We start from the raw sequence: 129,592 nt of genomic DNA, 5'->3' as shown, positions 1-129,592 counted from the left end.
GGGTTTGGGCACATGGCAATGGGGTCTGCCCAGGGGGCGCTCCACCTGCCCTGGCTTGGCTTTCACACTGACTGTCAGCTTCATCCATTTGCACCTCAGCCAGCAGAGCCAGCGTCCCTGGAGGCTCCGGAACTCAAGAGCGGCTCTTGGAAAGAGGGAACAAGGGAGGTGCTGGAAACTCTGCTGCTTTTCTTAAAATGACCGACCTACCGTCATCGCTTTTGTAAATTAGGCAAGACACTTAACCCCTTTGAGCCTTCGCTTCTTCCCCCATAAAATGGGGACACGTATCCATAGGGCCAAAGAGTCTGCCCGGGTATTTGAGCTGTCGACTGTGCAAGGACACCACATTGAAGGGGGTAACATCCATATCACAGCCATAGGTTTGTTTATTGGGAGCACGAGGGTGGGTGTGGGGTCCTAGAGAGGCAGGTGCACACCCCTCCACGCACACTCAAGAGCGAGAGGACGCACGTGCCCACCGGCACACACGCCTGCACGCAGCTGCCTTCCGTGCTAACCTCTCTGGGCGCCCTCTCAGTGCTGCTTTCACTCTTCCAGAGCTCAGAGCCCAATCCCGAATCCTTCCTCTGGCCCTGATGAGGGGGCTCCACGTTATTCTCCAAAGTCCTGCAGGGCCCAGATGCGAGAGGTCTTACACTTTGAGGTCTCCAGCGGGAGTAGCATCAGGAGACCGGGAAGGGGCTGGGCTGGGCTCCTGCTGGTCCTTCCTCGGAGTTGCGAGAGCTGTCCAAGGGCTGGACTGTAGCCTCACCTTGTACCCTGCCTTTGGCAGCGCGACAGTGTGTGGGAATTGGTGTGGTTAAGGGGACATTTCAAAAATGAAGTGACTTTGAAAAGCACCACCCGCTCACAGATGGCAGTAAATATTTTTCATTCACACAAACTCATTTCTAAATCTGTCAGGGTCCCTAGAGGAAACAAAATTCCACTGGAAGATAGTTAAAGCACAGAGGCTTTGAAAAAGGTACTGTCCAAGGAAGAGTGGGCGGGGACAGTGGAGCCGGCGAGGGGGGATGGGAACAGGGACAGCAGGAAGCTGGTACCACCCAGGGGCCTGAAGGGGCCCAGGGAGGAAATGGTGTTCCTGGCATCCCGCGTGAGCTGGAGGCAGGGCAGGGACTGCCGGCCGGAGCTGTAGCCACGAAGGACCGCAGCATCTGCCAGAAACTGCCAGCCGTGGGAAAACAGGAAGAAGTGATCTTTCCTCCTGCTGGTGCCTCTCCCTGGAGGGCAAGGGAGTCTAGGTGTTGCGAGTGAAGGGATCAGCCCCCGGGAGCCGGGAGAAGGACTCTGAAGGTGGAGATGCAGGTAGAGAATAAAGAGGGCAATACGCTAATCTTCTCGTTTTTCTGCTAGGCAAGTTTGAATTTCTGTATATTGAGATTTCTTTTTCTTCTTCTTTAAGATTTTATTTATTTCAGACAGAGAGAGAGAGAGAGAGAGGGAGTGTGTGCACGTGGAGGGGGGGGCAGATGGAGAAGCAGACTCCCTGCTGAGCAGGGAGCCCCACACGGGGCTCGATCCCAGGACCCTGGGATCATATCTGAGCTGAAGGCAGACGCTTAACTGACTGAGCCACCCAGGCGCCCAGTATATTGAGATTTCTTAAAATAGCCCCCATGATGTGGGATGTATTTAAGGTGTGATCATAAAATGACAATTTTTGTTTTAAACAAACAGGTTTGGGAGGTGCTGCTATGAAAATTCTGTTAAGAATATTTTGTTTCCTCTCTTTTGAAATGGCTCTCAATACATCACCTATACATTAAAAAATTCTTTTTTTTTTCTCTTGGGGAAACACAAATCTTCCTGTCTTGAATTTTTTGCAAATAGCCAAACGGCCTGGAATATACTCCAGGGTTCCCAGGACAGTACCCTGAAAGGAGCACTGGCCTGGGAGGAGTCAATGGGATTAGCCATGATCTTGGATCCTGTCTGAGCCTCAGTTTCCTCATTTGTAACATGGATCAGGCATGCGTTCTCGAAGGCTGTTACCAGTTCCAAATAACTTGTGATTCTTTCAGAAGTAAAGCTGGTCGATTAGGCAGATGGGACCGGGTTGGGTCAAGAACGAAGTGTGATTACAATGTAGTACAACTAATTTTCCTGTGTGGTGGCTAAGTTGGGTCAAATGTTTTGAGCAATGGCAGCATTATTGAACTACTGCTATGTCTCCAGCGTTCCAAAGCCAAAGCGCAGTGCCCACTGGGACTTTGCAGATCGCTGGCACGTCCCGCCTCAGCTCCACTAAGCACTTTAGCTGTGACACACTTAGTATCTGGGAGATGCAGCTGGGCATGTCCGATGTTCCTTTATTTAATTATTTAATTGATTAAAAAAAAAAGATTTTTAAAAAGATTTTTCTTTTTCTTTTTTCTCTTTTTAAAGATTTTACTTATTTATTTGAGAGAGAAAGAATGAGACAGAGAGAGCGTGAGATGGGGGAGGGTGAGAGGGAGAAGCAGACCCCCTGCCGAGCGGGGAGTCTGATGCGGGACTCGATCCCGGGACTCCAGGATCATGACCTGAGCCGAAGGCAGTCGCTTAACCAACGGAGCCACCCAGGCGCCCTAAAAGATTTTTGTTTTTAAGTAGTCTCGGGCGCCTGGGTGGCTCCGTTGGTTAAGCGACTGCCTTCGGCTCAGGTCATGATCCTGGAGTCCCGGGATCGAGTCCCGCATCAGACTCCCCGCTCGGCAGGGGGTCTGCTTCTCCCGCTGACCCTCTTCCCTCTCGTGCTATCTCTCACTCTCTCTCTCAAATAAATAAATAAAATCTTAAAAAAAAAAGTAGAGACTCTCTACACCCAACCTGTCTCTACACCCAACCTGGGGCTCAAACGCACGACCCCGAGATCATGAGTCACACGCTCCGATGACGAAGCCGGCCAGGTGCCTTTTTTTTTTTTTTTTAAGAGTGTACTTTTCTTCTCTTTTTTATCCCCTCCTTTTTTTCCTTCTCTCTCTCTCTCTCTCTCTTTATTTAAAAGTGTTTTTTTTGTGTGAATTTAAACCTACAGAGATGTTGCAAGAATAATACAATGAATAATCCATATGCCTTTCATGTAGATTTACCAATTTTACCTCATTTGCTTTAATCTCTCTCTATAGGTTATAATTATCATTATTTTTGCCAAATCATTAGAGGGTCAACCGCAGGTCACCAGGACCCTCTACTCCTAAATACTTTAGCATGTATGGATGTTGTCTTCTATAACCGCAACACAGCCATCAAATCCAGAAACCTTAACATTGGCAAAATACTATCATCTGACATACAGCCCATTTTTAAATTTTATTAATCGCCCAATGATTGCCTTTTGGCGAGGTCTTCTTTCCCATTTTGGCCTCGATCCCTGCCCATGATCCCACATGACCTTTAGTTCTCATGGTCGCTTCCATCTGGACTCTTCCATCTGGAACCGTTCCTCAGCTCTTTGTTGTCATTCGTGACATTGGTAGTTTTTTAAATGTGCGGGGCCGGTCGTTTTGCAGAACACGTCGCCTGGTCTGGGTTTGTCTGATGATGTGTTTGTTTTCCTCTTGGTGAGATTCAGGTTATGCATTTGGGGCAGGGAAGAGCATAGCTGTGGATGGGGTCACTTCTCGGGACCCCCGTGACTTCGAGCCCTGGATTAGGGAGGAGATTGCCAAGTTTCTCCATTGTAACAGTGCCATACTTTCCCTCTGGCATTAACAAGTAAACCCAAGTTTTCAAGAGAGAAGTCCAAGTTTGGGCAAGTTTATTTCGCAAGCACACAAGGGCTTGGTGGCCTGCGTGCCTCAGCCTTGGCGTCTTCTCCGGCTAGGGTTCTGGAAGATGGAGTTCTGGTTTGGGGCTTTGCAGCACAGAGTAGCTCTCTGTCTCTCCTCACGAGGACAAAGAATTCAACGCATGCATGCTTGCCATATGCCCGAGAATGCCATGTGCTGTTTACCAGCCTCTGAATAGCCCCGTGGTGGCCAGCAGCCGGGAGCTGCAAGTGTTTCTTAAGGCTGAGTGCTCCCAGCAGAGGCGCTGCCAGGGGCCACAGGGAATGTGTGGGGAACATTCTGCTGAGGAGCGTGGTTTTTGTTCCCTTTAAAAACCTCTGTTATTTTCCACCGCGAGCTTGAGGCCTGGCCTTCATGGAAAAGCTTCCCAACCGTGGGGCCAAGGATTGGGAAGGGTTAAGAAAGAAAAGACCCTCTCTTTGGACAGGGCATTCTGGTCTACAAGGTGCTTTATCTCCTGAGATCACAGGCTGGGCTCTCAGCTCTCCCGGGGAGAAGGTGGCCTCCAGGAAGGGGAGGTTAGGGGAGGTGAAGCCGTTGGTTGGTCTCAACTCACAGAGCTGGGAAGAGGTGACTCTTCTAGGTCAAGCCAAACCTTCTGATTTAAAAATTCTTTTTTTTTTTTTTTTCTTTTCCATGATGCCATCGCTGTTTCCCCGAGGAAGCTGGGGTTCTTTTTCTGGGGAGGTTTTAGGAAATGGAAGAGGCCTTTTGAAATGTGTAGGGCCTTGACCTTCCAACAACAGCCCTGAAGTAGTTATTAAATATGTATGTGCAGAGCCTCTTTCTTCAATGAGTCTATTGTGCAGGAGGTGAATAATAATGATAAAATAATAATACCTATTAGCTTTTCCACTTTGTAGCTGTATGATCTCGGGCAAGTTATTGAACCCCTCTTATGCCTCACTTTCCTTATCTCTAAAACAAGGATGATACAGTACCTCTTCCCGAGTGGTGTTGTGAGGATGAAGTGAGTTAATACCTATCATGTGTTCGGCACACGGTAAAAACTATAAGCACTTGGTGATTACTCTTGAATACTTTGCGTGAGGTATTCTGTACATATTGTACATGCTTTAGCTCTTTTGACTTCTACAACAACCCCATGAAGTGGGTATTCTTTTTCTTACTTACAGACAAATCGAAGCTCAGAGAGGTTAAGCAATATGCTCAGGGTCACACAGCTGGTATATGGCACAATTCAAACTGGGCCGGGTCTGACTGAGAAGCCCATGCTTTAAATACTCACGGCATTCTGCTTGCTCTGATAACGGGGCCGACTGTGTTAGTAACATATAACTGTTTCCAGGTTTGGAGAGGAGTGTGGGGCGCACATTCCAGGCAGAGGGAACAGCAGGAGTAAGGTGTGGAAGCGAAGGGTGTGGGGAGGTTCAGCAAAGCGGGGTAGGGTGGGGTCTGGGGAGGAGAAGAGCTAAGAACTTAGAATGACCCTTGAGAGCATGCAGGCAGCCAGCCTGGTTTCTGGTCCTGCTCAGAAAGGAAAGGAAAAGGCGCTTATCAACTTGCCCATTTTGGAGGTAGGAGGTGGACTCCAGGCCTCAAGCAAAGTGAACCCTTGGCCCAGGTTCAGCCTCCCCGGCTGCTGCCAGCCCCTCTTGCTCAGTGTTACCCCGGGTCTTTTCCTCTCCCGGGTCTTCACTCTTCCAGAACGAGGATCAACAAGGGAGTAACTGCAATCAAAGCATTCGCATTATAATTAGCCCCACCCCCTGTCCCTGACCGCCGGCCAGGCAGCCTGGAAGCCTCCGCCCTGGCTCCAGCTAGTGGCCTTGCCGCCCCACAGCTGTGGGAATTTGGCCCAGGCCTGCGTGCATCCCTGGAGCCAGCGGGGGCCCTGTGGGGCTGAGCTCCCTCTCGGGCGGTGGGGGGGGGGGGGGGCTGGCATTGTGAGGGCGCGGTTCAGAGAAGAGTTTGGGGGCAGAACAGAGTAGTTCTCAACTGTGGAGAGAGCTTCTCCTTTTTTTCTTTGGCCTACCGGCCCTGATGGCTCCACGGCTGTGGCCAACTAGCACCTGGGACTTGCTAACAATCCACGCCATGAGCGTGAGGTCTCCTGGTTGCCTGGGAGGATGCCCAAGGCGAAGGAGCTGAGGCCTCCACCGACTGGAACGACTGGCCCTTTATTCTGGAGATTATGGGGAGCATGAGGGAAGAAGGAAGCAGATAGAAATCCATAGGGAAAGCAGAAGAGCAGGGTGCTGGCGGGCTGGAGTGAGAGGGCAGCCCTGGAGAAGCAAAGTGCTAGGGAGAGAGAGGGAGGGGGGAAGCCTGGAATGAGCAGCTGGGAGCATGAAAGCTGCAAGGGAGGGAGGCAAGCAGAGAGGACCCACAGGGAGCAGACGCAGGGCGAAGGGCTCTGGGGGCACTTTAGCCCCGCTCCCCTATCTCCGTAAGTCCCTCCTGGCACCCCAAAAGAGCTTGTAACCTAAGTAAAGCAGCATGCTTGCCACGTCTATTCGCCCCCAAACTCCAGCCAAAACTCTGGTTTTTGCTTTAGCCCAAGACCAGATGACACCCTGAAGCCCCCCATACTGTAATCTTGGGGCCGCCAGTGTCCAGGGAGTATAAGAGCCTCCCAAAGAGACTCTCGGTCCCAGAGAAGTAGGAGGGAAAGCAGAGGGGCGAGGGAAACCAGAGGAGAAAACAGTCACTAGGGACCATCTGCCACCACACCCCGTTCCATAGATCTGCTGATGGCCAGGCCGTCCTGGGGTCCCGGGACCCTTTGCCGGGCTGGTTCTTACCCACCTCTGGGCTGCTCTGAGCTATGCGCCCAGCGGTGGCCTGCTGGGACTGGGAGAAGGGTGCCGCTGGTAGGAAACTGGGGAAAGAAGACCCTGGGGGGCTGTGAGGAAGTTGCTGGAGGCCAAGTCCAGACCTCCCAGTGGCTGCTGGGAGAGCTAGCTAGCCTCCTGACCCCAGTGGGCCCCTAAGCTCCAAACAGTGCAGGGACCTAGCTCTTCCCTTAGGCCAGACTTTCCTCAGCCCACAGCTTTGTACTCGGAGAAAGTGCTGTGCCATATATGTTAATACTTCGGGATATTTACATTAAAAAAAAGGGCTTTTGGGTCCCAGGGATGGACCCATGGCTGGCCAGCTCAGGGTATTTTGGGACAGGAGAGCCTTTTAGCAAAGCCACACACACAGCGGGGGGCGTTACCTGTCTTGCTTTTCCCTCTGGGGCCCTGACCCAACCCTGGGCTGTAATGGGGCATTTGACCCCTGCCTGTCTTGAGGCCCCTACTCTGGCCTAGGTGAGAAGGAAGGCTTTGGGAGGCCTTTCCAGCCAGTGCCCTGTGGCGGGGGTTCTGTGTCCGCCGTCTCCCGTGGCCAGGCAGCGGGGAGGGCTGGAATGTGAACAGGCAGGACAGACTAATGACGGGGCATTTTCTACTCCTAACAGTGCAAGTTCAGCTCACAACTTGAATTTCAAGTGGGCCCTTCAGGCAGATTAGGGAGGTCAAGTGAGAGTGTGGAGGCAGCCATTGTGGATTGTCTAAATTCCTAGAAAATAAATTCTAGGAATTTCACCGTGGGAGGGAGGAGTAGCAGGTGAGCCTACTCAGTGTCATGCATAGCAGGGGTTAGAGCTGGTAGTCCAGGAGGCCTTGTCGGAGGAGGTGACTTTTTGCTCTTCTTTCTCTATTTGAACACCCTGTATTTCCAAAAATGACTTGTCTTTCCAATCAGATCTGAGAGACAAATTCATACTTTTAGCCAAGGCCTTTTGGGGGGGGGCAAAAAGTTATTTTTTCACTGAGCTGCCGTCGTCCTATGGAAGAGAACCACTCCCTCTAAATACCACTTTTGGTGCCTGCCCTTTGTTTGAAGTCATTATTGTCCCTAGAAATGGGAAATTACACATGACTGTTTATCAGAAGGAAATAAACACCTTGGATTAGTAGGGTTCTTGCCACTGGATGGTGGATCCAGACCTTGCCAGCGAGCTGGGTGAGAACATGCACAGTGCGTCCTGCACACATTCACTTTCGGTGTTTGACGATTTCTAAAGGGGAAATGGTTGGTTCCTGTGTGTCTCACGAAACCTGCCTGCCCTGTTCTCGTTACGTCATCCTGGAGAACCTTCGATAGGGCTTTTCTGGGTCAAGAGCAAGTACAGGAAAAAACACGCGGAGTAGGGCGTGTCACCGGCTTACTCTATTGGGACATGGATTGGGCTCTTGTTGTTCTTTATTCATGGGCATTTGATGAGCTCTTACTAAATGAGAGTGAAAAGTGGAACTGGAATGTTTTACTAAGACAGCCTGAGCCACGTGCAGGTTCATGCAGGGAAGAGAAGGTCTTGGAGATGGCTCTGAGCTCTGTGTGTTCCAGCCTTTCCGTGTTCCAGCCCAAACCCCGGGGAATGCTTGTCCTTAGTTTTGACTCTGGCCATAGTCAACCTCTGCACCCTCAAGTTGGCCTCTGAGCCACACTCAGCTCTTTCCAGCGCTCTTCACCATACCCTGCCGTCTCCAGCCCCCTGGCTTTTAAGCAGGCTTCTCTTCTTCATCCTTTGGATTTCGGTTTAGGGGGGCATTTCCTCCCAGAATAAATCTTCCCTGCCACCCCTCCCCCCTTCCACCAACCCTCTGGGTGTTCATGCTGCTTTCCGTACCTTCCCGTTCTCAGCACTATTCCTACTAAAGCAGGAATGACTAGTTGCTGGTCTGTCTGCCGCCGCCATCAGACTATCAGCTCTGTGAGGGAAGGATGCAGCCTGCTTGTTCCCCATCACAGCCCTGGCTGTAACCCAACCCAACCCAACCCAACCCAGAAAACCAACAAAAGAAACACCCACAAGAACTGTTTCCCTAATGTCATGGCTAAGGTTCTGCAGGTCAGCGGCTCTCCTTGAGCTGTCGAGGAGTCTGATTTAACAAGGGTGGAAAGCAGGGAACATTCGGCACACTTCGCCAGCATGCAGGCCTGCCTTGTTGGGGTGGAAAAGAAGGTAAAAGAAAAGCCTGGGGACCCAGAAGGTGACCTGGTGGCTGCGGAGGGCAGAGGAGAGCTGAGTGGGGGTTTGGAGGGAGAGGAGGGGCGGTTGGAGATGGCCCCCACCAGAACTTCAGGGGAGAGCGCATGGCCATGAACTGAAGCTGGGGAGGGGGGAGGGAGAGAAAGCTGGGTTGAGGAGGAGGAGGGGCTCCCCAAATCTGATCACTTTGCTCCATAACCGGTGGCTGGCCTCTGAAATGTCACTCATGGCTCAAGTCTGGAAATTGTGACTTCGGATTTTTCTATTCCCAATTGATTATTTTTGTGTTTTTTTTTATTTTTTTATTTTTTAAAGATTTTTATTTATTTATTTGAGAGAGCGAGAATGACAGAGAGAGAGAGCACATGAGACGGGGGAGGGTCGGAGGGAGAAGCAGACTCCCTGCTGAGCAGGGAGCCCGATGCGGGACTCGATCCCGGGACTCCAGGACCATGACCTGAGCCGAAGGCAGTCGCTTAACTGACTGAGCCACCCAGGCGCCCCGATTATTTTTGTTTTTATTACTTTAAAACGTGTGTCTTTCTGATGAGATGTTGAGTGCCCCGGCCAGGCTTTGTTTTATGAAGGGAGTAATATGAAGAAAGGGCCTTCTTTTGCTCCGCCTCCTCTTGGCCCTCCCTCCCTTCCTTCCTAGTGAAATTCTTGACCGGAAAGCCCAGCCAGGATGTGGAGAATTGTGTTTTCCACCTGAAGCAAGGTGGGGCTGGCCGGCTCTTTGTTGTGGCATGCTGCCCAAACCCCACCGGGCAGTTGTCCTCTTTGAGCGGGACAAACACAGCAGGCCCCGTGGTCATGGCCCCGTGGCCAGTGCAGCCCACTGCAGAATGAGACAAAGCCCTTGTGTACTTTGCTGGGAAGCACTTGGCTGTGACATACAGGCGCGTGAGTGCAGGAGAGCATTTGTGGTGTCCCAACACAGAGCACTCACAGCACGCCTTTCAGAGCGTTTCCAAGCCTCCTGCAAGGACAGCCAGGCTGGGGTGTGGTAAAGGTGTTTATTTTTCTCAGGTTTGGGCAAAGTCCTTCTAGAAAGTAGATTTTGAGGCATTGAGATCAGAGCTCCTGGGGAAGTGGGTGAGGAATCGTGTGTTTGAATCTGGGGCAGCGTGTTTGAGCAAAGTCCATTTGTCAAGAAAGAAATAGCATTCACAGCCCAACACAGACTTGTCCACTGGCAGCTGACCCGTCTGTCTGTGCTGGTTCCTTATCTACAGACAGCAAGGGCCCCGAGGGAGGAAGGACTTCCTAGTTGAGGGAGAGATGATAAGTGAATTGGTGGGTCAGGAATCCCCCAGTTGGTTCTCTTAATTCAAAGTGGAAATGAAGCAGAGGGTGGTTCTTTTTTTAAAAAATATTCTAGGGCGCCTGGGTGGCTCAGCTGGTTAAGCGACTGCCTTCGGCTCAGGTCGTGATCCTGGAGTCCCGGGATCGAGTCCCACATCAGGCTCCCTGCTCAGCAGGGCGTCTGCTTCTCCCTCTGACCCTCTTCCCTCTCGTGCTCTCTGTCTCTCATTCTCTCTCAAATAAATAAAAAAAAAATAAAATAAAAAAGATTCTAAAAAAGTTTTTATTTATTTATTTATTTGAGAGCGAGCGCGCACAAGCAGTGGGGGAGGGGCAGAGGGAGAGGGAGCAGTAGACTCCCCACTGAGCAGAGAGCCCAATGTGGGGCTCTATCCCAGGACCCCAGATCATGACCTGAGCCGAAGGCAGATGTTGAACCGACTGAGCCACCCAGGCATCTCGAGGAGGTAGTTCTTTACCCTGATTTCCAGTATCCAGTACTGAGCAATTTGAAACCCACTTGGATTTTACAAATCATCAGAGCTATGCAAAGCTGCTCACCACGCCCTATGTCGGGCTCTATGAGGGACTGCACGTAGGTTTGGGAGAAACAGGTTGAAACCTGACTTTGATCCTTAACAAAGCCAGTCTTCCCTAGCAAACATGAATCTCCTGGCCAATCAGATTACCTCAGGCTTCCAGCGCCCATGTGAACTGGCTTGACAGGGAAGCTGGCGGGGGGCCGGGGTTCAGGTAGGGCAGCCCAGTGCCTGTAAGATGTGATTTGAAGCCCTCAGGAAAGACCCACCTTAGCCTGAAATCTCTCCCCACTGGCTCATCAAGGATGTCTGCAATTTCACTATTATTGAGTCATTCCTTTGCATTTACCATGGGCTTTCTCCTGGCCATCCCTCTGAAATGCAGGTTGAGGGTGCCTGGGTGGCTCAGTTGGTTAAGCGACTGCCTTCGGCTCAGGTCATGATCCTGGAGTCCCCGGATCGAGTCCCGCATCGGGCTCCCTGCTCAGCAGTGAGTCTGCTTCTCCCTTGGACCCTCCCCCCCTCATGCTTTCTCTATCTCATTCTCTCTCTCTCTCAAATAAATAAATAAATAAATCTTAAAAAAAATGAAATGCAGGTTGGTCTGGGGTATGAAGGATTCCCTTAACCTTCTCACCTTGAATTCTATTTTTTAAAAATTTTGTTTTATTATGTTATGTTAATCACCATACATTACAACATTAGTTTTTGAGGTAGTGTTCCATGATTCATTGTTTGCGTATAACACCCAGTGCTCCATTCAATACGTGCCCTCTTTAATACCTATCACCAGGCTAACCCATCCCCCCACCCCCCCCCAGAACCCTCAGTTTGTTTCTCAGAGTCCATCATCTCTCATGGTTCATCTCCCTCTCTGATTTCACCCCCTTCATTTTTCCCTTCCTACTATCTTCTTTTTCTTCTTCTTCTTCTTCTTCTTCTTTTTTTTTTTTTAACATGTAATGTATTATTCGTTTCAGAGGTACAGGTCTGTGATTCATCAGTCTTAAACAGTTCACAGAGCTCACCATAGCACATACCCTCCCCAATGTCTATCACCCAGCCACCCCCTCCCTCCCACCCTCCACCACTCCAGCAACCCTCAGTTTGTTTCCTGAGAGTAAGAAGTCCTCATATCAGTGAGGTCATATGATACAATGTCTTTCTCTGATTGGCTTATTTCGCTTAGCATAATACCCTCCAGTTCCATCCACGTCATTGCAAATGGCAAGATTTTGTTTTTTTGATGGCTGCATAATATTCCATTGTGTGTGTGTGTGTGTGTGTGTGTGTGTGTGTGTGTGTGTGTGTGTGTGTACCACATCTTCTTTATCCATTCGTCTGTCGATGGACATCTTGGCTTTTTCCATAGTTTGGCTATTGTGGACCTTACTGCTATAAACATTGGGCTGCACGTACCCATCGGATCAGTGCATTTGTATCTTTGGGGTAAATACCCAGTAGTGCCATTGCTGGGTCGTGAGGTAGCTCTATTTTCAACTTTTTGAGGAACCTCAAAAAACCATACTGCTTTCCAGAGTGGCTGCACCAGCTTGCATTCCCACCAACAATGTAGGAGAGTTCCCATTTCGCTGTATCCCTGCCAACATCTATTGTTTCCTGACTTGTTCATTTTAGCCATTCTGACTGGTGTGAGGTGGTATCTCATTGAGGTTTTGATTTGGATTTCCCTGATGCCGAGTGATTTTGAGCGCTTTTTCATGTGACTGTTGGCCATTTGGATGTCTTCTTTGGAAAAATGTCTGTTCATGTCTTCTGCCCGCTTCTTGATTGGATTATTTGTTCTTTGGGTGTTGAGTTTGATAAGTTCTTTATAGATTTTGGATACTAGCCCTTTATCTGATATGTCATTTGCAAATATCTTTCTCCCATTCTGTCCGTTGTCTTTTGGTTTTGTTGACTTTCCTTTGCTGTGCAAAAGCTTCTTATCATGATGAAGTCCCAATAGTTCATTTTTGCCCTTGCTTCTCTTGCCTTTGGTGATGTTTCTAGGAAGAAGTTACTGCGGCTGAGGTCGAAGAGGTTGCTGCCTGTGTTCTCCTCTATCACCTTGAATTCTATTATAAATCTCTTGGATAAACCACAAGCTCAGTTCCACTTTTTCTCTTTCTCGTTTTATTGAGAGATACTTGACGTAGAACCTTGTCGTAGTTTAGGGTCGCCCCATGATGATTTGATATTTGTGAATATTGCCAAGTGACCCATGCAATAAGTTGAGCTGCACTTTCTAGATGGTAGGCCTCTCTCTAGTCACCTCCTCTCCGCGATTCCTTGTTCTGCTGGGGAGTGGCCTCACAGCTGACTACAGACACCCCAACTTGTGCAACTGATTGGAGCAAACATGGAGGGTGTTTAGTGAGGGGCCAGCCAGGTGCTATGGGGCTCACCTCATCTCTCGCCCTGGCCTAGAAAGAGGACTAGAGCCTATCTCTGCCTTGCCCCTGCCCTGGGCACGTTGTACCAGCCCATGCTTCTCTCCCAGAGACACCGCCCTCCCCTCAAAGCAGATATGCCATAAACTCCACTGGACTATAAACTCCATTGAGGCAGATCTTTTTTTTTTTTTTTAAGATTTTTATTTATTTATTTGACACAGAGAGAGAGTTAGCGAGAGTAGGAACACAAGCAGGGCGAGTGGGAGAGGGAGAAGCAGGCTTTTTGCTGGGCAGGGAGCCCGATGCGGGGCTCGATCCCAGGACCCTGGGATCATGACCTGAGCGGAAGGCAGACGCTCAACGCTCAACGTTCAACGCTCAATGACTGAGCCACCCAGGCGCCCCGAGGCAGATCTTTTTACTATTTCTCCAGAGTTGCAAACAGTGCCTGGCCCACAGTAGGGGCTCACTAAGTATTTGCTGAACAGACCTCCTCAGCTGGTGAAATACCACAGCTGGTAAAATACTTTCCACCCCGATGAACACGCAATTGGGTATTATTAGGACTAACATTGGCAAAGATTTAATTTTTTCTCTATTGTGCCCATCTTCCCCCTCAAAGGTTAATTTTTAATTACACCACATAACAATTCAGTTTTGGAAAACATTGAAACAATAAGAGAAGTCCTCCTCATCCTCAAAACCCAGTTGCATGCTCATCTTGAGTGCTAACCACTGACATCCTCTCGGCATGCACCCCACAGACTTTGCTCTGTGCATTTGGGCACATCTGTATGTTAACACAGATGTCTGTAGTTTGGTGAGTTAAAAGAAACCATAAATGGGGCGCCCGGCTGGCTCAGTCGGTAGAGCGTGCAACTCTGCGACTCTTGATCTCTGGGTTGTAAGTTCGAGCCCCATGTTGGGTGTAGAGATTACTTAAAGGTGCGCCTGGGTGGCTCAGTTGTTAAGCGTCCGCCTTCAGCTCAGGTCATGGATCCCAGGGTCCTGGGATCAAGCCCCACATCGGGCTCTCTGCTCAGCGGGAAGCCTGCTTCTCCCTCTCCCACTCCTCCTGCTTGTGTTTCCTCTCTTGCTGTGTCTCTCTCTGTCAAATAAATAAATAAAATCTTAAAAAGAGAGAGAGAGATTACTTAAAAATAAAATCTTTAAAAAAATTAAAAGAAACCATAAATAAGATTGCACTGTCTTGTTTTGCAATTTGCTCCCCCCCCCTTTAATAATTATGTTTTGGAGATGTTCTGTGTAGGTCAATCAATGTTCATTCTTCTTCACTGTTGTGGACTGTGGCACAGCATAGATGAAGCATTCGATGTTTAATGATTCCTCTAGACGGAACTTTAGGTTATTTCAAGTGTCTGCAAACATCCTTGCACACAGCACTTGGAGTGCACACACAAATATTTCACCTGAATTATTAGAGATGGAATTGCTGGCAGAAGGAGCACATGCATTTAAAATTTTAAAGCTACTCTAAATCGCCCTCCCAAAACGCTGTATCCGCATACATTCCCACTTCTGGGTGTGAAAACCCTGGCTTTGTCCATACCCTTGTTGGCTTTTAGAGATCTCTTTTACTTTTTACCAATCTGTTGGCCAAAAACCATGATCTCATTGTTAGAATAAAAATGTTCAGCTCAATCTACTTGGCCAGGAAGTTGTGAGTGATTCACATTAGTAACATAACCCCACGTATAGTGATAATACCATTTAATGGCTATGTGTTCTGTACTTAGTAATCATTTTGCATGGACTGAGTAATAATCAGGAACAGTCACAAATCTGTTTTCTCCATATATTTCACCACGACCTTTAGATGTGAAACAGGACTGTGGGGTCTTGCAGTATGCAGGGAATGACCTCCACGCCTGCAGCCTGCCCTTCCTCCGTGTCCTTTCCTGCCCCCACAGTGGCTGTGTTCTGGAACGATGATGCCAAGTTGTCCAATCTCAAGCAGCAGTGCATTTTCCGCAACCCAGCCTCTGGATTTCTCCTTTGATCAGCTCAGAACGTGTCAGCCGAAGTTATGGGTTTGGTCCTTTGCTTGGCTTTGAGGTTATCATGAGGCCCATCTTGGGGCACAACAGAAGCTATGTCACGGGCTGGATCCTGCCTTTATCTTTTCCAAGCTCACACATCACCTAGGACAATGTTTTCCACATTGAGAGGTACATTTTTTTTAAAGATTTTATTTATTTATTTATTTATTTTTATTTATTTCTTTGACAGAGAGAGAGAGAGACAGCGAGAGAGGGAACACAAGCAGGGGGAGGGGGAGAGGGAGAAGCAGGCTTCCCGCGGAGCAGGGAGCCCGATGCGGGGCTCGATCGCAGGACCCTGGGATCGTGACCTGAGCCGAAGGCAGACGCTTAACGACTGAGCCACCCAGGCGCCCCGAGAGGTACATTTTAAAAGGAAAAGCTTTAAGAGCCTTTAGGATCATACCCTGTTTAATTTCATGGCTGTTTCCCTCCCCTACTCCCACCTTGATGCCATGCATTTCTTCCACTTATCTCTCTCAACCTCTGTATTCAGGATAAAACCAAAACGGCGGTTGTGAAAGATTCCGCGCCCCCGCCCCCCCCCGCAAGTTTTCTCTAGGCCTGGTTCTTTGTCACTGAGAACATCTAGCTTAGAGTCATGTAGTGACTTAATATTAATCTCTTGTGCCTCTGGTATGGCTGCATTGAATAATGGCTTCCTACTACGGTTGAGGTAGGGCTTGTGACTTGTTCTGATGGCTTCAGATTAATTTTGTATTTGTATCAGAAAGCCATTTGCTTGAAAGTGTGATTGTTTCATTTTCTAAAGCGAATTGGAACTGAATTCCCTTCCTACCCCTTTATCCAGTCCAGCTAGTACAGAATCTTTGTTTTGTTAGTTTTAGTAATATTACTCTGTTATTTCTCTCTCTCTCCTTTTTAAAAGATTTTATTTATCTATTTGAGAGACAGAGCACAAACTGGGGTGGGGGGACACAGGGAGAGGGAGAGAGAGAGAGAATCTCTCAAGTGTCTGACGTGGGGCTCGATCTCATGACCCTGAGATCATGACCTGAGCAGAAACCAAGAGTCTGACACTTAACTGACTGAGCCACCCAGGTGCCCCTACTCTTTTATTTCTAACGCTCTCAAGTTTTGGCCACAAGTTATACCAACAGGACACTGTGATGCTATATATATATATATATATATATATATACACGTAGCTAAGAACCATACTTTTTTCAGGACGACTTCTTATTTGGGGTAATTCTAGGAACTTTGGCTTGGACTTTTTTCCCTTTCATATCCTCTAATATATGCTGTTGGACCTGAGTGGATGGTTTAATGGTTTAGAGAGGGCTTGGTTTCAGATCCTAGCTCTGCCACATCCTAACTTTGTAATCTTGGGCAAGTTACTCAAACTCTCTGGGCCTCAGTTTTCTCTTGTGTAAAACAAAGTAAGTGCAGCTCCTGTCTCCTGAGTTACCATAAGGAGTTAACATACAAGATAAAATAGTGGTTGGCACATGGTAAGTGCTGATGTGTTTGCTATTATTATTCAGTTCTTTCTGAAAGGAAAAAAAACATTCCTTTCTTCTGTGGTTATTTGGATGTATTCTGAGTCTCATTTTATAATTGAAAACTGAACAAATTGAAATAGAAGAGAGAATCACTGAATGCTCAGTTACTCAACCAAGCTCTTTCTGGAAAAGGCAAGGTTTTTTTCTCTAAAATAATTCACACCTGATTAATCTATTAGAATTTGTGAAAATTTGTGGACGACTTGAAGAGTGACCCTGTAATAACCCTTGTCCTTGTTAGAACACACCACAACCATCAGCACTGGAGTGCAAAGACCAGAATAAACCCGAGGAAACCACCAGCCGAGCCGGGGCAGTTTCAGTCTCCACCCCAAATGCAGGTGAGAGAAGGTGGTGGTGACTAAAAGAACGGTCTTGGTAGTGACCCTTTCCATCTGGAGATCGGGCGACAGGAGCGTCTGCATGGGACCAGGCCTTCCCGGGTGCAGAAGTCCCTCCCTCTCCAGGGCCTAGAAATTCAAGTCTTTCTTCCCCTTCAGCTTTTTTTTTTTTTTTTTTTTTTGAAAAGCCTGCAGAGAACGCATTTGCTACAGAAGAATTCTCAAGGCTTTTTTTGTACAGAGGGCTACTGTGGACCATTTACGTGGTTGGTGTAAATGACTTCTAGGACAGTGTCTATTAAATTCAGAGTTCAGGTGGCGCGGAGGCCAGAGATTTAGGATTAAAGGGTTAGTATCCACATCTCGTTGAAGATCAACCAGGGTTTAAGGAAAAGTATTTTTGATCCTATAAAGGAAATGCTTTCTGAGGCCTCCCTGAGGAGAGACACCCGTGTGAAGGGCAAGAGAGAGGAAGTAACTGGAGAGTGAAAGTTCTGGATCATAGGGCACTAAGTGGGGGACTGTTGGCTCAGTCCAGGCCATAGCCATGATTTGGGCCTGCATAACAATTAAACTGTTTTTGGGGGGTAGCTGTACACATTTAAAAATCAGATTTCACAGGGCGCCTGGGTGGCTCAGTCGTTAAGCATCTGCCTTCGGCTCAGGTCATGGTCCCGGGGTCCTGGGATCGAGCCCCACATCGGGCTCCCTGCTCCGCGGGAAGCCTGCTTCTCCCTCTCCCACTCCCCCTGTGTTCCTGCTCTCACTGTCTATCTCTGTCAAATAAATAAAATCTTTAAAAAAAAATAAAATAAAAATCAGATTTCACAGAAAATAGGGAATGTATGGCCTTTCCTGAAATGTGGAAAATCTTTGTGGAGCCTGTCAGCTGGAGCAGAGTGACAGCCCTGTCACTGGGGAATCGGAACTCGTCAGCTCCCCTCACCTCGCCCCCTCCTTTGTCCCAGGAACCCTCCTCCTCCATCCCAGCACCACGTGGGATCCCTCCAGGGGTTCTGTGCGTCCCCTTCACTCCCCCCTTCTCTCCCCAGCACCCTACCTCTACCTTGGCATCTCCTCCCAACTAATACATCTGTGCACCCCTCCCCTGTTTAAAGAAACCCTCCCTCAAGCCCTCTCCCTCTGGTTATCTATGGGGTTGTCCCTGAGGGGCCAACCTGCTAGAAAGGGTGCTTCTTCCTCGCCTCCCACTCACCCTGGTGCCCCGCCCATTGCCCCTGGGCTCCCCACCCGCCCCCCCAAAGCTGTTCTTGCTAATCCTTACTCTGCCCAGCCCAGTCTCTGGGTGCTTGGTGCTGTGCGCCCTCCTGGAAGCCCTCTCAGCCCTCTGCTGAGTGACATCACTTATCTTGATGTCTGTATGGTTAGGGTGGCTTTCCCCTCCCTTCCCAGACCCTTCATGGGCTCTTCTCTTCCCAAAAGTTCACAAATGGCAGAATTTCCCATGGACCTGTCCTGGGGTCTTTATTTTTCTGACACTAGGCTCTCTCGGGGTCACCTCTAGGGGACTGCTGATTTCAGCCTGCTTTTCCGAGCTCCAGGCCTGACATCTTTGATTTTCATTCCTGACTGCAATCACCTCCTCACGGGTCTGCCCATCATAGATCTTTCCCTCCGCAGGTGGAGGGAGCTTTAGAGGCCAGTCTAAAATAAAAATCAAATCAGTTTGCTCCCCTGCTTCACATTCTGCCGTGGCTCGTCTTGGCTTTCAGGGTGCGGTTCACATCCTTGGCTCAGCACAGGAGGCCGCCATGACCCGCCTGCCATTTCAGCCCCCACAGCTTCCTGTGTGCACCTTTCCCTCCCAGCGTCCTGGTGTTGGTCCCTGGAGCTGTGTATTCACAGTGCTCTTCCACGTGCCTTCTTCTCCCTGGTTTTCTTCCTTCCTTCCTTCTTTTCTTCCTTCCTTCTTTCTTTCTTTCAAGATTTTGTTTGTTTGTTTATTTATTTATTTATTTATTTATTTAGAGAAAGCAAAACCAAAAACGGGGGAAGGGGCAGAAGGAGAGGGAAGCAGACTCCCCGCTGAGCAGGGAGCCCAGTCACGATCTTGATCTATCAACAGATGGACAGATCGCAGGCTCGATCCCAGGACCCTGACATCATGACCTGAGCCGAAGGCAGACACTTAACTGCTTAACCGGCTGAGCCACCCAGGTGCCCTGCTCCCAGTTTTTCTGAGCATTTGAATCAGCACCCCCAGGCCCACCTGAGCCTCCAAGTCTGGGCTCAGTGTCCCTTTTCTGTGCTGTCCTGGCGTGCCCGGGCATCCCTGTGTCAGCTCCCATAGGACTGGGCTTCCACTAGACTTCACGTCCAGTGGGGACTGGGAGGGTTCCGGGAACACTGTGTCAGGCACATAAAACAGATGATGGCAAGAGCTTCTGGCTGGCTTCCTAGTGCTCACACATGGCTGGATAGTCTTCTCTTGCCCTTCTGGGAGCGGCTTCTAGCTTGTCGCAGTGCTTGCCTTCCCAGCGCAACACGTCTTGCTGCACAATGTACTTCATTGGCCTTTATTTAAGTGTCTTGAGATTGAAAGGTGTGTGGGATTTGACCCCCTTCCTCAAACGGCCTGTTATGCTCTGATGCACAATATCTCTTTAGTCAATGAGCATTTACTGAGAGCCAGCCCTGAAGGAAGCAGAATTAAAGCTGCTGAGCATAGGGATTCCGATAAAATCTGTGCAGCTGAGAGGAACTTGCTGTGGTTTCATGTGCCTTGGTTCAAACTAGAGGTGAGTGATTACAGTCATCCTTGTTGGAGACTCATCGACAGACCGTGTCGTAGGCTTTCCCCTGACCCTGATGCTTCCTCGGAAACCAACTTCCATGGTCCACACTTGCACGGACTTTGAGGCTGAGTTTCATGTCAACATGACCTCCCCGGGACGCCAGAAATGAACCTTTCCTGCCCCTGCCACGAGCCTCCAGCTATCTCTAAATCAATTTCTCAGAAGGATTCTGCCATTTCCCTTGATTGTTAGAGACACGTTTGAACAGCACACAACTCGCATTTCTCATGGTAGCACGGCGGTCAGCTGATGTCCTAGAGAGTCATCCCAGTAAATAACCAGATGGGGAGGTTTGATCAGAGAACCATCGCTGCACTTTGAGATAAGACTGTGAGGTTTGGACCAGCGGGACTCTCGAATCAAGACATCGACCCGGTCACACGGTGTCCTAAATGCTCAAGGGGGTTTGGAAGGGTGGAATCCGGGGAAGTTGACCACGGGACTGTGGGTCACACTGCCTGCCGCTGGGAGCTGTGTAGCCGAGAGGGTGAGAGCCCTGCTCCGGGGCTGCCCTGCCTGAGGTCGAATCCTGTTTCTGCCTCTCTGACCTTGGGAGGTTTCCAGTGTCCTCATTTGTGAACCGGGGATGATGCGGGGGCAGGGGCGGGGGGACACCCCTTACATGGTTGGTGGCTGTGAGGATTGGGTCAGTTAGTCCCTGTAGGCTGCTTAGACACACAGGAAGTGCTCAGTGTGAGCTGTTTCCGGTGTGGCCACTCACCATGGGTGCTTGCTCTTGGTCACCAAAATGTCCTCAGGTCTCCCCCATTGCACGCCACATCATGCCTGTTCCTGCTGTTTCAGTCTTCTTTGCTCACTTTGCTTCTCTGAGCCTCTTATTCCAGTCCTGTGCTCTTTCTTTTTTTTTCTTTTTTAAGATTTTATTTATTTATTTCAGAGAGAGAGAGAGAGAGAGAGCGTGTGCGGAGAGCGGGGGAGGGGCAGAGGAAGAGGTGGCGGCGGGGGGGGGGGGGGGGGGAGAGAGAGAGAGAGAAGTCCAAGCAGGCTCCATGCTCAACAAGGAGCCCGATGTGAGGCTCGATCTCATGACCCTGAGATCACGACCTGAGACGAAATCATGAGTTGGACGCTTAATCGACTGAGCCTCCCAGGCGCCCCAGTCCTGTCCTCCTTCACACTGTTTCTGCCTGGGACAGGCTCCTGTTTGGCCCCCGCCCCTCCTGCGACGCTCTCCATCTCCCTATTTTGCAGCCACTTGGTGGAATGGATGTGAATAGTCCTGTGCCCACAGCTAACCATGGGACAACTTTAGGATCATTTTTCATTTGCGTTTGATTTTGTACGTCTCTATAAGATAGATGGTGATCTCAAAGGTTAGTCCACTGGTAAGGGCTTTGCATGGAGGCTTTGCCCTTGCCAGTGGACTAATCTTTGAGATCACCATCTATCTTTTTAAAAATCATAAAATATACATAATGTAGAGCTTTCCATTTTAACGGTTTCAGGTATACAGTTGGGTGGCATTAAGTACACCCACACTGGTGTGCAGCCGTCCCTACCCTCTACCTCCAGAACATCTTCACCTTCTACCTCCAGAACATCTTCATCTTCCCCAACAGAAACTCTGTCCCCATTAAACACTAACTTCCCCTTCTCTCCTCCCTCCAGTCCCTGGCAACCCCCATTTCATTTTCTGCCTCTATGGATTTAACTACTTGAGGTCCCTCACATCAGCGGAATCATACAAGATTTGTCCTCTTGGGTCTGGCTTAATTTCACCGAGCATGAGGTCTGCAAGGTTCGTGTGTGCCGTAGCAGGCTGAATCAGACTCCATTCGATATGCATGCCAAATTTTGTTAATCCACTCATCTGCTGATGGACATTTGGGTTGTTTCCACATTTTGGCTATTGTGAGTGAGGCTGCTCCGAACATGGGTGGTGTTCACGCAGCTGCACGAGTACCTGCTTTTAATTCTTGTGCGTATATACCCAGTAGTGGGACAGGGGGATCATATGGCTCATCTCTTATGCAAGGCTGACTTTACCAATCAAGAACAGAGCTTGAACACTTGGTGGGAAAATTCTCTCTTCCCCTCCCTTCTTCCCCACCCCCACCCTGTACCTCCCACAGACCTTATTTCCATAAACATTAGCACCACCCTCAGGTTCTTCGGACTGAAACTTTGACGTCATTCTGGACTCCTCTAATTCTTTTACAGCCCATATGTAGATGATTACCAATTCCCATCAGCTCCGTCTTCCAGATCCGCAATCTAGTCTCTTCTCTGCATCTCCGTCCTTACTACCTTGATCATGGCCGCCATGTCTCTCATCTGGAGGATGGCAACTGTTTCCAAACTGCTCTCCCTGCTTCTGCCCTGGGTACTCTCTGGTCTCCTAGCACAGCAACAGGTTTGATCCTTTTTTTCTTTTAATGTTTTATTTATTTATTCATGAGAGTCAGAGAGAGAGAGAGAGAGAGAGGCAGAGGCAGAGGCAGAGGGAGAAGCAGGCTTCCTGCTGAGCAGGGAGCCCGATGCGGGACTTGATCTCAGGACCCTGGGATCATGACCTAGGCTGAAGGCAGACACTTAACCATCTGAGCCACCCAGGCGCCCCAGGTTTGATCCTTTCAAAGCATTCGTCAAATCATGTCCTTCCTCACTCACGACCTTCCCTTGCTCCCTCTCTCACTCGAGGGAGATCTCAAATGCTGGCAAAGGTCTGTTGGCCCTCAGTGTTCTGACCCCATCTCTCCTCCTGATCTGAGCTCCGGCCACAAGGGTCTCCTTGCTCTTTCACCTCAGGGCTTCTGCATTGGCTGTGAACTATGCCTGGAATGTTCTTTCCTTGACAAACTCTTTGCCCTCCAGTGAGAGGCCCTCTCTGAGACCTTACCTAAAGTAACAAGCCCTCCGTCCCCTGACCTCAGGCACTGCCTGTGCTTTTTACCCTTTTACTTACCGCTCTCTGACATACATTAATTCCCTGATTCCTTCACTTCCTTCTTCTTCACTAGAAGCTTCATGTTGTCAGGGGCTTTGTTTGGTTTCCTGTCATATCCTCCAAGCCTAGCACATAGTAGGTGCTCAGTTTGTATCTGTTGAATGAATGGGTGGTGCGTTGAGGTCCCCACCTTATTGGCCCACTGATGTTCCTATGTCTCCGACAGCTGTGCAGAGGTGTCCAGCTCCCGCTGCCGTCCTTCTGGCCGAGGACAGCTTCAAAACGAAGGGAAACGGGCTGATCTGTACTTGCTGCTCCCTTTAGCCTTAAGTGGTTCTTAGAAATGTCCCTGATTCAGGCAAGGATTTTTTCCTAAGAGAAACAGCCCTTCAAGGACATGTTCCGTATGTGAGATTCCTCACACTGGGCTCTGCGGGTGTCTTCTCAGGGGTTCAAGGATTCAGCACAATCCAAAATTTTGTTTTCACATTTTATTGACAATCTAAGGGAAAAAAAAGAAGAATGGAAACATATTTTTGGTTTTTTTGATGACTGTCTTAGAGCCAAGGATAAGCAGTTTGTGGGTGGTGTTTGTCTTTGTGTGCACATAGCATTCTTGGTACCCAGTGATCACCGGAAGCAATGGCCTCTCACTCTTAATTATTGAAATGGGGGTCATTGCAAATCTATGATAATTTTTTTTTCATATCAAACGTGTCTGAATAAGAAATATTCAGACTACACAGCCATTAACTGTGAACTAGAGCGAAGGCTTCCAGGCTCCAGGTGGCAGATTTACGTGGGTCAGAGTCAGCCAGAGACAAATGGGCTAAAACAGAGGCAAGAACAAACATTGGCCTTATGGTCAGGATCAACCTCTATCTTGGAATGAACTGTGTGGCCCTGGGTTTGTCAATCCACCTTTCTGGGTCTCAGTTCTTCATCTATAAAATGAAATAGAGAATCTCCAAGTTCTCTTCTAGCTCAGACATTCGATTTTCGGGGGGTATGTTGAGCAGAAATGTCCATTTGAACACCAAGAGAAATGCTTTGTTGGTACCACGCCCGGGGCACTGGCAATGAGGATTAAGGTGTCCCTTCAAGGTTGCTTTCTCCAAATGGCCTTTTCTGAGGACTTTACCTAAAATCACACCCCATTCCTGTCCCATTTAACCTGCTTGGCTTTTCTTCATAAACTTTTCCTATGCTTTTGAGAAAATCTTATTTTATTTTGGTTATTTCTTATTATCTGTCTTTTCCTCCTAAAGGTCAACTCTATAAGGTGGAGTCATTTTAAGATTGTGCCCCAGTGCCTTGGAATAGAGCCTATCATTTTGTAGATACCAGTCAACATTTGCTGAATAGCCTAATGATTTGAGCACCTCCTTTGGTTTGGGTTCTGTGCAAAGTGCTTTACACTGTAATCAATACGTGCATAAAGTAAGCATGATTGTTAGCTTTATGCAACAGCTGAGAAAGCTGAGGCCTCACAGCTTGCCTGTAAGTGTCTGAGTTGGGACTTAAACCCAGCCCTACACCTTGCCATATTCATCCTTAGCTTTGGCACCTCTCAGCCTAGAGAGCTCAGGTACCAAATGCGTCAAGGCACAGGTGAGGCTCTGTTTTTTCTCCCTTCTTTCTAATACTGCTCTGTTCACGGGGAAAGGGAAAATCAAACTCTCATCTATTGAAGAGACTATACTTTCCCCATTGTATATTCCTGGCTCCTTTGTTGTAAGTTGATTATCCTTAAATGCATGGGTTTGTTTCTGGGCTCTCTATTTTGTTCCCTTGATCTATTTGTTTATCGTTATGCCAATATCCTAGTGTTCTGATCACAGTGGCTTTGTAATATAGCTTGAAATCAGGAAGTGAAATCATCATTGTTCATCTTTCTTAAGATTGCTTTGGTTGTTTTGTGGCTCTATACAAATGTTAGGATTGTTTTTTCTGTTTGAAAAATGCCATTGGAATTTTGATAGAGATTGCATTGAATCTGTAGATTGCTTGGGGCAAAAATTAAACTCTTAGAATCCTCCTTGACTGCCTTTGCTTGCTCTGACTGTACAGAAAGCACTGTGCTGGGGCGCCTGGGTGGCTCAGTCCGTTGAGCGTCCGACTCTTGATTGTGGCTCAGGTCATGATCTCGGGGTCATGAGAACCAGCCCTCCAGTCGGGATCTGCACTCAGCTGGGAGTCTGCTTGTCCCTCTCCCTCTGCTCCTCCTTCACCAGCTCCCCTCTGAAACAAACAAACAAACAAACAAACAAATAAAATAAAAAAAAGAAAACACTGTGCAGAATTTCAGAACTGGGTGCTTTGTTAGCTCTCCTCTGGTTCTACCAATGTCTTCATTTTAAAGCTGAAGAAAGGGAGTCCTGCAAAAGTGGAGTGTTGCAGGACTTCCATATTGTCTTGAACTACGAACTGGCTAATTCATTAGCCTTCAGCAGTCTGGGCAGTAAACCAGAAGGCCCTGGGAGGGAGTGCTGGGAGCCTGCACGGTGCCAGGGACCCACCCCACCTGATGCTGTCGCCATCTAGTGGCCCCCTAGGATCTCCCCTAACCTGGGTGCTGTTCAGTTTCAGGAGGAGCCGATGCTTGGCTGAGGTCCCTTCTTCTGATCAGACCACCCTTCTGGCAGTTCTTCACGTGAAAACCACGTCTTTGAAAATGTCATCTTTTTGGTGTTCAGATACACCAGGAGGATGAGTTTCAGGATCATTGTGTGTGTGTGTGTGTGTGTGTGTGTGTGTATGTGCATGCGTGCGTGGGGGGACGGGGGGCATTCTCCTGTCTTTATGTTCCTGACAGTTGTCTTCATTTTTTTCCTCCTAGGCCTCTTAGGGGTTAAAAGCTATCAGGAAGAAGCAGGGAAATTTCTCCTGCTTATTCTGCACATTAGGAATGAAGAATATTTTGTGTTCATGAATAAGCTATTGCTTTTTATGTTCTGATTACAGATAAAATGTTCTTGTTCCTCTTTGTTACACATGAAATTGCAGCGAACGGTACAAGATCAACTATGAATGATGTGCTCGAGTGATGTGGTCTCTACTATTTCAGGGGTAGAAATTCAGGGGAAAAGAGTATTGGAGATGATCAGAATGGTCAGGTAATAATAAAACTAAAAATAAAATAAGAACTAACTTTTAGCAGGCACTTTCTAGGTGTCAGGCATGATGCAAATGCTTTATGTGATGTAACTCATTAATCCTCATGAAAACCCTATGAAGCAAGAGCGTTATATCCCTGTTTTACAGTGGAGGACTCTGAGGCACAGAAAGATTGAGGGATAGAGAGCTGGCAAGGGCCAAGCCAGAGTCTGAACCCAGACTGGCTAGCTCCAGAGTCCTTTCTCTAGAATGCTACACCTGATGGTCTTGATGAAACTTCGTGAAGGAGGCGAGCTTTGAGCCTTGAACAATGAGAGGTCCTACAGCCTGGGGACAACCTGAGGGGTGGCCCAGGGATGGAGTAGGCATGGCAGGCCCCAACAGGGAAGGTGAGACTGATCTCACTCTGCAGAGGGCATGTACTGAAGAACAGTGGGAAGGATGGTGGGGCAGTAGGGTGGGGACAGATTGTAAAAGGTCTTAACATGTAGGCTGAGGGTTTGGTCTTGGTCTGGAAGAGCACTGCCTTTGAAGTGTGTTGCAGGGTGGCTTTCTAGAAGCAGAGGTTTGGGGGCAGTGGCAGGTCTGAGGGTAGGCAGTATGGAGGCAGGAATGAAGCTCTGAGGGTCTAGCTTAGGATGATGCAAGAGGAATGGAAGCAAAGGATCGCAGTGTGAGAGAATTCACAGACAGGAACAGCAGGTTGGAAAGGAACTGGCTTTGAGATTGTGCGTCTGGTGAGAGGCACAATGTTGACTCCATCATGCTTACTCACTCAAACTGCTATCACAGAGAATTAAACATATAGGACATCGTCAGGTGATTTGTCTTAATCTCGCACCTGTTTGGGTAGCCTACTAAGACAGATTTTTTTTTCCCTACTGATTATTTTATCAGTCAGGATTTGATCAGAGCAGTAGAACGTCCGTGAGCTACAGAGAGAAGAGGGGCTTTATCACAGGGGTCCGAGCTTCCACGCTGGTGGAAGGTCAGCCTCCAGTCTGTGTAAGGTGTTGTCCTGTGTCTCATCGGGGCTGGCTCAGGGAGGGACAGTGGGTGTGAAGGAGGGGAGGAGGAGGGACAGCCTGGAACCATGTCTGGCCCTCACTGCTTGCATTCTCCATGACAACCTGGAAAGGTGACCTGAGGGGCAAGCTGGGGCCCTCATCCCAGAGCGGCATTCACCTGGCCCAGGAGCTGGATTTGCTGCAGGCCCAGCGGCTGCCCCACGCCAGCAAGGTGGGCCAGCAGGGCAGCGACGGTGTGCGTGGGGTGCGTCTGCCCTGCGCCACCTTCAGAGCAGAACAAAATGGCCGCGCTTCACCTGTGCCTTCCAAACCTTCCGAATGCCCACGCATTTCTCTCGTGGCCCATGCTGACCCAGGTCCCTAGAGGGAAGGGAATCCTGGGAAATGTGGCTACAGGGACCCAGCACGAAACCACATGATTGGCCACATTCATAGAAGATTCACTTTCCGTTAACTCTTCTGTTCTCCTCCGATGGGTGGCAAGAGGCTTTCAGAAGCTGCGTCTTCTGCCTTCGCCCGCTAGGGCCGCTGTAACAAGGTGCCATAGACCAGGTGGCTTAAGCAACAGAATCTTATTTTCTCACAGTGCTGGAGGCCGGAAGCCCAAGGTCAAGGTCTTGGCCATTTTGGTGTCTTGGGGCTTATGGATGATGTCTCCACATGGTCTTCCTTCTGTACCTGCCTGTGTCCTTATGTCCTCTTGTGATTCGTCCTCCTGGACTCGGGCCCCTCTGATGATCTTACTTTACCTCAATCACTTCTTGAAGGATCTGTCTTTAAATACAGTCCCATTCTGAGGTGCTGGAAGTGAGGATTTCTCCATATGAATTCTTTGAGGACAGGGTTCGGCCTTTAACGCTTTCTTTCTCATCCTAGTTACCTCATGGTGAAGGATCAGCCCTGTGCCTCTCATGGAAGGCAGCCCCTGGGCTTTTTTGGGAAAGTCGAGGACGTTATTTACTGAGGTCTGCTTTTCTGTGCATGGCTGTCCTTGCCCAGGCAAGGAGCATTCCTCTGCCCCACACATTCCGACTTGGTCAGATCCGAAAGCGGCAAATCCAGGGGGGATTGATTGATTGATTGATTGATTCTTTTTATTGCATGCAGAATTCCTTGCATAGCAGAGAGCTCAAGAAGGAAGGCCCGGTTTGGGGACAGAGGTCAGGCCTTCAGGGTTCAGGGCCTTTCGGAAAGGGTCAGGCCCTCCTCTGTTAATCCCAAGTTTGCTTGATTAGACTCTGAATTGATGTACCTAGAATGAACTCGAACACAACCCAGAATGCAATTTAACCCTTGAGCTTTGTTTTCTCCTGTCCCTAAAATATCAGTTGCCGGGGGGACTTAGAAAGGGGAAGAGGTAAGCATAGCAAGGATGAGGGTTCTGTGGCTCTCACTGTCCAGGACAGCTGGCCACTGGGTCCTGCCTGCCCCCCCAGCGGTCATGGGCAGGGAGCCGAGGGCTGCCCTGCCTGGCAGGAAGCAGGGACCGCGCACACATGGGGGAGGCTTCCCCGAGTCCTGCCTCCTGCCCTCCTGCTAGAAATGGGGAGAGCGGGATGTGATACCCTTCTACAAATCTGGAGCCAGAAGGGCACCTGGCATCTTACCACTGTTTCCTCTGGTTCCCAGCTCCCTGGCCCTGGACAAAGTTACCATCACTTTTTATTGAAGTGAAAAACAGTTGAGATACAAATATTCCCTAAAGCCACGTTAGAATACTTTCAAGCATAGTTTCACAGCGAAATAGGGAAAAGGACAAGATTGCACAAAGGGCTGGATCACCCACTTGGAGAGCCGGTTCTAGAAGGAGAACTTTAATTTCATGCTATGGGCTTCACGCGCAAAAGAAGAAGGGAGTGGGAGGCGTTGGGGTGGAGGGACAGAGGCCTGCTGCTTGTCCAGGATGTCCCCCTGTGCACAGTGACAGGCTGTTAGGGAGACATCTCAGTAAAAGGGGTCGTGAGCAGTCTGGCAACCTGCCAACCCTCCTTGTACCGGAGACAAAAATGTTGGCCTGACAAACCTATTGAGGCGATTTCCTAGTGCATTTACCACTTTACCAGACCCCAAACTACCCAAGGAAATGGATCTCTTTTAAAAAAACAAAGCCACTTGAAAATCTGTCCAACTATCTTATTACAGTAAGTGCTGAAGTAGGCGTCCTTTCTCATCTTAATTCTCGACCTTAGTGAAACTCTTGCATTCCAAGGCCTGGCGGGTCTTATTTTATTTTTTAAAGATTTTTATTTATTTATTTGACACGGAGAGAGACACAGCGAGAGAGGGAACACAAGCAGGGGGAGTGGGAGAGGGAGAAGCAGGCTTCCCGTGGAGCAGGGAGCCCGACGTGGGACTCCATCCCAGGACCCTGGGATCACCACCCGAGCCGAAGGCAGACGCTTAACGACTAAGCCACCCAGGCGCCCCTGGCAGGTCTTATTTTAAAGTGATTTTGTTGGGCGCACACTCTCCTCCTTTCTAAACACGCCTAGGGGTGGTCAATTTGGGAAAGACAAAGGAGAAGGAAAAAGGAAAAGAAGAGAACCTTTTCCACCAACATTCTCCTGGGATCTAGAAAGGGGTTAACATGGCCCGGTGAGAGCTGGGGGCTACCTGCAGGGGCTATTGGTGGGGGGGCACTGGCAGGGATGGGGCGGGGTCCAGTTTGGGTTTGAAGAGGTCGCAGGGCCAAGACCCCCCCCCCTTCCCCGCCTTCCCCGCCCCCCAGCCCCAGCTGTAGCTGGAAGAATGGAATGTGTGTGCTGACCAGGCCTGCCTGGCTGAGGCTGTGGGAGGCAAGAGGCCATCCCAAGAAACCACAGGGAACAGTGTGAGGAGATAAGGAGGCCAAGTGCTTTGTGCTCTTAAGATAACACTGTCTCCTGTAGACGGGAGTTCCTCGGAGCCCAGCCACTGAGATTCCAGGCTGCTTCGCACCAGGGCTGCTGATTTCTGAGGGGCCCGGAGGCCTCTGACCAGGCTTCCCTTTGTTCTCGGTACACATCCCCCAGCCCTCACCAGCCGGCCTTGCAGCCCTTTTCACACGTACCAGAGGCCTCTGGGCCTTGGGTCCTGTAATTCCTCTGGCCAGCAGCGCCCCGGCCACCCCCTAGGCCCATTATTCCTCAGGGTCTGATACAGCTCTCACCCCTCAGGAAAGCCTTGAGGGATCGTGTCTGAGATCTGGGTTAGAACCCCAGCCCCTAGGAAGTCAGCAACCTCCTGACATGTTTACAAGTGGCCTTGGGCTGGTTCTGGCTGGCAGCTCTTGGAAGGTGCGAGAGTGGGAGAAGGGAGACCCCTGCTGTCTCCCCTGTGTGGCTTCCAGATCAGGAAGGCCTGGCTCAGCAGGCCCGGGACTGGAGGGGCGGCAGCTCCTGGTTCTCACATGGAGGGTGCATAGAACCCTCTGGAGGGAGCTGGTTAAAACTTCCCAAGATGCTGATTGCATCCTAGCATTTTTTTTTTTGAAGATTTTATTTATTTATTTGTCAGAGAGAGAGGGAGGGAGAGAGCACAAGCAGGGGGAGAGGTAGAGGGAGAGGGAGAAACAGGCTTCCTGCGGAGCAGGGACTCCGATTCGGGATTTGATCCTAGGACCCCGGGATCATGACCTGAGCTGAAGGCAGACGCTTGAACCGACTGAGCCACCCAGGCGTCCCGTAGCATTTTTTTTTTTATTGTGGTAAAATACACATAATCGAAACTTGACCATTTTAATCATTTTTTAAGTGCACAGCCTGGTTGTATGAAGGACATTCACACTGTTGCGCAACCATCGCCACCAGCCGTCTCTGGAACTTTTTCATCTTTCCAAACAGAAACTCTGTCCCCGTGAAGCCCTCACTCCCAGCTCCCCCTCCCCCAGCCCCTGGCAGCTACCCTTCCATTTCTGTCTCTGTGGATTGACTGCTGCAGGGACCGCACGGTGTGTGTCCTCTTGTGTCTGGCTTCTTTCTCTGTCACAGCATGTTAAACAGGGGCCCCTGGGAATCCTCGTGTAAGGGTCTGGATCACGCTGAGAAATTCTGGTAGCCCCAGGGAGGGGGGAAGAGGAGAAGCATCCTGGCACAGGCTCTGAGGGCCGAGTTGACAGGGAGGGTGAGGCAGGAGGGAGTCAGGCAATGTGACCGGAGGGGCGGACAGGGGGAGGTGAGGGTGGTGGTGACAGAGGGGCCCTGGGGTGGGCAGCGGCTGGCTTCTGGTGAGTATTGCTTAGGGCAGGGTGTTGCCCAAGGCCTGGGAGCTCAGGGCAGAGGGACAGTGGAGGGAGAGGTGTGTGGACCAGTCCGTTCCGGGAGGGTCCTTGAGCTGTGGGTCACAGCCAGAGTGAGGTGCTGACAAGGGGAGATCAGAGCCGGGAAGGAGCTGGGGTGCGGTGGGGTGTGTGAGGGCCACAGAAGGCGAGATAAACCAGAGGGAGAGGGGCCACATGGGTCAACCCAGCTGGGGGCGCCCATGAGAAGCAGGGGCCAGATCCCACCCTAGGCCTAGAGGCAAATGGTGGGAAGTCCAAGGAGGCGAGTAGGGTCGAAAGATGTGGGAAAGTGGGCCTGTGGGCACAGGAGAGAGATCTGATATGGAGCCAACCCTTTGCCTCAGTCGGGAGATTGCTCAATACTTCCTCATGAGGAAGTGCCAGTTTATGGGCGGTGTGACCCTGAGGGTCCAGGACGTGGGAGTGGCACAAAGGGCAGCCCTTAACCCAGCTCAGGTCTTGATCTCAGGATCGTTGAGTTTGAGCCTGGCGTTGGGCTCAGGGAGGAGTCTGCTTGTGCCTCTCCCTCCCTCTCTGCCCCTCCCTCCACAGCTCTCTCACGCGTGCTCTCTCTCTCAAATAAGTAAAATCTTTAAAAAATAAATAAATAAAAATAAAAATTGGTAAAAAATGTTTAAGAGAAAAAACTTAACAAAACAAACAAACAAAAAGGATATAGCGAGAAAGTGGCTCTTGGCAAACCAGGTTGAGGACTCTCACCAGAAACCCCCATGCTCTGGACCTCTGAGGACAGATTTCCAGCTTCCAGAACCGTGGGATACATTTCTGTAGTTTAAGTCACCCATCTCGAGTATTTTTCTCCTAGCAGCCCAAGCTATGGCGCACAGAACAGCCCCCCGCAACAAGAAATTATCCAGCACAAAATGTTTCAGGTGTTGCTGTAGAGAACCTCTGCACCAGGGCTGCCTGAACTATTTGTAGTCGGCAAGCTCTCCCCCAAGGAGTGCCGGCCTTCCCGTGTGGCCCGTAGGATGCCTCTATCCTCATCCCTGGGGCTGCAGGAGGCTGGAGGCTCTTGCCCAACAAAAGTTCCTCCCGGATCCTTCTCCTGTACTGGTGTAAATAAAATCAGAAAGTCTCTGACCCCAGGTGGAGGAAGCATCTGTGATGAACAGCAGGGAGGGCTTGCCCTGGCAGGATCGCAATAGGCCCAGCACCTTGTATGGTCTATTTCTTCTACAGAAATGCACCAGCTGGGGAGCGCCTGGGTGGCTCAGTTGGTTAAGCGACTGCCTTCGGCTCAGGTCACGATCCTGGAGTCCCGGGGTCGAGTCCCGCATCGGGCTCCCCGCTCAGCAGGGAGTCTGCTTCTCCCTCTGACTCTCTTCCCTCTCGTGCTCTCTATCTCTCATTCTCTCTCTCTCAAATAAATAAATAAAATCTAAAAAAAAAAAAAAAAGAAAAGAAATGCACCAGCTGGGTGAGCATGGGATTCTTGTGAATAAAGACATGAGAGAGAAGGTTGGTGGGAGGTGATGATCTGATGTCAGCAGTCATTCATAAAACTTGACCTTGCCCACCTGGGGTGACCACCCATCAGATCCTTTAATCAACACTCAGGTCTCGTTCTGCGGCTGCGTGACGAAGCATTGCGACGGACGATTAGCTGAGTTTTGAACCTCTTAACTTGTGTGGTTTTGGTGGCTAGGAACTGGAGTTCTAGCCTGTAGTTCTAGTTCTACAGGAGTTCTCTAAATTCTATGAGTTTTTTTCACATAATTTTTGGTTCGTGATCGAGCACTCATACATGGATGAACTGTGCTTCCTGTTTTCCCCGTGTTTTCCACTTTGTGGACTCAGGCCATCTCTCACGTCACCTTCTCTGTGCCCGACATCTCTCCCTCTCGGGGAGTTACCTGTTCCTTTATCTGTACCCTATAGGGCGCCTTAAACCCCCCTTAACCAAGCTTTTATTATAGTCTGGTTATGTGAACATAATTCCAATATAATTAATATAACTGATACAATTATTTCCCAGTGGAAGATTCTGGAGGGTAGGGACCATGTGTTGTTTACTCATCTTTGAGCCCTTGGCACTGGAGCTGTGTCTGACCCAAGATCAGCCTTCAGGAAGTGTTTGCTGAGCTGACTGAACTTCAAAAGAATGAACTGTATGCAACAACTTCATGGGGAAAATGGCAAACGTGGGCCATCGATCATATCGATTACATCGTCTCAGTCTCTCCTTGGCTTAGCAGGGTGTGCTGGGAGCTGCCTGAGAGAGTGGCCTTCTCTCTTTTTCAAACCGGTTACAGCTTCTAGCATGCTTTCCTGAGTGTCAAAAGGCTTGAGTATTTCAAGATGCATTTTTGGAATGCTAATGGAGCCATGGTGGAGACTAGAAACATCAAGAAGCTTGGGTGTTCCTAGCATGTGTATGCTCTCAGAGATCACTGCAAAAGTTTGAATTGTAGATTATGCATTTTCTTTTAAGGAAATGCAATGATATTACTTTGAAGGCTATGTTTTAAATGTATTGAACTAGGCTGTGAGGAAGGACGTAGGCTCTGTATAACTACCAAGTAAACCAGGTCATTTAAAAGGGAACCCTGGGGACCATGACGAGTATGCAAATGATTCAGGGTTAACATATTGCTTGTAGTTTATTGTCTCACATAGTTAAAATGCTTCCTTATCTTCATTTTACTGTTACTGTGCTTAGTAGCCTCTGTTTACATGATCACAAACTCTCAATCAGGGGCATGTTTGAATCATTCATTGATCTAACAAGTATGTATTGAATGCCCATTATGTTCCAGGTCCCTTAGATAGCAATGAACAGACCAAATCCTTGCCCTCTTGGAACATTCTAGTGAGGCAAGACGTGATGATGGTTGGCAGAGGGGAGGAAATATCTAGAACGTAGAGCTGACAGAAACTGCTGATGGATTGGATATGTGGGGGCAGTGGTGAGAGAGGGATCGAGGATGACTCCTACATTTTTGGCCTGAACAACTGGCAGAATGCCCCTGCCCTTTACCAGGTTGGGGGAAACAGGGAAAAAAGAATCTGGGAAAGAAAACCCAAAAGTTCCGTTAGGGGCATGTTATGTTTGAGACCGCCAGGGGGACGTCGAGGACACAGATGTGTGTACAGAGTTCTGGGGTTCAGGGGAGCAGTCCAGGCTGGAGATACAAACTGGGGGTCGTACTGGTTTCTCAGGGTGGCTTAAAACAACAGAAATTTATTGTCTCTTGGTCTGGAGGCTGCAAGTCCAGAATGAAGGTGTTGTCGGGGCCATGTGCCCTCTGAAGGTTCTAGGGAAGACTAATAAGATTCTTTCCTTGTTTCTTCCCGGCTTCTGGTGGCTGCTGGCTTCTGGTGGCTGCTGGCTTACGGGTGTACCCTCCATTTCTTCCTCTTCACACACATGGCCGTCTTCCTTCTGTACACGTCTGCATCTCTTTGTCTAAATTTCCCTCTTATAAGAACCCCAATCTTTGGGTTAGGGCCCACCCTAAACCAGGAGAGTGCGGGATCTAGAGCATTGCCTGCTTCACGGGGAGACATGTTACAGAAATTCAGAGTAGGCATTCAGCTACGTTTGTAGCCATCTCACCCAAGCTGTGCTCATTCTTGTAGCTCTTCATTCGTATTCTCTTACAAGTGTTAGTCTGTAATCAATAGGAAATAAAGATGCAAAAATCTTCGATCCCTCACCACAGGTTGAGTAAGATAGGAACTCAGAATTCACTTTGGATTTGGCAGTATGGGTGGTCTTGACCATGGAGGTTCTGTTAGAGGAAAGAGGAGCCCACCCCCTCCCCCGGCCCCTGGAGTGGAAGCTATGGACCAAGATTGGCAGGTGTGAAAGGATTCAGTGGGCACAGGTAGAGCTGTGCTTGGAAGGGCAGCGCATCGGGTTGGTAGGAGGGGAGGAAAGTGGGGTCAAGGGAGATGTTTCTTATTCTTAGACCATGTCTATATGGTCAGGGGAAAGGGTCAGTGGACAGGAAGAGGCGGTCGAGGCAGAAGAGAGGGTGATGCAGGACTGGACCCTGCAGGCTGGCAAGAGGGGGTGGTACCCAGTGTCCCCCCGGAGGGTGGGCTTCCCGTGGGAAGGCGTGGAGGGAGCACATCTGTGTTTAGAGTGACTTCCCCCCGTTTTAGCCCTGAAAGTCCCACATCCTGGGAAAGCTTTAAAACGGAAAGTTCCATGTCCCAGGGTCACTCCCCTGCGCCCAGTCCCAGGCAAACCAGGACAGGTGGTCACTCTATCAACAGAACTGGCCTGAAGGGAGAGTTGATGCTGGGAGGCCGAGGGCTTGACGGAGGGAAGATGAGGTAGCCTTTGATGGTGGCTTCTATTTTCTGGGTGACAGAAGGGGTGAGGTCATGCACTGAGAGCAGAGTCAGGGAAGGAGGCCAGAGGGGAGAGGAGAAGGTGTGGAATAGCCATCTTGGGAAGGGGGTGAGGTAACTTACTAAGAAATGGAGTAGCATTTCCGGGCAGTGTTGGGTGGTACCTTGAGATCTGTGGTCATGAACTTGAAGGGATACCAGTCAGAGTGACAGTGGGGATTCTGCAAAAATCCAAAAGGCTAGCATTCCGTCATAAGTGATTTGTTGGAACATAGGACACTTATTGTGTTGTTCTGGGATATGGTGAAAATGGATACATCATTAGAAACACATTCCTGGTCTGTAGGACTTCCAGATAAAAATAGAGCAGAAGCCATCTCTCCTGAGAGTAGATTAACGACAGACACTTTCACTCTGACCTTTGATTTCTTCACTTACAGGCTGTTCACAATGACAGTGCGGACCTGGTCATGTTGTCCACACCCTTTGTATCTCCTCTCCTGAAACACCTCAGTGGCTTGCTCATACCAAATACTTCTTTGCCATTTGCAACTACGATGATTCGCACAAGCAACAATTTAACAATAACGGAAATAAAAAGTCACCGCCCAGCTTGATTCCACGGATCTTCAAGTGAAACGAGTTTAGCTGGATTGCCGATTTTGGCTCATTCTGCCTATTTTCTTGGCAGATTTTATTTATTTATTTTTTATTTATTTGAGAGGGAGAGAGAGATTGAGAGAACAAGTGGGAGGAGGGGCAGAGGGAGAAGCAGACTCCCTGCAGCGCAGGGAGCCCGATGCAGGACTCAATCCCAGGACCCTGGGATCATGACCTGAGCCGAAGGCAGTTGCTTAACCAACTGAGCCACCGAGGTGCCCTCTTGGCAGATTTTAGATGTGTGATCAAAGTAGGTCATTCAAAAAGTAGCAAGGTATCCTTATATTTGGAGTTAGAACACCTGGATTCGAGTTATGCCCCTCCTGGTTTTTGGTCAGGTGACCTTACGAAGCTCACATAACCTGCAAGCCTTAGTTTTGTCATAAAAATGTAGCTAAAACTACCTTTGCCGGCTGCTTTGTAAGCTCTGTAAAGGAAAATGTCGTGTGTCAAACATAGGTTGGCTATGTGCTCTGATGGTTGGCCGTGTGGTTCTGTGATTCTTTGGTAGATTCCAATTCTGTAACTTTAATAATAGGGACAGAGAAAACTGCTGATCCACCGGGCGTGGCAGCTGAGCTCTGGATGACCGTCCGTAATGAGGCGCTGGACTGGGGACCAGGGATGAAGTGAGTGCAGGGCAGGCGTGGAGGGAATGAGCAGGGGTGTGGGGTGGGGGTTGTGGCAAGAGAAGGAAAATTCTGGACCTAAGAGTGGGGTTCTTCCAGGCACTGGTAAGCCGTAGGGGCTGCCTTAAAATGGGATTATGGAAATAATGTCCTGGGTTCTCTGCTTTAGAATGCAGGGGGAGCGAGGAGGCCCATTTAGAGAGACTTCTATTTAAAAGTTTACTTGTTTGTTACTTAAGGTTTTCGCCTTCAGCTATTCAGGAAATTCTACTCTGTAAAGTGACTCATTCATTCCCTAAGGGTTCCGCATAGCCAGGGTTTTACTGGGTCAACCACAGAAGCATCAATTCCTGGAAGATTGTTTCCATTTTGTCACGGACTATAACTTGGAGGTAATATTTTTGAAAGCTCAGTTATGGAGAACTCAAAATACTTTTTAGAAATTAGCTGTGAAATCCTTAGGTGCTGCTTGACGATCTCCAGATTGGTTACTTTTAGTGTACTTAAAAAGGCAACTTGGAGTCCAATTCTACCACCATAGAGACAGCCCCCTTCCAGGAAATCCACCTTGCCGCCAGTCACTGAGGTGTCCTTTGGTCTTCTGGCCTTGTTCTCAGCCTCTGCCTTAAAACCCCACTATTCTCCTCTCTCTGCTTTCCACAGCTCAGAGCTTGGTCTCCTGCTTCTCTCTTCATAGCCACCAAAGAACTCCCCATCCCTTTAATCTTATTTATTTATTAATTATTATTATTTTAGAGATTTTATTTATTTATTTGAAAGAGAGAGAGAGAGAGAGCGCACAAGCAGGGGGAGGGGCAGAGGGAGAGGGAGAAGCAGGCTCCCCACTGAGCAGGGAGCCCGATGCAGGGCTCTATGCCAGGACCCTGAGATCATGACCTGAACTGAAGGCAGACACTTAACTGACCGAGCCACCCAGGTGCCCTTATTATTATTATTATTATTATTTTAAAAGATTTATTTATTTATTTGAGAGAGCGAGAATGAGAGAGAGAGAGTACATGAGAGGGGGGAGGGTCAGAGGGAGAAGCAGACTCCCCGCTGAACAGGGAGCCTGATGTGGGACTCGATCCCGGGACTCCGGGATCATGACCTGAGCCGAAGGCAGTCACTTAACCAACTGAGCCACCCAGGCGCCCTATTATTTTTTTAAAGTAGACTCTGCCTGTGACGTGGGGCTCGAACTCATGACCCAGAGATCAAGAATCGCATTGCTCCACCAACTGAGCCAACCAGGCACCCCTCACCCCCAACCCCTTTAATCTTTTTTTAAGAAAAGTTCTCACAAAAACCAAAGCCTACCAGTTATTTCAAATAACTCAAAACTGTTTAAAGTGAAAAGTGAAAGTCATCCCCACTGCTCTTTCCAGGATAACCCCTATTCTCTTTGGGTAAGCTCCCCAGCTAAAGGCTTTGGCACTGTGTCCATGGGATCTAGTCCTGGCTCCTGGAGCGCTGGTCCCTCCCTTCTGCTGCACGTTGTCATGAGGGTCTCTCATTTCAGATATAGCAAATCTTCGGATTCGTTGGCAGGTCCCACTGTGGACAGGGCTTTTTACCTGCAAGAGACGTTTCCTGTGTATGGCCTTGAGAAATATACTTGACCTCTGTGTCCCTCAGTTTCTTAACTGTAGTGTGTGGGGGGTTAGGATACCATGAGCCTTAAGCACTCTTTGCTCCAACCCATCTATGTGTCTAGCCTCCTCCCCCTCAATTAATATTTCTGGCTTCTTTTTCTGCTGTTGTCTTTTTTTTTTTTTGCCCACAAGGCTCGTGTCGAGGAGCAGAGATCCGAGAGCTGGAGTCACCTTTTGGCTGGCTTGCTATGTGACCCTGCTAATCATGTGGCCCTTCTGGGCCTGAGTTTTCTCATATAGGAAATGAGGCAGGACTGTCTGATCTCCAGGAGACTTTCTGGTTCTGACACACCATGATCCTCACAACCTCCTCCTACCCAGGGGTGACTCCTCTGATCTTAAGGGAACACACTCAGCTCAGGGCAGGTGTTTGTTGCTTTCAGCACAGGGTGGTGATAGTAGGTTTTGGGCAGGGGACAAACTGGGGGAGCTGGACCCTATTCTAGAGTCCCTGAGTCAGCTTCTCATCGTCTGACTTCATTTTTTCATCTGGAGTGTTGTGAAATCCCAGAACATCACCCACGCCCACTCTTAACGCTGAGTACATTTGAGGCACATTCCAACACCAAGTAAGAGCCATTTGGAGATGACAATCTCATCTGTGAGCTTGGAAGCCCCTGCTCCTTGTCCTTGTGTGTGATTTGAAGGGGGCTAGGATGGCCAGCCATCCCAGCTTGCCCTGGACTGTCCCATGTCCCAGGAACCCCTGGGCCATATCAGGACAGTTGGGTCCCCTACTGATGTTCCCCATCAGGGCCTGGTCCACTTCTTGAGTGGACTAAGGAGCCGGCAGGGCAGTGAGACTCAGAATCAGCTGGGGTGCTTGATGAATGCAGATTCCTGGGCCCCACTCTGGAGAGCCTGATTCAGTAGATCTGAGCCGGGGACTGGGAAATCGCATTTAACAAGGCCTCCAAGTGAGTCTGGTGCCAGTGGTTCAGGTACTGCACCTTGAGACACACTCGGTACTTGTGGCGATACGGGGAAGAGAACCCGCTCCTGCCCTCACATTGCTTGTACCATAGGCAGGAGAAGCCGGGGGGGGGGTGGCTGGGGGGGGGGCTACTAATCACGCGTACATTGAAACGAACACTGTAACATGAGTAGCATGAGGACCGAGAGATTTTATTCCTCCTCTCACCCTCCAAAGTGATTCAATGCTTACAAAGCTCGGCTTTGTTCATTAAGAGAGTTGACTTGGCATTTTTCTGCAGGGGGCCTGCAGGGAGGGTGAGTTAGTTGCAAGAGATGACCATTCCCTGCAGTTTATGTCAGACTCCCCTGTCTCACCACCACCCCTGCTCGGTCTGCTGCATTGTGGGACCCCTCTGGTGGAAGGACAAGGGGACCATCTCTAAGACAACGGTAGCTCTGACCTTCTGGCATGGGGAGCAGGGGGCGAGGAAGTAGCCCTGGTCTTGTTCTTGGTAGGTAGCTGTCATTTCTGTTGCTTATGCGCTAATCCTTTTTCTAAGGTGAATCAATGAACTGGAGTCCCCAAGGGCACTTAGCTAACAGGAATGATTTGAAGAGGACCCAAGATGGCTTGTGAAGCGCGAGCTTATTGATGGTTCCAGTGGGTTGCTCAGTGCCCGCTGCCAAAGAACAAAGTGGCAGAGGCATCCCTCAGCGGGGAGAGGAACGAAGTCACGGCTCCACAGGTCTTCAGATGAGGAACGCGAGGTTCATGGGCTCCTGGGAAGACCTGCCACCACTGGGGTTCCAGGAAGGCGCTATGGGGCCATGCACCACCACTGGCCATGTTGGCCCTACCCATCCAGCTTGCCTGAGAGCTGGGCTTCGGGGGGCTGACTTAGTTCAGGCTGCTATAACAGGATACCGTAGCCTGGGTGGCTTATTAATGATAGAAACGTATTTCTCGTAGCTCTGGAAGTCTGAGGTCAGGTTCTGGTTCTCTTCTGGGTTGCGGCCTGTCAACCTCTCACTGTGTCCTCACGTGGTGGAAGGAGGTGATGGAATTCTCTGAGGTCCCTTATATAAGAGCACTAATACCATCGCAAGGGCCCCACCCTCATAGCTAATCACCTCCTGAAGGCCCCGCCTCCTAACATCATCGTGCTGTGTGTGTGCGTGTGTGTGTGTGTGTGTGTGTGTGCGTGCACGCGCGCGCACACACGGAGCAGGGGGAGTGGGTAGGATTTCAACAGATGAATTCTGGGGGGGACACATTCAATCTGTTGCAGGGTCCTTCCAGGGACTGGTGCCCTGGGCCCGCCCGGGCTGTGTTGTGATGGCTTCGAGTTGAATCCTGTCTGAGTTGTTTATCCGCTGGCTGTGAGCTTGGGTAAGGCATTAACTTCTCTGAACTTCAGTTTTCCCATTTGTAAAATGGGGTAACGTTCCCTGTGTTGTTGAGAAGATTGAATGAGATAAGCATACGAACTGCTTTAGCACAGTGCCTGGTGTGGAATAAAGGTTAGGCTTTATTATTATTAGTGACAGAAAGTGATAGAGGCCTGTAATGAGGTCTGTATTAATTTGCTCAGGCTACCATAGCAAAACACCACAGAACAGTTCCAGAGCCTGGAAGTCCAAGATGAAGGTGTCAGAGGTCTGATTTCTTCTGAGGCCTCTGTCGTTGACTTGCAGACGGCTGTCTTCCCACCTTGTCCTCAAGTGGTCTTTCCGGCATGCATGTGAGTCCTTGTGTCTCTTTGTGGGTGCAAATTTCCTCTTCTTATGGAGACACCAGTCAGACTGGATTAGGACCCACCCTATGGGCTTATTTTAACTTAACCACTTCTTTAAAGACCCTGTCTCCAAATAGAGTTACATTTTGAGCTAATGGGGGTTAGGGGTTCCACATATGGGTTTAGGGACACAATTCAGCCCATAACAAGGGCCGGTCTCCGGACCGGGACCTCTGAGGGTCAGACAGAAAAGGCCCCCTCTAGGGAGCCAGACACGAGAGTGGGGTGCAAGCTTGTGTGGGGGCCATGCTGTGGTTGCCCAGGCAGCCCATCCCACTGGACCATGCTGCCAACTGCAGTGAGTCTAGAATTATGGTCAATGCCTGGGTTTGCCTGGGCCCCAGCCTGGCATGTGTGGTTGAGATCAGCTCCACGGGTGGAGTGGGGAGGTGAGTGTGTGGGATACGGAAGGAGGAGCAGATGGTAGCTCTAGAAGAAACATGAAGATCACATCCATGGGAATTAGGGAGACAAAACAAAGGCAAGGTTGGGGACCTCTGGGCTCCCAGCCCAGTTCCTTAGGGTTCACAAAACTCTTGATTGCTTTCAGTGGGTCAGGAAACCCTTTTAAGAAAGACAATGTGATAGGTGCTCCAGTGGAGGTTGTTGGCCATTTAGGGCCTTCTCATGGATCCAGTCCATGCATTTCTTTAGGAAGTGCAAATCTGGGCTTCGGCAAACAACCAGGTGGCTGGGGTGTAGGTCCTCAAATTCTTGGAGCCTTTTAAGGACAAGCCTAGAGCCCAGCATGGGGGCAAGTGTGCCAGTCCACTAACTTTCAAGCCAAGGATGAGCTCATGGAGGGCGACTGGGTGGCTCAGTTGATTGGGCAACTGCCTTCGACTCAGGTCGTGATCCTGGAGTCCTGGGATCGAGTCCCGCATCGGCGGGGGGGGGGGGGTCCCTGCTCAGCAGGGAGTCTGCTTCTCCCTCTGACCCTCTTCCCTCTTGTGCTCTCTATCTCTCATTCTCTCTCTCTCTCAAATAAATAAAATCTTTAAAAAAAAAAAAGGATGAGCTCATGGAGGTCACTTGTCAAGCCCCCTCCTCTTCTCCCCCTCCCACTCTTCTCTTCCACAAGGGTCCTCTTGAGCTACTTTGTGGACTTTCCCAACATCCTGGCAAATCTGTCCCTGCCTGGGTTCCTGGACTGAGCATCTCTTTACCTGCCATTTGGCTTTGATTTTGGCTGAAGGCGGGGTCCTGAGGATGGCATCCTGGTGGCTTGTTGCTGGAGTGAGGGTGGGCAGTTCCCGCTGCCGCCACGAACATTCTAGCTCCCTCACCTTGATCTTAAGGCTGTCTTGGTTTCAGCCTCTTATTCACGTCAATTATTTAAATGGTTTGGAATTTGATAGTCTCTCTGTTCATAGTCATTCTGAGGGTGCTAGAGGTGGAAGATGGCATTCTTTTCAAACCCTTTGGCTGTCTCCAAATTAACTTAGAGTTTCTGACCGTGCACATGGCAGAGGGTATTTAGACACAGTCCTTTTATGGCGAGATGTGTTCCTGGGGCAGAGCCCCTGAATCCAGGCTAGAATTCAAACTATATCTCTTGCTTAAAGGGTCTCCTCAAGCCACCCCTTCCTCTAAGGGAGCTGAAACACTCTGGAGAATTCGCTCAGATCCTATGGGCACTGGGTTGTAACCTTCTTGGAAGACAATTGTGCAGTGACAAGTGCAAGTCCTGGGTTCAAACCTGGCTCTGCTGTTGACGAGCCGGGTCTCCTGGGGTGTTTCTGGTCTCAGTTTCCTCATTTCTGAGTCATTGTACCTGACACATATTAAGTACTCAAAAAATCATGGCTGATTTTATTATTTTTTTTAAAAAATTTCTTTATTTGAGAGAGAGAAAATGAGCGGGGGGCAGGGAGAGGCAGAAGCAGATTCTCTGCTGAGCAGGGAGCCCGACATGGGGCTCGATCCCAGGACCTGGAGATCATGATCTGAGCTGAAGGTAGATGCTTAACCGACTGAGCCACACAGCCACCCCCCCCCCCGATTTTATTCTTATTGCTTTCACTCATTCAACTTCCTCAGCCCAAATGGTGTTGAGTATAATGGTTTCCCCTGGAATGAGGATAAGGTAGAAGAAATTACCCTGGAGCCACGCTGGTCCTCAGGGAAGCTGATGAGTGACAAGTTGGACAAGAGTGATAACAGCCAGCCCTAAGGCACTGCTCGGTGGAAGAACAACCTGAATTGTGGGAGAAAGCAGAGACAGGTTTTAAAATATCTGAAGCACGCCTTCTGGCATGTCAAGATAATGCTGTTTACCCTTCTGGAAATGCAGTGCCTAGCTATGGATAGGGTTTGGAGATGGGATGCCCCTGGGACATCTGACTCTGTTTTGGGGAGCAGATGGGCATAGGTTCCTCATATTATTCTTGCAAAATTTGCAGAAACCCCTCTTACAACTTCACAGGTCCCATTGCGTGAGCCCCGGAAGAGCTCAGACTCAGGGGACAGGGGTTGTGGAAGACACCTACTGACTTCGATCTCTATCACCCCCCAGCTTGGAAAGTCTTAGATGGAAGTCAGATAAAACCATGGCAGGGACGGCTGAGAGCACTAATGAAGCAGTCACTGGGGGACTGCTTTCACAGTGCCTGCCTGCCTTCTCCACCCTCCAAGTAAAAGCAGCTGGTAAGAAACTGCAGGAATCCCACTGACCCCCCCCAACCCACAGTCACGTGGGATCAGAGCCCCCTCCTGCAGACAGTGCAATGGAACAGGCTCTGTGGCTTGGTAGATAGAACCTCAGGCTCCAGAGCAGGGCTGCGTTCAGGTCTAGCTCCCTACTTACAAGCCGTCTTTTTTTTTTTTTTTTAATTTATTGATTTATTGGAGAGGGAGGGGTGGGGAGGGATAGAGGGAGAGTGAGAGAGAGAATTTCAAGCAGAATCCCTGCTGAGTGCGGGGGAGCTTATACTCCATCCCATGACCCTGAGATCATGACCTGGAGCTGAAATCAAGAGTTGGACACTTGACCTGAGCCACCCAGGCACCCCCGCAAGCTGTTCTGAATTAGCCTCTGCTTCCCCCTTGCTAAAAAGGGGATAATAATAGCCACGCACATCATAGCAGTGTTGTACACATACGATGAGACTATAAATGTGAAATCCTGGGCACGTAGGGAAGAAATGTTATCTGTTATTCTGATTGCTCTCTTTGGAGTGGGATTTGTGATCAGCCTGTAGGCTTCTTGGGAATATACTGCTAATTGTCACAGGCACTGAAGTGCCATCTGTCCTGTGAGATTATTATTATATTTTTTGAGACTAAAGGCTTTTGGGCTTCTGGAGAGCCCTTTTTTTTTAAGGATTTTATTTTTTAAGTTACCTCTACACTCAGTGTGGGTCTTGAACTCACAGCCCCAAGATCAAGAGTCCCATGCTCCACCGACTGAGCCAGCCAGGCGCCCCCTAGAGAGTCTTACTAGTAAGCATCCACTCTAAGCATTCCAGCAACTGTCCTGCCAGCTGGCTCGCTGGGCAAGGACCTGGGATGGGCACAGGGTGAGTGTCTGGGTTTACAGAGGCACCTGTAAGAATATCAGACCAGATGACAACCTTTCTCTGACCCTACCTTTTGCCCGGGGCTGCATTCCCCAAACCACCCATGTTATTTAAACTGAAGTCTCGCCCCCAGGATTGTTCTGAAGTTTTGGTGGAGGAGAGATGAGTTGAGACCCGCCCTTGGCATGTGGAGGTGATACCACTGGCCCCAGCTAGAAGGGCTGGCTGAGATGTTGGCCCTTCCTGGAATCCTGAACTGGTCTCTCCATCAACCTTCCCATGGCTGCTTTTTGAAGATGTCATGAGCTTTTGATACTTGCTTCAGTCAGCGTCTACTGAGTGGCAGCCGCTGTGCTAGGTGCTCAGAATGCAAGAAAGAGAGAGAGGTCCCAGTCTGTAAGTCTAATGAGCTTAGGGCTGGTGGCCCTTGGACCTCCCTGAGTGCAACTTCCTGTCTCCTCCCTGGTGGAGTAGGGCCAGCAGGGCGTTCTGCTCCTGGAGACAACAAGAGCAGAGAAGCAGGTGTAACAAGGTGGTACATTCAGGAAGTGAGTGGCCCCAGATGGAGGAGTGGGTCATGTGGGTGGGTTATGGTGAGACCAGAGTCCTTATCTTTGGGGATTGGGAGCCACTGGAGGTTTTTATATGGGGAAATGGCACAAGCTGGCTTTTGTTTTTCTTGTAATAGCTATCACAGTGATTGGTATTGAGCATTTCTTGTGATAAGCGTTAACTAAAGGCTTTACCAAGTTACCTTTTTCTTTTTCAAGATTTATTTATTTATTTGAGAGAGAGAGAGAGAGAGAGCACATGCAAGTGAGCGGTGGGGAGGGACAGAGGGAGAGGGAGAGAATCCTGAAGCAGACTCTCCGCTGAGCACAGAGCCCGACGTGGGGCTTGATCCCAGGACGCTGAGATCACGACCTGAGCCAAAATCAAGAGCCTGTGGCGTAACCGACTGAGCCACCCAGGCGCACCCCAAGTTTTCTTATTTAAGTCCCTCTTGCAGATGAGGCTGGGAGAGCCCACAAAGCCCAATCATGTAGCGGCAGACAAACCCATGCCTGTCTAACACCAAAGCCCTTGCTATTAACAGCTCCTCAACCTCCCTGAGCCTCAGTGTCCCCGTCTATAATACCTGCCTCGTGGGGTTGTCTTGTGGACTTGGGGAGCATATGGGCACTTGGAACAGTGACTGGCACATTGTAAGCGCTCAGCAAACGTTAGTCACTGTTATTTTTGGTGTTGTGGTTGTTGTCTGTTGTAGAGAGCCCGCTCGCATGCCAGGTGTTGCATGGCACCTTGAAGTTTGAAACCACATGGGCTGATGTGAGTCAACTGCCCTAATAAAGGCACTCCTGTCAGAGCAGGGTGCTGACTAGGGTGCATGGCTTGAGTCTGCCTGCACCCACCCCAGTGGCTGCGGTTACCGACCTGGGCACCTCATTCTCTCTGTCCTGGGGGGCCTCTCCAACTCAGGCTTGAGTAACCCTGTTCCCACAACTGCTTCTCTGAGGCTTCCTGCTGCACCCACTGGTTTCGGTTTTGCTAAGGCTGAGCAGTGGCCCACCCCACCGGTGGCAGAATGGTGGAGGCCCTGGAGGCACTGAGGTCCCGGAGGCTGTTGAAAGTCTCCAGGTGAGACAAGGTCAAGGCTGGAAAGGCACAATCATGGGAACGGAGAGAGAAGACAGCTTTTGGGATATTTTGGACTTAAACTGATAAGATGTGGCAATCTAATAACCCAAGGAGAAGACAAAAGGAGATGTGAAGAATAAATATCTCTCATTTAAATGGCCTGATGACCCTACTGTTTCCCTGTCCATGTTTCCGTCAGTGGATCCCATCCATTCCCATGGCTTTATTTTATTATTTTATTTTTCCTCATGGCTTTAAATACATTTCTAGGCTGACAATCTCCAAATTCCCAGTTCCCTAAGCTCCAACTTTGAGTACTTGGCTGTCTCTTGCTCTCTTCACTTGGATGGCTCTCAGGCATTTCAAACACAACATCTCCAAAACAGAACCCCAAAAATGATTTGCATGCCTCACCTCCAAACCTGCTTCTCCATCTCAATCAATGGTACGACACTCACTTGTGTTCAAGCTAGAAAATACGGGGAACATCTTTGCTGCCTCCTACTTCCTCACCCCTGGAATCCGCCTCATCAGCTAGTCCCATAATTTCTACCTCAGGAGTACATCACAAGGGAAACACATCACCATCGACGCTGCTACCATCCTGGGCCAAGCTACCCCCATCTCTCACCAGGGTGACTGTGAGTCCACATTGCCTCCCCTCTTCTGCTCTGGCTCCAGATCCCAGCCGCATCGATCTTTCACTAACACAGATTCGACTGTTAATCATCTTACCTCGTGAATTCCAACTGCACTTAGCGTTAACAACCACTGCCTTCCCGAGGCTTACAAGGTCCCGCACGGATCTGAGCTTCATCTGACTTCCTCCTCCCCATCACTCGTCTTCAGCCTCGCTGGCTTCCTTGCAGTCCCCATAACGTGCCAAGTCTTTCCTTCCGCAGGTCCTCACCCACGGTTCACATTGTTCCTACTGTCTGGAATGCTGTGCCCCATCGTTGTCAGTTCCTTTTCATCCTTCAAACTTCAGCCTAAATGTTCCCTCTCCGGTCACTGACTACAGCCTGAGGACGTTCCACATCTATCTCAACATCCTCTTTAGTTAATCATTTCATTCAGAGCACGCACTGATCAAAAGTTGAGATTTATTATTTGTTCATCTTGTTTATTAGTTGTCCCCCCCGCTAGAGCGTCAACTCTATGAGGCCAGCCAGGCACATAGACGGTGCCAATAGATGTCTGTTGAGTTAGTAAGCAGGTGGATGAAGAGGACATACACCCAAGCAGCAGAGAGGGCCAGGAGAACCCCGATACTCAAGGGGTGGGCAGAGGGGCTGTCAAAGGGTCATGGAGACTTGAGAATGAGGGACAGGAGAGAAGTGTCAGTAACCAAGAGAGTTGTGACATATTGGTTGGGGATGCTATTGGCTCCAGGTAATGGCACACCTGTCCAGTGTTGATGTAGACAGAGATGATTTTTCTCATAGTCAGAATGTTTGGCTGCAAAGCTCTGGGCCAGTGTTGCTGAGTGCTCTTGGCCTTCCCTCAGCTTCAAGCATCACATCCTCACACAATTGAGTTCAAAGACAGGAAACAGGGAGCAGCATGGGGCAGACATCCTCCTCATATGTCTCTCTCTTATGGGTGGGGGGGTGGGCTGCCCCCAGAAGACTCCAACAGACGTTCCTCCGTATTCCACTGGTTAGAAAGGATACATGCCTGCCCTTGGACCAAGGCCTGTGCCCACCCTGTCGAAATAAAAGAATCTCTTTCCTGTCCTTGAACAAAGTTGGTCTTGTGCCAGCTGAGGAGAAGGGGAATGGCTTTTGAGTAAGCCATGCACAGTGCTTGCTCTAGGCACATCTCACGAGGAAGAGTTTTTTCTGTTGGTTTGATTGATGTAGAAAGGTCAGATAGGATGGGTATTGAGCAGTGGCTGCTGGAGTTGATGCTTATAGACTATTTGTGGCCCTTGAGAGAGCAGTTCCCATAGAGTGGTTGGGCTGGGCTGCCCACTGCAGGCTTAGGAATTAGTGGGAGAAATTTAGAAGAAGAACGTAGACTACCAGGAAGTTTGATGTTAAAGGTAAGAGGAAAGATGGGGGATGCCTGGGTGGCTCAGTCGGTTAAGCGTCCGCCTTCGGCTCAGGTCATGATCCCAGGGTCCTGGGATCGAGTCCTGCATCGGGCTCCCTGCTCCACAGCGAGCCTGCTTCTCCCTCTGCCTCTGCATCTCTCTGTCTCTCATGAATGGATAAATAAAATCTTAAAAAAAAAAAAAAAAAAGAGGAAAGATGGGACAATCTCTGGCCACAGGAGGCAGACACAAAGAGATCTTTCTTGGGGCAGACTTGAAGATGTTTATTGGATGAGCCAAAGAAGCCAGCAGGAGAGAGTGGGAAGCAAGATGGGGTAGTTGATTCCCTGGTCTTGAAAGAGGCACGAGGATGGGTTCAAGTGCACAAGAGGTGGTGGCTGTTACTGGACCGAGTGGGGAGGCTTTTCTGGAGACTCAGATGCCTTCTGAGATGGGAGGAGGATTGCAGGATGGTGAAGATGCCCAGGGATGAAGATTCCCCTCTTTCCTTTGTGTGACAATGGGCTCATTTAGAGAGTGAACGGGTGACCTTGACCTTTCCAGCACCTTTGTTTTAACATTCTGGTATAACAGACTAACAACAACAACAACAACAACAAAAACCCCAGATCCATTTGTGTGGTTGTACGCTAGAAAGTCCAAGGACAAAGCCTGATCCTTGAGGTTTCTTGTTCATGTACGCCCTGTACATGGTCAGGGGTGTGGTTATTACATCATGCCATTCAGAGGGTGCAGGACACTTAACAGACAGCACAGCGCTTCCAGATCCTGCAGCCCATGGACAACAAGGTGGTGGGGGAGCAGAGAGGACTTGGGTCCCACGTCTAGGCGTACCACTTACAAGCTGGGGTTCACTGGTGTCCTCCAAGCCTGTGACCTCATTTGCAGTGGGCTGGGCTGTGACAGCCTCTCTCCTCTGCCCACAGGTTTAAAATACGCATGCTCCTCATGAGGACCTACGGGGAATGCCTTCCTGCCCTCTCCACATCCCCTTCTGGGGAGTTTTGACCCTGCACAGGACCCCTTGGAACAGGACGGTGTTTTCTTTCACCATTAATCTTGGTCCCTCACTTCTGGCATCTTTTCCCCTTTGTTTTGGGGAATGATGGCATAGGGCCCAGCTAGTAGGATTGGGAGCCAAACATTTCTCCTTTATTTATTCAGATCGTAGCTATGGATGCAGCAAAAAGCAAACAGAAGTTTGACTAGATATATGAGCTCAATATTCCACAACATTTAAAGCTGGTGCCTACTTACGTAGGAGGCATAAAACACAACATTATGTTAAAATGAATAATAGCCCCAACAGAAAAAAAGAGTGTATTTTTAAGAAAAAAATCCTTAGCAGGAATGTTCAGATGCAAAGTTGGTAAGATTGACATTAGCTCTGTGCGTCTCCTCCTCAAGAGCTTGTTAATGTCCACCCACATCCTGTGCTGTCGGTCGGGGTGCAAGTACTGAAGGGGACATGTCTTCTCTTAGGTCACCCTCTTTAGCTGGCATGTGGGGTTGGAGGTTGACCTCAGGAGGCCTCCATGCATGTCTCATGGCTTCGCTGGGGGATGCTGATGTTGGTAAGAAGTGAGGCGCGGGATCATGTAGTCCCATCAAAGCTACCGCAGTCAGATCAGTCCTGCCCGTCCCTGGGTCACCTGGACTCCGCTACCTCATGACCAAAATGTGACTAACAGTAGTTTTTCCCTCAGGGATGACTATGGGGATTCGGTGAGTTTACTCCTCTGAAGTGTCCAGGAAAGTGCCCAGATGGAATCAGTTACTCAGCCCGCCAGCACAGAGTGCCAGCAACTTGTTGGGTATACCCTGTGGGAAGGAAGCCCCAGGTGCGTCTCTGCCCTCCAGGAGTCAGCATCTAGCTGGAGAAAGAACATGGACCTTGCGGAAATCAATAGAGAACCAGAGCAGCCTCCAAGACCAGCCCTTCCCAATGGCATGGAGGACTTCCTGGAGGGCCAGCAGCTGCTGGGTGGGGTGCACTGTCAGCCGGCCCTGCTTAATCTCCTGGCCGCCAAAGCAGGGAGAAAGGAGAATCTGGTATTCATTGTGTGGTTGTTTCTAATTTCCTTCTGCTTTCGAGATCCTCTTCTGAGGGAGAACAATGCCCTGAACAAGGCTCAGGCTTCCTTGTCCAGGCACCCGCCCAGCTGTGGGGGAGGTGGCGCCTAAGAGAATACAATGGCCGGCACTCCAAGGGCAGATGGTGTTTGACTCCTGTCTCTGAGAGAGCTGGGGACGGTGGGGTTTGGAGGCTGGTTCGGATTCCAGCCTATTGTTTGCTGTTATATCCCTGGGGCTTTGAGCAAGTCCCCCCATCTCATTTATGAGTATTATTTATAAACTGTCTCTATTTGCCAAGGGAGGACAGTCCTTCCTGTATCACCAGGTATAGGTACTAGTACAGGAAATTTCGTCTGAGGCTGGAATTCCCATAGGACCTAGATTCTGGAGCCACCAGCCTGCGCCATTTACCCCCATGCCACCATACCCCCGGCAGGAGGGGGTGGTGTGGGGTCCTTGACAGCATGGCCAATGCACAGACCAGTGCAGGAGGGATCCTCATCAGAGGGCCTGGGGCCGGACATTTTCCCAGCCAGGGTCTTGTAAGTCCGTTGGGCGGCAGAAGGCCCAGGACTGGAACCAGGTTAAGGGCGCGGTATCCTCATGCCTTTCTGTCTTCTTACTTGGCCTCTTGGTCGTGGATCTCAGTACATTTATCAGCCTTGCTGGGTTTCTCTTTTACCACCAGAAAGCAGAGAGAATCCAGAAGTGAGTGACCCGCACGTGGAACAGGCCAGGAGAAGGCAGAAGGGCTGACTAGGGTCTTTCAAATCCACAGGGCTTTACTGAGGCAGAGGCCGTGGGAGCGGCAGGTGGGAGTCCGATGCGCAAGGGCTACGGCAGGGCAGCCGCCTCTAAGCCGGAGGCCCACACTTAAGTCCATCCAGGGCCACCATCACCCTCTCTGCACATCCACATGCCCTCCGTACAGTTTGTTTAATGGTCCTCTTGAAACAGATTTATTTTAAAACCTCACATTTTAATTATTATTATTTTTTATTTTTTTAAAGATTTTTATTTATTTATTTGACAGAGAGAGACACAGCGAGAGAGGGAACACAAGCAGGGGGAGGGTCAGAGGGAGAAGCAGGCTTCCCGCGGAGCAGGGAGCCCGATGCGGGGCTCGATCCCAGGACCCTGGGATCACGACCTGAGCCGAAGGCAGATGCTTAACGACTGAGCCACCCAGGCGCCCCACCTCACATTTAATTAAAAAGAAATCTTCATCACTACCATAAATGAAATCTGGCATTTTTCTAATAATTGTTGACACAAGTTCATAACTGTTAAAGTGAAAATACTCATCATGGAACCGCTAAAATCTTGAGTTTTGTGTAAGTTCTTGGTGTGGACTTTTACACACAAGGGGGTCTCCATGGATGTCTGATGGTGACATTAGGGGTGAGCTTGGTGTTGGCAAGAAGTAATGAGTAGGGTGATTTGGGTATATGGGTGACCCCGTCGAAGACATTTCTGGAGGGCACCCGTGTCTAGTGTACGGTAAGCGCTCAGTAGGTGTTAACAGCCACCATAACTTGGGAGGTTCCAGCTGAGCGCTACCCTGGGGTAGGGGGGTCCCATCATCTGCCTGTTTGGCGACAGGGCCAGGACAGACCCGATCTCCAGGCTCCCTCCAGCTCTCCAGCCACCTCTGTTGCTCTCCAACTCCTCCATTGGGACAGATGCGGGCAGGTGGTATGCCCATCATTTCCCTCATGATGATAGAATTAAAACTAAGACATGGTCATGGCATTTGTCATCTCAAAACATCCCCGATAGAATGGGTTGTCATCTGTGTCCATGAGAGGCTCTGGAACAGGCTCTCAGGGACCGATGCTCATGCACACACGCTGGGGGCTTGTCCCGTCTGAGTCTGCTGCTCTATCTGAGCAGTCCTGGTTGTTTCTGGAATAGGATGCATGGCTTGGAAGGAGAAAGTTGCTGTGGGAAGCAGTCCCAGGTTCCCTGGTGGGACTGGAAATTCTGCCTCAAGCCCTGGAATTTCAACTTCCTGTTTGGCCTGGCTTTGTTCCCCCACATATTTGGCTCTGGTGCATCCTTTCCCTCCCCCTCTCGGGATCCGTTTCCTCATCTGTAAAATGAGGGGGTTGCACTAGATCATATCTAAGGCTCTCTTCAGCTTGAAAAAGCTATGATTTGCCTCGCACCCCCTTACTGTTCCCTCAGGCCTCTTGATTGACAGAAGGAAGGTGGGAAGGAAATGGGAGGAACCAGAAGAGCTGTGCGTCCTACAGTGTACGGGACAGGCCCCACAGCAACAGTTTCCAGCCCCAAATGTCCGTGGCACTTGGGAAATGAGGCTCCTCCCCACTGAAGCTGGGAAACCTGGAGTTAGAGGAGGGGTGGTTAAGGGGGCAAGAAGCAAAGGCATCAACTGGGTAGGTGAATGATGATAAAAGGGCAAATCCAGGGAGAAAAGAACATGCGTGGGGAAAAGGCTTATAAAGGGGGGGCAGTGAGAGTGGCTAGGATGGGAAGAATGTGTCTGCAAAGTGATCGCAGCTAGGGTTTTGGAGTAAACCGCTGGCCTGAGAATGTAAATAGTATTGAGGGGGACTGATAGCTTCTCTTCTCCTTTCTGGCTCATTTTGGAAGATGCCCCCCCTCCCCCCCCTGCCGCCCAAATTAGAGTCTCTGGAATTACAGCAATGCAGCCAGTCAGCAATGGTGCCCTTTGATGCTCTAAGTTGGCCTTAGGATAACAGACTGGATGGTCCAAAGACTGGTAGTCATGATCATGTGAGCCAAAGCACGCAAACCAGTCATGGTGAGTTTTTCTGTGGGACCTTTTCTCCTTATTGAAATAGAAGCCAATCTCAACTCTAAAGGAAGCTACCGGGAAAGCAAGATAAAAGGAAATTAACATAGAGAGGATGTCTTTGTGACCCTGGGGGTGGGCAAAATTTTCTAAAACAGAACGCCAGAAGCACTGACCATAGAAGAAAAATAGGTATGTTGAGCTTTATCAAAATTATAGCATCTCCTCATCAAAACGCACCATTAAAAACATGAAAAGGCAAGCCCCAGACTCAGAAGAAACCTGCAATACATACATTCGACGAAGTATTCGTTTTAAGGATATGCGAAGAACCATTTTAAATCAATAAGAAGGGTGCCTGGGTGGCTCAGTCAGTTAAGCATCTGCCTTCAGCTCCGGTCATGATCTCAGGGTCCTGGGATCAGCCCCGTGTCAGGCTCCTCGCTCAGCAGGGAGTCTGCTTGTCCCTCTCCCTCTGCCTCTGCCCCCCCCCTGCTTGCGCTTTCTCTATCTCTCTCTCACCAATAAATAAATAAAATCTTAAAAAAAAAAGTCCTTAAAACAAATCAGTAAGAAAAAGACGATGACCGGATAAAAACTGGGCAAAAGACTTAATAGATCCTCACAAAATAACAAATCCAGATGGCCAAATAAACTATGAAAAGGTGCTCAATAGCATTACTCACTGGGAAGATGCACATTAAAACCACGAGGACATACCACTACACACCCACCAGAGCGGCAAAAATGAAAAGGGTGACAATACCAGGGGTCACTGAAGATATGGACCCACTGGAACTATCTATCATACATTGCTGTGGGGACCGTAGAAATGTACAATCACGTAGAAAATTGTTAGTTTCTGTTCGAGCTAAAGATATGCCTACTCCCTAACTCTGTCATTCCCCTCTGGGTATATGTATCTAAGAGATATGAACAGCACAGAGATATGTACAAGAATGTTCAAAGGCATTGTCTCCAAACTTGAAATTCCCATCAACTGGAGGTTGAAGCCATAAACAAATGGTGGTGTATTCCTACAGTAGAGTACTACATAGAAGTGAGAGATTACACGTTGTAGGATTTCATTACTACGAAGTTCAAGAAGAGGCAAAGCTAAAATATGAAAGGTCAAATCATAGGTATATCTGGTGGAGCTATGGAATGAGAGGGTGCATGAGAGAAACTTTTGGGGTGCTAGAAATATTCTATGTCTGGACTGGTATACTTATGTAAGTGCATATATATGTAAATGATTATCAAGCTATCCATTATGCATTTTTTTATTTTTAAAGATTTATTTATTTATTTGAGAGAGAGAGTGAGCAGGGGTTGGGTGGGTGGGGGTGGGAAGGGATAGAGGGAGAGGGAGAGAAATCCTCAAGCAGACTCGCCCCTGAGGGCAGAGCCCTACGCCTGGGGCTTAATCCCAGGATCCTGAGACCATGACCTGAGCCGAAATCAGGAGTCAGGTGCTCAGCTGACTGAGCCACCCAGGCACCCCAGTTTTTATTTTATTTTATGTTTTTATTTTAATTGCAGTTAGTTAACATACAGTGTTATATTAGTTTCAGATGTACAACAGTATAATTCAACCCTTCCATACATCCCTCTGTGCTCATCACGACAAGTGCACTCCTTAAGTACTTGACTGTAGGTGTGGTAGACTTCGATTTAAAAAAATGAAAAGAAACACAGATTCTTATGTCCAAGGGAAGTAGTAACAGTACTAATTTATTGAACACTCGTTGTATGCTAGGTGCTTTGTATAAATTATTTCATTGAATCCATCCAAACCACCCTGTCGGCTAAGTATTATTATTTTATAGAAGAGGAAACTGAGACTTCATAAGGTAAATATCTTACTGGGCCTCTCTGCTGCAAAACAAAGGAGCCAGAACCTGAGCACCACAATCCATGTTCTTGCTACTTGGCTTGGGATCTTAGGGTGATGTAGGTGCAGCATCAAAGCTTCCCCTCCAAGCATCAAAGCCTTAGATACCATTTTTAAAAAAGATTTATTTATTTTTATTTGAGAGAGAGAGAGAGAAAGAGAGAGAATGCAGCAGGAGGAGGGGCAGAGGGAGAGGGAGAGAGAATCTCAAGCAGACTCCATGCTGAGTGTGGAGCCTGATGTGGGCTCGATCTCAAGACACTGAAATCACGACCTGAGCTGAAACCAAGAGTCGGACACTCAACCAACTGAGCCACCCAGGCGCCCTGATACCATTTTTTAAAGAAAACTTCATCATGTCTCCCAATATTCCAGGATTAAATCCCTCTACTGTCTTAAACAAAAACAAGAAGAAAAAACCCCCCAACACTGAATGGGGAAACTTTCCATGAATTTGTTCTAACTGGGAGAAGAACCTGTGGTTTCCTACCCATGCTGCTCACCCTAACTGTGCTGTGTTGTAAAGTCTCCGAGAAAGAAGTGTCACGTATTGGCCACAGCAGTCAATACTGTGAGCCAAGCCTGAGCTCCAGCTCACTCCTCTTAAACCGGGAGGCTCTCGGGGAAGTTATTTAGCTTCTCAAAGTCTTTGTTTCCTTGTCTGTAAAAAGGGGACGCAGTACTTACCTTATAGTTTCATTGCAAGGGTTGAATGAGGTCATACCTAAGGAGCCCTCAGCTCAGCAGCAGGGTCATAGCATGTGCTCAGTAAAGGGTAGTATAGAAATGTCAAAACTGACACTGAATTGGTTCCACCCAAGACCCTTAAAGAGGCTTAGCACCTTTCTCCTTCATACAATTCAGCACATATATGAAAAAAAAGTTATATTAATGATTTCTTTACGAAGTGAAGATACTTTGTGGATGGGGCAGAATCCTAGTGCTTTGGTAAGGGGTGGGGGAGGGAGGTCATTTTCAGCTAGACTGGGCAGAGAGAGGTAGTAGCTGGATGGGACTTCCAGAAATGGGTAAGATTTTGTCACAGAGACAGGACCAGGAAGGTCATTCCAATTTGTGGGGTGAGGGAGGGAGGTGGTACCCAGAGGGCGGGTGTGGAGTCTGGGAGTGGTGAGCCGGCCATTTTGGAGGGCGCCTAAGATTTATGTAAGAACTTGTGGAAGATAAGCTTGGAAAGGAAGACTGGCTCCAGATGAGGTCCCACCAAGGATGCTGGACTCTTGTCTATAGGAAGAGGAGTCACTGACCATGGTTGAGCAGGGAGGGTGTAGATGAAGCTGGGGTGTGCAGGCCCACACGGGAGGTCCAAGTGACTGGGCCAGGAGGCCGGTGAGGAGAGAAAAATGCAAGTTCAGGTGGGGAGGAGTTCTGTGTGATCCAGGTGAGGCAGCAGCATGGAGAGGAAGGGCTAAGTAGATGGGGAGGGAGGGGGAGGGCTCCCGAAGTCTTGGAGCCAATTTCTTGAGTTTACGAAGCAGAGAGGAAGTCTGTGTGGAGATGGTAATGAAAGGGATTTCTTCATGGCTAAGACAGGAGGGGATGCACCTCATCGGTTCCTGGGTCCTCCCCTTCAGTCTGCTATTTGCATGTCCTCAAGAACAGAGTGTCCTCTTCTGGTTTCAAGACTGCACGGGGCACCTGAAGAACAGACACAGGCTTTCTAGACACTTCCTTTCCACCCTTACTGCATAAGAACAACATGGAGGGAGGTGTATCAAGACCAAAACAGATCCAACAGCAGAGTAGTTTCCAAATCGACCCCTCCCAAAGAGAAGAGTTTGGATGCTCTACCAAGGGGTCGCAGGGATCTTTTCTCAGCTCATGCGAAGCTAACGAATGGCCTCCTGATTTTACAGAGAGAGAGGCAAACAGTGTTTTGAATAAAAATCCCGTTGTTATTGTTGTTTTACAGGGCTGTAGCAGTGGCCAGGAAGAAAACCGCCCCCTCTGAAAGCTGTTTTTGTGACTGTTCTTTGGAGCATTGTTCTAAAAATGGGAAATTACATCTTTCTGTGCCAAAGGAAACAAACACCTGCAGTTAAAAGAATACCTTCCACGAGGTGGCTTCAAGAGCCCCAGCCCGTTTTGGACGCAGGGCTGCTGCAGGAGTTCCACTTGGTGCGTTTCTTCACTTCTAAGGGGATGGGGTGTGGGCTAACATTTGTAACCAGGGTGGGCTTTGGCAACTGCGGGGCCCTGGTGGTTGTCTTATTCATTGAATAAACATCTATCGAGCATCTATGCTGGGTCAATGCTGGTGGTTCTCACTACACCCTTCCCTGGCGCTAAAAATCAGGAGAGTGGGGCCCCTAGGGGGCTCAGTGGGTTAAGTGTCTGACTCTTGATTTCGGCTCAGGTCATGATGTCAGGGTTGTGAGGTCGAACCCCGTGTTGGGCTCCAAGCTGGTTGTGGAGTCTGCTTAAGATTCTCCCTCTGCACCTCCCCCCATGCTTTCTCTGTCTCCCTCTCTAAAACAAACAAACAAACAAACAAACAAACAAATAAATAAATAAAAATGTAAAAAAAAATCAGGGAGAGTTGGATTCTGGTCACTTTTTGTCAATTTTCAGAGTCCGTGCATGACTACTGACTCCATATGACCAGGAGCTAGAGAGAGCCCGAGCACATTCTCTCCCTCCTTTCTCTTTCCTCTTCACCAGTCTACAAAAATAAAAATGTTATTTTTAACATGTCAGTCAATACGTTTCTTTATGCATATGATTTTTCAAAGTTTCCCGTTACGGGGATACATACAGAAATTCTTGTTCTATGATATGAGACATCAAAATTTGATTTTTTGGTTATCCAAAAATAATTTTTTGGTTATCTGGTTAATAGTTAACACTTATCAACATTGATATAATTGCAAAATAATCAGGTCTTGAAATTCATCAAGGGTGAAATGAATACACTTCAGATAGATTTGTGGTTTACAGAACATCCAGTTGTATAAGCTGATCTCATCTTTATTGGAAGAAAGAAAGACAGGAGCCAGGGGGAAATAATGAATTTCAAACTTTTTGGAATGCGTTGACTTTGGTTAGAGCTTCTTGCCCATGAACACGTGCATTCCTCCAAGGGGTTGGCCAGTGAGCGATGGCAGATCTTCTTTGGGAGCCAGGGTTATCTCTCTGGGACCACTTGGTGACTGATGTGGTCCCGCCTGTAAGAAGAGAGATGGGGATAAAAAGGCTCTCTATGCCTGTAACATGCTTAATCTACTGTCTGAGTTTCCACATTGGTCTCAACTTTTCCACCAGAGGCTCAAAAGTAGGATCCTGCTGTACTGGATTCATATTTGAGTGCTTTCCGCCCCCCCTTTTGCTTACCTGGATTTTCTAATTTTTCTTCAATGACTGGCAAGATAACACAAATTTGGATCATGCCCTCATGGCGCTCATGTTTGAGAGAGGAAAGCAGATACAAGAGAACGTGTTCCCATGAGATAAGTGTACGACAGAGCCTAGGTGAGGTGCAATGGTGGTAGAGAGAGTCCCCGGGCCTCGGGGCAGCTGGGGGGAGGGTAGGAAGAGCCCAAGAGCTGAGTCTTGAAGGAACCGCAAATTTGCTAGATGTAGCAGATAAAAAGAATGCCCAGTTAAGTCTGAATTCTAGATAAGTGATGGATTTTTTTGAGTATAATTATGTCCCAGATATTGCACGGATCACGAAGGGTAGAGTGTGGATCTTCAGGTGACTTTGGGAAGAGAGGGTACTTCAGTCAGTGGGAACTGCCTGCAAAGGTGTGGAGATGTGAACAGCATGGATGTGGTGCCTCTTTCGGATATAAATGTGTGTGCCTCACAGTAATGCAGGTAAGTGTCACCTGAGGAAGGAGGTCTGCCCACCAGGAGGATCCTCTGTTCTGGGCTGGTGGCATCCGATTTCCCGCTTGCTCGCCCTTTCTTCCATTTGTCTGTCTTCCATAGACCACACACCTGGGGCTGTCTGGGGGAACCAGATGAGAGATGGGACCTGGGTCTTTCTCTTAGCTTTGTCGCTTGAGAACCCGTGTGAGGGGACAGAATGAGAAGGGCTCCATCTTTCAGAGGAGGCTGCATACTAAGTGTCCAGACCCATAGCTGCAACCAGATCACATTTATTTTTAAAGGTTTTATTTATTTGAGAGAGAGAGAGAGCAGGGGGCAGGGGGAGGAGCAGAGGGAAGGGACGGGGAGGGAAAGAATCTCAGATTCTGTGCTGAGTGTGGAGCCTGAAGCGGGGCTGAGTCCCATGACCCTGAGATCATGACCTGAGCTGAAACCAAGCATTGGATGCTTAACCGACTGAGCCACCCTGGCATCCCCAGGAGCACATTTGTTAATTTGCTGTGAGAACTGTCTAGACTAGACAAGTATATTCTGCCCTGTGGACAAGTCAGGAAGGATGGGCGGTGAGCACAGACTTAGTATATAAGATCCTGGTTGAAGGGACCCAGTCAAGGCTCCTTGAGGATGGAAGCGGCAGAGACTCCTCCATTGTCCCTTCTTCCTGCTCAGGACCCCTTGTCTCGGTGTGCTGTTGCCCACCCCTCGTCTTTGGCACACCAGCCCTTTCTGTTCATCCAGCAGGGCACAGTACGTCCGCTTGGATTTCCACTTACTAGGTGACCCCCGCGTTCTTCACGTGACGCCCTCGCACCTTGGTGGAGTACAGGATGTGGCAGAAACCTTTCCTCTTCGTTAGGGACCATCTCCTGGTTCATCCCCGTAGACGACTCACTGCGTCCATGTCTGTGAACTTGCCAACCTAATTTGGAGGGCAACCTTCCTTCCAAGTCTTGCCCATTGCTGCACCCGTGGTGTAGGTGGGGGAAGCAGGAGGCTTTGAGGCCAGAACTGCAGGCAGGGCCCGTCTCCAAGGAGGGCCTCCAGGGCCGGGTGAGGAGTCTGGACTTTATCCTATAGGAGACTGGTAGCAGAGAAGGATTTTAAACAAAAGCATGGCATTTCTGTTTGATTTCTGGCAATTGCGGGAAGAATATTGTGGAAGGGGGCATGACTGAAATCTTAGAGACTCTTTGGGGGCTGAATGATGACTCCCAAAGAGGCCCACGTCTGAATCCCCAGAACTTGTGCATGTGTTAGGTTCCATGGCAAAGGGGAATGAAGGTTGCGTGTGGAATTGAGATGACTAATCAGAGGACGTTGAGCGGCCATGAGCCGCCTGGCTTATGGGGGGATGGGGGTGGTGGGCGCTGTGCAAGCACAATGATCTTCATCTGTTGCCGAGGGAGGCAGAGGAAGAGACCAGAGCCAGAGAACAGAAGAGGCTGCACTGCTGAGTTTGAAGGTAGGGGAAGGGCCACAAGGCTAGGAATGAAGGCGGCCTCTAGAAATAAGAAAGCAAGGCACTGGTTGCTCCCCTAGAGCCTTCAGAAGGAACACAGCTTGCTGACATCTTGATTTTTAGCACATTTTGGACCTCTGACCCCTAGACCTATAAGATAATACATTTTTTAAAGCCGCCAAGTTTCTGGCAATTTGTTCTAGCAGCCATGGGGAATGAATTTAGAGGCTCTTTGCAATAACCCAGGCTACAGATGGTGAAGGTCTGCTATTGACAAGAGGGGCAGGAGGAAGGGAACAAAGTCAAGAGAAACTGAGGACATGGACTCAGAGGCTGATTGGACACAGAGGGTCGGGGTCGGGGCAGAAGACCCTTCTCCTGCCCAGTACCCTGAGGCTTGCTCCTCATTTCATCTGGCCCGCAAGGCAGCCCCTGACCTGAGCCTCTACCCTGTCCCAGGGCTGAGGGAGTACTTCTTGGGCTACTAGAACCACAGGAGGGAATTCTAAAGGATGCTCTGTAGTTATGTGCCTCACACTTAACACAGGATGGTCGGGTGCCGCAGACACACAACCTCAGATGTTTTGTGAGTTAACTAGACTTTTCCATGGGCCAGGAATCTATTCACTTGGTGGGGAGCAGATCTAGGTTCCAAACCCCGACACTGGCCACTGTGCATGTTTAGCTGAATCTATTTTCAGATTCCAACCCCCCCCCCCCCCGCATGTACTATAGTCTTATAATTTTAGTTTGCTCATGGAAAGATGTGGGGTGGCTTACTACGGATGATTCATCCTCACATTGTCCCATGTGCCCGTTGGTGTGTTCTGTAAGTGCTTGGGAGAAGTGTTCCCTAATTACACGTTTCAGGATGCATTGTTTGTGTGGCCCCGCCAGCATCAATCAAGGTGTGCTTTATCGTCCATCTGAAGCCGTTTTGAGTGGCGGTCACCCTGCGGAGAATTACTACCCACCAGTCCCTTGGCCTTCACAAACAGCATGCCTTGCCTCAGCCATAAACTAGACATAATTTTAGCCACATCATCCTGATAAAGTTGATGAGGGCTAGTTTTGCTTCCTCTTTCCTGCCTTGTGAGTCATTTATAGATTTTTCTGTCAGGCTAACCTCAACTGTTTCATGCATTGAGGGCGTTAAAATTAGCTTTCCTAGCGATCAATCACTTCGGGGACACACTGACTTAGAGCAATGGCAAGCCCTGGGATTTTGCAATGTGATGGCAGTGTCTGAGACTCGCCACTTCTCTTTCCTTCAAGAGTAAATGTTCCTTTGTTGGTAGGTGGCGGGGGTGACAGACTATTTTCAAAGACCATTTTCACCCAGATTCACACTTTAGTTGACAATGTGGTCGAGGAATGCAATCTTTCCCCTGGGCTCCTCAGAGGTATGAACGCCAAAACTAATATAGTACTAAAAATATAATTTTCTTGGGCTTTTCCCCCTTGTTTTTAATATGTATATGTATATATACATATACATATACATATATATATATATTTTTGCTTTGTTGGGATGCATTGTAAGTTTTCTCTTTAGTTTGCGTGTAATGCTTCTCAAATGCAGGAGGCTTACATTCATACACTGGCCTCCCTGTGTTTTGGTGTTTGGCATATTCATGGTGAAAATGGCTGGTTATATAATTATATATTTATATGATACAGGGATGGGCAAACTTTTTCTCCTGCTCTCCTCTTCCTTCTTCAAATGTAGAAACCGTTCTTAGCTTGAGGTCCATTCAAAAACAGGCCATGGATGGGGCGCCTGGGTGGCTCAGTCGTTAAGCATCTGCCTTCGGCTCAGGTTATGGTCCCAGGGTCTTGGGATCGAGCCCCACATCGAGCCCCACATCGGGCTCCCTGCTCTGCGGGAAGCCTGCTTCTCCCTCCCCCACTCCCCCTGCTTGTGTTCCCTCTCTCGCTGTGTCTCTCTCTGTCAAATAAATAAATACATAAATAAAATCTTCAAAAACAGGTCATGGCTTGAATGCAAGCTGCGGCCAGAGCATGTGGACCTGTGCTCTAACTTATGGGTAAGCACATGCAGACAGAAAAGAACCCAACGAACATTCCTTCGGTTCTCCAAGCTCCTTCTGCTTTCTGGCAACACACACCACACGGATTCGTGCTCTTTCTGTGGTTGGAATCCATTCATCTTGCATTCTGTTCTCTCAAAACTGAACACACGTTTCCGTGTTGACAGCTCACATTCTTGTGGATCACCTACATCTCTAGCCCCCTTGAGGCAGACACCCGCTGCAATATAATTGTACTTCCTTTCATCTCAAGATACCTGTGTTGTATTTGCCCTAGGTAAATACTTCCCCGGCTGTGAATAGGTAATTAAAATGCTGAACCTTTTATGGCCCTGGATCCTTATCCGTTGGAACAATACTCACCTAGGTGGAGGGCTCACGGGAGGCAAAGGTATGTGAGTTGATGATGACCTGGATGCAGAAGAACCCGGGGCCTGAGCAGTGAGGGAGTGAGTGTAGGAGGTGGGAGAGTCAGGAGGCCCCACACCAGGGTCCCACCTTCTGCCAAGAATCTCTTTTGAAACTGCCAATCTTGATGACCTGCTCTGGAATTTTTACCACCACAGAGTCCCTCCTTTGTCCCACAGTCCCTCAGCATTGTCCCACAAGGAAGGGTGGGGCGTGGTGGCTTTAGGATGTGTGCATGCACGTGTGTGTTTGGGGGTGGGTGGACATTGCTCATCAATCTTATTTATTGGCTTAGCAGATTCCTGCATCTGGAATCTCATTCTCTGTACGGCAGGGGTTGGGGCCTGGGCTCTGGAATCTGGACTGTGTGAAGACTAAGAAATTGCAAGAATGCCCCCTAGCAAGTGAGCCATCTATAAAGATAATTACTAGGTTGTGCTTTCTGCTGCCAGACTTGAAAAATGGGGCGGAATGAGGTCGAAAGACAGCTCTAGCAGCGCCCCTTGGTCCTCGCAGGTTGTAGATTCTGCTGGACTCGCCCTTGGAATAGTCTGGGAATGGAATTATTACTAATTCCCAAAGGGCTGACACATCACTGGCAGCCTTCCGCGGGCAACCGCTTTGTTTGTGGGACTGTCCCTGTGTTTTCTCAGAATTCTGATATTAAAAAAATCTCAGAAATCAAATTAAAGAAACCATATACACGATAAAAGGGCCCCAGGAAGGCGCTGGGTTTCATCATCTGTCCCGGGGAGGGCTCAGGGCCGCGGTGCACAGGGTATGGGAGCCGCGCGTCCGCTCCCCGACACCTTGGCCGACACCGCCCCCTAGTGGCCGCGGTCGCCCCGGGAGCTGAGGGCGAGGAAGGCGCGTCTCCGCCCTCCCGCCCGCGGGGCTGGCTGGAAAATTCCGCCTGCAGAGGTTTCTCTCCTCAGCAGCCTCCTTGCCCGCGCTCCGCCGATGCTCTTTCCGTGCCTGCCTCCCCTCCGCACGTCCTACACTTTCATTCAGTGTCCGCGGATGGTGTGGCTCGGCCGGGGGCCGATGGCCACGGAACAGGGGGGTGTTTTTATATCCACACGGGACACATCTTTATGACAAGTTCTATTCTTTGCACATTTTGTTCTAGGGCCATTTTCTAAACAGTACTTTTGAGCAGTTGATGCTGTGAGGCCAGGACAAAGGCCCTGAGGTGGGAAGGGGTTTGGCTCTTAAAAAAAAACACTGACCTGAAGGCAGGGAGGGAGGGAGGGTGGGTCTTGGACTGAGCAGAGGGAATAAGCAACGGGAAGGAGGGCGGGAGGTGAGAGCCAGCGATGGGCAGGTTCCGCAGTTTGCATTTTATAAGAGCGCTAGAAAGCTTTGAGGGATTTTACTTCGTGGAGGAGGGTGGCGGTGGAAGGGGGTTTTCATGTGATTAAAATAACTTTGGCATTTGGGAGGAGAATGGACTTCAGGGGCGCTGAGTGTGAGCTAGGAGGCCCCTGGGTTGTGAAGGGAGAGGTGGCTGGTGTGGCCCAGTTGGGGGTGGCCCTGGGTACATGGAAAGAGCCTGGGGTGAGGGGTGGAGCATGAGTTCCTCTGGACAAGCGGAGTTTGAGAGGTGGGGTAGATGATCTGGGGAGGAGGTCTGGGCTCTTTTGGGGACAGGTAACAGAACCTAGAGGAAAGGTTCTTTAGACAGGCTCTGAATTTTCTCTTGGGATCCAAGGGCTGGGTTCACTGGGGCTTCAAGAAGGGAGGGGGTGTCCCCAGGCATCCTCCACACTCCGTTCTCTGTGCATCTCTGTTCCCTTCATTCTTGCTTTACCCTCTGCCTGGAATGCCCTCCCCTGGGGGCTGGCTCCTGTCCTCCCTTTAAGCTTCTGCTCAAATCCTAAGAAGGGGGCCTCCCGAGCTACAGTTGGCCTGTCTAAACTCCTCTGGCTCGCATCACTGCATGGATTTCTTTTATGGTTTTTATCGCTGTTTCCTCTACCTGTTTTTTGACTCGTTTATTTTGCCAGAGCTGGTGAACTTCCCCATCCAATCGCCAGCTCCCTGAGAGCTGAAGCCCCTGCTTTATTCACACTGCCATACTTGGGCCTTAGCGCTCTTCGGGCCCAGAGCAAGTGCTTTACACATACCTCCTGGGTTATGAAATCTGCTCCTGGGTTCCTCAGAGTGCCCAGCGCCATGATGCATGCATTGAAAATGCCAGTAAATACCTAGGGATTAGTTTCATGCCTGAAGACTCCTTTGCCACAGAAGAAAGGGGTGACTGATTCTCTTTCTGCACGAAAGTTGACGGAACAGGGACTCAGGAAAGGGGGCAGGGGCACAAGTCAGGGCTCAAGAACATCACCCCGTGGACATGGACGGTGGACAGCAGTAACCCGGTGCTGACCAGCCCTGCATCTGTGACATCGCTCCCCACCCCGGGGTTCTCTTCGGGGCAGAGATGTCTTTAAAGTAAGACTGATGTGAATGGACAGATTGACTTGTAGGCTATTTTGCCCCTGGAAATATAGGGGCACCTTGGTGGCTCAGTCAGTGAAGCGTCCAACTCTTGATCTCAGCTCAGGTCTTGAACTCAGGGTTGTGAGTTCAAGCCCCGTGTTGAGCTCCACACAGGTTATGGAGACTACTTAAAAACGAACAAACCAACCTGGAAATATAATGTCCTAACTATGGTGACAGATAAAAGGATCTAGGAAATGCATAACAGGGTTTTTTTTTTTTTTTATTCTCCACCCCCTTTAAAAAATAGTTTAATAAATAATTTCATGTAGCATATATCCTGCCATGTCTGGGGACTCCACGTGAACCACCCTGCTGGCCCTGAGGAGTCAGGGTCTGTCACCCTCAAAGGCACCCCAAACACCTTGGATCCCTAATCAAGGAATTGAACCTTCCCACCTTTGTTGTGTAAGTGTCTTACAGGAATCCAATTCCCTCCCTGAGGGATTGTGCGCCGTATGTGATGTGAAATGCTCTGATGCTGGGCCAGCCGGCCCCTAAGTGATCCCAACTGCTCTGTCCACATGCTTGAAGCAGATGTTTCCATTTATCTTTGGGAGACGTAACTCTCTGGGAAGCTCCATCTTTGCTTGCAGGTGTGGCTGGTTAGCATAATCAGCTTAAATATTTACATAACAGTTAATTTCCTCACTAAATGGCTGGAGGTTGAGGAGTCTGTCTGAGGTCAGCCGTCACCCTCTATGGACCCCCTTTTCTTCCCCTGTAGGTTAAGTTTGAGCAGGGCCCTGGGTGGCTCTCTGCCCATGCCAGGGAGTGTGTGCTGGACACTGTCTTGCCACCTGTGGCCAGTCTGGTATGTGTGGGGGACTGGGATTGAGACACCTGGGCCCCTTGGAGATGTGTTTGCTTGGCCGCTGCCTTTCTCTTTGCACCTGCTAACCTTACCCTCGCAGTGGCGGACCTCCTCACTCTAGCAGGTGAGCAAAAAAGAGGTGGGGGCAGGGGGCACAAAGGTGAGATGCTCATACTTTATTGAAGGGAGCCAGGCTGGGGACAGGGTGAAGGAAGTGTCCAGGAGCCGCAGGAGCTCCAGCAGTCGGAGGTCTTCAGCTTTTAAGTCCTAAGCACACGCTGGGCTCTTTAAGACAATGTCCTAAAACAGACACACACCAAAAAACCCCAAGACAATAGTGAGCGAAAACTCAAAGTTAGACCAAGATGTCTGCATGCAGAAACTTCAGTGTCAATTAAGAAGTTCAGTAGCTCTGGGAAGAGCTAAGCTTGTAAGAGTTCTGATTATTTCTCAGAAGCCTCTTAAAAAGGGTAAGATGACTGAATCTGCTCCAAAGGGCTAGAAAGGGCTCCAAAAAAATGGGGCGAGGCTGCAGCCCAGGGACTGGGGGAGGGGGGATCTGCTGCTAAGCGGCGCAGAGGGAAGGGAGCTGTGTACCATGAATTTTAGGAGGTTCTCCGTGGTGTTTGGGGGTAGGGTGTCCACCAGACTCCTCAACTGGATCATCGCATCTTTCATGTTGGCGTCTGGGACGAAAACTTCAATCGCAGCCTCGTAACTGGAGAGCGTGCCCATGAAGAGGGTTTTGATGACATTCAGAAAGTTCGGGCAGATCTCTGCAGAAGCTGAAGCACAGAAAAGAGAGAGCATGCGTGTCCAGGCCCTTTTCCAAGCTGGCCAGCCCCCTGGCTGGGCCCGCCCCAGAGGCAAGCAGGCGGGCCTGTCAGCAAGAGAGAGCAGCCTTCCTGTCAATGGGATGGTGTTGAACATGAGATCTGGTGGTGCTCCACGCCGTTGGCTCTTTGGCACTGTGGGAAGGCTTTCCAGGGTTGCAGCCAGCTTCTTGTGGCTTGCCCGAGCCCTCCTTGTACTTCCTGGGTTGGGGTGGGGCAATTTGCCATTTGTTCTTTCTGTTAGAGCTCCAGGTAGAGGATTGATAAAAGAAGCTGCTGATCTGGTCTTTTATGCAACAGTGGGGGTTTGGGAAGGGGCTGCCGAGGGATTCTAGTTGTTGTCCCGCCGGAAGCATGCCTCTTACCTATGGTTAGTGATGGTCTGAGCCACTTGCCACGGCGGGTGGTGGTGGGGGCAGGGGGCAGAGTCAGGCTCTGGCAGGAAGAAATACTTGTCCAGGACAAGAGCAATCCCCTGAACTGGCCCGGGAAGAGGTGTGCACCATGAGCACTGGGCCCCTGGGGTGCACTCACCTGCCCACATGCCTCTTGTGTCCAAGCTTGGCCCCACTATGTTCCTTTCACCCGTAGTGCTCCCCAGGTTGTGCTCCCTTTTCAGGCCTCTGCCCCAGGAACATGGGGGGAGAGAGTCACTGCTTCCTATGCCTGAGTCTTGCTCCCCGTCCTTGAATTCTCTGCCTCGTGTGCAAGTTCCGCTTCCCTGCCTGGACTCCAGGGACCCCCGGAATGGCCACTCCAAGTCAAACCCCCTCCGGAACTTAGAGCCCTGCTTTGCAACTTACTACGTCATCTGGCAAGTTACTTTCTCTTTGTGTGGCTCCATTTTCTCATCTGTAAAATGGGAATAATAGCCCTATTTCATGGGGTTATTATAAGGATCAAAAGGGGTTTAGAACAGTGACTGGCACGTTGTCAGTGCTGAATAAATGGGGGATATTATTGTTGTTATTATGACATGTGTGCAAACACACAAATACACAAAGGCATCCCAGATTCATCCCTTATCATATTTCAGCCCTATCTTGCTGAGCCACCAGCTCTATGCACAGCACTGATATCTAAGTAACATACAATTGACCTTTGAACAACACAGGATTGGACTGAATGGGGCCCCTCACATGAGAATTTTTTTCAATAAATGTATTGGAATTTTTTTTTTGAGATTTGTGACAATTTGAAGGATTCTTAGATGAACTGAGTAGCCCAGAAAAAATGAAAAAATTCAGAAAAGTTTGGGTCTGATTGTCAGAACAGTATATAATACATACGGCATACAAACTATGTGCTAATTAGCGGTTTATATTATCGGTAGGGCTTCTGGTCAACAGCAGGCTGTGAGTAGTTAAAAGTCAAAGGTTATAGGCAGATTTTTGCCTGGGGGGGGGCAGTCAGCACTCCCAACCCCTGTGCTGTTCGGTATATGTCAACTGTACATGTCAGTCCAAAATGATGTTATTTCCCCTTAAAGACAAATATCTCTTCACAACAGTTGTCCCCATTGCCTCTTGGTTTGGTTTTCCAGCTCTTTTGCTACTCCCCAGGGTCATCAAACTTATCGCCATGGGTGTCATGAAACTTTTGAAGTGAACTAATTGAAATTTGCTAAAAAAAACCTTTTTGTTTGTTTGCTCATTAAAAGGAATAGAAGAGGCTGATACAGAGTAAAAACCAGTTACTCAATTACCAAAAGATCAGGGGACTTCCTCCTTCCCTCTCTCCTTCCCTCCCTCCCTCCCTCTGTCCCTCCCACCCCCACCCCAATTCCTTTCCTCTTAATGACAGCTGCAACGATTCAGAGACTCCTAATCCTTTTGGCAGAGGACAGAAATGTTTAGAAAACTCCACTCTGGGTTGGCAGTTTCCCAAAGGAAGATCCCTTTCTAGAATATTCCTCTCTGCCCAGAATGGGTGACCTTGCCTTAGCTTGGATTTCTTTTGGAGACATGAGGCTCTGCAGCTCCTCCTAGCCCCTTTGGCTGCCAGTGTGGTGTGGAGACCCCAGACCTGAGGGCGGCACTGTACCGTGGTCTCTTGGCATCCTGGGGGTCTCTTGGAGAGACTGGACTCTGAGGAGCTCATCGTTCCTATTCTGTTGGCCATTGAACACACACATCCATTACAGGATCTCCTCCATTCCTGCCTCCAGTCTGTTCCAACACTGCAATTCCGAGGTTGTTGGCTATGGAAGATGGGATCCCTTCCAGGTTTCCTCACGGGCTCAGGGTGCTCCCCAAGTTCCCAAGATGGCCCTGTTCACAGACGCGGCTTCCTGGCTGGGACTCAGTGTTCCAGCTAAGCAGCTGCCCCCTGAGCAGAACTGGGAAGCAGAACTGGGGAGCAGGAAGAGTTCCTGAGCCTGGCTTGGGGGAGAGGGGCTCTGGGAACTCACCAGGGCTGCAGCAGAGAGCCAGGGTGGCCAGGGCGAGGATGACAGCGAGCTTCATGGTGGGCAGGAGGCTGGTGAGTGAGGCGCTGGCCTGTGTCTGGATCGGGTGGTCTTGTGTGAGACATGTCCATCGGGGTGCCTTCTTAAATGCTCCAGGCTCTACCTGGAGGGGAGGAGGAGGGTAGGCCTGGGCTCAACTGATGGGACCACACTATTTACTTAGGTATCAGCTTGGTGGGAAAAGTAAATATCCTCTTTTCTCAACCCAGTTTCTTTCCTCATTGGAACTGAGTTCACACAATGGGGCACTTGGATGGGGAAACCCAGAGTGCTATGTGGCTGCCACAAGGGGACTCAAGTCAGAGGGTGTGGAGAGCCAACAACCCGTGCCACTCTCCCTGAACCTGAGCGCCGGGCCAGTCCAGATCGACAGAGGCAATTGCAGAGTCCACCTGGACCCATCACCCCAGGAGAAACTGAGGCCTAAGGCCCCTCACACATGGTGCCATGTGGGCTCAGGACTCTTGATGCTCCATCGGGCTCCTGCCATCGCCTTTCCAAAGAAGGCGACCGGAGGGTCACATGGACCGGAGCATCTCCGTGGTCAGACTCGGGGGAGACCCTGGACTGAAGCATGTTGACAGAGGAAGGTTTTCTCCAGAAAGCCCACGAGAAACCTGAGCCTCAGATCAGACTGGAGAATGTACTGGCCTGGGCTGGGTCTGTTGCCACCCCAAGCTGCTCTCAAGTCCTGCCCTCCTGGTGGTCCACTCCGTGGGCACTTTCGGCCTTATCTCGCTTGACCTCTTAACGGCCTTGACCCTCTTGACTTTTTCTTTCTTGAACTGTTCTCTCTCCTGTGTTCCAATGGCCCTGTTCTTTCCTGATTTTCTCCCCAACCGACCATCCTTGTCCTTTAGATGTTTATTCTTTACTGACTGCTCTTCCCTGATGGCGGTTCCAGACTTTGGCCGTAGCCCCTGCTCACCTCCCGCTGCCACATCTGTCCTCTCCCAGTACCCGCGCCTCAGGACACAGGCCTGGCCTGCTCAAAGCCAACTCCTGATCGGCCTCCCGTCCCTCGCTTGCCCTCCTGGGCCGTCCTCAGGAAGGCCAGCAGAATGATCTTTCTAAAACCAGCTGATCGGGCGCCTGGGTGGCTCAGTTGGTTAAGCGACTGCCTTCAGCTCAGGTCATGATCCCGGAGTCCCAGGATCGAGGCCCACATCGGGCTCCCTGCTCAGCGGGGAGTCTGCTTCTCCCTCTGACCCTCCCCCCTCTCATGCTCTCTCTCTCTCAAATAAATAAATAAAATCTTAAAAAAAAATAAAACCAGCTGATCATGTCAATTCTTCTTGGAACCCTTCGAAAGTATCCTTTTGCCGACGGGGTAAAATTCAGGTGTGATCTACAAGGCCCTTGTCCACTGGCCTTTGCTTATCATTTGAGCCTCATTCCCTCACTTCCCTGCATAGTGATTTAAACCTGTCTTCGTGTTTGTGGATTCGGGAACATCCCATGTGTTTCTTCATGCCTTTCTACCTTTGCACAAAGGATGCTTCATGCCCAGAATACACATCTCCTGCCTTGTCTCCTTCTCCAAATCCTGTTTGTACTTCAAGATCCAATCAACTGTTAATTCATTCATTCATTCATTCATTCATTCATTCATTCTGAGCACCTACTATGTGCCAAGCATTGTGCTAGGGGTTGGCGGTTGGGGTAAATATGGAGAAGCATTGCCTGAAGCCCCTCCAGAAGAGCTTGTCACCTGGCCATGAGGAGCATGGTCGGCAGAGAGCCGCTAGATGCTTGTAACTTTGGGGTCTGCCCTGGGCACAGAACACTGCCCCGCTCAAGGTCACACCCTTCCTGGGGCCGCTCCCTTTGGCGGCCAAGCAAGGATGGCACTTCTGCACTGTGCAGAACCACTCAGGTGGGTGATACCGACTCCAGAGCTTCTGACCTGGCCGGCTGAGATTTTGTCAGGCCCACATCGCCAGCCGGCTTTCCTTCTGCCCAAGCCTGCTGTGGCCCCTTCCCCACACAGTTACTATCCCTAATGGTGGTCTTACCCTCCAGATTCCGTCTCAGCATCGGCTTCCATGGCAGCATCGACCCACAGCAGGGAGGCAGTGATGGATGAGGCAGGCCCGGGTCCCTAACGCTGAAGAGCTTCGTGCTGGTGGTGGAGACTGGCAAGCGGGCCATGAAGCCAGGGGTGCTGGGGGAGCTAGGGGAGCACGAAGCAGGACATGGGGTAGAAAGTAGGTGGGGGAGTCAGCGGGCAGTCACTCCGAGCAGGTGACTCCCTACTGGCCGAGGGGACGCCCAGCACCCAGACCCTCAGGTGGGAAGAACCAGGGTGTTCCCCGGGGAGCACAGAGCGTCCGTCGTGTCTGCGGTGGGGAGCGAGGACCCAGATCTCGCAGGGCCTCCTGCTAAGCAAGGTCTCTATGCTCGCAGTCCTGGGAGGCTCTGGAAGGGTTTTTTTTTTTTTTTTTTTTTTAATGCTTTAAAAAATATGTTAAAATACACATAACGCAAAGTTTCTCATCTTTATCACTTTTACGTGTACAGTTGAGTGTGTTAAATCCATTCACATGGTGCAGCCGTCCCCACTGTCCCTCCCCATGGCTCTTTTCGCTTTACAAAACTGAAACTGTCCCCATTAGACACCAACTCCTTCTCTGTCCCCAGCCCCCGCAGTCTCCGTTCTACTGTCTGGCTCCATGATTTTGATTACTAAGTGCCTCCTCTATGTGCAATCCCACAGTCTTTGTCTTTCCGACTGGCTCATTTCACTTAGTGTAGTGTCCTCAAGGTTCATCCATGGAACGTATTGCAGAATTTCTTTCCTTTTAAGGCCAAATAATGTTCCATTGTATGTGCAGACCACATTTTGCTTATCCATTTGTCGGACACTTGGGTTGTGTCCACCTTCTAGCTATTGCGAATAATGTTGCTATGAACATGGGTGCACAATTGGGAAGGTTTTAATCTGGAGAGATGTGGTCTGATTTCCCTTTTGATGGGATGCCCCTGACTACTCTGCGGGTGGGGGCTGGGGGGGAGGGGGTGACAGAGCAGCTCAGCAGAAGGGATGGTGGCTTTGGACGAGCTGGTGGCAGTGGGGTGAGGGTCTGAGAGACACCTGGACAGGCTCAGTGCTGGCTAGAACAGAGCAGGTGAAGCAGAGGGAGGTGACAGGGTGAGCCGGGCGGGCTTCTGGCTGGGACAGCTGGGCGCATGGGGGGCTATTTCCTGACAGAGAGAATTCGTCAGGTGGAATAGTGTTGGGGATGGGGACCGAGTGGAGCCTTCTCCCACCTGCAGTTCCCGTGGCTGATCTCGCACTACTATACCCCTCCGTTATGAACTCCCCATGTAGCGTTTTAACTGTGCGATTCTTTTTTTAAAAAAATATTTTATTTATTTAATTGACAGAGAGAGACACAGCGAGAGAGGGAACACAAGCAGGGGCAGTGGCAGAGGGAGAAGCAGGCTCCCCGCTGAGCAGGGAGCCTGATGCGCGGGGCTCGATCCCAGGACCCCGGGATCATGACCTGAGCCGAAGGCAGACGCCCAGCGACTGAGCCACCCAGGCGCCCCTAACTGTGCGATTCTTTACTTGACTCTTTCATGTCACGGTTGCTAAGCAGGGAGCCATGGCATGAATCAGTGCAGGAGCCCCGCTTGTCATGTGCTATCTGGAGGCCACGATGAGGCTCAGAGGTGCCTAAAGACGCTAAGAGCATGAATTCCAAACTAGCCAGCCACGGGGACTCGCTGAGTAAGCCGCTGTGTGTCCGGACGATGCAACACCAAGCAGCTGATAGATCAGGAGAGGAAGATCTTCTGAACTAAGAGGGGAATGATCTCCACGGCAGACTGCGGAGGGAAGAGAAACAACAGCAAGGCAGAACAGAGTAAAAAAATACCTGGATGAAAAAAGAGCAAAAAGGAATCCACGTAGGTAACTGCGTGTGTGTGCATAAAAGCTCTCTGGAAGTAGCGGCGCTGGCTGTTTACAGAAGGAAGAACCATGCGGGAGGGAGACTGAGAAAGGAAGCTTTCCACTTTCAACATTTTGGGGCCCTCGAATTTGGAACTGTGTAAATACCCTATTGATTTGAAACACATTTTTTTTTTTTTTAAGTAGGTTCGTTCCACACCCATTGTGGGGCCCACACAGGGCTTGAACTCATGACCCTGAGGTGAAGACCTGAGCTGAAATGAAAAGGTGAATGCTTAACTGACTGAGCCATCCAGGCGCCCCTCAAAACAAACTTTTTTTAAAAAGATTATATTTGGGGCGCCTGGGGGGCTCAGTCGTTAAGCGTCTGCCTTCGGCTCAGGTCATGATCCCAGGGTCCTGGGGTCGAGCCCCGCGTCGGGCTCCCTGCTCCGCGGGGAGCCTGCTTCTCCCTCTCCCACTCCCCCTGCTTGTGTTCCCTCTCTCACTCTCTCTTTCTCTGTCAAATAAATAAAATCTTTAAAAAAAGATTATATGTATTTATTTATTTGAGAGAGAGAGAGAAAGAGAGAGAGAGAGAGTGCACAATCCAGGGAGGACGGAGGGGGACGGAGAGAGAGGATCTGAAGCAGACTCCTCACTGATCGCGGAGCCTGATGCGGGGCTCGAGCTCACGACCTCGAGATCATGACCTGAGCTGAAACCTAGGGTCAGAAGCTTAAATGACTGAGCCACCCAGGTGCCCCTCAAAACAAATTTTTAAATTTGCCACCGCATGGATGAACCCTAGGGACGTTATGCTAAGTGACGAGCCAGTCACAGAAAGACAAATGCAGTATGACCCCACTTATATGAAGTCCTTAGAGGCGTCAGGTTCATAGGGACAGAGAGTCGAACGGCCTCGTCAGAAGCTGCAGGGGGAGGAGAATGGGCAGTTATCTTTGCTTAATGGGACAGTCTCAGTTTGGGGTGGTGAGAGTGTCCTGCAGGTGGATGTCCTGCAGGTGGTGAGACTGTCCTGCAGGGACAGTGTGAATGCACCACAGTGTGAATGTCCTTGCCACCACTGAACTTAGCACTGTAAAATGATTAAGATAATAAATTTTGTTATATGCATTTTACCACAATTGAAAAAAGTAGTAAAAAGGGTAGATAATAATGAAATAAAATGTAATAAATAACAACATAAAATAATAAAATAAAAAAGTGCAGAACAGGTTTTAGAATGGGGCTGAGTTGAATCCCAGACCCATCGCTTACTAGCTGTGTTATCTTGGGTCAAGTCGGTCACCCCCGCTGCCTTGATTTCCGGGTCTGTACAGGGAGCACGATACTACTATCTGTGGCCCGTTGCGCGGTGCTGGCGTGGAGAACGTGCTCTGTGAATGAACCTTGCCAACTATTGTATTTGCCCATCTCCGCTGGGAAGACCTTTCAAATTTGGAGCTTCCTAGTCCAAGTCTACGCGTGTGTGACCGGAGCAGGGAAGATCTCCTTCCATGCTCAGCTTAGTTCATCAGGATGAGCTTTTCTTTTGTTCCAACTACTGTGCTGTGTCCATCACATGCTGAGCTGCGAAGGCTTAGCTGACACCCATGTTCCTGACCTGACCCTGGCTGAGAGGTGATAGGGGAGCTTACACGAAGAAAAAGGAGCTCGGCGGTCCAGCTGTACGTAAGCCGTGTCAAGAGGCTTAGATACCCAGGAGTATCTTCAGGTCCCCTGAGTTGTAAACTGTAGAGCGAGGCTTTCTCCGTGTGTTCTCCCCTGAAGCAGGGAGGGCGTCTGGACACATGGCGTGACCGCTTGGGGACACAGTGGCTGTACAGAGAATGGCCTGATGAGTGTCATCAGGACAGTTCATCGGGTCAAGCATCTTAAAAATGCAGCCTTTGTGAAAGACTTCGGTCTGGCCGTCCGTGCTGGTCTCCACGGCTTGTTGGAGGGGAAACATGCGTGTCCTGTCCTTGCTCCCACCATCTCTCTCTGGAGGCTCCTTTTCTGGTTCCTCTGTTCCTCCATGTTCCTTCTTCCTCCCCCTCCCTCCCCTCCTCTGTATTTTCTCCCTGGGCACCTCATCCCTGCTCCTAGTTTCAGTCACTTCCTACGTTAAGACAACTCCCTAATTTTGATCTCCATCTCAGCGTTCTTAGAACTGCAGCTTTGACCATCCAATGCCCGCTAGACATCCTCATCTAAATTTTTCAAAGGCTGGGGCGCCCGGGTGGCTCAGTCGTTAAGCGTCTGCCTTCGGCTCAGGTCATGATCCCGGGGGTCCTGGGATCGAGCCCCGCATTGGACTCCCGGCTCGGCGGGAAGCCTGCTTCTCCCTCTCCCACTCCCTCTGCTCGTGTTCCCTCTCTCACTGTGTCTCTCTCTGTCAAATAAATAAATAAAATCTTTAAAAAAAATAAAATTTTCAAAGGCTTTCAAACTCACTTTGTACAAAGTCAAACTCATAATCTCAGCCTGGTAGATTTTTCCCCAGGATTCCATATCTCAGCAAAAGACCTCACCACCCGATTGGTCACATAACCTGGAGACACGTCTTTGATGCCTCACCCTCCCTGGGGTCATCTTGACCCAGCCCCATATCTACCACCAAGTGCATGGGCTTGGAAACAACTCTGAGAGTGCCCCCCTTGCTGTTCTCCGAGGGCCCTTCCAGATCTGTCAATCGACCACCCAGGTCCTTCTCTTTCTCATCCAACTCCGTCGGGGGCCATCAGCTCTGGGCATCACAGTGGGGGTTCCAAGGCTTAATTTATTTCCCTTTAGTTTATTTCCTTGGGCTATAAGGCCCTATAGTCAAGCTGCAGAATTCAGCTTTGGGAATATCACAGATTCATGATAGGTTTATTTGAAGGGCTCCTTATCTAAGAGGTAAACAAACAAACAAACAAACAAAACCAGCCCTCTGAAAGCTGAAAATAAAAAGCTGTTCATTATTAAAAGAAAAGAAAACAAAACCCCCACGATATAAAATACCGCCTTCCTCCTGGGTCTGACTCCATGATCCAGTGATCTGCTCTCTTGAGGCCAGCCCATCTTTCGGGCTCAGTTTCAGGTGTGTGAGTCACATGCTGGACCTGCTGGGGCACCCCGAAGCCCCTCAGTGCTGCCCCTAGTGGGTCAGTCCCTCTGTGAGCTGGTGGAAGGAGTGACTGGGGCCTGCGCGTCTCCCAGCACATCACCCACAGCCTTGGACTCTGTTCTCTGCATCCCACCTTCATGGTTCAAGGTCCTGGGAACAGAAGAGCTGGCTTCTGGGTCGCTGAGGAACCTGACATCTAACATCTCTCCTGCCATTAAGAGGGTCTGCCATGGCCCTTGGACAGACAGCCCCTGCTGTTTTCGGGGCAGTGGCCTTCCAGGTATGAGGCTGGGGGTTTGTCTCAGTTCTGGGCGGGACATGGAGGGCCACCACCGAGTGTCTTAAGGCAGGCTCTTCCATCCTGGTCCTTGGGAGAGCCCTGCTTGGCGGTGGGGGGTGTTTCTCTCCCCTGCCAGGGAGCCTACAGAATAGCCACCTCAGCAGTTAGGTAAAAAGTGTTAGTCAAGGCTCAGAGTTTCTTAGACTCTAACACCTGCTCCTCAAATCCTTAAACCCCACACACGGTGAGCTCCAGGCCAGAACCCTCGAGCCTGCCTTAGCACAGGGGGAGGGCAGGGAGCGGCCGTTTCTGGCTACGCTGGGCAGTGACCCGGTCACTGTACAAGCAAACCGTCTGAGGGAAGACAAGCTCCTTGGTTATTAGCACTGTAGGCATGGCAGTGAGTTTGCATGGTTCCTGCCAGAGCCCCCCTCCTCCTCAACCGGAGCTGTACCCTGGGTTGGCTGTGTTTGTGTCTGTGTGAGCCCTGACCCCAGGTTTGCTGCAGCTTCAGGGGCAGGGCTGGGGGAGCGGCCAGGGAGTCTGCCTTGGAGGGTATGCCTGGTTCTGGCCCATGAGAGGAGCAGGAGAAGGAGCCTCAGCCAGAGCCTGAGGGGCCCGGGGGATCTGGAAGTCCCCCTTGGGGACTTGGACTATAAAGCCTTAGGCCTGCTGGTCCTCCCCCAGAGCATTCAGGGTGTGTGTGTGTGTGTGTGTGCACGTGGTGCCAGGTTGGTAAGTCATGTTCACAGCCCCTTGGGGAGCCTCTGCAGGCCCCATTTAAGGGTCTGGTAGCAATGTGGGTGGGAGGGCTTGGGCCAGCAGGTATGGACTGGGACCAGATGTTCAGCCCCTGGGCTCAGTGCTTGGTGTATCCTAATGAGCAGGAAGCTGGGGTGCCGCCTGTGCTGCAAGTCCCAGCATGGCCCACAAAACAGGTTGGAGGCCTGGGTGGGCCATTCTGATCCTACCCATTTGGCTGGGTTGCTGAAGGGCGACTGGTCAGGCCACAGGTTCATGAGCTCATCTCCTGGGGTCAGCTCATTGGGCAAGCTGCAGAATTCAGGCTCCTTCTGCCCTAAGCTTCTGGCTCTGTGCTAGCTCTGATGCAGCCTCTGAGCAGAGCAGTTTTCCTCTTGTGGGTTTGGTTTATTCTCTTCCACCTTGGCGTCTCCTTGGGCTGATCCCTGCATTGACCCAGGAGGGCCTGGCAACTTCTGGACGTTCCAGCCATTTTGGCCGCCAGCCATGATGCCTAGGACCTGTGAATTTTTTAGAGTGCCCCCCCAAATGATCATGTATCTACTGGCTCCAAAGTAGAAAAAGAAATCCTCAAAATTGTAATTAATGAGTATTTATTTAAGTAACATCATTTCAATTAGCTTACTGCAACTAGGTTCAACTATGACCTAGCTTTATGTAGAAGCAATAAAGTTGAACTGGTATGAGCAAAATGCATAATGTATTCTCAGGCTCAGAATTATTAAATTTATACAAGCCCCTTCAAAATTTATAGCCAAAATTATGCATAGTGTGAGAAGTGTGTATATTTTAATGTGTTTGATATGATGTAGGGTGGGAACATTAAAACTAGGAAGGCCTCACGTCCTGCTCTCCCAATGTTTGCAGCTTGGGCCTTGCGGAGCACACCACCATCAGAACAGGAAGAGAGGGATCAGAGCGAAGAAACGCCCCACTTTGTCTCTGGTCCCATCCTCTGATCTATCGCTAGAATGTTCCATTGGCCTAACCAACTGATATTCAGCCAGCGAGGGAGCCCCACTTTTGTGGTCCGTAGGGGCCAGCGTCCTGGGGGCACAGAGCAGATGAGAAAAAGGCAGAGAACAGACGGGTGGGGTGAGGGTCAAATATAGAATAGTGGTATCATTCTAGACATACAGTTCTGGATCTTGCTTTTTTCACTTCATATTATGTCTTGGATATCTTTTGAAACTTTGGCTCTTGTAGATATACTTGGCTTTTTTCAAATTACAGAACATCCCTTTGTAGGATGTCATACAATTTGAGTTCCCGGTACCTTATTGATGGACGTCTTTATTTTTCCCAGTTTTTCTGCCATTACAAGCCACACTCGGTGCCACCTGCTCTGGGGACTTGCCCTGTAGCAGAGATGCCTGGATTCAGACCTGCTGCCACTGTCAGGTGGTGCTGACTCTCCAGGCTGAAGTCTGTCTGTTCCTGCCGCTGAGGTCGGGGCTGGGGGTTTGGGAGCAGGAGGGTGCGTGTCGATGGCAACTGCTCTGATTTCCCACAGGAATCTTCTCACGGGAATCTTGGTCATTTTCCCAGGGCATGTTGTCCCTTAGCCCCAGACCAGGGTGGGAGTCGTCAGAGATGCTCCTGGGGCTGCTGAGAGCATCCTCTGGGTACCCATTGCCTACCCCAGCTGGGAGTCGGACCCAGGCGCGAAGTGACCTGGTGTTAGCTGTTTCTGGAGGCTGAGCCTGAGAGTTTCAGGGAGGGGTGGGGGTGTGTCAGGCGGTGACCTGTTGGGGATCAGAGCCCTTTCTTCGCTCCCAGCCAGGCAGTCAGATGAGCTGAAACCTGGAGGGTGGGAGGGTGGAGCAGGCCTGGGACCTGGGGCTGCTCCCCGTGGAGCCTGGCAGAGCCGGCCGGTTCTTTGCTCTGGGACAAGCCCACTTGAGGGGTGGGGACAATGGAGTTGCTGGGAGTCCCTGTTCTGCGGCTGGAAACTGGTTCCCCTCCACTTGACAGGCCAACTCTGGGGGACTTGGGCAGCGGTCTGGCCGGGGGGTTGACAGAACACACAATACGATTCACTTGTTGCCCTTTTCCAGGAAGCTTGCTTAATTCTGCAGGTTCTTTGTTCTGTGGTGAGTCACCCAAGGTCCTGCCTTTTGTGGCTGTCCTCTCGCCCCTTCCCTGCCCTGGGCCTGTTCCCGCCCACAGATGTGGCCGGTCACCTCTCAGGCCCCTCTGGGTGGGCTGTACGGCCCTGCTCTCGGCCGTCCTGGGGGACATGAGCCGCCTTGGTCAGCAGACGTGGGTTGGTTGGCTGCGTGGCTCTGCAGGGCTGCAGCTGTCCTAGATGCACAGGGTCGGGGGCGGAGGGCGGGGAGAAGACCACCTCGAGCTCCCTCTGGCTCTTAGTCTGAGGCAAGGGGTGGCCCACCCAAGAGGAGCCTGGTGAGCCCCTGGCTCTCTGTCCCCCAGACAACCACCTGTGATGTCCCCTCTGGACAGCACATCACTTCCGCTCCAGTGGGGTAAGGCCGGCTCTCAAGCACAGGTGTTCCACAGTACATTAGGGCTTCCCTTTATTTATCTATCATCATCATCTTTTTTGATCTATTTTTATTTTATTTTAATATTATTATTATTTTTTAAACATTTTATTTATTTGACAGAGACACAGCGAGAGAGGGAACACAGGCAGGGGGAGTGGGAGAGGGAGAAGCAGGCTTCCCGCGGAGCAGGGAGCCCGATGTGGGGCTCGATCCCAGGACCCTGGGATCATGACCTGAGCCGAAGGCAGACGCTTAACTGACTGAGCCACCCAGGCGTCCCTCTATCTATTTTTATAACTGAAATAGTTACATTTTATATTTATGTTTATATATTTTATGTACTATATATTATGCAATGCATGTTTATCTCATAGACGTATATAACATATATGTTGCGTATAATTCATAATATATAATATTTATATTTTAACTAAAACAATATGTAATTTATTCAGCTTTCATTCTGTTAAGGGGATGGAGACTCAGTCATGGTCACTCCCTCCCACGACCTTCCCAGGGTTGTGTTTATCTTCCAGGCGCTTGCGCGGGACTGAGTCGGAGGGATTTGTGTCGGTGAGGGCATCTGGAGCTTCATGTCCCCCATCACCAGCCCGTGATAGTACTGTTGTTTATAGTGGTCTTATTGTTGTTGTTGTTGTTGTTTTTTTAAAGATTTTATTTATTTATTTGAGGGGGAGAGAGAGCACGAGCAGGGGGAGGGGCAGAGGGAGAAACAGACTCCCCACTGAGCAGGGAGCCCCACGCGGGACTTGATCCCGTGACCACAGGACTCGATCCCAGGACCCTGGGATCATGACCTGAGCCGAAAGCAGACACTTAAGGGCCTGTGCCACCTTGGCGCCCCTAAACCCTCTTCCTGCCTGCACCTGGAGTGGGCTGCAGCCTCTGGTTTCAGCAGGGCCCACCAACGCTTGGTAATGCTCGCTCTTCTCAGCCAATCCTTTTCTGGGTGGGGGCTCTGGAAGGCTGGCTCATTCCACAAAACCAGTGCCTGGAGGTCTTTCCTTTCCTCCCAAGGCCTAGGCTTTTGAACTTCAAAAGCCAGGAAAAAGACTTCCCCTTCCTCTGCCTTCCTCTGCCTCAGCCCTTCCTGGGGCCGCCTGAGTCAGGGGAAAAGTAAAAAGAGGAAAGGAAAATAAGAAGAAAAATAACATAGGTGCATGTTTCAGGAACTCTCCCCTGAGGATCGCTGGCTTGAGCCTTGGGGCAGTGGGGCGGCACAGGGCTGCTGCATCCCTGCCCTGGTGGTGAGTCCCCAGGTGAGGTCCTGGCTGCCTCTTCAGCCCAAGACAGGCTGCCCAGGCCCGGGACTCAGAGGTTCCAGGTGGTTCTCTGCAGCTGCCTCTGGCTTGTTCTTGCCTCTGTGATCTGGAAGGGCCACAGGGAACATCCGCTCCACCTTCGATGTTCTGGAGAAGGGGGTCTCCGGACAGGAGAGATGCTGTTAAGTTAGGAGAGGCTGCCAAAGTGACGGGCAGAGACGGCCCTTGAACCCGGGCCCTGTGATGCTCTGCCAGGGGGTGGGGCGGGGGGTGCTCTGCTGTGCTGAACCAGAGAGCAGAGTTTGGCCCCTGCGGTTTTTTGCTCCAGGCGCAAATGCACCCAGGCTCCTATGGGCAAACACGGGTCTATGCATTTATGCTCTGAATCTCACGGACCCTCAGGGCCTGTACAAATGCTGAAAAACAAGCATGGAGGGCTGTAATCGACTTTCCTCTAAAGTCACTGGTGGGTCTTTTCCAGGTAGATCCAGAATGCCAGGAAATATAACTAGAGAGCACGCTTCCCTCGGTCCCAGAGGCTGGAGTCGGAGAGGTGCAGGTTGGGCAAGGGGACGGTCGCGAGCGGCCTGTCCGCATTCTCCTGAGCAGCCGGAGTGACCTTTTAAAAATGTCAATCCGAGATCTTGTCACTTCTCTGTGTAAACCCCTCTTGGTTTCACACAACACTTGGAATGAAATCCCAAATCTCCCCTGGACCACACGACCCAGAGTGAGGTCCTCACATGTCCCTCCAGTCCCAGCTTGGGTCACACCCCGTCCCTGTGACTCAGCCCCTGTTGGCTCTTCTGCAGGTGAGCCTCCCTGATCACCCTGTGCCTCTCCCCGTCACTCTGGGTCCCGGCTCTTCTGCAGGTGAGCCTCCCTGATCACCCTGTGCCTCTCCCCGTCACTCTGGGTCCCGGCATCTAGTTTTCTTTCCTTCTGAGCCATCGCCATCATCTGTGGGCTTGTGTTTATTATCTGTCTCTCCCTAGAACGTAGGCTCCGTGCTCAGCAGTGATTCTCTGGGGCCCAGCACACAGTAGGTGCTTTTTAAGTATTTGGTGGCTGAATGAATGGGACTCTGAGCCTTTCACCCTGCAGCCCCATGTCCAGGTGTTCTGCGAGCACCGGTGGGGAGGATGCGTGTAGCACACGGAGGCCGGCACATCCTAAATTCGAAAATATTCAGTGTTTTCTGTGACAATTTTTGCACCCCAGGCTCACCCAAAAGCCTAGCCTCAGGAACTTCCCCTGCTCCTGGAATGCGCTCAGCTGTCTTCCCGCATCTCCGCGTGCTGGGATCTCTCCGCTTAAAGCCCCGCTAGCCTTAACGCCTTTCTTCCCTTCAAGACCAGGCGAAGGGCGGCCTCCCGCTGTCTTCCCTTGCCCCTTCAGGGAGAATAGGTCCCTTCTGCAGGCAGTGTGAGCTCAGTTCTCTCTCTCTCTCACCAGGTAGGTGCTAATCCGGTCCCCATTTCACAGATGGGGACACTGAGGCTCAGAGAGTCGCCCACGGTCCCCTAGTCAGCCAGTGGAGGGACCTAGGACCTCCACCCAGGGAGGTTGACCCCAACCTGATCTACAGCCCCTCTGCTGACGTCGGCCCAGCTGCCTCTCCCCTTGCCAGGCTGGTGTTTGTCATCCACCTGCAGGGACCCGAGACCTCACGGACTGTTTTCATCTCCAGGCTCTGCATCCTCCTTGCTGTTCCTGGACCCTCAGCACACTGTGAGTCTCAATAACGTTGCTGGTGGGATCGAACCTAATTCTGGCCCTTCTTACCCCACCCCAAGCACCTGCTCTTTTGGCCTCTTCCCTGGGGTGGAGGTGGAGGAGGCACCACGATTTTCTTCATCTTTTATTATATACGTGGATTATTTAGGTTTAATTGACTTACAACATTATATTCGGATGTACAACATAATGATTCGATATTTGTATCTATTGTGAAACGACGCCCCGTCCCAAGAAGTCTAGGTAACGTCTGTCACGGCACAGAGCGAAAACATTTTTTTCTTGTGATGAGAACTTTTAAGATCAACTCTCTCAGCGACTTTCAAATGCGCGATCCAGTGTTATTAACCGGAGCCAGCATGCTGTATACTACTTCCCTATGATTTACTGATTTTATAACTCAAAGTTTGTACCTTTGGGTCCCTTCATGCATTCCACCCACGCCCGATCCCCACCACTCATCTGTTTTCTCTATTTATGAACTGTTTTTTTTTTAAAGAGTCTGCTTTTTTAGATCCCCCTTTTCATTTATTATTATTATTATTATTATTTTATTTATTTATTCATGAGAGTCAGAGAGAGAGAGGGAGAGAGGCAGAGGCAGAGAGAGAAGCAGGCTCCCCACCTAGCAGGGAGCCCGATGTGGGACTCGATTCCAGGACCCTGGGATCATGACCCGAGCCGAAGGCAGACGCTTAAACATCTGAACCACCCAGGTGCCCCCTAGATCCCCCCTTTTTAAAAAAGATGTGAGATCCTACAGTATTTGCCTTTCTCTGTCTGACTTTTTTCACTCAACATGTTGCCCTCAGGGTCCATCCACATTGACGTAGATGGCAGGATCTCATACTTTTCTTTGGCTGAGTAATATTCCAGAGTGTATATAAATCCTTCTCTATCCACTCAGCCAGTGATGGACACTTGGGTTACTTCCATACTGTGAATAATGCTGCAGTGACCATGGAGTCCAGCTATCTCTTCGAGTTAATGTTTTCAGTTTCTTTGAATATACCCAGAAATGGGATTGCTGGACCATATATGGCAATTCTATTTTTAAGTTTTTTTGAGGAACCTCCATGCTGTTTTCCACAGTTATATTCGTTGAATGAATGGGAAAGATCCCTCTGACTGGACTCCTGAGCTTGGGCTTGTTCGGATGGATACCACCCCACACTCACACCCTTGCTTGGCCTCAGCCCAGCTCTGCCTTGGGCCCCACAGGCCCTGGTGTCACTGAGGTGGGAGAGGCGGCTAGAGGGATGGCCCCCAGCGGGGAATCCTGGGCTGCTGAGTGGGAGCGCCCTAGACTCCCGGGGCTGCCTGTCCCTCTCTTCGGCGAATCACCACTCCTGTCCGGCCTCCGCCCGGCCCCACTCCCATCTGGAGGCCCCGACCTCCCCCCGAGCCTCTGCCAAGAGGGCCCTCACTGTGGCTGGGAGGTGATCCCTCTCCCCCAACAGCGAGGGGACCCTGAACCCAGGGGACCTGATAATGGGGTCTGGGGCTGTCCCGGTGGGCCCAGCCTCCGGCTGTGGGTGGGGAGGGGTTTGTGAGCGGGGCTGAGACACAGGCTGTAGCCCAGCTGACCTCGGGTGGCGCACTTGCTAGCGGGGGGGGGGGGGGGGGGGGGCGGGGGCGGGGGGGGGGATGTCACATCTCTCCAAGACTTTCCTGTCTGAAAAACGAGAGTCGCACCTGGCTGGCTAGGTTGTTAGGGTTCGAGGGGGTTAGTGGCAACATGGTTGGCCTTGGCCACTTCTTGTTCTGAGCCCTGCGGTCTGGCCCCAGCTCTGGCAAGAGGCTCTCCTCAGTGAGGTCTTTCTGCCAGGAGCTGAGCTCACGGGGCGGGGTGGGCCTCAGGGGCCGCTTATCAGTTGCTCTCCCTTTCCTGGGAGCTGGCCCAGAGACCAGCGGGAAGGCGTCTGCTTTTCATCGGGCTGCCTCTAATTCCTTTGGCATCTCGGCTTGTCGGGAGGAGGGAGACGCATTTAACCGGTTGTGGCCCAGCTTGGTGCTGAGGAAAGAGCGCTGGGCTTGGAATCCAAGAGCAGGCTTTGAAGGCTAACTGGGCCACTTACTGGTTGTGAGACCTGTGTAGGGCACCCATTGCCTCTGAGCATCGAGGGGCCCCTTGGGACATGGGAGTAATTATTTCTGCTCTGCCTACCCCCCAAAGCAGAGATCCACGTGAAAGTGCTTGGAAAACCATGTAAAATATGAAACGGGGGCCCCTCTTTGTGTCGGCATTGCCATGGAGGGGTGGGGGTCCTCTGCCCAGGGACTTTGCCCCACACAGGAACAGACGGGCCTGCAGGCCCAGTGCCTGGCCCCTCGTCCGGGATGGTCAAAGCCAACTTTTGGGTCCGTGGAGCAGAAGCCCATTTCAGGAGGTGCCGGCTGGTGACCCTGAAGAGTGGCAGGGGCTCAGAAAAGGAAGAGTTCACTCTGGTTGGTGTGGCTTGGGAGCAAAATAGCACAATAGTCATAGCTAGCCATTGCTGAGAGCTTACTATATGCCAGGCACACGTCTAAGAATTTTCCACGTATTAAGTAGTTGACAACAACCCTCTGAGGGAGGTTACTATTATCTCCCCTTTAAAACATGTTTTTAAGGGTGGAAAGGCATTTCGGGAGGAGCAGGATGTGGAGAGGCCTGGGGAGCCTCTGTTGGAGCCTCTTGTGTGACCTAATCCTTGAGGGTGGGTGGGATGGGGCTCCTGGGAGGAGGGCAAGGACCTTGATGGGCTGGCTTCGGGGGTGCAGAGTCCACAGAACAAGGAGAGGGGTTCCTCCTTTCTCTGTCTTCATACTGGCCCAGCTGCCACCCAGGGAGCCCCTGGGGGAAGCCTTGACTTTGAGACGGGCTCCAAAGCTGGGCTGTATGTGGCCCCGGGGGCTGGGGCTCTCAGAGCCCAGGGAGGCTAGGCTTGCAGCCAAGTGGCCTGAAGGGGGTCCTCCATGTGCCAGACTGCACCCCCTCATGGGGCTGACCCCAGGAAGGCAGGACAGCCTTGCTTGCCTAGAGCTTTCTGCCCACACTGGCAGGACAATGGCGCCTTCCTGGTCTGAGCCCTCTGCACAGCCTGGTCAGGGGGGCTGGCCGGCTGGGGACGGGGCGGTAGGGTGATGGGGCCTCAGTGATTAGAAACAGGAAGCAGGGCTGGAACCTTTTCTCTCAAATAAAATGAAGTCCAGGGAGGCCACCGCAGAGTTGGTCACGGCGGAAGCCTTGCAGTCTGAAGTTTTGGGTGCCCGCACGCCCGTAGGGCTCTGTGGTCTGTGGTGAAGTAAAGGCAGGCATGTGGCACTCCCGGGGGCGGGCTGCCTGCGTTTCTGCAGCACCTCCGAGTGGGGACTGGGGGCTGGGAATGCCGGGTGTGCGTGGGCGGCGGGGGGGGGGGATTCCGTTCCCCAGGGCGCCCCACCCTGCGTCCTGACCATTTCTGCTGGGAGGCAGTCGACAAGCATGCTGGAAGTCCTACCCAAGACAGGCACAGGATAAGAAAAGGCTTGAGGGAAGGGGCAGAGTTTTTTAGTCAGGAGGCATCCAGGGTGTGCTATCTGTGTGAAAGCCAGAGATGAGATTTGAACAGAGATGGCCAGGAAGACCGGGGAGGCCTGGGGCAGAAAGGCCAGATCCGGGGTGAGGTCACCGGGGAAGCATGTGAAACCACAGTGAGCAGTGGGCTGAGTAGGCCCAGGGGCAGGGAGGGGAGCGGACGGAAGGGAGGAAAGGAAGAACTTGGCCTTTCTTACTTCGTTAAAAGATTAAGTACTTGGGGTCTGAATGGAACGTTGGGAGAGAGAGTTCAGGAGTTCAGCCCCCCCCCAGGGATCTGGTGCTGGATGGACAGCGGGACATTGTTCTGGAAGGCGAGGGAACCGCAGCCTTTGTTCTCATTCCACTTCCACAGTAAATATTCCTGGATTTGGGGTGAGGCCGGCATCCACCTGTACTAATTAGGCGATAAATACTTGGGGAAACTGCCCTTTGCCTGAGAGGCACTTGGGGTAGCTCTTGTTTATCGTCTGGTAGGGCTGGCCTTGGGAAGGATTGAAGGGTGAGCACAGCCAGGAAGGGAAAGTGACCTGGGAAGGGGCCGCTTGTTCCTGGTGGCCTCACAGGGTGAACTCGATCCCCACCTGCTCTTCTGACGCCAAATCACTCTTTGCCAAACTTCTGGGTGGGGCCTTGTGCTCCTGGCACAACCCACATTTCCCTTTCCAAAACCTTGAGCCTGGTCCTGTTCCCACAGCCCGGCTCTGGAGGCTTCTCCAGCAGAAGAGACGGCCACGTTCGTGTTCGGAGTGGCCGGCCTGGCCCCCAGCATCCCTGCCACGCGTTCTAGCCAAACGCTCACCTGATCGCGCGAGGAGGCCGTGTGACGCTGCGTGGCCCCAGGTCCTGACGGCCTCGCCAAGTCACCAGGGCCGAACTGGGGAGAAGAGCCAAGGGGGCGTCACTCATCCAGACCAGCTGCAGGATTCGGACATACCGTCGTTGGGGGTGTTTTGTTTTGTTTTGTTTTGTTTTGGAAATAACTGCAGATATTTGGATATCGGCTATTACATATGGAATGTATGGATTGGATGGCAAGGTGGATTGTTAACTGAAAAAATGTTTTAAAAAAAGCATGGATAGTATGATTTCATTTTGGAAAACAGACTCACGAATATACAGTAGGTGTTAATAGCAGGAGTCACTGGGTGATAGGAAATGTTTCCCCTATTTTTTTCTCGTTTTTGTGGAACTATGTTTTCTCGTAACTTATTTAAAAATTTTTATTTCTTCCAACTTCTACAATGCACATATGCCCCTTTTACTTAATTACAAGGTTATTTTTAACTTAAAAATGCTGACTAAAAAATTGCTACCCTGGAAGGGAACAATCCAGGGGATGCTTGAACCAGAGCATTGGGTGGTGGACCCTCAGTCCCACCTCTGAGGTTGGGAAGAACCGACCTCTTCTCTGCTAGCTATAGTTTAGAGCCAAAACCCCATCCAAGTTCTGCACAGAATCCAGAAAGTGCTGATATTTTGTAGAGCAAAAAACAGTTAACTCTTGAGATGATCAGTGACTGAAAAAAAGAAAAAGACGAAAAGGGAGAGAATCCCAGTCTTTCCTCCGTCAACCCCATCCATGCCTGCCCCTTCTTGCTCACTGTCTGAAAATCCAGCTCCACTTTATTTTTTTTTTTTAAATATTTTATTTGAGAGAGAGAGACAGCGGAAGAGGGAACACAAGCAGGGGGAGCGGGAGAGGGAGAAGCAGGCCTCCTGCGGAGCGGGGAGCCCGATGCGGGGCCTGACCCCAGGACCCTGGGACCCTGACCTGAACCTAAGGCAGATGACGCTTAATGACTGAGCCACCCAGGCGCCCCCCAACTTCACTTTAATAGTCGGTTGAAAAAAAAAGCAGAGTTTGGGGACGCCTGGGTGGCTCAGTTGGTTAAGCGTCGGCCTTTGGCTCAGGTCATGATCCCAGGGTCCTGGGATCGAGTCCTGCATCAGGCTCCCTGCTCTGCTTCTCCCTCTGCTGCTCCCCCTGCTTGTGATTTCTGAGAAATAAAATCTGAAAAAAAAAAAAAAAAAAGCAGAGTTTGGAGGAAAAAGTTGCTAAAACATGGTGTTCTTTCCTGCTTCTCACCTGTAGCATTCTCGGGACCGTCCCTACGCCCTCCGCAGGTCCTGGAAGGCGCTGGGAGCCACGCGAGAAGTGATGAGGAGGACCGTGCAGGGAACAGAGAGGCTGAGATAAACCTCGGTTTAATCTGAGGGGAATGAAAGCCCCGGGGAAACTCCAGTTTCTCTGGGCCTTTTTTTCATCTTTAAAAAGGGCTCCCTGTGGGGCCCCACCCATCTTTCACTCCCTGTAGGAGAAAAGCCACGTAGGACTGTGGCTCAGTTGTTTTGGGGTGTCTGGAAGTGGGGTGGGGTACGGGAGAGAGTCGCTTGCCCACTGAATGGTACCTGCACTCGGGGCGGGACCACTCTGGGCACCCACACCCACTCCCGGGCCCAAGCCTACCTGTGGTCCGGGCCCAAATACCCGAACCCCTTTCCCGGGCCTGGTTCGCCTCGTCCTTCAGCCCGGCCCCTATTCCCTTGGGGGCCACACAGGGAGGAGGAACAGAACACCTGGGTTTCTCCGAGCTGGATGAGCTTCTGCGCGCACATCCTTACTCCCTGGTTGCTGCGAAGTCTGAAGGCAGAGCTGGTCTGTGCAGAGATGAGGGCTGTCGAGAGGACCACAGAGCGGGCGTGGGGCCGAAGGGCCGTGTCCCCTGTCAGCTTCCCAGAACACCACCCACTCTGATGAGAGGGACCCTGACAAGGACCAAAGCACACATCCCATTCCACCTTCCTTTGCCCTCAGGGTTTGTACTCTCAGGCCAGAAAGGAACACATCCAGGAAGGACATTATTTGAATAAACAATTTATTGTGCAACAGCTAAAGCCCCTTCCAGCCCACGGCTGACCGCAGCATCTGCTGGGGTGGACACCGACTCTTGGCTCTGGACCCCTCTTGTGCTCTTTCTCATCTCACCATTTTGGCCAGTTTAGGCTGAATAGAGTTCATCTGTCTTCCTGGCTGGAAGGAGCAACTGAGGGCCGAGGCCGGGGCTGTCTGAGCATGCTCACCCTGGGGGCCCGGGCATTTGGCGTCACGTGTGGAGTAAGTTTCTGTTGTTTTAAGAGTCAGAGATATGGTTTAAGAGTCCGAGACATGGTCGATTTTGATGGGTCCTCTGGGGCGTTTGCTAGCACTGTTTTTGGGACAAATCTGCTCTAAAATAAACTGTAGTGTTTAGATGAAAATGAAGGTCAGGAACAGGAACTCAAATTTTTCTTTTTTAAAAATTATTTTATTTATTTTTATTATGTTAGTCACCATACAGTACATTAGGTTTTGATATATTGTTCCATGAATCATTGTTTGCACGTAACACCCAAGCGCTCATTGTAATACGTGCCCTCCTTCGTACCCATCCCCCCAGCCCCCTCCCCTCTGAAACCCTCAGGCTGTTTCCCGGGTCCCAAATTTTCTGAGTACGTTATTCTGAGGCAGTCAAGATAGATTAGTCTCCCGTGCGGGTCTGGGGCAGTGCTGGACGTTTTACAGTTTGCTGCCCTCCAGTGGTACAGAAGTGACGAGTCTCCTCTCTCACGTAGCATCTCGCTCTCGGGAGAATGCGCGGGACAAAACAGAGGGCCATTCCCGGTCTCCGCTGAGGGCGTTCCCAGGCTAGTGGAGGCCACTGACTTTTCACTGAATCAGGGTCTGAGGGTAACAATCCACGCCTTGGGCTGTACAAGGGGGGCCGACGTACGTACCCTTACCTAACTGGGCTGCCCGGCGAAAGCCATCAGGTGGCCTCCGAGCTGAGCCTCCAGAGCCTCCAGCAGTCTTTGACGACTAGAGTTGCTTTCCTTTTGAATGGTGGAACTGGTAAGCACAAAATGAGATGTTTCGGCTGGCCCTCCTACCTCCGCCTCCCTTATCCACTTAGCGATGGCTGTCTTCTTCAGTCTCTCCCTTCCCAACCTCTCACGTAATTCTGCTTTGCCTCCTTTTTGGGCTGAATTGTGTCCCCTCAAAATTGGTTTGTGGAAGCCCTAACCCCCAGTACTTCAACAGAGAACTGTATTTGGAGACAGGGCCTTGGAAGAGGTGGTCGAAGTTAATGGGGCCATTAGGGTGAGCCTTCACCCAATCTGACCGGTGGCCCCATCAGAAGAGGAAAGTTGGCTACAGACGTGTATAAAGACCACGTGAGGACACAGCAAGGAGGAGGCCATCTGCCAGCCAAGGAGAGGCCCCAGGAGACACTGAGCCTGCTGACGCCTTGATTTTGGACTTCCAGCCTCCAGAGCTGTGGGAACATAACTTTCCATTGTTGAAGCCCGTGTCTGTGGTGTTTTCTTGTTGGCAGCCCTAGCAAACGAATATAACCCTAACATAATACTTCTTTCTACAGGGCAGTGGTTGCATTTTGAGTTTTTTTTTTTTTTTTAATTTAGAGGGAGAGAGAGATTGAGAGAGAGAGAGAAAGAGGGAGAGCTGGCGAGCGCAGGAAGAGGGGCAGAGGGAGAGGGAGGGAGAGAGAATCTCAGGCAGACTCCCTGCTGAGTGTCGAGTCCAATGCAGGGCTCAATCTCATGACCCTGAGATCATGACCTGAGCCGAAATCGAGTTGGACGCTTAATCGACTGAGCCACCCAGGTGCCCCAACATTTTGAGGTTTTCAAGGATATAAACACACCCACTCCCTCCTGGGCCCCACCACAGTTTCTCTATCTGTCCAGAGGATCCTTAAGATAAACACAGAGCAGTTTTCCTTTAATTGCATTTAATCTTCACGGTAATCCATTTTATAGATGAAAACATTCCTAGAAGTTAACTTGGGTCACCCAGGTAGTGGGGACAGTCAGGATTCAGACTCAGTTGTGCCTCCGAGTGCCACCTCCCCCTCCGTAGCTCGGGGCAGCTGGCCGGCCTGGGAAGGTCACGGGCAGGGATCTGGACGGAGATGGCTGTCTGGCAAACCACAAGAATGTTGCTCATTCGCCCCGCTGATCCTTGCAAATGGTGGTCTGTTTTCTCCCTTAATCCATTGAGAAAAAGCTCCATTCCTCTGAAAAACTCTCCAATATACTCCACGAGGCAGGACGTAACCGACACATCCCTGTACCACCCTCCTCTCGAAAGTCCTCTTGAGTTAGTACGCCTGTCTGAACTGACAGAAACAACGGGAGCTTGTGGACATTCTGGTCTTTGTCAGCAGTGACTCCTAACCACACTGTTAGTCTTTCAAAATAAATTTTATTAGTGGCACATGGAATTTAAAGTTAAGCAATTTTTTTCCAGAGAGAAGGTAAGACCTGACAGACTAAAAATTTGTCACAGCAGAAATACCATTTCCAGTGTAAAGCGAGACGAATAGGAATAGTTTCCACCAAGGAAGTGACTTTTTTTCACGATGCTGACCATGCTGTACACATGCCCCCTGCAGTCGTGGGGGCCCACAGCCCTGGACATCGGGAGAGTGCAGTAGATCAGAGTGCATCCCCATGGGATTGGTGCGCTGGTTATAGTAAGGGTGGAGAGATCACAAGCCCCCTTACTCGGCATGAGCACCAGGAGGGCCTGCAGCAGGCGGAGGCTGGTGGGAAAATGCTAGGCCAGCAGACTCACGTGGGAGCTCCGCAGAATCTCCATTAGACCCTTCACCTCCAGACCGGGGGCTATGGGTTATCAGAGACTACTTCTAAAGTATCTGGAAACATGTCTACATCAGTAAGTCAGAGGAGATCTGAACCTTCTTAGGAAAATCAGCTTCTCCTCTCATGGGTTCTTTTCCCTAACATTCTTCTGACTTAACAGGGACTCTGCAACCAAGAGAGCCCCAGGAGGTGTTGGTTTGGGTCCCCCCACCTTTTGAGCCTGCCCCTTCTGTCTCCGCTGCAGGTCTCCTGATCCCAGATGGCACTCCCTGCACCGAAGTGGCTGTTGTCCTGTTCAGATCATGTCATTTCTTCTTTCTAATCTAGGACACTGGGGACAACTCATAAGAAAGACTCAGGACCTGGTCATCTGCACTGGTCTTATTTTGACCTTAATAGGAGCGTTTCCCTTGGCACTTCCAGATCCTCCCCTCAACCAAACACTCAGATACTCACTGATCAAGGCGACAAAACGAGTGACAGACTGCAGAATTTTCCATTTCTAGATCTAATTGATTAAGCTAAGTCTCCACACCAGGAAACTGGACTTTCCCTCCAAGCTAGCATCTAGAACACAATCTTCAGGGCCCTAGGGCAGGTCAGTGATAGTGGTCTCGTTGAGATCGATTCCAGAGTGCAGCTTGCCATTCTTGGCGGCTGCCCAGGGCATGGAGGTGGAGGTCCACTTCACTGCCCAGTCTCCTGCTTTGCTGACCAAGATGACGCCGCCTAAACCTTTCAGCTTTGACTTCATATAACCCAATGACATGTTGGCTGCCTCTTCCAATGTCTTTCCTGAAAACGAGGAAAGGTTGAGAAAAAACACACATTATAATGAAAAGAATCTGATGGGAAAATCAGCTGCAGTATGAACAACCCAAGTGAGTTAACAAAGACTTTGGGCCCATGATTTCTATTTGAACGCTTCAAAGAAGCATCCTCACCATAAAAGGCCCTCTTTGCACTGAGATGGTGCCTAGCATCAGCCTGAGCAGAGCTGCTTTCTCTCACACACCCAGGCTCAAAGTCTCTTTACTGCCCCCGAGATGCCCAACACGGACAATAGCCTAAGGGCACTTCTTTCCAGATCCTAACAGGAGGTGGGAAGAAGTCAAAGGAGCCTTAACCTGAAAGGAACATCTAAAGCAAACGAGAAAGGGTTTCATATACTTTACAGCCTATTTACAAAGAGCTTCCATTCACTTGTCTTCAGACAGTATGAACTTGTTCTGTGTACCTTGTTCTACGTGGAAGAGAGTGAGTCTGGCCAGATTCACCTTCAGGATGCTCTCCCCGTGCCCCGTTGTTGAAATGGCGCCAATGTCATTGTCAGCATAACCTCCAGATCCTGCTCAAAAAAGGTGGACTGGTTCTAACTGAGCAGCAACAGTGAAGAAATGCAAACACATATCAAGTCTAACGCTACATAAATGTTAAATCCCAAGGAGTGCCAAAGGGTGAACAAAGGTCAGTAGCCGTGACCCTGAGATGCAGAAGTGGAGTAGTAAGTGCCAGGTGATGACCCCGAAATCAGTCCTGGTGGGGGGGGGGCGGGGGTTGGCCCGAGCTCTCACGGAGCAGCTCCTCCAGGACGGCTCCTCCTTTGCGAAGCCCACCCAGCCAGTCCCAGCCCCGCCGCTGACACACGCCCGGGAGCTAGAGGACGGACTTCAGTGTCAACACAAACGTTTCCACTTGTAGCAGCACCGCGTCGCTTTCGTGCCACTCAAATCTAGTAGCTGCCAACCTATATTCTCAGCTTTTTCTGTTTGTTAATTTGAGCCCATGCCTGGGAAGAGTCTTTGTGTATGTAACTCTTCGGGGCTAAGTCTGCAGATCCTGAAGCTGGGACCAGAGAGAAGAAAGAGGCCCTCGGGGGCTCGCTGGGGGCCCCCTGAGTCTCCCCAACTCATCCCGGGAGCCACCTGCCTTGGAAAAGCCTCTCGCCTGCCAGATACAGGCGCCCTCTCAAGGCGGTGCCCTGCCCCAGCCCTTCCGCCCTCCCTCCCCCCACCCCACGCTCCCGGATCTGCCACTCCCGGAAGAGGCAGGGAGTGAAGAGGAGAGGGCGACAGGTGGATGGCAGCGGAAGGGGCAGGGCAGCAGCCAGCCATGGGGCCTACCTATGCACGGGGTGTCCCCAACCCGGCCGACCATTTTATTAACGATGCCGCCCGTCGAGGTTGCATAGGCTACGTTTCCTTTGCAGTCCAAGGCAACGGCACCCACGGTTCCCAAGTCTCTGCCAAGAATGAAGAGAAAAGTGACAGACTGAGACGAGAGACACTGTCACAAGTAACATCGTAGCTGAACAGCACTTAAATCCCTGCGTTAGATGCTAATGGCAAATGGGACACGCTTTGATTCTATCATTCACACCTCACATTAGCTTTTTATTCTGCAGGTCAGACAGATTGCTAGACATTCCTTTAGATCTCAGTTTTAAGAGCACATCCCATCCCAGTACCACCATCTTCTAGCTGTGGGACTTAAAGGTTTTCTTCTCTGTGTCTTATTTTCCCCACCTATAAAACGGGGGTAAAAATGATTGAGTGCGTCCCAAACGTTGTGTGCATAAAAATCCCTTGGATCCCTGGGCCCACCCCAGAGATCCTGAGTTGGTGGGTACAGGGTGGGACCCAAGATCCTGCATTTCTCACAACCTCCCAGGTGATGCCGATGCTGCCTGTCACACCCCACTTTGCCTGTTTCCCGGGGCTTGCTGTAAAGATGAAATAAGTTATTGTTTTCCCTACCATATACATTTTCAAGTAAAAAAACTGGAAGAAATTGTACAACAACTGTCATGCCCACCACCCAGGTTCTGTAATGAACTATATTTGAGGCACGTAGTAAATGCCGGGCACGGCAGTGAACTGCACCTTCTGTGCAGCTTGCATGTGGGGGCAGAGGGCAACAGGGCGGTAAAAATTTGCTTTACGGAACAACAGTAAAAATGATGACGACTCCAGCAGCATGGAGAGGGCTTTATACAGGGCCTCTCTGAAGGAGGTGAGGGCAGCCCGCACGGTTTGCTGGGAAGCTGGAACATGGTTGTGAAGCTCATGGAATTTGGAGGTCACTGTGGTTGCAGAGAATAACGCAAGGGGGGGCGGTCAGGGGATGGCCAGCAGCCAGACCACAGAGGCTCTGACGGGCGGGGTGACTGTACACCCTGGTGACCCAGGACAGTCCTCATTTGTCCCCACGTAACAGTTCCCCTTTCACTCTCCAAGTCAAGTTCTGACTTGAACACTAAATCATACGGTCATCTGACGTATAGATCCTGAGTGAGATGGGAAGACACTGCAGAACCTGAACCAAGATGTGTCACTAGATGAGTTCAGTTTTAAAAATATCATCCTTACCCTACACTCATCCACCAGAATGGCTAAAATGAAGACGACTCGGTATCCCTTTGGAAAACCATCTGGCAGAATCTACCAACGCTGACTTGGCAATCACACTCCTAGTAGATTTCTGCATTCTTCCAACAGGAATGCGGAGCCACGTTCACCAAAAAACATACACCAAAATGTTCACAGCAGGACTGTTAGTAGTAACAGAAAGCAAAGTGACATAAATGTCCACCAAAGGCAGAGTAGGTGGACTGAGATAGTCATGGAACAGAATCGTCTATTGCCGTGAAAATGAGCTACTGAGGTATGCGGCACACGGACGGATCTCAGAAATATAATGAGGGAAGGAGGCACCAAATAAAGTACGTACTATATGTTTCCACTTAAATAAAGTTTGAAAACTGGCAATAGTTGTCTACAGTGTTAGAAGCCAGGTAAGTGGTTGCCTTTACGGCAGGGCTGGGAATGGTAGGGAGCATGGTGGGGAGCATCGGGCGATGAGCAATTTCCCCACCTGGGGGCTGGTTATATGGGTCCACTCTGTGACAACTCAGAGGCAACATAAGACTTGTGCACTCCTGTATGTATGCCACACGTGTACAAAAAGTTTCTCTTAGAATAATCATTCTGCCAAATGTGTGATGACTGAGGGAGACAAGAGTGGAACTAGAGATGGTCAGGAGGCTTGAAGAGTTGCTGGCCTCCGTTAGGGTGCTCCTGGGACGGAGAAAAGTAAAAAAAGCTCCTTGGGACATTCTGAAGGCAGAGCTGCCAGACTGTGGGGGGGCTGGGTGTGAGAGAGATTATGGGAGGCTCTAAAGCTTTGGTTTCCAGAATGGAAAAGGTACAGGAACCATTCATTGAAATGTAGACTATTAGGAATAGGTTTTTTGTTGTTTTCTGGTTTTGTTGGTGGCTGTGGAGCAAGGCTGGTGGGGAAATCCGGGGTTCCGTTTTGGACACAAGCTTGAGGTACCTGTTGGGTGAATTGCAGCTAGATGTGGGCTGGCATTCAGGGGGCTAGAAAGAGAAATTTGGCATTCTGTTTGGCAGAAAACCCTATCTTCCAGCATTCACAAAAATCAACTCCAGAGGGGCGCCTGGGTGGCTCAGTCGTTAAGCGTCTGCCTTCGGCTCAGGTCATGGTCCCAGGGTCCTGCGATCGAGCCCCTCATCGGGCTCCCTGCTCGGCGGGAAGCCTGCTTCTCCCTCTCCCACTCCCCCTGCTCGTGTTCCCTCTCTCGCTGTCTCTCTGTCAAATAAATAAATAAAATCTTAAAAAAAACAAACAAAACACAAACCCAGAGAGTTCAAGGCCTGAATATAAAACATAAAACAAAATTCTTCAGGAAAATCTAGGTGACTACAGATGTCTCAGGGTGGGGAGTACCTTCTACGTTTCTAGTCGTACAAGCTATACAAGAGAGGTAGACTATTTGATTACAAAAAAGTAAAAACCTGTTTATGGCAAAAATACCATAAGCAAAGTAAAAGCAAGACTAAAAACAACAGATTTGGATTTTTTTTTAAAGATTTATTTATTTGAGAGAGTGAGAATGAGAGAGAGAGAGTACATGGGGGGAGGGTCAGAGGGAGGGATTTTTTTTTTTTAAACAGAGCAGACAGTCTTAAGACTGAGAAGGGACATAACAATGAAAGAGAAAAAATGATCATAGGACAAAAATAGGCAAATTCATAGAAACAAATGGTCCACCAACAAACGCCAAATGCTCAAACTTGTTGACAGCCAGGGAATGCAACTTAGAGTGACAGCCTTTCCCTCCTCATGTCAGATGAGGGCTGGCACTCCCAGACTCTACCCCTAACACTCCTAAGGTGTGGAGGCAAGACTGTAAATACAAATGGCGGCCCATATACCATCTATTTACTTTTGAGAAGCTGTAGATACGTTCTTTTCTCTTAGAGTGATGAATAGGTCTTTAAATAAATATTATAAATCCATGGTTTTTACATGACCAAAAGTGGACAAACTACCAATGACGACTTAATGTAATTATTATTGTGCCCATCTGGGTCCTTTGTTGATCAGCTATTGATGGCTGGAAACACACACACACACACCCTATAAATTATTGTTTACTCCACAAGGTTGATTTTCCTGCTTTCATTTCATCGTATGTCCATACAACATGTGTTCTCTTGACAAACTGCCACATAAGACAGATCTTTTTGAGTCCGTGTAGTTCTTAGCAGGTTTTTTTATTAATTTTAATTTGGAGAAGCTTCCCTCTGCTAAGGCAGCAACAACTGGAATGTTCAACAGAATTCTTAAGGCAATCCTTAGATTTGGAAAGAACTCCTGATTTGAATATTACCACACTCAAATGCTACCGAGCATTGCGGGATACATTTTTGTAACGGAAGACACTATTACATACTTTAACTTGATCATATATGTCACGATCGCTCCCTGTAGTCATTTATACCATCTCTTCAGCAGCACCCAGATCCATGCAGAGTATCTTCAGCTCTTTCACATTTCACTGCTGGTGTATTATAAAGAAGACTGAAAGCAGCGGTTGTGTTGTTTGATTTTGTGCAAGTCTCTCTTCAAATGGCACTATGCTCTGATATATGACAGAAAGACAGCTCTATGGGAGCTGATTTGGGGATTATTTCTACATGAATCTTCTTCAAGTTAGGTAAGAATTTTTGTTGCCTTCTTTCAGGTTCCTTTTATTTTACTGGAATTCTTTTCTTTTTTCTTTTCTTTCTTTCTTTCTTTGAGAGAGTGCAAGAGAGCACAAGCAGGGGGGGAGGGGCAGAGGGAGAGGGAGAATCCCAAGCAGGCTCCACGCCCAGTGTGGAACCCCATGTGGGGCTCAAATCTCATGGCCCTGAAATGCACATTTCACATGCAGTATGATTTGTTTCTCTAAACTTAATATATTTTCAACCTTTTAAAAGTGAAATAGCCAAAAATATATTTTTAAAGCTTTTATTAAGCTTATCAATAGAAATTAACAGTTCATACTAAGTGACTGTAGGTAGCATCAATTCAAAATTAATTTCACTGTCTGTCAAAGTCCATAATTTACTCTTTGAGAATCTTCTGTGGTTTCACGGAATTCTTTATCTAAATTCAATGTAATTACTTTAACAGCACTGAGTTGGTCATTCCCACCATCTGTCTGAGATTTGTTCTAAGGTCAGATAGGAGTTTGAACACGCTGTTCCATTTTGGGCCTATCTAGAGAATCCCCCATTGGACCCTCTACTGCCACACAGTGGGGGCACACCTCCCAGAAACAGATTCAAACCTTGTCACATGGAATACTTTTGGGCTCTTGGCCAAACTTCATGCTTATATATCTTTTATTTACCAACCATGTTCACTCCATCATCACAGGCTTGCCTTTGACAGTCTTTTATTTTTTTTTAAGCTTTATTTTAGAGAAAGAGAAAGTGTGCGTGTGCAAGCAGCGTAGGGAGAGGGGCAGAGAGAGAGAATCTCAAGCAGATTCTGCACTGAGCGTGGAGCCTGAGCAAGGGGCTTGACCCTCACAGCCCTGAGATCATGACCTGAGTCAAAATCAAGAGTTGGGTCACTTAACTGACTGAGCTACGCAGGCGCCCCATTGCCTTCGACAGTCTTTTAAATTGATGCTAAGATGAAAAGCTGTCCCCACTTCTTCTCTAAATCCAAAACACTTACTTCAAAAAGCAGGTGAGTCAGACTTTGTTTTTCTTCTCGGGGTAGTACAGCCATACATATAGGAAATGTTAGTTGCTCGACGTGTCCTTCTGACCATGGTACCTTCTAGTTGGAGCTGAGTATTTTGTTAAAAACATTTTATGTATTTGATTTCATCCTCTTGCTTGTTACCCACTAAATTAATCTGTCTGAATTCTCTATCCTAGATAGTGATCATTAGTTTATTTTTTGTCTTAATTACATATATTATTGAATTTTGAAATCATTTTTATTAAGCCTAGAGATGTCCCACTGTGTTTTGTAAACACGGCGCAGATGATGGAGTGCCATGAAAAGCCTCATTAGGCCTGGCTAAATACCGGACACACTGTATTGTTCTTTCAAGAACATTATATCCCTGTTTCATATTGTCTTTTTCTTTTTCCGCTGTTATCAACTGCCTGTTCCCTCAATCCTACCGACTGCATGTGTCCTTTTGGTGTGTGGTTCTTCGTGATGAGCTCTTCCTGTAGTAAAGGACGGGAAATCACTGGGATTTCATTGGAACTGTTCAAACTGAGGATGTGGCAAGAATAATATTCTTACTAATTTTCACTGTTCTGACAGGTAATTAAATCTTCACTGGACCAAGAATTTGGAATGTCCCGCTTGTGAACGTTAGGTGGATCTTCCTGGAAGAAGACTGCTTACTTTACTGTTTTGTTTTCTAAAATGCGCGTGGGCTGTGTCCTGGAAGATTATTTTCCTTCTTTCTTCCTCTCAGCTTTCTGTTTTCTTTTGTGAGCTCCACTTTTGTATTCTTTTTCTATCAAAATCTTGACTTAACACGCATTTTCAATAATCTAGGGATTAAAAAGATGTAATCGTCTTGAAAGTGCACAAAATTAAGATACATTTTCATAAAAAAATGAAGAGTAAATATAACTGAATAAATATAAATGAACTGCAGATATAACTTTAAAAAGTTAAGTGTTTTCCTAAAATATACCAAATTATCTATTAATATTAAAGTCAAAACATGAATTATAATTAGTGAATATAACATCTTAAAATAAAACTCCTTAAAAGCTAAAAATTTTAACATATCTTAACAAACAAAACCATTCATAACTAACGTTCAGTGTCCATTTAGTTGCCAACATAAAGAGCTGGTTCTTCACGCAGGTTCTGTCTAGACCCACACTGTCCAGTATGGCAGACATGAGCTACCTGCGCCACTGGCCACAGGAAGCGTGGGCAATCCCCCTGGGGGGGGGGCGGTGGAGGGTGTGCTACAAGTGTAGCATATGGGTCAGATTTTGAAGATTAATGTGAAACAAGAATGTAAAATATCTCAAGTAATTTCTTATCTTGATTACATGCTGAAATGATAAAATTTTAGATGTACTGGGTGAAACGTGTGTGTGTGTGTGTGTGTGTGTGTATATGTGTATATATATATATATTTTTTTTTTTTTTGAGAGAGAGAGAGAGAGTGTGAGTGGGGGTGGGGAGGGGCAGAGGGAGAGAATCTCAAGCTGACTCTGCACTGAGCGTGGAGCCTGACATGGGGCTTGATCTCATGACCATGAGATCATGACCCGAGCCAAAATCAAGAGTCAGACGCTTAACCGACTGAGCCACCAAGACACCCCTACCTGTTTCTTTTTACCTTTTTAATGTGGCTACTGGAACATTTTAAATTGCATATGCAGCTCTCGTCTTTCTGTTGGACAGTGCTGGTCTAGACCTACATATATACACTTTTAAGAGTAATGGGCATCAGTCCTCATGTGCAAGTCTTGCAGATATTGTACTAACCCATGAATCCCGCCAGAACCATAGCATAGAACATGTAAGGAGGCAAGAAAATGGATACTTGGCACTACTGGGAAACAATTACTTTGTTATGTAAGAATTTATTCGACAAGTTATTAATTTGTCTTTTTCTCTTACCTAAGTCCTTCTGCTGTTCAATTCTTCCCCCCACTCCGAAGCAGTGTCCATTTCATATATCAGCAGTAGCACAATCCACAAAGCTTTAGATTTAGGTGGCCTTCGCTTCCAAGACATAGAGCAAGTGATGCAGAGAAGCATTTTCCTGGGGGCTGAATGGTGTTAATCACAAGCGTGGATGATGAGGGTTATGGGTCATGCTATGCCACTGCTGAGTGACAGAGGTGCCCCAGGTGTCTGTAATAAGCCAACTGTTTTGTGTGTTTGTGAAATGGGGGGGTCCTCTAAAGTGCAGGACCCAGGGTGGAGCCCCTCTCACTTATATCTAAGGGTAATACTGGCTGGTGGAGATGTGTGCTGTTGCAGAATTTTTGGAAAGCGATGTGACAACATCTGTTAAAAGACCCAAGAACCATCGATAAAGCAGCCCCATTCCTGTGACTCTAGCCTACAGGTACAATAGCACACTTGGTAAGGTTATCGAAAGCTACCAGTACATGACCAATTTTGTAAAACAGATTCTTAAGCTGGGGACACATCAGAATTACCTGGGAAACTTTTTCCTAATACACCTGCCTGGCCTCTTCACCTCAGATCTATTAAATTAGATTCTTTATGGAAGGGGACCAGACATGTATAGTTTGAAAAAGCTCCCTAGGTGATATTAAAGTATACTGCTGGTTAAAAATGACAAATCTTAAAGAGTATGCAGAGTTAATAGATTATATTCCATTATAAACTCCCAGGCCATATCTAAATTCTATTTTTCAAATTTTGCTTGAATTAGGGGGCTTTTATTTGGGATTTTGAACTCTGTAACACAGAAAACCGTAATTCAGAACAAATGATTAATTCAAACTTACAAGAACTGTACTGATTCCTCTGTACTAGGACAGCAGGCTCAAGTAACTTCAGAGGGTTCACTAGGTCACAGACAACCTGTTTTGTCTGCTTTTAAGATAACAAACTGATCAAGAGGCATCCGGCAGTTACTCCACTAACACAAGGCACTCTATGATTGGAGAAGGAACTCGGCCAAATCTGAGTTGTTATTACAGGAGTAATAAATGAGGCTAAATGTAAGAATCAAAAGAGCAGTTTTTCCATGATGTAGTGTCAATTATTTTGTACAAAAATGGAAACTACCAAGTGATTCTTGACTTATTTAAGAAATGTAGGTAATCAGATATTTGTTACACTTCCATGCCTGAGTAAGTCCCCAAACTGTGAGCCACAGAAGACACTTACTGCTGACAGTCTAACTTCAGAGCACCTTTCTCATGCTTCTCTTTTTCCAGACGTTTTATGTTTCTTTCTGTCACCAGCTGCTCTTTAGGAATCGTAGGCACCCCCATGACTGCTGCAAATTTCGCTGCACCTTGGTCAGTCAGAAAGCAGTGAGCTGTCTTGAGCCAGAAAGAAACAGAAACATGGTTAGTTTTAGGAAATAGTCAAAAAATCTTTTTAACTGTTCTGTGTGGATATAATTACTTCTCTCTGGGTATAAAGCCTCAAAAATGCAAATTCCACTGGCTTGCTTTTCCTCGAATGTTGAACAAAGCCTGGCACTCTGAGATCTTGTATTTTCAAAAAACCCCCAAAGTGATGGAATATTACTAGAAAGGTACTTACGTATGATCTTAAGTTTATTTATTTATTTAAAAAGATTTTATTTATTTATTTGACAGAGAGAGACACAGCAAGCGCAGGAACACAAGCAGGGGGAGTGGGAGAGGGAGAAGCAGACTTCCCGCAGAGCAGGGAGCCCGATGCAGGACTCGATCCCGGGACCCTGGGATCACGACCTGAGCTGAAGGCAGAAGCCCAACGACTGAGCCACACAGGCGCCCTGATCTTAAGTTTAGAGAACACAATTCATCTTTATTTTACATATGCTATTAAACAGTTGGTCTGTTCAATTTGTACCTGTTATGTCATCCATGTTGAGAGAAGACTGAAGAAAATATAGGAAGACAACATGAAAACAAAGTAATCACTGGACAAGGGATTACTAGTAAAATTCCACTGTCAACAGAGTCAGAGTCTCGGCTTATTTGAGAAATTTAAGTAGCAGTGCTTCTGTTCTTTTATAGGGTTTTAGGAGAACAGTGCTCACAAGTATTTCCCTCCAGTAAGACCACTTTTAGTTGCTAGAGTACAGCGGTAACAATTTCTTACAAAAAGGATGCTTTTGTCACATACCTTTTCCATAACAAGCCGTGCAAGTTTAATGGGGTTTGCTATACAGCGGACTGCAGACACAGCTCCCGCAGACAGGTCTTGTCCATTCATGATACTGGCATCCATTTCAACATCACCATTTACATTCAAGACAGATCCACAACCTAAAGCCAAAGACAAGTTGAAAAGCAAGAATTAAGAACTTCGAAATGGCCTCCCAAGTTTCCTCTAAGCTGTTGACTTTAATTCATCCTCTACTCCACTGCCAGAGAGACATGTTTGGAAACCCACATCTGGCTTGGCATCCCATGACCTACAAAACAAGAAGTATGAAAACACTTCCCGATCTGGCTTCTGAGCTCCTTTACCAGCGGTATCCTCCCCCACCCCCTTCTTGGCTGCATTTACTGAAATATGAGGTTTCCATGAAAGTACCATAAGTTCCCCATTGCTCTGTCCCCTTGTGTATGCTGTTCTCTTTACCACCAGCACTCCTTCCTCCAACTCCTTTTGCCCAGATAATGTCTGTAAGGCTAGCTACGCTTTACCTCTTTGTGCCTGTTTCCTCATTTGTAAAAATGGGATAAGAAACAAAGCTCGAGAATATTGAAAGGATATAAAACTGTCCAGTATCTAACAAGGTAAAATTCACAATGTTTGGTATCCAATAAGAAATTGCCAGGCACACAAAGAAACAAGAAATATGACCCATAACGAGGAGGGGAAAAAACCTCACTCAATAGTAACAGATCATAAACGACATAAATGACAGAATTAGTAGACAAGGATGTTAATAAAACAGCTGTTATAACTATAATCTATATGTACCAGAACATGGAGGAAAACATAAAAGGACCCAAATAGAACTTCTAGAGATGGGGAAAAAAAAGTCTTTTTTTTTTAAAGATTTTATTTATTTATTTGAGAGAGAGAATGAGAGATAGAGAGCACGAGATGGGGAAGGGTCAGAGGGAGAAGCAGACTCCCTGCCGAGCAGGGAGCCCGACACGGGACTCGATCCCGGGACTCCAGGATCATGACCTGAGCCGAAGGCAGTCGCTTAACCAACTGAGCCACCCAGGTGCCCCCCCCCCAAAAGTCTTAAGTGGAAAATATACAGAAAATAAAACAAGGTTAGACAGTGCAGCAGAAAACATGAATGAACATGAAGATGTAGCAATGGAAACTATCCAAAATGAAAAATAAAAAAGGATAAAAAAAAACCCAAATTAAAAGAGGTCATTGAGCTCAGGGACAATTTCAAGCAACCCAATCTATGCGTAATCGGAATCTCTAAAAGGAGAGGTGAGACAAGAGGGACAACAAAATATTTAAGGAAAAATGGATAATAAATTTTCATATTTGATTAAAACTACAAATTCACAGATCTGAGAAGCTCAATAAACTCCAAGCAAAAGAAACATGAAGAAAATTACATGCAGGGACATCATGATCAAACAGCTTGGTGCTAAGGAGACAGAAAACCTTTTTTTTTTTTTTAAAGATTTTATTATTTATTTATTTGACAGAGAGATGAAGGGAGAGCACAAGCAGACAGAGGGAGAGGGAGAAGCAGGCTCCCCGCGGAGCAGGGAGCCCGATGCAGGGCTCGATCCCAGGACCCTGGGATCATGACCTGAGCCGAAGGCAGACGCTTAACGACTGAGCCACCCAGGCGCCCCAAGACAGAAAATCTTATAAAAGTAGCCAGAGAGCCATGCATTGGGAAGAGAGGAAACAATGAGAATATGTTTCTTGTCAGAAATGATACAATCCAGAAGACAGTGGAGCAATGTCTTTAAAGCCCTGAAATGAAAAACAACAACAACAACACACACACAAACAGCCTGTCAAGTTGGAGGTAAATATACAGTGAAATTATCTTTCAAATACGGAAAACAAGACTTTTTCAGATACCCAAGAGCTGAACGAAATCACCAATAGCAGATGTGAAATACAAGAAGTGTTAAAGGAGGTCTCTCAGGAAGAAGGAAAACGACAGTGGACCAGTCATAAGCCACACGAAGGAAAAGCACTGGAAATGGTTAGTATATGGGTAAAGCAGAAATACCTTTTCCCTTTATTTTAATAATATCTTTAAAATATAACCGTTTAGGGGAGCCTGGGTAGTTCAGTTGGTTAAGAGTCCAACTCTTGGTTTTGGCTCAGGTCATGTTCTCAGGGTCGTGAGTTCAAACCCCACTTAGGGCTCCATACTCAGGAGGGTCTGCTTGAGATTCTTTCCCTTTCCCTCTCCCTTTGCCCCTCCCCCTGCTCTCTCTCTGTCTCTCATATAAATAAATAAATCTTAAAAAGAAAAGATTCTCTCTCTCCCTCTCCCTTTGCCCCTCCCCTCTCCTCACACTCAATCTCTCTCTCTCAAAAAAATATATATATGTATGTATATGTGTGTATGTATGTACATATATAACTGTTTAAGGGAAAAATAGTAACAATGTACTGGGTAATTTATAACATACACAGAAGTAAAATACATGACAGCAATAGCACAAAGGCTAGGAAAGGGGAAACAAGTATACCATTACAAGGTTCTGAGATTATTCATGGAGTACAATATTACTTAAAGGTAAACTGTGACAAGTGAGAGATATATACTATAAACTCTAAAATAACCCTTAAAAAGAAGAAGTCTAGCTACTAGGCCAACAAAAGAGGTAAGACGCAATCATAAACAACACTCAATTATCCCAAAAGATGACAGAAAAGGAGGAAAAAAGAGAAACAACGAATGGATTGGACAAATAGAAGACAAATAGCAAGATGACAGACTTATACCTGACCATATCAATAATCACACTAAATGTAAATGGCATAAACACCCCAATAAAAAGCAGAGAGACTGTATAAAAAGGTAAGATACAACTCTGTGTTACCTAAAAGAAATCCACTTTAAATATAAAGATACAGGGGCGCCTGGGTGGCTCAGGTGGTTAAGCGACTGCCTTCGGCTCAGGTCATGATCCTCGAGTCCCAGGATCGAGTCCTGCATCGGGCTCCCTGTTCAGCGGGGGGTCTGCTTCTCCCTCTGACCCGCCCCCATCTGGTGCTCTCGCTCTTTCATTCTCTCTCTCTCTCAAATAAATAAAATCTTTAAAAAAAATAAATATAAAGATACAAACAGGTTAAAAATAAAAGAATGGAAAAGTTATACCATGCTAAAATGAATTAAATGAAAGCTGGAGCAGCTATATTAACATCGGGCAAAGCAGACTTCAGAACAAGGAACGTTAAATAATAATGACATTACATAATGATAAAAGGGTCAGTTCACATAGAAGACAGCAATCTATGTACCTAACAACAATTTATAAATATATGAAGCAAAACTGATAGAAGTCAAAGAAGAAATAGAGAAATTCACAAATAAAAGACTTCAACACTCCTCTCTCAGTAATCAGTAGAAATAGACAGAAAATGAAGGTATAGAAGATCTGAACAACATTATCTACTAACTTGACCTTATTGAGATTTATAGAACTTTCCATACAACAACAGCAGAGTACATATTCTTTTTAAATACAAATTGGATATTTACCAAGAGAGACCATATTCTGGGCCAAAACCCAAACCTTAAAAGTTCAAAAGAATGTAAATCACACAGAGTATATCCTTTGACTGTAACAGAATTAAAATAAAAGTCAGAGAGATATTTGGCAAATCCACACATATTTGGAAATTATCGCACTTCTAAATAACCCACGGTTCAATGAGGAAGTCACAAATGAAATTATAACATGTTTTGAACAGAATGAAAATGAGAAGACAACATGTGAAAACTTGTAGGATGCAATCAAAGCAGGGCTTAGAGGAAAATTTAAAGTATTAAATGCTTGTATTAGGAAAGACAGGTCTCAAATTAATGATCTCAAAAATAATAGTAAATTATTCCTAAAGTAAGTTGAAGAAAGGAAATAATACAGATATATCAATGAAATTCAGAAGAGAAAAACAGTAAAAGAAAAAACAATAAAAAAATCCACAAAACCCTCCTAAAACCAATAGCTACTGTTCTTTGAAAACACATAACCCCCCCTCCAAAAATCCCCCCAAACCCAAACTTGATAAACTCTAGCTAGACAACCAAGAAAAAAAAGACAGAAATTCAAATATCAAGAATGAAAGATGGGACCTCTCTACAGACCTTATAGACATTAAAAGAATTAAATACAGTATATTATAAATAACTCTTAAACCAATAAATTCAACATCTTTTTTTTTTTTTTAAGATTTATCTTAGGGGCGCCTGGGTGGCTCAGTCGGTTAAGTGGCTGCCTTCGGCTCAGGTCATGATCTCAGGGTCCTGGGATTGAGCCCCATGTCGGGCTCCCTGCTGTGTGGGAAGTCTGCTTCTCCTTCTCCCTCTGCTGCTCTCCCTGCTTGTGCTCGCTCTCTTGTGCACACTCTCTCTCAAATCAATAAAATCTTAAAAAAAAGATTTATTTTATTGATTTGAGAGAGAGATCTCACGTGCATGAGAGAGCACAAGAAGGGACAGCGGCCGAGGGAGAGGGAGAGAGAAACACAAGTAGATTCTGTGCTGAGCACGGAGCCTGAAGAAGGGCTTGATCTCAGGACCCTGAGATCAGACCTGAGACAAAACCAAGAGTCAGATGCTCAACCAACTGTACCACCCAGGTGCCCCTATAAATTCAACATATTTTTTTTTAAAAAGATTTAATTAACCAATAAATAAATAGGTCAGAAGCACAAGTAACAACCTGGATTTACAGTTGGCATCTAAAGTGGAGGGTAGTCTTGTGGGACTGAGCCCTTCACCTGTGGCGTCTTTTTTTTTCTTTAAGATTTTATTTATTTGAGAGAGAGAGAAAGAGAGATAGAGAGAGAGAGAGAGCACGCACACACACGCATAAGCAGGGGGGAGGGGTAGAGGGAGAAGCAGGGGACTCCCTGCCGAGCAGGAAGCCCGATGCGGGACTTGATCCCTGGACCCTTGGATCATGACCTGAGCTGAAGGCAGATGCTTAAGCGACTGAGCCACCCAGGCGCCCTCACCTGGGGAATCTGATGATACCTTCAGGTAGATAGTGTCAGAAATGAGCTAAATTGTAGGACACCCAGCTGGTGTAGGAAAAGTGCTTGGTGTGGGAAAATCTACACACGCACTGGAACTGGGTTCAGAATCTTCAGACAAAGGCAATCCAGTGGAACAAAGATAAGTCTTTACAACAAACAGGGCTCGAACAACTGAACGTCCATATGCAAAACAACCCAAATCTAGACACAGACCATACACCCTTCATAGAATTAACTCAAAATGGATCACACACCTAAATGTAAAATGCAAAACTATAAAGCTCCTAGAAGATAACATAGGAGAAAATCCAGGTGACCTTGGGATTGGCTTTTTAGATACCACACCAAAGGCATGCTCCGTGAAAGAAAAAATTGTTATGCTAGACGTCATTAAAACAAAAAATTTCTGCCATATGAAAGACACTGTCAAGAGAATGAGAAGATAAGCCACAGACTGGGAACATGTATTCATAAAAGACACATCTGATAGAGGACTGCTATTCAAAATATATAAAGGACTCTTAAAACTCAACAATAAGAAAACACAATCTGATTAAAAAATGAGACAAAGAAAAAAAAAAAAAACCAACAACAAAAAAATGAGACAAAGACCTGAACAGACATCTTACCAAAGAAGACCTACAGATGGCAAGTATGAAAAAAATCTATTGTATTTTTATATCAGCAACAAAGGTTCATAACTCTAATCATAATAAGTAACATTTACAATAGCACCAAAAGACATGAAGTAACTAAGTATACATCTAACAAAATATGTATAAGATAGTGCATGCTACAAACTACAAAACACTGATGAGAGGAATCAAAGATTTAAACAAATGGAAGCACTGGATGGAAAGGCTCAGTACCGTTCAGATTTCAATTCACCAAACTGCTCTATAGAGTTAATACAGTCCTAATCAAAATCCTAGCAGGATTTTTTTGGTAGAAATTGACAAGGTGATTCCCAAATTGGTGGGAAGGCCGACAGCCAAAACAGTTACCCAGACATGCGTGCAAAGAGCTGCAAGACTCTTACTACCTGATTTGAAGACTTAATATAAAATTACAGTAATCAAGACAGTGTGGTATTGGTGAAAGAATACACATACAGCCCAATGCAATAGAGTCCAGAAACAGACCCATCCATTCAAAGTGAAGTGATTTTTGACAAAGGTGGAAAAGTCAAGTGATTTTTGACAAAGGTGGAAGGGTGACTCCATGAAGAAAGAATTGCTTTTTCAACAACGGGTGCTGGAACAATTATGCAAAAACCATCTTAATATATACCTCACACCATATACAAAAAATCATTAAAAAAGGATCAGAGACCTAAATACAAAACCTGGAACTATAAAGTTTCTAGAAAACAGGTAAGAGAAAATGTTTGTGACCCTGCATTAGGCAAATATTTCTTTTCTTTTTCTTTTTAAGATTTTATTTATTTATTTGAGAGAGAAAGAGAGAAGAGAGAACAAAGAGAGAAGAGAGAAGAGAGGATGACTGAGCAGGGAGCCCGATGCAGGGCTCAATCCCAGGACCCTGGGATCATGACCTGAGCCAAAGGCAGCCGCTTAACCGACTGAGCTACCAGATGCCCTAGCCTAGGCAGATAGTTCTTAAGGTATGACACTAAAAGCACTAAAAAATTGGATTTCTACAAAATTAAGAACTTTTGTTCTTTGAAAGGCACTGTTAAGAGAAAGAAAAGACAAACTACAGACCAAAAGAAAATATCTGCAAATCACTTATCTGATAAAAGACCAACGTTGAGTATATATGAAGAATTCTTAAAGCTCAGTAATAATAATAAAAAACACAATTCAGAAATTGACAAAATACTTGAAAAGATATTAAAATAAACATTTGCTGCTAGGGAAAAGCAAATTAACACTAGAATGAGATCCCACCACACACCTGTTAGAATGGCTAAAATACAAAATACTGACAACACCAAGTGCTGGTGAGGATGTGGAGTGACTAGAACCTTCATACACTGCTGGTGGGAAGGGAAAGTGGGAGTCACTGTGGAAAACAGTTTGGCCGTTTCAAGTAAAGTTAAATATATGCTTGCCCTATGACCAGCAATCCCACAACTTGGTATTCCCCCAAGAGAAAGAAAAACTTATGTTCACACAAAAACCTGTATGCAATTGTTAATAGTGATTTGTAATGGCCCCAAATTGGCCATGTCCTTTGGTTGGTAAATGACCAAGACTTAGTATATTCATACAATGGAATGCTACTTAACAGTAGAAATGCACGGACTATTAATAGTTGTGTCAACATGGACAGCCCTCCAACGCATTACGGTAAATGAAGAATCCAGACTCAAAAAGCTACAGATTGTGTGATTCTACTCTTCTCCCTCAATGTGCTGCAGAGCAGATGCCTGGCACAGTAGAAGCGAGTCACTTAGAAGTGAGTCACTCTACCAGGCTCTGGTATAGAGCAAAGACGAGAACTAGCCACTCCAGTTCTGAATCCATACTCCCCAGTTCAGGCAGATGACTGATCCCAGTAGTTTAGACAGGGTGGGAGACCAGAAGACCTGTTCCAAATCAAGGTCCTTTGTGAATAAGTGGGTGTTTGTCAGCTAGAGGGTCAAAACTGCTAGTGGCATGTAACTGAACAAGTCTCCCACTGAAACAGCAGGCCACTCCTTCTGCCGGCAAGGGGGAGCATCTACTAAATTCTGGTTCAACCAACAGCCATAACAATGCACTTATGTCTCATTCTATGGTCAAGCTGACTTATGAAATTTTGCATAAGTGTTAAAGAGTGCTTAGCAGAAGCAAGGGGCTGGAACAAATACTCAGTATTTCATGACTAATTGGTTCAGATTTCCTAAAATTCTTTTCTCTGACAGATGTTAGGTGGGTGGTATCATCCCAAGAAGTATTTTAATCCCCAGATTCTAGGTTCTCTATTTTAAAATCAATGAGCATAAGAATTATACCTAACTCATAATGCAGATTAAATGAGTTAATCATGCAAATTTCTCAGACCACTGCTTGATACATAGTAATCATAGTAGTTACAATGATTATTACTCTAAAAACGCATCAATTGAGAGGAAGAAGCCAAACACAAAAGAATACACTCCGCATGATTCCATTTATATGGAATTGTGGAGAAAGCAAATTAATCTATAACGACAGAAGAAGAGCAGTGGATACCTGGTAGTGAGGATGAGGGTGGATTAAAATGCAAAGCGGCATGAAGGAACTTCTGGGTATGATGGAAATGTTTTAATTTTGTTTTTTTAAAAAGGATTTTATTTATTTATTTGACAGAGAGAGAGCATAGGCAGGGGGAGCAGCAGGCAGAGGGAGAGGGAGAAGCAGAAGCACTGACTCCCTGCTGAGCTGGGAGCCCCATGCAGGGCTCGATCCCAGCACCCTGGGATCATGACCTGAGCTGAAGGCAGACGCTTAACCGGTTGAGCCACCCAGGTGCCCAATGGAAATGTTTTAAATCTTGTGGTGTGGTTACACAGGTGTATGTATTTTTCAAAACTTAAAATGGGTGCACTTTATAGTATATAGTCTACCCCCACACCCCCACAAAAAGATGTAATAAAAAAGCCTCTTGGTATGTGAATTCTTGGAAGCAAGTTAAAGAAAAAATGGTGAACTGATGGATTTAAAAAATTTTTTAAAGGTTTTTTTTTTAAGATTTTATTTATTTGAGAGAGAGAATGAGAGAGAGCACATGAGAGTGGGGAGGGGCAGAGGGAGAAGCAGACTCCCTGCTAAGCAGGGAGCCTGATGTGGGACTCGATCTTGGGACTCCAGGATCATGACCTGAGCTGAAGGCAGTTGCTTAACCAACTGAGCCACCCAGGTGTCCCGGATTTAAAAATTCTTAAAGCAACCTGGTCAACAGGTAAAAAGAAAAATTAAATGTTTTTAGCATATTAAATTTTACTGAAAAGCTTACCAGATTCATTGGCACTTTAGATTCTATTTGTAGGGGGATAAGCTTAACCTGATTTGGCATCAGTTACTAACTGCACTGCAAATATACCTGCGTTGAACTCAGGATGATCTTCTAGGAATGCCACAGCAACTTCCACAGCGTCAACTGCGCTTCCTCCATCCATCAGGATTTTGTAACCTGCCTCAGCGGCTTTGATGATGCCCTGGCGCACCCACTCTTTCCGGTCCTTAGAGATATTGCTGGCTCCGCCACCATGGACCACGATGACGGGATTCATGTCGACGGATCCTAGGCATCAGGAAGATGAAGGTGTCACTTAGAACAGGCCCAAGAAGACCACCCTGGGCATAATCTCTTGGGGGAGATTCCACTGGAGACTAGGTCCAGTTTCTACCCCAGGAGGGAGGCAAGGTTTACAGCCTCAAGAAATTTCCTGAGACCTAGGGGATGGGGGCAGAGGGCAGAGACAGCGTGGTTTGAACTTTGCACAAAATGCCCAGAGTGCCGCCTGGCCTCGCACATTCCCCGTTTCTCTCCCACCCCCACCTCAGGCATCTTTGGGCCTTCGGGTGGGGCTTCGGGACCCAGAGCCCGCGCCCCCCCCCACCGGCTGCCATCCGGCCTCAGTTTTCCAGAGAACCACAGTCTTTGCTGGGGAGGGGTGGGGACTGCCTCCAGGGCCAGAGCTCGAGCCCTACTCCTGGGCTCTTTCTGGTCTTGGGTTTCCCCTGAGATGGTCCCTTTTCCAAGCCTGTAAGTCCTGGATATCTGAAGGCAGGTACCACACTGACTAGGCATCCAGGATTCCTGGTATTGGTCCAGGGACTGGACCAGGTAGGGATAGTCCGGGACACTGGTGGAGGCTCTGTGAAGGACATCAGGCTGCTGGGGGCCATCCAGCTTCAAAGCAAAATGAGTAAATCCTCCAAAGCCAGATCTCAGTAGGATCTCAGAAGCCATTCTGGGACTGTCAGAGTTTAGAGATGGGAGACAGCTAGGAATCATGAACGCCAGACAGGCCCCAAGGAAAAAGGGTATGAGGGTCTGAGGGTAACCACAATTCCAACCTCCTCATCACTACTGCAGTGGGAGGAAACGCTGGCCTCAGGATAATTCCTGGTGGGCTAAGACAGGCCCTATCCAACTGGCCCAGAGTCTGCAGACCGCGGGGCAGGTGCTCTGGTGTGAACTGCGCATGCACTTGCCAGCGACACTCAGCATCCAAGCTCCTTGGGATCGTCCAGTCCAGGCCGTGTAGGGACAGACTGGGCCACAGACACGGACTTCGGGGGTCACCCCGCGCTGCAGAGGTCCAGGTCCCCCTCCCCGCCCCCCAAAAAGAGATGCGCCACATCTCACTGGAATCCCTTAGTCTTGACATTCTTGGTCAGTGCCAGTTCGTCAGCGCCCCCCGCCCCCGTCCCCCACCACTTCCCGGACCCCCACCACCGGGCAGGGCGCTTTCCCGGTCTCCGGCAGCTGCTCCGGCGGCGCCGTCGACTTACCGAGGACGCCGCGGGAGGCAGACGCAGGGACTTCAGGCTGGGCCGAGCCACCCGGCCGGCCTCGGAACCTGCGCGGTCCAGCGCCGGGGCGAGCCTGTCCGGGAAACCGCTGGGCTCGCAACCGCTCCGCGGACAACGGCTCCGCGCTTGCGCACGGGGGCGGGGCTGGCGCGCAGCTCAGTTACCGTAAAGCCCCGACCGGGGCCGCGGCGCAGCACCTCTCACCTTTGCCGGTGTCTCCGCTCCGGCTCGACCCCAGGAGGCTGGCTCCCGGCACAGGGACAATGCTGGCCCTCCACTCACCTGAGCTTCCTGGTGAAAGGGGGAACCTCCACTTCCTCCTTATGAGGCTGGGGGCTGGGTGTTGGTGTTGGTGGCGAAATGCGTGATGTGCCAAGGTTTTGTAACTGACAATTGAAAAGCAATGCAGTGGGCCCTGATACCCTTCCTCTGCTCGAAATGTTTCTCAGTCTTGTTATTCGTTTAAATTCAGATCGCTTCCTTCTAATCGTCTCTCTCCTTAACCTTTTGTAAAGAACGGAAAGATAAACTATAATTGGTATGGTTCTGTGCCGGAGGTGCTCTGAAGAGTCTGAAACCCTAGGCGGATTCCCTCCTCTGAGCTACCAGGAGCCCAGCTCTAAATTCCTTAAACCACATGTGCCCTTAGTTTTTTTGTTGTTGTTGACACATTTTCTTCAACCTGCTCCAGAGAGTTCCCTTAAGGCTCTGACCCCCTGGATGACAACCAATCATCTGTATCCGCCTCCCCCCTTCCCGTTGCCATAGCATCCTTCCAATAGAAGGAGTTTACATTTCAAGACAACTGTATGATACTAGGTTAGTGGAATGAACCAAAGGATACATTATTTTAATATGCAAAGTAGTCCTTTGAATTATAATTTTATTTCCATTAGTAATTTGCTTTAAACTTTTTATTGGTTGGATGAGCCAATGTCAAAGATAAATTTTCACTTTGTCCAACAAATAGTACCACACAGCCTCCCCAGTTTAAGATACTCACAATGTAGGGCCTGATTCTGATAAAGCAGGCAGTTAGTTAAGAGCTGGAGACAAAGGTGGTGATAAATAGATGACACATTAGAAGCCTGACTGTGGCTTTTTTTTTTTAAATTTAAATTCAATTAGCCAACATATAGTATATCATTAGTTTTTGGTGTTGTGTTCAATGATTTATTAGTTGCGTATAACACGCAATGCTCATCACATCATGTGCCCTCCTTAATACCCATCACTCACTTACCCCATCCCCCCACCCACCTCCCCTTCCACAACCCTCGGTTTGTTTCCTGGAGTCAAGAGTCTCTCAAGGTTTGGCTCCCTTTCTGATTGTGGCTTTTAACACTCTCCTCTTCAACCTCTGCCCACATAACCCATAGCTTCATTGTAATATATTTACATTGCGGTTTCACCCCTCCCACTCCCCCATCCCACGCTCCCTGGAGGAAGATGGCCATGACAATTCAGGCAAGAACATTGTAGGGCCAAAAACTCCCCCTCCTAAACCAGTTGGAGTCCCTTAGATGATTGGAAACATCCTCAGTGGGAGATCTCCCTAACTATGACCCATTACCTCTGCAAACATAGAAAGAAAAGACACCCCTAACTGTGGTGAAATTGCCTACTCTGGGCCTGCCCGCTCTCCCTTCTTGAGAGTATACTGTGCTTAATAAACTGCTCTGTGCTTGCTACTTTCCTTCTGCTTGTCTTTATTCTCACGGATCCTCACATAAGTCTTTCTTGGGGAATCTAAGAACAGAGACCTCTATCCACACAACACAGACTCTTCCACCGGTAACAACTTGAGAGACTGAATTCAAAAGGGCAATGGCCAGACCTTATACAAAAATAGAACTCTGAACAACAACTTCTGTAGCAACCAGTCCAGGAAACCATGTTTGCTGTGCAGATTAAATGAGAAAATGTAGGCAAAGTCCTTAGCATTAACTTGGTGCATAGTAAATGCATAATACAGGGTTGCTGTTGTTTCTGCAATTATTACTAATATATTTATTATTTCCTCACCTCCCCTTCCCCAGGGGAAGGGAGTGATTAGCTTTTTCTCTTCCATGATTAGGAATTTCTTAGTGAAAAAGTTTGAAAACCACTGTACAGGAAATGAATGCACAAGGCAGAGAAGCTTTTTTTCAGAGCTGTGTCAAAAGAAAGTTGCTGCTATTGAAGATTAAGAATACAAGCTTTTCTTGGGGCACCTGGCTGGCTCAGTCGGTGGAGCATGCAACTCTTGATCTCAGGATTGTGGGTTCAAGGTCCACATTGGGCATGGAGACTACTTAAAAAAAAAAAAGAATAAAAGGTTTTCTTAAAAATTACAGCAGATTCAGTCACCCCGTAGTCCAGTTATTCTCACTCACATTCTGACTTTATGTTCCTCAGAGGAAGAGAGAGAAGTGAGGTTTGTCACTAGCTGAAAGTAACTGCATATCCCTGGGGGTAGGGCAGGCAACAGAAGCAAAAGCCTGAGGTAAAGATTTGGCCTGATGCTCTGATTTCCAGAGCTGAAGAAGGCCAGCCCTTGCTCCAGGGTCCCTTTCTAACCCAGAGCATGCTATAGCCAAGGAATCAGCTACCATTACTTGTGTTTGGCAGAGACTCAATGACAGGAAAGGGTGTGCTCTGACTGGAAGTTATCGGTGCAGGGAAGCTGGGGGTGGGCAGACCAGAAGTGGGCATCCTATGTGATCGTTAGGGGAACATATTTGGTCTTCTCCGGTTGGTCCTAAGTTGGAAGTGGGGACAACAGTTGGTAAGGTGGCATTTATTGATGGAGTCCTGACCATTTCCGTCTCCTTTTTTTCTGGTTCTAGACCTTCAATCAATAGCCATAGACATGGACACAAAAACCCAACCTGGTCAATCATGGTATTCCATTTGTTTGGCAACAGTAGTTGGCTCGAAAAGTGACTGTGTGATCCAAGCAGGGCCAATTATATAACTTCTCTAGAATTGAAGTTTGGACACAAAAAGAAAGAAGTTTTGTCTACTGCAGTTCAATTTGGGGCTGTTGGTGGTCATCTCTTCCACCGTGTGGAAAGTCTGTTTACAGAACGAAACTGTACAACAAAGGATTAACCTTACTGGAAGAAGGATCTGGCCTTTGCCCTTTGCTCCTGGGAGAGGATCTTTAAACCACTGGCATATCCTATCTGATAACAGTGTCTTTGTTTACCTGGCAGACTTGGGCCACAACAGGTGGTCTAACAATGCGATTTTAAGAAGGAAATTTGGATGCAGACAGGGAGAAAACCACGTGGAGATGGAGGTTGGAGTGATGCATCTACAAGCCAAGAAACTCAAGGGTTATAAGCAATATCCAGAAGCTAGGAGGAGGCAAGGAAGGATCCTCCCCTAGAGTCTTCAGAGAGAGCTTGGCCCTACCAACATCTTGATCTTGGACTTCTAGCCTCCAGAACTGTGAGGAATACCTTTCTGTTGATCTGAGCTGACTGGATTGTGGCACTTGGTTCCAGCAGCCCTAGGACACTAGGACAACCACCTATCTCTCACCTGATTCTGCACTCTTGGGATCCAGGTGGGCTCCTTGTCAATACAGAGCTGGGAGAGGTTACAGAAGCTTCTCATGCGACCTTTCCAGGGGCCAGCCACACTGCACTGCTTTACTTCATTTGGAAGCTCATCTCACCCAGCCTGAAGCTTTGAATCTGGAGACAGAATAAGCACCAGGCATTGCACAGAGAGAACCACATTCTTTCCTCAGTGCTGCCTTTTCTTAGAGACTAGACCATGGAGATAGAGTCCAGAAGGTATCAGCAACCAAATTGTCTTATTTAATTTCTGACCACTCTGGCTAACATAGCCCCACATCTGGTGATTGTTATTATGAAATTTCCCTTAGAAAACCACGGAAGCTTTTTCACTGGACTATTGTACCCAAAAGTCACTCTAGAAACATTTTCCTACCTCTTCTTCATGTAGTCGAATTGGTATGTCATATGTTACGGCTTATCTACAACCACTTTGATCCCAGCCAACATTCCCCTATTACTGGCGTACCTCTTGGGGAGGTTTGATAGCACAAGCCAAGGCATGTAGATAAATTCAGCATCAGCCTGAGGCCACAGAAAGGAAGATAATTGCTTGAGGGACCCTGCTTTTCCCTCCTGGTGTCCTAATTGCCACTGTTATGTTTTCAATTCACCACTAAAGAGTGAACCCAGGAAACCCTAGAAACCTCACCCTCAACTCCAAAAAAGGCAGAAACCCCAGGCCAGAACTCAATCTCTCTCTACTGGCTACCTCCAAGTGCGGCCCCCAGCATGCAATATACCCTCCAGGACTTGTGAGTAATGAACCTTATGTTGTGATGTTCCCTGATGGTTGTTGCTGAGGTGCTTCTTGCAATCATAACAAGAACCACAGGCCTGGTCTAGCCACAACATAAGCTCCAGTTAGAATGTGTCTGTGGGGGATCAATACAAGTGGTACAGGCCCAGTGAGTGCCCCAGGCATTGCTAGCAGACACCATCACTATTGACAGGCTCAGACCAACACAAAGCAGGTGGATTGGAAAAGACTCACTGAGGGCATAATGTTTTAGCCCAGATCTGAAGGGGGTGAGGGAGAAAGTGTGAGGTGTCTAGGAGGTGAGCATTCCTAGTGGAAGGACTCTCCAGAGTCTGGTCAGACAGTTCTCTGAGTTTTGATATAAACATGTATTGTCCTCAGTTATTCTAGAGAACACATTCCAGAAAATAACACATTTAGGTTCTGTTGACCAACATATGGAACAACTATCACCAGACTTTGGAGGGTGACTGTTCACTTTTTAACCTTCCATTTACTCCTCACCCCTATGTAATCTGGCTTCCAGACATGGGATGTTGCAACATTTAAGACTGAAGCAAATATGTAAAACCAGCTCTCTTCTATTGAGACTTGGAAAAATCTAAAAATGATACTCTTCTCACTGAGGAAGAGACATTTGAGTAAAGACCAAAGAGGGGAGACACTGAAGAGAGAGGAAAACAGGATTTAAGAATAGCTGCACACAATAGTGTGCCTGGGCCCTCAGTCAGCTGAGCCTCCGACTCTTGATTTTGGCTCAGGTCATGATCTCACGGTTGGGAGACTGAGCCCCACACTGGGCTCCACGTTTGGCTCCATGCTGGGTGTGGAGCCTGTTTAGGATTCCCTCTCTCCCTCTCCCTTTGACCCTCCCCTGCCTCTCTCTCTCTCTCAAAAAAAAAAAATTGCTGCACATTGCCTATTCTTATGTGTTAAAAATTCAATTAAAAGTAATTCTTTAAAAGCCATTATTCAGTTGTTGGGCTGTGTATTTTTGGAAAATATACTGCTCAGAGATAAGACCAAGTAGTAATCTATTCCATTTGGTTGCAGAAGCCATTTCTGAGTCCCTGATCTTCTTCCTTTACCTCCAAAATACATATATGTCTCTCCATTTTTCTACTTATTTTTTTATTATCTCAGCAGATTAAAAAATAATGGCTTATTATTAGAATATCTCAGTGCAATACACTTGGCCAGGGCAGGGGAGATGCTCCATGATATGCTGGAGGTGGATGGTGGTGTGGGGGGAGTGTTCCCACAGGGTATGGAGAATGAATGGAGGCCTGTTTGTGGAGGATTTAAAAATGACAATGAAATGGATATAAAAGTCAACTGCTGAGGGGCAAGATGGCAGAGGAGTAGGAGACCTGGATTTCGTCTGGTCCCAGGAATTCAGCTAGATAGGGATCAAACCATTCTGAACACCTACAAACTCAACAGGAGATTGAAAGAAAAGAATATCAGCAATTCTATGGACAGAAAAGCAACCACTTTCTGGAAGGTAGGACGTGCAGAGAAGTGAATCCAAGGCGATATTCGGGAGGATAGACAGTGGGGGAGGGGCCTCCGTTGGCCGCTTCTGGCGAGTGATAGAGCAGCAGAGCACAAAATCGGAACTTTTAGAAGTCAGCTCTGCTGAGGGACGTCACTCCAGTGGCTAAGTGAGGGATGGAACCCTCGCGGGACAGTGTGGTCTCAGGACTCTCAGGGTCACAGGAAGACCGGGGTGCCTGAGTGTGGCAGAGCTCCCAGGTATCGGAGCGGGGAAGCCGGCTGCAGAGACAGAGCCGAGGAGCGGGCTCTCAGCTTGGGGTTGCCATAAACTGTGATCGACGACACGGTCGGGCCACTGCTCCTCCAGCAGGGACCCAACAAGCGGCAGATCCGGGGAGACTCCCCTTCCTCCCCTGGGAGGAGCGGCGTGGGAGCGCACTGCAGGGATCTGCTGGGTTTGGAGACTCCACCCTGAGTCGGGTGCCAGAGATAGAAACGCTCAGTCACAGGCCAGGTGAGCACAGAGTGCGGCCGGAGACCGGGGAGATGGGAGTGACTGACTGGTTTTCTCCTGGGGCACAGTGAGGAGCGGGGCCCAGAGTTCTCGGCTCCTCCGGGGTGGAGATTGGGAGGCCGCCATTTTCACTCTCATCCTCTAAAGCTGTATGGAAAGCTTGCAGGGAACAAAAGCTCCCGAGAGCAAACCTGAGCAGATTACTTAGCCTGGACGGGCAAAGACGGGGCAATTCCACCTCCAGCAAAGGCATCTGAGAACCATGGCAACAGGCTGCTCCCTCAGAAGATCAGCAAGAATAGCCAGCCAAGACCAAGTTTACCGATCAATGAGAATGGCAGAACTCCAGCGCTAGGGGAATACAGCACATAGAATTCATGGCTTTTTTCCCCATGATTCTTAGTCTTTCAAAGTTAATTTTTTAAATTTTCTTTATTTTTTCTTTTTCTATTTTTTTGGAAATTTTCTTCTTTCCTTTTTCAACCAACATCAATTCCTTTTTAAAAATCTTTTTAAATTTTCATTTTTACAGTCATGTTATATCCCTTCATTGCATTTAAACTTATTTTTTGTATATATGTTGTTTTTCTTTCTTTAAAATTTTTGGATAAAGTTTCTTCTAATAGACCAAAATATACCCTAAATCTCTAGTGTATGGCTTTGTTCTAGTGTCCTGCCTGATCACATTCTCTCCCTTTTTTAAAAAAAATTGTTTTCTTTCTTTTTTTCAACCAACTTATTAATTCCTTTTTAAAAAATCATTTTAAAGTTTCATCTTTACAGTCATATTCCCTCCCTTCATCGTATTTACCCTTATTTTTGTATATATATGTTTTTCTTTCTTTAAAATTTTGGGAGGCAATTTCTTCTAACAGACCAAAATACACCCAAAATCTAGTGTGTGGCTCTGTTCTATTCACCAGCCTGATCAATTTCTTTTTCTTTCCTCCCCTTTCTTTTCTCACCAGTTTCAGGTCTCTTCTGACTTGTTTAGTGTATATTTCACTGGGGTTGTTGTTACCCTTTTAGCATTTTGTTCTCTCATTCATCTATTCTTCTCTGGACAAAATGACAAAACAGAAAAATTCACCTCAAAAAAAGAACAAGAGGCAGTACCGACTGCCAGAGACCTAATCAATATGGACAGCAGTAAGATGTCAGAACTAGAGTTCAGAATGACGACTATAAAGATACTAGCTGGGCTTGAAAAAAGCATAGAAGATACTAGAGAATCCCCTTCTGGAGTAATAAAAGAACTAAAAGCTAACCAAGTCGAAATCAAAAAGCCTATTAATAACAATAAAAAAAAGTTAAAAAAGTTATTAATGAGGTGCAGTAAAAAATGGAGGCTCTAACTGCTAGGATAAATGAAACAGAAGAGAGAATTAGTGATATAGAAGACCAAATGATGGAGAATAAAGAAGAGGAGAAAAAGAGAGATAAACAACTACTGGATCACGAGGGCAGAATTCGAGAGATAAGTGATACCATAAAAGGAAACAATATTAGAATAATTGGGATCCCAAAGAAGAAGAAAGAGAGAGGGGGGCAGAAGGTATATTGGAGCAAATTATAGTGGAGAACCTCCCTAATTTGGGGAAGGAAACAGGCATCAAAATCCAGGAGGCACAGAGAACCCCCCTCAAAATCAATAAAAATAGGTCAACACCCTGACATCTAATAGTAAAATGCACAAATCTCAGAGACAAAGAGAAAATCCTGAAAGCAGATCAGGACAAGAGGTCTGTAACCTACAATTGTAGAAACATTGGATTGGCAGCAGACCTATCCACAGACCTGGCAGGCCAGAAAGGGATGGCATGATATATTCAGAGCACTAGATGAGAAAAATATGCAGCCAAAATACTATATCCAGCTAGGCTGTCATTGAAAATAGGAGAGATAAAAAGCTTCCAGGACAAACAAAAACTAAAAGAATTTGCGAACACCATCCAGACTGAAAGTGAAGGGATGGAGATCCATCTTCCATGCCAACAGACCTCAAAAGAAAGCTGGGGTAGCAATTCTTATATCAGACAAATTAGATTTTAAACTAAAGACTGCAGTTAGAGACATAGAAGAACACTATATCATTCTTAAAGGGTCTATCTAACAAGAAGATCTAATAATTGTAAATATGCCTCCAACATAGGAGCAGCCATCTACATAAGCCAACTGTTAACCAAAATAAAGAGCCATATTGATAACAATACATTAATTGTAGGAGCCCTCAATACTCCACTCTCAGCAATAGACAGATCATCTAAGCCAAAAATCAACAAAGAAACAAGAGCTTTGAATGAAACAGTGGACCAGATGGGCCTCATAGATATATACAGAACATTCCATCCTGAAACAACAGAATACTCATTCTTCTCGAGTGCTCATGGAACTTTCTTGAAAATAGACCACATACCAGGTCACAAATCAGCTCTCAACTGGTACCAAAAGACTGAGATTATTCCCGGCATATTCTCAGACCATGTTTTAAAACTGGAACTCAATCACAAGAAAAAATTTGGCAGAAATTCAAACACTTGGAAGCTAAAGACCACTCTACTCAAGAATGTTTGGGTCAACCAGGAAATCAAAGAAGAACTTAAATAATTCATGGAAACCAATGAGAATGAAAACACCTTGGTCCAAAACCTATGGGATCCTGCAAAGGTGGTCCTAAGGGGGAAAATACATAGCCATCCAAGCCTCACTCAAAAAAATAGAAACATCCTGAATTCACCAGCTAACTCTACACCTTAAAGAACTAGAGAAAAAGAAACAAACGATGCCTAAGCTACACATTAGAAGAGAAATAATTAAGATTAGAGCAGAGATCAATGAATTAGAAACCAGAAACACAGTAGATCAGATCAACGAAACTAGAAGCTGGTTCTTTGAAAGAATTAATAAGATCGATAAACCACTGGCCAGACTTATCCAAAAGAAAAGAGAAAGGACTCAAATTAATAAAATTATGAATGAAAGGGGAGAGATCACGACTAACACCAGGGAAATAGAAACAATTATTAGAAATTATTATCAACGGGTCACCCGGGTGTCTCAGATGGTTAAGCATCTGCCTTAGGCTCGGGTCATGATCCCAGGGTCCTGGGATCAAGCCCCACATCAGGCTCTCTGCTCGGTGGGGAGCCTACTTCTCCCTCTCCCTCTGCTGTTTCCTCCACTTGTGCTCTCTGACTCTATCTCTCTGTCAAATAAATGAATAAAATCTAAAAAAAAAAAATTATTATCAACAACTATATGCCAGTAAGCTGAGCAACCTGGATGAAATGGATGACTTCCTGGAAATTTATAAACGCCCAAGACTGAAACAGGAAGAAATTGACCACCTGAATAGGCCAATAACAAGTAGTGAGATTGAAGCAGTGATCCAAAACCTCCCAAAAAACAAGAGTCCAGGGCCTGATGGATTCCTGGGGAATTCTACCAAACATTCAAAGAAGAAATAATACCTATTGTCCTGAAGCTGTTTCAAAAAATAGAAACAGAAGGAAAGCTTCCAGACTCATTCTTTGAGGCCAGCATTACCTTAATCCCCAAACCAGGCAAAGACCCCATCAAAAAGGAGAATTTCAGACCGATATCCCTGATGAATATGGATTCCAAAATCCTCAACAAAATCCTAGCCAATAGGATCCAACAATACATTAAAAGGATCATCCTCCACTACCAAGTGGGATATTTCCCCAGGATGCCAGGATGGTTCAACATTCGCAAATCAATCAATGTGATAGAACACATTAATAAAAGGAGAGAGAAGAACCATATGGTCTTCTCAACTGATGCAGAGAAAGCATTTGACAAAATACAGCATCCTTTGCTGATTAAAATTCTTCAGAGTATAGGGATAGAGGGAACATTCCTCAAGTTCATAAAATCCATCTACGAAAAACCCACAGCAAATATCATCCTCAGTGGGGAAAAGCTGAGAGCCTTCCCCTTAAGATCAGGAACACGACAAGGATGCTCACTCTCACCACTATTGTTCAACATAGTACTAGAAGTCCTAGCAACAGCAGTCAGGCAACAAAAAGAAATAAAAAGTATTCAAATTGGCAAAGAAGAAGTCAAACGCTCTCTCTTCGCAGATGACATGATACTTTATGTGGAAACCCAAAAGACTCCACCCCCAAATTACTAGAACTGATACAGCAATTTGGTAATGTGGCAGGATACAAAATCAATGTACAGAAATCAGTTGCTTTCTTATACACTAACAATGCAACTGTAGAAAGAGAAATTAGAGAAATGATTCCATTTACAATAACACCAAAACCGTAAGATACCTCGTAATAAACCTAACCAAAGAGGTAAAGGATCTATACTCTAGGAACTATAGAACACTCATGAAAGAAATTGAAGAAGACACAAAAAGATGGAAAAACATTACATGCTCATGACGGAAGAATAAACATTGTTACAATGTCTATGTTACTCAGAGCAATCTATACTTTCAATGCCATCCCGATCAAAATTCCAATGACACTTTTCAAAGTGCTGGAACAAACTATCCTAAAATTTATATGGAATCAGAAAAGACCCCAAATCACTGAGGAAATGTTGAAAAAGAAAAACAAGCTGGGGACATCGCGTTGCCCGATTTCAAGCTATATTACAAAGCAGTGATCACCAAGACACCATGGTACTGGCACAAAAACAGACATATAGACCAATGGAACAGAATAGAGAGCCCAGATATGGACCCTCAACTCTATGGTCAAATAATCTTCAACAAAGCAGGAAAAGCTATGCAATGCCAAAAAGAGAGTCTCTTCATTAAATGGTGCTGGGAAAATTGGACAGCTATATACAGAAGAATAAAACTCGACCATTCACCATACACAAAGATAAACTCAAAATGGATGAAAGACCTTAATGTGAGACAGGAATCCATCAAAATCCTAGAGGAGAACATAGGCAGTAACCTCTTTGACATCAGCCACAGCAACTTCTTTCAAGATACATCTCCAAAGCTAGTGAAACAAAAGCAAAAATGAACTTTTGGGACTTCATCAAGATAAAAAGCTTCTGCACAGCAAAGGAAACAATCAACAAAACAAAGAGGAAACCCTCAGAATGGGAAAAGATATTTGCAAATGACACTACAGATAAAGGGCTGGTATCCAAGATCTATAAAGAACTTCTTCAAACTCGACCCCCCAAAACAAATAATAAGTCAAAAAATGGGCAGAAGACACGAAAAGAAACTTCTCTGAAGAAGACACACAAATGGCTAACAGACACATGAAACAATGTTCATCATCATTAGCCATCAAGGAAATTCAAATCAAAACCACATTGAGATACCACCTTACACCAGTTAGAATGGCAAAAAAAGACAAGGCAAGAAACAACAAATGTTGGAGAGGGGTGGAGAAAGGGGAACCTTCTTACACTGTTGGTGGGAATGCAAGTTGGTACAGCCACTTTTTAAAAAAATTTTTTTCTTTCTTTTTTTTTAAGATTTTAGACACAATGAGAGGGGGAACACAAGCAGGGGCAGGGGGAGAGGGAGAAGCAGGCTTCCCGCTGAGCAGGGAGCCTGATGCGGGGCTCGATCCCAGGCCCCTGGGATCATGAACTTAGCCAAAGGCAGATGCCTGATGACTGAGCCACCCAGGTGCCCCATTACAGCCACTTTGGAAAACAGTGTGGAAGTGCCTCAAAATATTAAAGATAGAGCTACCCTATGACCCAGCAATTGCACTCCTGGGTATTTACCCCAAAGACACAGATGTAGTGAAAAGAAGGGCCATATGCACCCCTTGTTCATAGCAACAATGTCCGCAATAGCCAAATTGTGGAAAGAGCTGAGATGCCCTTCAACAGATGAATGGATAAAGAAGATGTGGTCCATATATACAAGGGAATATTACTCAGCCATCAGAAAGGATGAATACCCAACTTTTACAACAACATGGATGGGACTGGAGGAGATTATGCTAAGTGAAATAAGTCAAGCAGAGAAAGTCAATTATCATATGGTTTCACTTATTTATGGAACATAAGGAATAGCATGGAGGACATTAGGAGAAGGAGGGAAAATTGAAGGGAGGAAATCGGAGGGAGAGATGAACCATGAGAGACTCTGGACTCTGAGAAACAATCTGAAGGTTTTAGAGGGGAGAGGGGTGGAGGGATGGGTTAGCCCGGTGATGGGTTAAGGAGGGTAGGTACTGCATGGAGCACTGGGTGTTATACGAAAACAATGAATCGTGGATCTCTACATCAAAAACTAATGATGTATTATATGGGGACTAACTTAACATAATAAAGTAAAAAAAAAAAAAAAAGAATTTGCGAACACCAAACCAGCCATACAAGAAATACTGAAAGGGTCCTCTAAGCAAAGAGAGAGCCTAAAAATAACATAGACCAGAAAGGAACAGAGATAATATACAGTAACAGTCACCTTACAGACAATACAGTGGCATGAAATTCATATCTTTCAATAGTTACTCTGAATGTAAATGGGCTCAATGCCCGAATCAAAAGACACAGGGTATCAGACTGGATAAAAAAACAAGACCCATCAATATGCTGCCTGCAAGAGACTCATTTTAGACTCAAATACACCTCCAGATTTCAAATGAGGGGGTGGAAAACCATTTACCATGCTAATGGACCTCAAAAGAAAGCTGGGTGGCAATCCTGATATCAGACAAATTAGATTTTAAACCAAAGACTATAATAAGAGATGAGGAAGGACACTATATCCTACTAAGGGTTCTATCCAACAAGAAGATCTAATAATTGTAAATATCTATGCCCTAACATGGGAGCAGCCAATTATATAAGGCAATTAATAACAAAATCAAAGCAACGCATTGACAACAATACAGTAATAGTAGGAGACTTTAACACCCCCCTCAGTGAAATGGACAGAACATCTAAGCAAAAGATCAACAAGGAAATAAAGGCTTTAAATGACACACTCGACCAGATGGACTTCACAGATATATTCAGAACATTCCATCCCAAAGCAACAGAATACACCTTCTTCTCTTGGGCACATGGAATATTCTCCAGAATAGATCACATCCTGGGTCACAAATCAGGTCTCAACCAGTACCAAAAGATTGGGATCATTCCCTGCATATTTTCGGACCACAATGCTTTGAAATGAGAACTCAATAACAAGAGGAAAGTCGGAAGGAACTCAAATACATGGAGGCTAAAGAGCATCCTACTGAAGAATGAATGGGTCAACAAGGAAATTAAAGAAGAATTTAAAAAATTCATGGAAACAAATGAAAATGAAAACACAACTGTTCAAAATCTTTGGGATGCAGCAAAGGCGGTCCTAAGAGGACAGTATATAGCAGTACAAGCCTTTCTCAAGAAATAAGAAAGTTCTCAAATACACAACCTAACCCTACACCTAAAGGAGCTGGAGAAAGAACAGCAAATAAAGCCTAAACCCAGCAGGAGAAGAGAAATAATAAAGATCAGAGCAGAAATCAATGAAATAGAAACCAAAAGAACAGTAGAACAGGTCAACGAAACTAGGAGCTGGTTCTCTGAAAGAATTAATAAGATCAATAAACCTCTGGCCAGACTTATCAAAAAAAATTGAGGAAGACACAAAGAAATGGAAAAACACTCCATGCTCATGGATTAGAAGAAAAAATATTATGAAAATGTCTATGCTACCCAGAGCAATCTACACATTTAATGCAATCCCTATCAAAATGCCATCAACATTTTTCACAGAACTGAAACAAATAATCCTAAAATGTGTTTGGAACCAGAAAAGACCCCGAATAGCCAGAGGAATGTTGAAAAAGAAAAGCAAAGCCAGTGGCATCACAATTCCGGACTTCAAGCTCTATTACAAAGCTGTAATCATCAAGACAGTTTGGTACTGGCACAAAAACAGACACATAGATCAATGGAACAGGATAGAGAGCCCAGAAATGGACCCTCAACTCTATGGTCAACTAATCTTTGACAAATCAGGAAAGAATGTCCAGTGGAAAAACGACAGTCTCTTCAACAAATCACCATTTGCAGAAGAATGAAACTGGACCATGTCCTTACACCACACACAAAAATAGACTCAAAATGGATGAAAGACCTCAATGTGAGACAGGAACCCATCAAAATCCTTGAGGAGAACACAGGCAGCAACCTCTTTGATCTCAGCTGCAGCAACTTCTTCCTAGAAACATCGCCAAAGGCAAGGGAAGCAAGGGCAAAAATGAACTATTGACACTTCATCAAGATAAAAAGCTTTTGACACCAAAAGACAACCAACAGAATGGGAGAAGGTATTTGCATATGACTTATCAGATAAAGGGCTAGTATCCAAAATCTATAAGAACTTATAGAGGTCAACACCCAAAGAACAAGTAATCCAGTCAAGAAATAGGCAGAAGACATGAACAGACATTTTCCAAAGAAGACATCCAAATGGCCAACAGACACATGAAAAAGTGTTCAACATCGCTCGGCATCAGGGAAATCCAAATCAAAACCTCAATGAGTTACCACCTCACACCAGTCAGAATGGCTAAAATTAACAAGTCGGGAAACGACAGATGTTGGAGAGGATGTGGAGAAAGGGGAACCCTCTTTTTTTTTTTTAAGATTTCATTTATTTGACAGAGAGCGAAACAACGACAGCAGGAACACAAGCAAGGAGAGTGGGAGAGGGAGAAGCAGGCTTCCCACTGAGCAGGGAGCCCGATGCTGGGCTCAATCCCAAGACACATCCACGACCTGAGCCAAAGGCAGACGTTTAACGACTGAGCCACCCAGGTGCCCCAAAAGGGGAACTCTCTTACACTGTTGGTGGGAATGCAAGCTGGTGCAGCCACTTTGGAAAACAGTATGGAGGTTCCTCAAAAAGTTGAAAATAGAGCTACCCTACGACCCAGCAATTTCACTACTGGGTATTTACCCCTAAGATACAAATGTAGTGACCCGAAGGGGCATGTGCACCCTAATATTTATAGCAGCAATGTCCACAATAGCTAAACTATGGAAAGAGCCCAGATTTCCATCGACAGATGAATGGATAAAGAAGATGTGGTATATATATACAATGGAATATTATGCAGCCATCAAAAAATTGAAATCTTGCCATTTGCAATGATGTGGATGGAACTAGAGGGTATTATGCTAAGTGAAATAAGTCAATCAGAGAAAAGCAATTATATGATCTCACTGATATGAGAAATTTGAGAAACAAGACAGAGGATCATAGGGGAAGGGAGGGAAAAATGAAACAAGATGAAACCAGAAAGGGAGACAAACCATAAGAGACTCTTAATCTCAGGAAACAAACTGACGGTTGCTGGAGTGGAGGGGGCTGGGAGGGATGGGGTGGCTGGGTGATGGACAC

General features: G+C 48.1%; 2 protein-coding genes and 1 long non-coding RNA gene across 3 annotated transcripts; 1 reads left to right on the top strand and 2 right to left on the bottom strand.

Annotated features, from left to right (window-relative positions):
• The first annotated feature begins 16,891 nt into the window (after positions 1 to 16,891).
• Positions 16,892 to 57,289, top strand: LOC113914080. Its single transcript, XR_003517374.2, has 2 exons — positions 16,892 to 16,966; positions 56,963 to 57,289. It is a non-coding gene; the product is annotated as an uncharacterized LOC113914080 (long non-coding RNA).
• Positions 57,290 to 66,273: 8,984 nt separating this feature from the next.
• On the bottom strand, positions 66,274 to 69,507 carry SCGB1A1 (secretoglobin family 1A member 1). Its single transcript, XM_027580078.1, has 3 exons — positions 69,356 to 69,507; positions 66,710 to 66,897; positions 66,274 to 66,412 (listed from the first exon to the last, which is right to left on the bottom strand). The coding sequence occupies exons 1-3, from the start codon at positions 69,408 to 69,410 to the stop codon at positions 66,380 to 66,382; spliced, it is 276 nt and encodes a 91-aa protein (XP_027435879.1). The 5' UTR covers positions 69,411 to 69,507; the 3' UTR covers positions 66,274 to 66,379.
• Positions 69,508 to 91,796: 22,289 nt separating this feature from the next.
• ASRGL1 (asparaginase and isoaspartyl peptidase 1) lies at positions 91,797 to 114,020 on the bottom strand. The gene is made up of 7 exons (XM_027579657.2): positions 113,871 to 114,020; positions 112,453 to 112,653; positions 103,390 to 103,532; positions 102,436 to 102,593; positions 94,341 to 94,459; positions 93,455 to 93,565; positions 91,797 to 93,012 (listed from the first exon to the last, which is right to left on the bottom strand). The coding sequence occupies exons 2-7, from the start codon at positions 112,640 to 112,642 to the stop codon at positions 92,807 to 92,809; spliced, it is 927 nt and encodes a 308-aa protein (XP_027435458.1). The 5' UTR covers positions 112,643 to 112,653; positions 113,871 to 114,020; the 3' UTR covers positions 91,797 to 92,806.
• Between the last annotated feature and the right edge of the window lie 15,572 nt (positions 114,021 to 129,592).

The sequence above is a fragment of the Zalophus californianus genome, chromosome 11, assembly GCF_009762305.2.
Source record: "Zalophus californianus isolate mZalCal1 chromosome 11, mZalCal1.pri.v2, whole genome shotgun sequence".
In the NCBI taxonomy this organism is placed as follows: domain Eukaryota; kingdom Metazoa; phylum Chordata; class Mammalia; order Carnivora; family Otariidae; genus Zalophus; species Zalophus californianus.
This window is presented reverse-complemented; position numbering and strand designations above follow the sequence as displayed.

What these genes read in the sequence shown, in the direction of transcription:
- SCGB1A1 (XM_027580078.1), bottom strand. Translation starts at nt 69,410, where the DNA reads ATGAAGCTCGCTGTCATCCTCGCCCTGGCCACCCTGGCTCTCTGCTGC. An exon ending in GGCTCTCTGCTGCAGCCCTG is followed by an intron (nt 66,898 to 69,355) that starts GTGAGTTCCCAG and finishes TCTGTGCTTCAG; the next exon opens with CTTCTGCAGAGATCTGCCCG. An exon ending in AGAACCTCCTAAAATTCATG is followed by an intron (nt 66,413 to 66,709) that starts GTACACAGCTCC and finishes TGTCTGTTTTAG; the next exon opens with GACATTGTCTTAAAGAGCCC.
- ASRGL1 (XM_027579657.2), bottom strand. Translation starts at nt 112,642, where the DNA reads ATGAATCCCGTCATCGTGGTCCATGGTGGCGGAGCCAGCAATATCTCT. An exon ending in CACGGCTTGTTATGGAAAAG is followed by an intron (nt 102,594 to 103,389) that starts GTATGTGACAAA and finishes TTCTGGCTCAAG; the next exon opens with ACAGCTCACTGCTTTCTGAC. An exon ending in TGGGGACACCCCGTGCATAG is followed by an intron (nt 93,566 to 94,340) that starts GTAGGCCCCATG and finishes TTTTTTGAGCAG; the next exon opens with GATCTGGAGGTTATGCTGAC.